The sequence below is a fragment of the Aphidius gifuensis genome, linkage group LG4, assembly GCF_014905175.1.
Source record: "Aphidius gifuensis isolate YNYX2018 linkage group LG4, ASM1490517v1, whole genome shotgun sequence".
In the NCBI taxonomy this organism is placed as follows: Eukaryota; Metazoa; Arthropoda; class Insecta; order Hymenoptera; family Braconidae; genus Aphidius; species Aphidius gifuensis.
The window spans coordinates 631,623-757,434 of record NC_057791.1 but is presented as its reverse complement, the minus strand read 5'-3'; the positions used below and the strand labels follow the sequence as shown (position 1 = coordinate 757,434).

At 24.4% G+C, this 125,812-nt stretch overlaps 22 protein-coding genes across 42 annotated transcripts; 7 read left to right on the top strand and 15 right to left on the bottom strand.

The window, feature by feature from the left end:
- The first annotated feature begins 217 nt into the window (after window positions 1-217).
- On the top strand, window positions 218-626 carry LOC122853682 (mannose-1-phosphate guanyltransferase beta-like). Its single transcript, XM_044154098.1, has 2 exons — window positions 218-443; window positions 493-626. The coding sequence occupies exons 1-2, from the start codon at window positions 218-220 to the stop codon at window positions 624-626; spliced, it is 360 nt and encodes a 119-aa protein (XP_044010033.1).
- Window positions 627-3,732: 3,106 nt separating this feature from the next.
- Window positions 3,733-6,103, bottom strand: LOC122854244 (stromal cell-derived factor 2-like protein 1). Its single transcript, XM_044154726.1, has 4 exons — window positions 5,919-6,103; window positions 5,612-5,807; window positions 5,296-5,526; window positions 3,733-5,228 (listed from the first exon to the last, which is right to left on the bottom strand). Exons 1-4 carry the CDS (start codon window positions 5,995-5,997, stop codon window positions 5,069-5,071), a joined length of 666 nt encoding a protein of 221 aa, XP_044010661.1. The 5' UTR covers window positions 5,998-6,103; the 3' UTR covers window positions 3,733-5,068.
- On the top strand, window positions 3,960-4,826 carry LOC122854243 (palmitoyltransferase ZDHHC22-like). Its single transcript, XM_044154725.1, has one exon. The coding sequence runs from the start codon at window positions 3,960-3,962 to the stop codon at window positions 4,824-4,826; it is 867 nt and encodes a 288-aa protein (XP_044010660.1).
- Window positions 6,104-6,711: 608 nt separating the features above from the next.
- On the bottom strand, window positions 6,712-11,326 carry LOC122854238 (serine/threonine-protein kinase meng-po-like). 2 transcript variants are annotated; one of them, XM_044154716.1, is made up of 6 exons: window positions 10,973-11,326; window positions 10,113-10,368; window positions 9,094-9,355; window positions 8,734-9,016; window positions 7,027-8,672; window positions 6,712-6,942 (listed from the first exon to the last, which is right to left on the bottom strand). In XM_044154716.1, exons 2-5 carry the CDS (start codon window positions 10,176-10,178, stop codon window positions 7,250-7,252), a joined length of 2,034 nt encoding a protein of 677 aa, XP_044010651.1. In that variant the 5' UTR covers window positions 10,179-10,368; window positions 10,973-11,326; the 3' UTR covers window positions 6,712-6,942; window positions 7,027-7,249. The 2 variants fall into 2 exon arrangements, with proteins under 2 accessions (XP_044010651.1, XP_044010652.1); XM_044154717.1 differs by lacking the exon at window positions 10,973-11,326 and having other exon boundaries at window positions 10,113-10,374.
- LOC122854237 (rho GTPase-activating protein conundrum) lies at window positions 11,300-15,911 on the top strand. Of its 7 annotated transcripts, none has more exons than XM_044154711.1 (5): window positions 11,300-12,223; window positions 12,908-13,303; window positions 13,382-13,623; window positions 13,694-15,029; window positions 15,095-15,911. In XM_044154711.1, exons 2-5 carry the CDS (start codon window positions 13,153-13,155, stop codon window positions 15,466-15,468), a joined length of 2,103 nt encoding a protein of 700 aa, XP_044010646.1. In that variant the 5' UTR covers window positions 11,300-12,223; window positions 12,908-13,152; the 3' UTR covers window positions 15,469-15,911. The 7 variants fall into 7 exon arrangements, with proteins under 7 accessions (XP_044010646.1, XP_044010648.1, XP_044010649.1 ...); XM_044154713.1 differs by having other exon boundaries at window positions 11,826-11,924; window positions 12,988-13,303; window positions 15,095-15,900; XM_044154714.1 differs by having other exon boundaries at window positions 11,960-12,023; window positions 12,988-13,303; window positions 15,095-15,900.
- Window positions 15,608-19,197, bottom strand: LOC122854235. The gene is made up of 9 exons (XM_044154703.1): window positions 18,957-19,197; window positions 18,700-18,888; window positions 18,380-18,622; window positions 17,878-18,303; window positions 17,362-17,814; window positions 16,948-17,278; window positions 16,655-16,860; window positions 16,374-16,577; window positions 15,608-16,294 (listed from the first exon to the last, which is right to left on the bottom strand). Exons 1-9 carry the CDS (start codon window positions 19,078-19,080, stop codon window positions 15,924-15,926), a joined length of 2,547 nt encoding a protein of 848 aa, XP_044010638.1. The 5' UTR covers window positions 19,081-19,197; the 3' UTR covers window positions 15,608-15,923.
- A 518-nt stretch (window positions 19,198-19,715) lies between these two features.
- On the bottom strand, window positions 19,716-21,048 carry LOC122853681 (nuclear receptor subfamily 2 group E member 1-like). Its single transcript, XM_044154097.1, has 5 exons — window positions 21,045-21,048; window positions 20,806-20,946; window positions 20,647-20,742; window positions 20,256-20,330; window positions 19,716-19,801 (listed from the first exon to the last, which is right to left on the bottom strand). The coding sequence occupies exons 1-5, from the start codon at window positions 21,046-21,048 to the stop codon at window positions 19,716-19,718; spliced, it is 402 nt and encodes a 133-aa protein (XP_044010032.1).
- A 543-nt stretch (window positions 21,049-21,591) lies between these two features.
- Window positions 21,592-40,796, bottom strand: LOC122854241 (GATA-binding factor A-like). 3 transcript variants are annotated; one of them, XM_044154720.1, is made up of 6 exons: window positions 40,255-40,796; window positions 24,809-25,104; window positions 24,490-24,722; window positions 22,930-23,102; window positions 22,508-22,787; window positions 21,592-22,421 (listed from the first exon to the last, which is right to left on the bottom strand). In XM_044154720.1, the coding sequence occupies exons 2-6, from the start codon at window positions 25,075-25,077 to the stop codon at window positions 22,048-22,050; spliced, it is 1,329 nt and encodes a 442-aa protein (XP_044010655.1). In that variant the 5' UTR covers window positions 25,078-25,104; window positions 40,255-40,796; the 3' UTR covers window positions 21,592-22,047. The 3 variants fall into 3 exon arrangements, with proteins under 3 accessions (XP_044010655.1, XP_044010657.1, XP_044010656.1); XM_044154722.1 differs by having other exon boundaries at window positions 21,654-22,421; window positions 22,508-22,772; XM_044154721.1 differs by lacking the exon at window positions 40,255-40,796 and adding an exon at window positions 37,062-37,078 and having other exon boundaries at window positions 21,959-22,421.
- Window positions 40,797-47,975: 7,179 nt separating this feature from the next.
- On the bottom strand, window positions 47,976-59,294 carry LOC122854236 (probable serine/threonine-protein kinase DDB_G0282963). 4 transcript variants are annotated; one of them, XM_044154705.1, is made up of 8 exons: window positions 54,362-54,624; window positions 53,116-53,705; window positions 52,338-53,028; window positions 51,571-52,257; window positions 50,972-51,094; window positions 49,825-49,966; window positions 48,892-49,051; window positions 48,173-48,759 (listed from the first exon to the last, which is right to left on the bottom strand). In XM_044154705.1, exons 1-8 carry the CDS (start codon window positions 54,380-54,382, stop codon window positions 48,663-48,665), a joined length of 2,511 nt encoding a protein of 836 aa, XP_044010640.1. In that variant the 5' UTR covers window positions 54,383-54,624; the 3' UTR covers window positions 48,173-48,662. The 4 variants fall into 4 exon arrangements, with proteins under 4 accessions (XP_044010641.1, XP_044010642.1, XP_044010640.1 ...); XM_044154704.1 differs by lacking the exon at window positions 54,362-54,624 and adding an exon at window positions 58,956-59,294 and having other exon boundaries at window positions 48,303-48,759; XM_044154706.1 differs by lacking the exons at window positions 48,892-49,051; window positions 54,362-54,624 and adding an exon at window positions 58,956-59,294 and having other exon boundaries at window positions 47,976-48,759.
- Window positions 59,295-60,184: 890 nt separating this feature from the next.
- LOC122854234 (GATA zinc finger domain-containing protein 7-like) lies at window positions 60,185-83,113 on the bottom strand. Of its 4 annotated transcripts, none has more exons than XM_044154698.1 (8): window positions 82,653-83,113; window positions 71,108-71,612; window positions 69,623-70,987; window positions 65,360-65,496; window positions 64,794-65,195; window positions 61,852-62,024; window positions 60,948-61,275; window positions 60,185-60,865 (listed from the first exon to the last, which is right to left on the bottom strand). In XM_044154698.1, the coding sequence occupies exons 1-8, from the start codon at window positions 82,702-82,704 to the stop codon at window positions 60,474-60,476; spliced, it is 3,354 nt and encodes a 1,117-aa protein (XP_044010633.1). In that variant the 5' UTR covers window positions 82,705-83,113; the 3' UTR covers window positions 60,185-60,473. The 4 variants fall into 4 exon arrangements, with proteins under 4 accessions (XP_044010633.1, XP_044010636.1, XP_044010634.1 ...); XM_044154701.1 differs by lacking the exon at window positions 61,852-62,024 and adding an exon at window positions 61,441-61,529; XM_044154699.1 differs by having other exon boundaries at window positions 64,794-65,183.
- Window positions 83,114-84,585: 1,472 nt separating this feature from the next.
- On the bottom strand, window positions 84,586-86,577 carry LOC122854242 (mitochondrial import receptor subunit TOM40 homolog 1-like). The gene is made up of 5 exons (XM_044154724.1): window positions 86,303-86,577; window positions 86,105-86,219; window positions 85,784-86,037; window positions 85,536-85,697; window positions 84,586-85,458 (listed from the first exon to the last, which is right to left on the bottom strand). Exons 1-5 carry the CDS (start codon window positions 86,460-86,462, stop codon window positions 85,169-85,171), a joined length of 981 nt encoding a protein of 326 aa, XP_044010659.1. The 5' UTR covers window positions 86,463-86,577; the 3' UTR covers window positions 84,586-85,168.
- A 781-nt stretch (window positions 86,578-87,358) lies between these two features.
- Window positions 87,359-87,960, top strand: LOC122854245 (MIP18 family protein galla-2). Its single transcript, XM_044154727.1, has 3 exons — window positions 87,359-87,479; window positions 87,547-87,626; window positions 87,691-87,960. Exons 1-3 carry the CDS (start codon window positions 87,359-87,361, stop codon window positions 87,958-87,960), a joined length of 471 nt encoding a protein of 156 aa, XP_044010662.1.
- A 47-nt stretch (window positions 87,961-88,007) lies between these two features.
- Window positions 88,008-90,141, bottom strand: LOC122854239 (mitochondrial inner membrane protein OXA1L). 2 transcript variants are annotated; one of them, XM_044154718.1, is made up of 7 exons: window positions 89,976-90,141; window positions 89,582-89,876; window positions 89,122-89,436; window positions 88,968-89,053; window positions 88,627-88,893; window positions 88,392-88,554; window positions 88,008-88,315 (listed from the first exon to the last, which is right to left on the bottom strand). In XM_044154718.1, exons 1-7 carry the CDS (start codon window positions 90,039-90,041, stop codon window positions 88,173-88,175), a joined length of 1,335 nt encoding a protein of 444 aa, XP_044010653.1. In that variant the 5' UTR covers window positions 90,042-90,141; the 3' UTR covers window positions 88,008-88,172. The 2 variants fall into 2 exon arrangements, with proteins under 2 accessions (XP_044010653.1, XP_044010654.1); XM_044154719.1 differs by having other exon boundaries at window positions 88,233-88,338.
- Window positions 90,142-90,350: 209 nt separating this feature from the next.
- Window positions 90,351-94,551, bottom strand: LOC122854233 (fasciculation and elongation protein zeta-2). Of its 2 annotated transcripts, none has more exons than XM_044154697.1 (7): window positions 94,343-94,551; window positions 94,096-94,250; window positions 93,769-94,015; window positions 92,351-92,476; window positions 92,123-92,282; window positions 91,946-92,054; window positions 90,351-91,857 (listed from the first exon to the last, which is right to left on the bottom strand). In XM_044154697.1, the coding sequence occupies exons 2-7, from the start codon at window positions 94,199-94,201 to the stop codon at window positions 91,445-91,447; spliced, it is 1,161 nt and encodes a 386-aa protein (XP_044010632.1). In that variant the 5' UTR covers window positions 94,202-94,250; window positions 94,343-94,551; the 3' UTR covers window positions 90,351-91,444. The 2 variants fall into 2 exon arrangements, with proteins under 2 accessions (XP_044010632.1, XP_044010631.1); XM_044154696.1 differs by having other exon boundaries at window positions 90,814-91,857; window positions 94,096-94,246.
- Window positions 94,552-98,250: 3,699 nt separating this feature from the next.
- LOC122854231 (arylalkylamine N-acetyltransferase 1-like) lies at window positions 98,251-102,774 on the top strand. Of its 2 annotated transcripts, none has more exons than XM_044154695.1 (4): window positions 98,251-98,563; window positions 101,327-101,588; window positions 102,135-102,354; window positions 102,425-102,774. In XM_044154695.1, exons 1-4 carry the CDS (start codon window positions 98,555-98,557, stop codon window positions 102,621-102,623), a joined length of 690 nt encoding a protein of 229 aa, XP_044010630.1. In that variant the 5' UTR covers window positions 98,251-98,554; the 3' UTR covers window positions 102,624-102,774. The 2 variants fall into 2 exon arrangements, with proteins under 2 accessions (XP_044010630.1, XP_044010629.1); XM_044154694.1 differs by lacking the exon at window positions 98,251-98,563 and adding an exon at window positions 100,755-100,866.
- LOC122854230 (alpha-(1,6)-fucosyltransferase) lies at window positions 100,799-106,590 on the bottom strand. Its single transcript, XM_044154693.1, has 7 exons — window positions 106,088-106,590; window positions 105,264-106,014; window positions 103,622-105,170; window positions 103,454-103,532; window positions 103,113-103,303; window positions 102,692-103,034; window positions 100,799-102,611 (listed from the first exon to the last, which is right to left on the bottom strand). Exons 2-3 carry the CDS (start codon window positions 105,957-105,959, stop codon window positions 104,112-104,114), a joined length of 1,755 nt encoding a protein of 584 aa, XP_044010628.1. The 5' UTR covers window positions 105,960-106,014; window positions 106,088-106,590; the 3' UTR covers window positions 100,799-102,611; window positions 102,692-103,034; window positions 103,113-103,303; window positions 103,454-103,532; window positions 103,622-104,111.
- Window positions 106,591-108,940: 2,350 nt separating this feature from the next.
- Window positions 108,941-112,255, bottom strand: LOC122854229 (putative leucine-rich repeat-containing protein DDB_G0290503). The gene is made up of 4 exons (XM_044154692.1): window positions 111,867-112,255; window positions 111,524-111,614; window positions 109,422-111,441; window positions 108,941-109,338 (listed from the first exon to the last, which is right to left on the bottom strand). Exons 2-3 carry the CDS (start codon window positions 111,579-111,581, stop codon window positions 109,427-109,429), a joined length of 2,073 nt encoding a protein of 690 aa, XP_044010627.1. The 5' UTR covers window positions 111,582-111,614; window positions 111,867-112,255; the 3' UTR covers window positions 108,941-109,338; window positions 109,422-109,426.
- A 190-nt stretch (window positions 112,256-112,445) lies between these two features.
- On the bottom strand, window positions 112,446-113,262 carry LOC122854228 (MORN repeat-containing protein 4 homolog). Its single transcript, XM_044154691.1, has 3 exons — window positions 113,138-113,262; window positions 112,784-113,071; window positions 112,446-112,707 (listed from the first exon to the last, which is right to left on the bottom strand). The coding sequence occupies exons 1-3, from the start codon at window positions 113,145-113,147 to the stop codon at window positions 112,559-112,561; spliced, it is 447 nt and encodes a 148-aa protein (XP_044010626.1). The 5' UTR covers window positions 113,148-113,262; the 3' UTR covers window positions 112,446-112,558.
- Window positions 113,263-113,300: 38 nt separating this feature from the next.
- On the bottom strand, window positions 113,301-116,873 carry LOC122854227 (MMS19 nucleotide excision repair protein homolog). Its single transcript, XM_044154690.1, has 5 exons — window positions 116,482-116,873; window positions 114,163-116,387; window positions 113,834-114,094; window positions 113,593-113,757; window positions 113,301-113,518 (listed from the first exon to the last, which is right to left on the bottom strand). Exons 1-5 carry the CDS (start codon window positions 116,573-116,575, stop codon window positions 113,324-113,326), a joined length of 2,940 nt encoding a protein of 979 aa, XP_044010625.1. The 5' UTR covers window positions 116,576-116,873; the 3' UTR covers window positions 113,301-113,323.
- A 266-nt stretch (window positions 116,874-117,139) lies between these two features.
- Window positions 117,140-120,772, bottom strand: LOC122854226 (caveolin-3-like). 3 transcript variants are annotated; one of them, XM_044154688.1, is made up of 4 exons: window positions 120,740-120,772; window positions 117,669-117,796; window positions 117,415-117,594; window positions 117,140-117,351 (listed from the first exon to the last, which is right to left on the bottom strand). In XM_044154688.1, exons 2-4 carry the CDS (start codon window positions 117,756-117,758, stop codon window positions 117,154-117,156), a joined length of 468 nt encoding a protein of 155 aa, XP_044010623.1. In that variant the 5' UTR covers window positions 117,759-117,796; window positions 120,740-120,772; the 3' UTR covers window positions 117,140-117,153. The 3 variants fall into 3 exon arrangements, with proteins under 3 accessions (XP_044010623.1, XP_044010621.1, XP_044010624.1); XM_044154686.1 differs by lacking the exon at window positions 120,740-120,772 and adding an exon at window positions 118,307-118,383; XM_044154689.1 differs by lacking the exon at window positions 120,740-120,772 and adding an exon at window positions 117,935-117,986.
- On the top strand, window positions 120,329-121,361 carry LOC122854225 (suppressor protein SRP40-like). The gene is made up of 3 exons (XM_044154685.1): window positions 120,329-120,406; window positions 120,669-121,120; window positions 121,241-121,361. Exons 2-3 carry the CDS (start codon window positions 120,685-120,687, stop codon window positions 121,330-121,332), a joined length of 528 nt encoding a protein of 175 aa, XP_044010620.1. The 5' UTR covers window positions 120,329-120,406; window positions 120,669-120,684; the 3' UTR covers window positions 121,333-121,361.
- Window positions 121,362-124,366: 3,005 nt separating this feature from the next.
- LOC122853680 lies at window positions 124,367-125,210 on the top strand. The gene is made up of 2 exons (XM_044154096.1): window positions 124,367-124,481; window positions 124,760-125,210. Exon 2 carries the CDS (start codon window positions 124,776-124,778, stop codon window positions 125,208-125,210), a length of 435 nt encoding a protein of 144 aa, XP_044010031.1. The 5' UTR covers window positions 124,367-124,481; window positions 124,760-124,775.
- Window positions 125,211-125,812: the final 602 nt, after the last annotated feature.

Here is a 125,812-nt window from a genome sequence, read left to right as displayed (position 1 = left end):
ATAATTATCTATATGTCTAATTATAATAAAAACCTTGTAGATAACAATTAAGAAATTATATTAAAAGCAAATGAGCTAATGAATATTGCACACGATAAAATTAAATAACGCAATTATTTTCTTACAGGTAATACATATATATACCTATATATATATTATTAATATTATTATAAATTAATTATCATGTAATATAATATTTAATTTAAATATTTTAGGAATGTGTCTTTATTTATCATTATTACGAGAAAAATCACCAGATAAATTATACACCGGTGATGGAATTGTTGGAAATGTTTTAGTTGATCCAACAGCTAAAATTGGTAAAGATTGTAGAATTGGTCCAAATGTTACAACTGGTCCTGATGTTGTACTTGCTGATGGTTGTTGTATAAAACGTTCTACAATTCTTAAATCAGCAACAATTAAAGAACACCCTTGGCTTGATATATTTGTTATTATTATTATTTGTTGATTTTTTTTTTTGTTTTGCAAATAGATGCATAGTTGGCTGGCGAAGTATTGTTGGTCGTTGGGTAAGAATGGAAGGAATAACTGTTCTTGGTGAAGATGTCATTGTCAAAGATGAATTGTACATTAATGGAGGCCTAGAACCTCAAATTATATAATAAATAAAATATAAATAAACAAATAAATAATCAATACCAATTAATTAATTTATTATATAACTAACGTTGGTCAAAGTTTAGCCATTTTTGCATCTTTTTCGTCTTTTTGGTCATTTGTCGGCCGTTGATGAATTTAAGTGTTATTTGTTTATAATTAATTTTTTTATGTGTTTTGGTGAGTCAAAAAATTATTAATTAACATTTAGTGATAATTTCCGGTATTTTTATATATATTTTTTATTATTATTATTATATTTTTTAAATTACTATTATTATTATAAAATTACCGACTTGTCGATAAGTAAAAAATCTATGGTAATCTACTTTTGATACATAATTTGTCTGCTAGGTGGCGCGTGGCTTTGTTCGAGTGAGGACGTGCGTCGTTTAATGTCGTGATTTTTTTCACTTATTTTTGCAATAATAATTGTTAAATAATTATAAATTGTTAATAAATCGGTTAATTAAATTTTTCTGAACAAAATGTGCTATAATTTATTGCGAAATTTTGTGAATTTTGGCAAAAATTAATGGACCTGTCAAGACTCTTGGAGCTGACAAAGGCAATTGTTAATTTGTTGAATAATAAACAAATGGTATGTAAATATTATGTTTTTTCATTGTTATTAATTATTTAGCACATAAACAAACATGAATACGTAGTTTTTTTTCATAAATTGTTGAAAAATAAAATATAAATTTAAGGTTAGGTTGTCAATTTTTATTAAGACAAAGAGATTATTAATTTATTTATAAATAAATATAAATTTTTGATATTTATAGCATTGTTGTAGCATCCTTAATGATTAACAATCGTTTTTTTATTTATAACAATCAAAAAAATGTGAAATATTTCAACATCAATTTTCTTTTGTTTGAGGGCTTTGTCAGTTTTTAGTGTCAGTGTTTAGAATCCATTCATTGACTTTAAAACTTATTTTTTTATTGTTTATTTGTTTATTTATTGTTTATTATCTATTTTTTAATAAATTTACTATTTATTTATTTGTTTAATTATCATTTATTTATTTATTTAATAATGCCATTTTTATTTACTCTTTTTTTGTTGATAATAATAACTCCAATTTGACAAATATCCATGACATAATGTTTATTTAATATTTTTGTTGTTTACAGACACATAAAAAAAAATGTGGATAACGTATTTGATGTTCTCATGCAGTTATTCAATTATTCAAACAACATTATTAGCAATGAGACTTAACAAAGGACTCAAATTGGTTTGTCATTCAAGCCAAAATTATTTTTGAGTACAGTAAGTTATTTTATATCATTTTTTATAAATAACAGTATTTAACTATTAATAATTTTATATTTTATTGTTACAGTTGTATAAAATTTATTCATGGCTAAAACATTATTATTGCCAATACATGTAATATCAGATTTACAAGAATGTGAACAACTAGGACTGCTTGAATGCTTAAATATAACATAAACAATAGCAAGGAAATGATTATGATGTTAAAAGTGTCACTAGATTCGTCGTTGATTTTACTTTGTGTTAGCAAGTGTGTTTTAAAGATTAACTAAATTGTTTATAAACTATTTGACAATTTAACAATCATCAAGTAATGATACTCTTGACCCAGCAACAAAAAATCATCAAGACCCTCTACATGATATGATTATGCTTCATCAATGATGAATCCCTGATTATGAAAAATCATTACTCAATTATTTACATGTTGCACGTACAATTGAATTTAAAAAATGGTAGGTTTCAATGAAATCCACCACCTCATGAATTGTCTACTAAGATTTTATCATAAAACTTAATCTTTCTTTTACTTTAACAATCACAGGCTGTTGGTGTCATTTATTATCATGCTGTTAACTCTAATGTATCATTCATGTTGGTGGTATTCATGACTTGTCATCTCATATGATTGTATTTATTTGTTACTGGAAGAACAATCAATAACATCACGTGGTGCTGGTATTATTGACTCTCTATTGTGATCTTTCTCATGCACCAGTTATCGTTGTTGTTATTGTTCAACATTGTCTCTGGTAAAGTGCTGTATAGTGATTCTTATAAATAACAACATGATGGTATATTGAAAGAGAGTTGAGAGCTACTGAGAGCATCAGAGAGCATAAGAATATACTGCCTCTACCAAATGGCTTGCCTCCTCTCTATCCAAGAGCTTGTATACATCAAAGAGCTTGCCGCTATAGCAACTACGTGTATATTATCAACTCAGCCGACAACTCGGGACCTTGTTTTAAAATTGATAAAACACTATTGCAAATCATAATGATATCAATAATAAGTTTCAAATAAATAGACTTATTATAAACAAAAATTCTATTGAGTGCTTTATAAACTATATGAGTTAACAAGTGTTATTTTTTTTCGTTACACTAACAAGTAGTAGTAAAAAGTAGTGAAAAGCAGTGAAAAGTGTGTATTTAAAAAAGTTTTGGTAACAAGTGTAGTGATTATTGTTTTGTGTTGTGTGTGTAGTGCTTGTGTATGATTATTGAACCTGTTGATGATCCGATTGAATCATCATATAAACTACATGGAGTCCAGCATCAACTAGTCTTCATGGATTGCAGTATCCTGAGCAATTTTGATGACCAGCGTGGGAAGATGAACATCCGCCTACAAGGTAAGATTTTATTTAGTTGATGTAATTGCATATGCTCTTTGTTTATATTATACTATAAATAATTGATAATTGTATGCAAATCCCAAGTACTTAATTATCATTAAATCCATCTAAAATTTGCTGCTTAAAGCGCAATACTGTATTCCATTTTTTTCATACCACTTTATAATAACACCACGTTATTTAAATATTCAGTGTATGTGTAATAACAGTGCAGTATTTTATTTAAGTATAAATATTTTTCTTCATTAATATATTCCCATGCTACTGCTCAAAATCATATCGTATACATAATAATTTTTAACACTTGCGTTTTATTTACGATTTAAATATTGCGCCACAAATATGAAAAATGCGTTTTAAATTCACCATATTGCTACTAAACCTCGCCATGCTTTTTTATAATAATAATAATAATGATAAACAGTGATGTTAAAAAAAAATATAAATGTAAACAAAATTATATATTTTGTTGCAATTGTTTAATGTATTTAATCGTGATTAACAATATATTAATAACAAATTAGAAGACTCTATGACAAAAAAAAAATGCACCCACTCTAGCTTCAGGTAAATATTTTAATGAAAAAAAGTTCCTAATATTTTATTTAACTTATAAATTAAAATAAATAATTTAATTTTATTATTTTCCCTCTATAGATAATAATTCAAAAAGTAAAAAAATAATAAAATAATGACAAAAAAAATGGGATTATTGTTGTCAAGGATGGCCATAAAATTTTGTCCAATTTTGGCATTAATTTTTAGCATCATTGTTAATTTTATAACTCTATACATAAATCAGTGTATATCTTTGATTTTTTTATTTACATCAATTCAAGTTTATCTTAATTGGTACTCAATTTATAAATCATCATTAAATACAACGACAATAAGAGATCCTGTGAAGCCATCTGAAATGATTACAATAAACATGATGACTTGTTATGACAAAGATGATGATAATGATGATGATGATCATCAAGAATCATCAAGAATTAAATGTTGGTACTGTGATAAATGTTGTGTTTATACATATAAACCAACTCAACATTGTAATGCCTGTAAAAAATGTTATCATTATCGTAATCATCATTGTTTTTTCATTGGAACTTGTATTTTACAAATCAACATGGGAAATTTTATTCTCATTTGTTTTTACACATCAATGGCATGTTTTTATTCACTTATTATCATTGGACCATTTATTTATAATAATTATTTAAATGAAATTAATGATAATTATTTAATGATATTTTTAAATTTTTGTTTTCCAATGGCATTTGCTAAATTTTTAATCATCAATCATGATATTAATAATTTTCTTTTAATAACATATTTTAATATTTTATTTACTATTTTTTTTCTTTGTTTTTTTTATGGTATTTATAAATTTATTTGTTGTTTAACAGGTAAACAATTTTATTATCCATATAAAAAACAACGATATGATATTTATGCTATTTTTGGTAATTATGGATTGTTGAATTTTTTATTTCCATTTAATGGTTTATTGGAATCTAGGTGCATTGATGGAAAATATACTTTAAAAAATATTTAATTGTTAATTAAACTGTTAATTTATTTATTTTTTTTTTTATTTAAAAATTATAAATTGTAGCAGTAATATGAAATTGTTTAGATATTATCAACTAAAAATCTCTAAATTTTTCTTATTTTTGTTTGTTTTAATAATCATGATACTTGTCAAATGGAATAATTATTATTTACAATTTGAATCAAGTAAATTATGTTTGTAATAAATAAAAATGTATAAAGTTAAATGAGATTTTTGGCAATAGTTTATAATTCATCATGAAATGAACTTTTAAAATCTGTTGGATGAATGAAAACACCTTCCATAACTTTCCATTGTGCTTGACTGTCTTTTGAATAACTACCAACAATTTCAACTTGTCCATTTATTGGTGATCCATATGTTCTTCCAGATGTTGATAAATAACTAAATAAATAATTGTATTTATTAATTTATCAGTATTTTAAAATGAAATATTAAATAAATTACTTACACATTAGTATCAATGTGATATAATTCAACTGTATCTTGTCTTTCCCAATATTCATTGTCATTTTGACAAATAACCTTCCAATGATCACCACTGTCACCTTGTCCATCATCATTTCCATAAGCTGATACTTCTTGTTGTCCACTTAATGGTGATGATACTCTGTGTGAGTGTAAATTTTTTTTTGTCACACTGTGCTCCAATCTGATTGTGTCACCACATTTAATTGGTTTTCTATTGTTTAATTGATATAAAAATAATGATTATTAGTTAATCAAGATAATTGAAATATACTTAAAAAATTAATCAATTAAAATACCCTCGAGTGTCAATTTTGTTGGTTGGTCCTTTGACAATCCAGTGAGAATTATTATCCTCTTTTGTTTCAGTTCCTGTGACTGATTGTTGTCTACTTCCACTTCCATATTTAATATCATGAGAATGTAGTCTTGCTCCATTATGATTATTCATTAATTTAATAACTGAACTATATGTTACATATTTTGTACCTTTTGCTGTAAACAAAAATACAGTTGAAGATGAAAATTAACACGTCAACAAAATTTTAAAAAATATACATTTGTTACTGATTTATTGATTATTAATTAATTAATTAATTGGTATACCTTTTATTTGGATTATTATTGTTAATAAAATTATTATTTTCAAGAGAATAAATCTCTGAGACACCCACCACGTTGCCATTGCTGATACGATTGATAAATCACAATTGATCACAATGATAAGATGAAAAAAATAATAATATTATTATGAGAGAGAAAAAAAAACGCGTGGGACAATTTGATTCGTCGCTTGTTGTTGTCGCTCATTAGAAATTAAAACAATAAGTTCGTATAAAAGTCGAAAGGGGGTGTTGCTGACGCTTTTTTTGGTCGGCCATTTTGTGTACATTTTATTATTATTTTCGGTTGGCGCTCAATCGCACGGCAGTTGTATAGTTTTTGATCTTTTCCGAATTCGTTGATATTTTTATAATGCTCATTTATTTTTGTATTTATTATAATTAATTAATTGATTTATTACATGTGTTGTGATATAATAGTGTCGATTGTGAACCTAATCAAGTATTAAAGTATAAAAGTTTGAGTAAATTGTTCATTTTTATTGACAATTGTTTTTTTTTTTTTTTTCTTTTCTCATTTTTGGTTGTTTATTATTGATAGATGTTTTTTAGTTTTTGCAATTGTTTAATTATATTGTTGTATTAATAACGTGTTTTTTATTTATTGTGATTATTGTCATCAAAGTGTCGGTGAAATTGTGTCATGATTTTGTAAAAAATAAAAAAGCTAATATACTCCATTATTCGACAATACAATTCTCAGAAAAAGTACGCCATCATTTTTGAGTAAGTAAGACATTTTTTTTTTCTTAAAAAATTTTGCATAAAATGGTTTTATATTTTTTTCAAGTATCATATATTTATTTGTCTTTATACAATTATTATTTTAATTATTAAATAAACGCCAACGCCATTTTACATTAAACAATCAAAAGGAAAAAAAAAAAAAGTACTTTTGATTATCGTTTTTTTTTTTTTTTTTTTATACAATTAAAAATTAAAAAATAATATATCAACACTAGAGTCCCCATCATCATCGTCATCAGCAGCAGCAGGTTTATCAAGACCTGATTGACAAAAATAAAACATTTTTTTATATTTATTAATTTTTCTTTTGATAAATATTATAATGCCCAATGAAAAATACTTACCGATATTTTTATACAATTTATCATCAACCTCAAACAACTGTTGACTAAAAAGTTTACTCCAATTTCATTTGTCCATACATATGACAAGTATAATTTTTTTTTTTTTTTTTCTCCAATATATGGTCCCTTTCTTAGATTAATAATTAAAAAAAAAAAAAAAAAACCCCATTCAGTTATAAAATGAATATTATTATATAAATTAATTTGATAAAAATATTGTTAATCAATTGCTGACTGATCTGCTTCCACTTCTGCTTGATCCACCACCACCACCACCAGTTTGTCTTTTAGCTGATTCAGATCTAACAACAGTACCTTGTGCAACTCCATAATGTTCATAAGCATCTTTTCCATAAACAGTTGTATCATTATTATCATTTATTTTATTTTTCAAATGATCATCATTAACAACAACAGTTGATGTAAAATTTTGACTTTGTGCTGTGTTTATTGTTTGAATTGCATTAAAACTTTGCATTACTAAATGTGAAGCAATTGGCATTGTCAAAAAACTATTGTTATTATTAATTAATGGTTGTTGTATTTTTATTTGATTTAAATTATTATAATTAACAATTAATTTTGGATTATCAGAGTAGTCAATTGAGTTGGTACCACTACTTGATCCTTGTGCAATTGATGATGAATCATTTAGCATAATATCGTTGTTTTTTTGTTGATATTTTTGATGATTATATGTTGAATTAATGAGATTTAAATTTTGTACTGGTACTGTTCTCAATGGTTGTAAATCATTAATACCAAGTTTTGGATCACCATTTGGAAAATTTGCAAATTTAGCAATTGTTTGCATTTCTCTAGCAACTTGTGGTGCAAATGGATTACGTCTTTCTAAATTTTTCAATGATGGTCTATGTGATGATTTTGTTTTTTTATATAATTTTTCATTATTATCATGATGATGACGATGATGATGATGATGATGATGTTGGTTATTTGTTGTTGTTGTTTTTAAATTTTCACTTGTTATTGGTCTTTCTGGTGATGATTTTGGTATTTTAATACTTGGTCTTCTTTCAGGAAAATGTTTACCTTTCATATTATTTTTGTTATTATTATCATCATCTGATAATTCTAATGTTTCATTTAATTTATCAATTTCTTCAAGTATTGATGATGTTGATTCTTCATCTTCATTTTCTTCAATAATTGCACTTGCTTGTATCCATTCACGTATTCTATCTTTTTTTTTACTTCTATCAACAGTTGTTTCAATGCCAAAACGTGTTAATGTATAAAGTAATTGATTTTTTTCTTCTAATGAACTATGAAAACTATACATTGATGGACATAATTCATCTCTTTCTTCAGCTCCACCAGTTTGTGCTTTTTCAGCACCAAGTTTACCAAGCCATCTATCATCTAAATATTTATTTATTTCCAAAACACTTATTGGTCTTTTATCTAATTTTGGCTCTAATAATCTTTTAAACATTCTTTGAGCTTTTGAACTTATTAATTGAAATAATTTTGGTTTTTTAGCAATATTTAATGTTGCTGAATGCCAATTTAAATATCTTGTATATCTACGATCATCCATTGCTGCTTTTTGCCATGGTAAACAACCAGTTAAACAAACAAATAAAACAATACCAAATTGCCAAATATCATGTGATGTTAAAGCTCTAAAAATTAATAATAATAATAATTATAACAGTATTGATATATTAATAATTATATACTTACTTGTATGTTTCATCAGTATTTATTTGTAATACTTCTGGTGGTGAATATGGTAACCATTCATTGTGTCTTCTAACAATTGTATTAATTTTTCTTGTTTCACCAAAATCACATAATTTAATACGTGAAAAATCACTTTTAAATACAAGAATATTATCTAATTTAATATCACGATGAACAAGATCTCGACTGTGTATATGATGAACAGCTGCTGCTAATTGTCTTGCAACTCTTTTTGAATGTAATTCACCAAGACCAGTTTCAGTAACATTTGATGTTAAATCACCTTTTAAAATTCATTTTAATTATTAAATTATATATTAAATTATTATTATTATTAATTATTATTAATTATTATATTACCAAGTGGTGCATATTCTTGTGAAAATACATAAAATCCAGCAGTCTCAAATGCAACATCATATGTTGTTATAATATTTCTATGAGGTGATAAATGTAATCCATAATGAAATTCACGATAAAAATCAGTTATTGGTATATATGCTTTTGGCAATGCTTTTAATACCATTTCAGTTTGTGTTGATTTATGTTCAGTTAATAATATTTTACCAAACCATCCTTCACCAACTATTTGTAATATATCAAATTCTTCAGCAAGATTAACCTGAAGACAATACAAATTATTTAATTCCATTTCACTTGTAACTTTTTTTTTATCATTTAAGCAGCAATAAACAATAATTATTATTTCATTTTTTTTTATTTAATCCAGTCGTTTCGAATTCACAATTGTAACTAACAAAATTTTCTCTCCCTTTTATCTCATCAACATCATCATCATCATCATCACAACGAGAGAGTTTTTCATCGAATAAGTAAATTTAAATATATATATTTTTGTATATGTGTGTGTGTGTGTATAATGGTTTAATCTGAGAAATCTATATTTAAATATCCCAAAAACCAAGTAATGTTGTCCTTCATTTTGACTGGACTATACTGAGAAAGCATGGCAAAACACACACAAAAAAATAAATGATGATGATGATGATGATGATATATGTCAAAAATTTTCTTTGCTTTGCGTTGATCTAAATTCACGTGTTAAGACAAACAGCCACACACACAGACACACATTTACCAATTGCTTTTTCACTTTAAATTGACTTTTTTTTTTTTTTTTTTATTTAAATTTATTTATATTTTTATTCTGAGAAAATTATTTGTTGTGTGTGCTTGATTAAATAATAAATTTAAATGTTTTAAAAAATTTTTTTTAAATGCCAAAAATAGATAGTTTTGTGTTACTAGAAACTAGCAAGTGTTACTATTTATGGATTTATAATATTATTTAGTATTTTTAAAATTAATTTATAATTATTTAATTTTTTTTTTTTTTATATAAATATGGTTTTACATACCTGTTCTAATTTAAATTCACGTACACGATGAATTGAACCACCAATTGATTTTTTTGATACACTCATGATATAATGTTGATTTTTATATTTTTTAAAAAGTATATATTTTACTTGGAAAATAATTTAATTTAGTGTCTTTGAACGATTATTATATTGGATTATTGCCAAAGGGCACCGCACTTAATTTCCAGGATCAAGGAAATTAATTATATGAACTCAATTCTTGGTAATGAATTTATATATATTTTTCTTTAATCTAACAAAAGAAAATAAAAAGAAATTAATAATATAATTTATCAATCAAATATAATATCTTTAAAAATAATTTATTTTTCTTTTTGTTTTTTTGGCACACGATATGATTTTTTTTTTTTTTTATTATTACGCGATAATAAATTGAATGTTTATATTGATAAATAAACAGTACTTGTTTTATTTATTTAACTTGACCTAATTTTTTTTTATTTCAATGACTCAAAAAAAAAAAATAAAGTAAAATTTATTATTTAAAAAAAACAAGCTGATTATTTTAATGATGATTGCCAAATAAATTATTGAGAGATTTTTAAACTCGTAAATATTAAGAATATAAAAAATACATACGAGTTAGTATATAGATCAAATTCTGGCGAGACATAATATATTTTTTACTTCAAAAAGATTTTTCAATGAGACAACGAAAAATAAAATTAAAAAAAAAAAATTCCCAACTAATGCTATAATAATATTATTTTGCAATAATTTTTGGTATATATTATCTGTATATTTTGGCTAACACAATATACAAACTTGCAAAATTATTTATTTAAAATAAAAATCTACAGAAAAAAGTAAATTAAATATTAAATTTATGACCTTACTCTGAATTTTCTACATTTTTATTATTTTTTATTTCAAAATATCTTGTTTAAATTATTATACTCTTATAATAATAATAATTTTAAAAAAATTTGCTTGCACAGTATATTTATTTATTGTTTATTTATTTATTTAAATTATTAAATAATAACACTGTTTATATTATTTTGAATAATTATGTTAAATTGACTCAGTTTTTTTTTTTTGAAATAATATTTTCTGAATTTGGATAATAGTCAAATTGTGGATGTTTTAAATTTGTATATTTGTTGCACTGACTAGAGTTGCACATACTACTTGGTATTTTGTGTGTCTACTTGAAGCAGTATTAATAAAACACCGACCGGAAAGCAACTGAGCTGATTTTGGCTTCGAGCCGGTTTGCAAGATTATATCCCAAGACGACAATGCATTTTATTTTAATTCAATAATAATGATAATCATTCAATTAATTGAGATTATTAAAAAGACAATCATCCAAAAATTAAATTAAATTATATATTATATAATAATATAGTATTGCGGGTTGTTTTTTAATAAAAAAAAAAAAAAAAAACAAAAATAATATTATTTATTTATGTAAATCATCATTAAATTCATGTTAAAAAATTATAGGTAATTTAAAATTAGATAAAAGAAAATATATGTATTATGAATATACACCTGTTGGCGGAAAGCAAATGAAAATGAAAATAATCATTTCGAAATGAATGCGATATCATTTCGAAATTGTGTGTATTTAACAAGCGCCTCCTTACGGTTTTTCAAAGATTTATTATAATCTTTCTCTCCCTCCTTGTTTTTTTTTTTTTTTTTTTATTTGATAAATAATTACGACGATTGCCAGTGATTGCCAGTTTATTATCATCACACATATACACACAAATATATTTCAAGAATTTGGCGGCCTTCTTGAGTCTCAACTCAGACTTGCTTGAATTTATATATACACAGGTATATATCATATGCTTACTCAGCTTTTGCTATTTGCCCACATATACTTAAGACTTACATGTCTATATGAATATGTTGTGTTGGGCATACATTGAACAGGTATCCTTCACAAGTTTCTCTCCATGGATTATAATAATAATAAGAGAAAAAAAAAAATAGCTGCGCCTCCGCAATGTGTGTTTTTTTTTGTTTTTTAATTTTTTTTTTGCGGTTATTCACGGCATTCAACAGGTGCTGGTCGTCAAACGACCTCGAGGGATAAAAAAATTATTTTGCCCTTACATTACTCTCTTTTAACTGTGAGTTTAAATTAATTCATTCAAAAAAAAAAAATATTAAATCAATATATAGTTTATAATATTTATTTTTAAATTAATTACTACTCATTTGTGTGTTTATTTTTTTTATTTTTTAAATCTCTTTGTTTAAGATAAATTGCCATAAATAATTATTTAAATTTTCATATATATACAGTAGATTTTTTTTACTCCAAAAATGTTTGTTTTTATATACAACAACAATAACAACAACAACAACTTGTAGATATTTTTCATTTTCATTGATTGTTTATTCATCTAATTATTTATTTATTATTTACATTATTATTATTATTGTTATTATAATATAAATAAATTTAATCAGTGTGTGTACACGTCATTGAGTTGCTTAGCAGTTTTGTGTGTGTATACAAACATTTAGCCTTCATTGATGATGATGGTGGTGGGGCATCACAACATCATCATCATCAGAAAGTTTAAAAATATTTAAAAAAAAAAAAAAAAACCTCTCAAAGTTGTTGTATATCTGTCAAACTGGGAGGTTATGTTTTGCAATAAATATTTGTGACGTTTTCTTTCTTTATTTATTTATTATTATTTATTTTTTTTCACTCATTATTATCATTATTATCGTAATAATTATCACGACATTAATGTATTTTTTCTATTTTTATATTTCGTTTAATTTTATATTTTTTCTTTTAGAAATTTAATTTAAATTTAAAATATTATAAACTATATTTGAATAATTATTAAAAATAGACATAATTTCTTATCAACAACAGGTTATTTATACACACAGTGATTTATTTTTTTGTGTTAAATAATCATTTGAATGAATTTAAGTGAAGTGTTTTCATTTGCATTGAGTATTGTGTAAAGACACATTATTGTTGGACATATATATTTTTTTTTTTGGTGCTTTTATTTAATAAATTATTGATAAAAATATGGATCGTGCACATGGTATGACGTATTCTGGTGGTGAAGCACATCTTCATGAGTACTGGGAGGCATATCAAAAAATGGTTGAAGAAGAAACAAGAATGTTAGATGAATATTTGGATGAACATGAAGAGTGTAGTCCAAGAAGTTATGATGGTAAATTTAGCAAACAAAATATATTAATTAATAAATTATCTAATTGAGTAAATAAATAATAAATTTATAATTCAACAGAAGGTGAAGCAGAAGCTGAATGGCTTCGTGCAGCAGGTTTAGGTGAATTAACAGAACCATGGAAAGCTGGTCGTGAAGTACAACCAGAAGAAATTGGTGCAGCATGTTATCGTTTATCAAAAATACAAACAGAAGCTGTTAAACGTCGTGTAAGATCATTAAATCATACTGTTAAACAACGTTTTAATCAACGTACAAGAGCTAAAAAACCAGATATACGTGATGTATTTAAAGACGTTGAAGTAAGTATTATAATTTTTAATTAATGAAAAATTAATAATAAATAAATAAATAATAAATTAATATTTACAGGTATCAAGTACAGGTACAAGATCACGTAGTGCAACACCAGATTCATTAGATTCAATGACTGGTGAAACAACTGAAAATATATTACCATCAACAATATCAAATGATACCAATAATAATAATATAAATGTACCAAATTTTGTATCAATATTTAATAGACCAAAATTTGGTGAAAAAGAAACAATAAGAAGATTAACAAGTGCACCAATAATACAACCAACAAATTCACCAACAACATCAACAACAACAACAATAACAGCAACAGCAACAACAACACCATCATCATCATCATCAGCAGCAGCGTCATCGTCAGCTTTACCATTACAAGAAATATTTCGTAAAACAGGACATAATTGGTCACATCGTGGTGATATTGCAAGTGACACTGAAGGTATACAATTAACTGGTTTTCATAGATTTGGAACAATACACTGGTCAATGCCTGTTGTTATGCAAAAACGTAGTGACAGTGATCCAAGTGAAGTATCATCAACAACAATTACAACAACAACAACAACAACAACAACAAAAACAACAACAACAGCAGCAGCAGCAACAACAACTGTTAATTATGATGATGGAGCACAAGTTGATTTATCAAATAATGAATCAACATTAAAAAAAAATAATACAGGACATAATTCAGTAACAAGAAGTCACAGTAGTTTATATGGTTTAAATAGACCAATTGATAATATCATAACACGTCCATTAAATCGTACATCATCACATGGACATTTAAGTTTTGAACAAATGTGGAAAGCTAATGATGTTGATAATAGATATAATAATAATAATGATGATGACGATGATGGTGATGATGATATGGAAACATGGAAAAATAATGAATATGATGATAAACAAAAAGTTGAAATGATGTCACAAAGAGATATTACAAGATTACAGCCACTATTATGGCTTGAACTTAGTGCTGTATTTGATAAATATAATGTTCCACTTGTTAAAAGAAAACCAGCTAAACGTAGAAGAAAAGCTGGTAATTTATTTGGTGTATCATTATCAACTTTATTATTACGTGATAGTCAATTAACAAATGATGAAAATAATATACCACTTGTATTTCAAAAATTATTAAATGAATTATCATCACGTGGTATTAAAGAAGAAGGAATATTACGTGTTGGTGGTAATAAACAAAAAGTTGAAGCATTATGTTGTGAATTGGAAATGGATTTTTATAGTAAACCAAAAGATATTGATAAAATATTAAAAAAAACAACATGTCAAGATTTATCAGCAGTTTTAAAAAAGCTATTACGTGATTTACCACAACCATTATTAACTGTTGAATTAATTGATGCATTTTATCAAAGTCATGGTAATATATATATTTTATTGTAAATTATTAAATTAACATGTATTTTATTTTATTTTTTGTTACAGGTGTTAAAAATTCAAATGAGCTATCTTATTCATTGAATTTATTAGTTTTATTATTACCAGTTGAACACAGATGTACATTAAAAGTATTATTGGAATTTTTCAATTTAATTATTAATCATCAAAATTTAAACAAAATGTCAATTCATAATGTTGCTATGATTGCTGCACCATCATTATTTCCACCAAGATATATACATCCATTTGATCGTACTGATTTAACAGCACAAGTTAATATGGCTGCTGTATGTTGTCAAGTTACACAAGCTATGATTATTAATGTTGATAAACTTTGGCATGTTCCTAGTAATTTAATATGTCAATTACGTAGACAATCAGAGGAAGAACGTTTTCGTAAATATAAAAAAAAATATTAAAAATATACAAAAACAACAACAACAATCCAATTAATCAAAAGAAATATATAGAAAAATTAATAGGCTGGTGCCTTTTTGTTATTTATAAGTCGAGTATTGTATAATTATTTAATTTAAACTAAAAAAAAAATATCATTAATTAAGTATATTAAATATATTTTTATTTTTTATCAAATACTAATGGTGCAATAATTCAAGGTGCTAAATTTTGACTCATGTCAATTTATTTATCGTCTTATTGACTAGTATTATTATTATTCATAGATTATTTAATATTATCAAGTAACTTTTAAAGTTGCCAATAAATCAAGGAATTTTTTCACGCCATATTATATTTTATAGATATTATATATTTGTGTACATTTAATAAGAATAATATTTTTGCAAAATGCTAATAAAGTGCCAAATAAAATTTATTTAAAAATGTAAGAAGAAAAAGTAAATATATTTATGAATTATTTTTCATCATCAGATTCTGGTGATTCACGTTTTTTAGTTTGATCTTGATATGCACGTAATCCAGCTGGTTCAGTTGTAGATGATGATGTTGTTGTTGTTGATGGTTCACTTGATGAACTGGTTTCTTGACTGTTGTCATTTTGTGCATCTTCATACTCACTTTCAGTTGTTGCTTCACTTGGTTTTATTGATGTTGATTCAGTGTCTGATTTTGATGATGTTGTATCTGTTGTTGTTTCTGATGTTGATGATGTTTTATCAGTAATTTTTGGTTTATATCGTTGGCTTGATGTTGCATCAGTTGCAGATATATACTCCAAATTAAACGTTGAATTTTTTAAACATTGTGGATTTTTCTTTTCGTGTTCTAAAAATAAATAAATAACAAATAAACAATTGTCAATGATTGATTATTAGTTTGTTAGAAAAAGGAAAATAAATATTACTTTTCAATTCATTGATAATTTCTTTGAGTTCATTGTCTTTGAATAAAAATAAATTGACTCTTCTCTCGTAGCCAATTGTTGCAGCTGGTAAAAGTAATTCAGAATCTTCTCTTGTTCCAATTATTATAACATGATGACCAATTGATTTAAATTGCAACAATGCATCCATATAATATGATCCTCTTGTTGAATCCAACATTGCAACTAAACAAATAAAAATATTATAAATATTTATTTAAAATAAAAATATAAAATCAAATGGAAATTAAACTTTTTTATACTTATTGATATTCTTCGACCATTGTACTTGGAAATATCATGATTAATTTGTGTAATATTAATTTTTTTAGTTGGTATTTGTGATATATTTTTTTTCAAATATTCAACTGCATTTATAACTGAACATTTGACGGTTTGATTAAATGACAAATGCATTGGTGATGTAGTAACATAAGTTGTAAGACCAATTTTCATATTATATGAAGCTCTGAAAATTAAAAAAAAAAATTACGTTATATCAATAGTCCTTTTTTTTTCGAATAGAAATTGATTTAATAGTGATAATAAAATTTACGGAAAAGCAGTAACAATTCTTTCAGTTAAATCAAGTGCCATTGATTTCATTGAATTAACTGAATGATCAATAATTAAATAATATCCAGAACTTTTTTGTATATCTTGACTCAATGATCTTATCATTCTTGATGTATATTCTTTTGTTTTTAAACAAACTGGAAATTCAGTTAAATCATTACCAGATATCCAACCATTTTTATATGTACAAGTTATATTTTTCATTCCCATTATAATTAAATTTTCATTGCAATTAAGTATACACTGTTGTCCACCAACAATATCACTGCAATTCCAATAGCCATTATCAACTGGTGGTGGTACCTCACAAGCTTTACAAAAACAAAAAAATATATTAAATTACCAATGATTGATTTTTAATATTTATAAACATTATAATTATATTTTATCTTACTTATTTTGCATACAAATGGCTGTTGACTTTTACAATCAAGACCATAAAAATGTGGTTTAACATGATCACTTCTATCTAAATTAAGACACATTGAATTATCAGTTGTATCACTTTCCATTTCACTAGCAATTTGTGCCCAAGGTGGATAACCAAATTCATCACGTTGTTTTGTTATTTTTTTATTATTATGAATCCATTTCCATTGATCAATTTTTTTAGAATAAATACCTCCAAGCCATACATGTGATATTTCTCTTGGATGATCACCCATTGCTTCAATTATTAAATTAATTGGATTAATATTATCAACATGAGCAAGTACACTTCCTCGTTCACGACAAAAATCTTGACTTTCTTGCCATGTTTTATGAATTGGATAAATAATATAAGTACTATTATCATGTGAAAATTTAACTGGTTCATCTAACCAATCATCCTCATCATCATCAGAATCTTAAACAAAAATAATTAAAAATAAATACAATTAATAAAAAATTAATTAAATTTTTAACTTACATTCTTCACAAACAAAATCTCTTTTTCTATCACATGTTGTTTCTACAAATGTTGAATTATTTTCAATATGTCTATCTAATAATAAACAACCATCATTTTTTTCTGGACGTCCAAATCTCCATGGTGGATAACCACTTTCATTTGTTAATGAATTTAATACAGAACCAGTTGCCATCCAAACCCATTGTCCATATGAATAATGTGCACCAATCCATAATGATTCAAAATCAGGTCTTGTTTTAGTCATTCCTTTAGCTAAAATATTAATGACAATTGGATTTTTTAATATTGCCAAACGTGCACCTTGTGTACGACAAAATGTTGCTGCTTCTTGCCATGTTACTCTTCCATGATAAAGTATATATGTATTTCTATTTATTTGTACCCATTTTGATGGTATTGGACTTGATATTTCTTCATCATCTCCTATCAAAATTAATTTTTAAATAAATAATTTTTATGTCTTGTATAATGATAAATAATAAAATAAAAAAAATATTACGTTTTTCACAAATAAATGGTCTTTGTAGTCGACAATCAAGATCAATAAAATTTGGATGTTCATGTGATCGTCTATCAATTGCTAAACATTCTTTTGTTGGTCTAACTGGTTGACGACTCCATGGTGGATAATCTTCAACATCAACTTCCATTGATATTTCTTTTTCCCATGGTCCAGTTTTTTTATCAATCCAATGCCAAATGTTGTCAATTCTTCTTCCACCAAGCCAAGTGTCTTCCATCACTATTTAAATAATCAAAAAAAAAAAAAATAATAATTATAGATACAAAATAATTATATTTAAATAATTTTTTTTTCACCTATATTTGATTGAGCAATTAATTTTGCAACACCAAGTGCTTTTTCCATTGTATCAAGTAATGCCAATTTTGAATTATAACTTTGACAAAGTAAATTTGCCTCTTCCCAAGTAACACGTTGTGAAAAAAAAAGATATTGCATTCCATTTTGATGATAATACTCGACAACTGGTTGTCGTTCTTCTCTACCTATTTAAATATAAATTAATTCAATTAATAATTATTTTATTGAAATTTAATATTTATCAATTACTTACATTCTTCATTGTTAAATATATTTGGTCGCCAGCCTAATTGTGCTGTTGGTAATCTTTGAGCACGTATATCTATTTTTCCAAACACCAATATACCCAAAAATAATATCAAATATTTTTCAATCATTTTTTTTTTTTTTTATATTATCGACGTTTCGATCCGATTGTTACAAATGTTAACGTCAAAATGAAGGTAAATTAGTGTTTTATAGAAACTGATTAGTCTGGATAATAAATAATACTCAATACTCGTGAAACCTTGTACCAACTCAACATAATTATGAGTCATTTTTTTTTTTTTTTTTTTTTTTTATTACAATAACAATGTTTATACAATACAGAAATTTAAGTGCATAATACTTGATAAATTTTTTTTATGTGCATAATAATTATTATGTATAGGTAAAGTTACAATTAATATTTTAATTTATTGAATTGATGCAATGACTCTATCAAGTGCAACATCACCAATTATTGGAACAAATAATGCACAAGCTAATTCACGTGAACAACAAGAAAATAATAATGTTAATAAAAATAATATATTTGCTAATCTATTATTATTTTGATTATGATAATTTTTATTTTGTAATTGATATTTTATTAAATCTTCTAATGATGAATTTCTTGCAGTTATCATTTTATTAAATGCATCATCACTTGATGTTGCTGTTAATTCTTCTGTTAATAATAATAATATGGTTATTTAATGATAAATATAATTGTTTTTTTTTTGTTGGGAAAAATAAAAAAGAAAACAAATTAATCACCTGGACGACAAAGAGTAAATGTTTCTAAACATGATATTTCAATTTGATTCAATTGTAGTTTTGTCATTTCTGCACGTACTGATGATAAAAATTTTATTATTGATTTATTTGTTTGATAATTTTTATATTCAAGTTCAGCCAAATTAATTGGCCATAATCCAGCATGTAATAAAAATATTGCTGACCAATTTTTATTTAATATATCATTTTGATCTTGTATTTTTAGTTGACTAAAAATTTCATGATTTCTTGCACTACGAATTGATGATAAAAATATTTGTGCTGTTATTTCATATTGTATTGCTTCACCTTGAAAAAAAAATTAATTTCTATTATTCATTTATTTTAATTAAACAAAAAAAACATTGTTTAAAAAATATATATTATTATTAACCAGGAAAAATAAGCCTTGGTGGTGAAATCATTTGTGGTTGAAAATTAATTGATGTTATTTTATCAAATGATTTAATTTTTGTTTTTTCAATTGACTCTGTTTGTTGTTTATTTAACATCCAAGATGACATTGTTGAACTAGTTGATGATGATGATGTTGTTGTTGTACTGCTGCGATGATTTTTAATTCGAGGACCTCGTTCTTCTTGAACAGCTAAAAAAACATAATATGAAAAAAAAAATAAAAATCATTTTAATTTTATTGATCTGTTATCATGCATGAGAAAGTAAAAAGCAAGTATTTTTTTTATTTTTTATTCTACAGTTGATTGAGATTTATTTGCCGATCGAGGTGTTTGACGGGTTGGCTGTCAATTAAATGTGTTGACATGTCCTCGAAACTTTGGTCAGACGTGTGTCGACCACGCGACACTATATTTACTTTTTTTTTTTTTTTATTTATTCAATTTTATTTTTATTCACTTCTCCACCCTTGCTCATTTTTATATTATTATTATTATTATATTTACCTGATGTATTCATTTGAACAGAAAAACATTTTTTTAATCGACAATGAGGACACCAATTTCTTCTTGCTTTATCAATCAAACATGATCCATTACCAGCTGTAATTTTAAATATTTAATATATGAATTAAAGATGATTATTTTAATGACAGCATTAATTACCAATGCAAGTATAAAGTGTTCCTCTTCTTATGGATCTTTTAAAAAAACAAGAACAACCATCACAACAATAAACACCATAATGTTTACCATAAGAACGATCACCACAAACTTTACAAGCAACTGGATTTGGCAAACTTCTTCCTAAACAATATATTATTTATTATTAATATTTATATAATTATTATCTAATAATTAAAACACTTGTTGATAAAATAAAAAAGGTACTTAACTGCACTTACCCATCATAAATAATTTGAATGAATATATCAAAGAGGCAAGTGTTACCCGATGAAAAGGTGAACTTTGATTGAATATTATTTTGTGATTTAGAACATATCATTGTAACAAAATAAGGGTAGAAACAGAGAGGGGATAAAAAAAGGGACAATCACCTGAACGATGCTCAAGTGGTGATAAAAAAAATATTTGTTTAAGATTCTATAGCGTCATTCAAACAAAGTCTTTTCCGGCGAATAAATTTATATCCATTCACACTTAAGCTCGAGCTTTAAATAATACAACAACAAATCCTTTTTTATTTATTTATTTATTCATTTTTTTGTCACTAATTTGTTTTTCTTTATTGCTCAAGTGTATATATATATTATAAAAAGGAAAAAAAAAAAAAAACAATTGCACTTTGCTTTTTACAGCAATTATTTATAATTATTAATTTAAAAAAAATTCATATTAGGTATAAATTAATTGATTATTATTTTAATTAATTAATGCTAAATATTTTTTAATATAAAAACAAATCTGAAAAATTATTTACACGTGCAATTACTGTGATATATATATATATTTTTATTATTAATATTATATATGGATTATTATTAACGTGTATTTTTTTTTTTTTTTCGTTTTTTTTATTTTTTTACTTTCTCTTATTTTTTTATACTAGTATTATTTATTATTGCTTCGGGATATATATATTTACAAAAAAAAAAAAAAAAAAAAAAATCATGAAAATTGAATGATGAGTTCAAGTAAATATTGCGTGTGCCAAAAATAACTTAAATATCACACATCGAGTACTCTCTTGACAATAATTGAAATAAAAAAACAACAATTAAAAAAAATTCCAATTATATATATAAAATGACATGGAAATAAATTCTAATTTTATTTTCATGTATTCAAAGATAAAAAAAAATAATTATGACAAGTCTCGTTTACTTATTAATTATAATATTATTAATATTATTAAAATTTAATTTGATAAAAAATAATAAAATTGATCTATGATGAGGCGAGAAGTTTAGCGGCAGTTGTAACATGATGTTGATGATATGATGTCTCTTGGGTGTTGTAATAATTTTGTTGTTGATGCTCAGTCGTTGGTGGTGTATCAAGTTGATGTGGATGTTGATAATATGATGTATATGGTTGTCCAATAATACCATCACAACTTCTTGGTTCAGTTTTAACTGTTGGTATTATTGTACTACTTGTTGATAGTAATGGAACATGACCAAGATATACTGGTCGTTCAGCACCACTTGATATTGTTGTTGATGATGATGATGACGTTGATTTTGATGCTTCAATTTGTAAATGTTGTTGTTGTTGCTGTTGTTGGTGGTGATGTTGATGTTGATGATTATGTTTCATTTCTAAAAAAACAAATAAATTATTAATTAATTAATTAAATAATTAAATAATTAAATATGATTATTCATTTAATATATAATATTTATACCAATTGATGGTGATGATGTTGATGATGTTGATGTTTCATGATCATTTGTTTTTGATGATGAATTTGTGTCTGGTGTTTTTTTCGGTTTTCTTTTTCTTGTTTGTATACCATCTTTTCTCATAGCCAATGGACGATTAACACCATGTAATTTAAAATAAAGACCACAAGCATTACAAACTGGTTCTCCTTCATTGTTACGTCGCCATAATGTTGTTGTTCTTGTTCCACAATTGGTACAGCATAAACCAAGTCGTCTTGTCGCCGTCTGGAATTCGGAGATCTGTCCAATTGACAATTGCGATAACAATTTTTTTACATTTTTTTAAATATAAATTTCTTTCTTGTTTTTTTTTTTTCTTTTTTTTTTTTAAATATATATAAGTAATATGATAAATGTATGTATATATATATTTTTTACTTACGAGGCGTTTTGATGGTTTGATAAGAGGTCGATTCATTCCATTCATTTTATGATAAAGACCACATGCATTGCACAAATAATGTCCCGTGCCATCACGTCGCCAAAGTGGAGTAGAAATTGCCCCGCAATTAACGCATTCACGTCCCTCGGCAAATTGAAAGTCCATTGCCGTATCTGTGACACATAAATTAAATATATATAAAATAAACATTGTGCTTTAATGTGAATTATATTCTTTTGGTATTTGCCGCTTATATATGTAATGAATAATGATTATCATACGCAATCCGCAACGAAAAAAAAAAAAAGAAACAACCAAGATGAGCAATTATTTCACAAAGTCATTTGAATAATTTCAATATAACAAGCTCAATGATTTTATTATCTAATTCATTAACTTTTTATGTTGATTTTTTTTCCTTGTTTTTTCTTTCTTTTATTTTATATACAATAAATAATTAATCATTTAATTATTTTCACAATTTCTTTTTGAAATTTTATTGGCATTTGATTGATAGCTACTGCCATCTTGTGGTATAACAAGTTTTTCAATTTTATATATACATTTGCAAGATGTACAACTTGTATTATGATGATGATGATGATGATGGTGATGGTGATCATTCCGTGAGAAATAAAACAAAAAATAATAATGATATATTTAAGTGGCGCCTATACTAAATTCATTGAAACCACAAAGTACTCAAGGCATCCCTCAAAGAAACCGCTATCAAATTTTCTTCTCCTCTTTAACTACTATATTACTACGACTACTTATATTGCACAACACATGGCCCTCCATAACAGAGTCATTTTAAAATGCTTCTGGTTTTTTTTTAAATATATTTTTATTTATTTTCTTTCAAATGTTTCCCTTCATTAGAATCATCAAACGCATTACCCTAAAGGTAAATTTATATATATCATTTAACAAATGTAAAATCTATCAATTAATTTAATTAGGTCATGAAAAATTATCATCAAGTTCTATAGGGTATCTTGTTTTTTTTTTTTTTTTGTTTCAACTGTCGCCCACAATAATATATATCTTTTTTAATCTAGCACACATTTACTGATATTGTATTATAAATTATATGAACATCCGTTATTATAAATATAAAAAAAAAAAAAATCTATATCACAATATTGTTAAATGAACTTGGAAATAATTATCTTATTTTATATATATTTTTTTTTTTTCATTGTAAAAGTAAAATGAAGCACACACATGTTTTATATTTTTAAATATATATTATAATTTGTCTAGCTGGCAGTGCATACTATATATATACTTTCAGCAAACCCGCATGTATACGATAACGTTTATTATTTATTATTTTTTTATTTTTCTAATATTTTTATATAGTCTTTTCACTATAAACACTCTGATAAGTAATCGTATATAATATATATCTTATCATTTGCGTAGTGCGAGTAGTCCAAGTCGACAACTTTTTTTTTTCTATCGTACTTTGCATACTAGGTTATCTCTATGGTGTTCTAGACAATATATATGTTTGCTATATATATTTTAATAATAATTAAAAAAAATATGACTAACCGTATGGTGATGCACGTTGAAAACCAGCACTATCATATGCTCTCCATGATGACATCATTGCAACATTTTGTGCATAAAATGGAGCAGCAAGAGTTGAATGTGGATGTCCAGGATGTGGATGAGCATGTCCAGGATGACTAGCTAATTGACTACCAGTTGAACTACCAGTATGACTTGCCAATGCATGATGTGCTGCATAACTATCAACTCCATGTTGCCATGATGTTTTTTCCCTATATACATAAAATTATTTTATATCAAACTGTAATTTACACGTATTAATTATCAGATAATATTATATATTTTTAAAAAATATTACCATCCTGGTGATGCAGAACTAGGAAATGAATGATATTGTGCAGTTGCTGATGAAGAAATGGCTGGTCGTGATGATGGTACATAAACTGGTGCCTGAAGTTGTTGACTGTGCTGTTGTTGATTATGTTGTTGTTGTTGCTGTTGCTGTTGTTGCTGTTGTTGTTGTTGTTGTTGTTGTTGCTGTTGTTGTTGTTGTTGTTGATGTTGCAATTGAGATGTTTGGTATTCGGTACCAGGGCCGTAAGCACTACTTCCACTTCCGTGGAACATTTCCGCTCAATCCCTCAATAACATTTGCTAAAATTTAATAAATTTAAAATACAATTGTATATTGTTGTTGAGAATTATTTTGTGGATATGTGTGTGTGTGTGTTGATACGAAGTTGAATATCAAGAATAAAGTTGCGAGGAGGATTCACGATAGCGGCCATCGCGCCAACGAATACCGAGCATGTAGGCGGGACCAAAGTTTCCCACTTTTTATTTTATTCTTTTCTTTGATTATATATATATTCATTCACCTTTATAAATATAAACCCTTTTTTTTTTTTTTTTTAATATTTATTTAACCAAAATTCTAATTATTTCAATATTCATATTTAAAATTCAACAATTACAAAATAATATATTTATAATAATGACGTAATTTTTTTTGTTTCAACAACGACATAAATAAATATTTCTAGGTAATTTTTTAAATATATTTATAAATTATAATGCGGGTTTTATCTAAATTTCACCTGTTTAAATTATTATTATTATTATTTATTGTTGAGTTATAATTTATTTGTATATTTATTAATATAAAATTCATGTTGAAGCTGTTATTTTCACAATACACAACTATTAAATCTATGATATTATTAAACAGGTGTTTAAACTTGACAAATATTTATTGAAATTTATTTATTTAATATTATTGCTGTAGCTAAAACATAATTATTTTAATATGTTTGACTAGACAGCTTGCAAATGTTTTTTATTTTTATATTATTGACTTGTTTGATGATAACATAATTATTGTTATTTATTTTGTGATAAAAAAGAAAAAGTAAAAGTGTATACATATTGTAATGAATTTATATATATTTTTAATTTATCATTGTATTTTTTGATTGAATTATATATACATAGTGAAACAAGGAAAAATGTTTAAAGTGGCGCCAAAAAAGACACTCTTGTTGTAACTGGCGCCGGCTGGTCCCTGGTCCCATTACCTTTAATATACTGCATTAGTGTGACTTGGACCCCCCGAAAAAAAAGGAGAAAAAATATATCGTAAATAAAAAAAAAAGAGAAACTTTTAGGCAATGGTCCCCTAACTTTTTAAAATTTACAAATAATACACAGGTACAAAATTGTTTTTTATATAAAATATATTTTTAAAAATAGTGTATAGATGATAATGCGATAATGATGATCATGATGATGATGAGAGAAGCGAGAAACTTTAAAGACATTAAATTTCAGATATATATTTTATTTATTTATTTTTTTAAATGTCCACCATCTGTTGATGCTAAATGACTACCTTTTTTTTCACTCGAGAAGAAGAATCTATGTGCCAAGTTTATTAATTCATTAAAACTCGATAATACTAATGGATTGTATATATATTATTTTTTTTCATGAAATTAGAAAGACGAGAATCCAAAAAAAAATATATATATCTATACGACAGTTGGATTCGAGGATATTGCTTATTTTTTATTTGAAAAAAAAAAAATAAATAAATTGAATCATTTTCTTTTTTGCTCAAGTATAAATTCAATATATATAGAAAGAGATTTAAATTTGAGTGTGTGTTTTAAATATTCAGACATGTGTGTGTGTCAATGTAAAAAATAAAAATAAAAAAAATAAAATAATTTAAATCGTATTTTGGTGGACATACGGAGGCGCCACGGCGCCGGATATCGTAGAAGGGTTTTCTTGTAGGACCCAATACATACACACTCCAAATACATTTGTCACACACAATCATCATACTGTATAAATGTTCACATATATATATTGCTTTCGGCATCAAACTACCTTGCTTGTTTTTTTTATTTTTTATTTTTTTTTTTACGACTTTTTCTCAACCACCTTTTCACTTTTTTTTTAAATGTGCTACCCTGCTCATTCTGACTCATCGTGTTTCTTGATTTCTAATTTAGAAAAAAAAATAAATTAAAAAATAGACAATGAAAATTGTTGAGGCATTTTTAATTGACTTTATTTTGGATAGAGAATCAGCTGAAAAATATTATCATCCAGTAAAACTGGCGAGCTATTTGGTAGAAATATTTCTCCGCAATTTCTCTGATTTTTTTTCGACCCTTTGTAATTTGTCTTGTTTATATATTTTTTATCATCTGTTAAACAACGCAAATAACAAATTCCTGATGATTTTATTGACTCAGTATTTTTATTACTAGTATAGTACTTGTTGATTTATTTTTTAAAACAACAAGTTTTCATCATTTCGTGGTTTTTTTTTTTGAAATTTAATTATTAAAATGTAACGAGGTCAAATAAAAATAGAAAGGTTTTGCCTTAACATGGCTTCAAATGAGTCAATAAACGACAATAAATTAATGACAATTTATTAGTTTAATAATAATTACATAAAATTAATAAATAAAAATAAAAAAATAGAATAGTTAATTTAGTTTTTATTATAATATTTTTCACAACAACAATCTCTATTGGAAAATACAAACAAGTCAACTTGCTTTTAGTTTTTTTTTTTTTTTTTTATGATCAACAAATAGCTTGTCTTAATTGATATTATTATAATTATATATTTCAATAATTTATTTGTATATAATAAATAACAAAAAGTTTATTCACCGATCAAGGTCGTTATTTCTTTGAATTTTTATATATTTTGTCACTGAATTAAAATTTGTAGCCTAAAAACTATAAAACAGCCTTTTTTTTTTTTCCTTTTTTTATGTTTCATCAGACACTTGAAAGCACTTTGGATACATAAAAAATACTAAAAAGGCTATTTGATATTATTATTATATTATGTTTTATTTTAAAATAAATAAATAAATAATTTATAATGAGTTTGAATGTCCTGCTGCAGTTGACGATATTTTTTGATGTGACTTTGACTTGTTTCTCGCATTGAGATTTAAATTTTAATACACATCTTGATATAGTTTTTCCGACGGAAGACAGGCGCGAAAGAGCGATAATCCGAAACCAAGATTCAAACATGAGATAAAATTTCAACGGCAAAAAAGAAAAAAATATATATTATATAAACTTTTTCGGCACGCGACTCACCTTTCTCATATACCGCATCACTGATTATATCTTTTCATATATGAAATGTGATTTTTTTATTTTTTATTTTTGATATCATCTTGACACAGCTTCTTCTCCTCCTTTTTTTTTTTCTTTTTTGATTTTTTTTTCTCGTGCAATTAAATTGTGTATATCAATTGTATATTTATTATATATCAAAAATTAAATTGATATCGTATTTTTTAAATTTTCATTTACACGAGTTTGATGCCCAATAAAATCAAGCAATTTTATGTCAATATATATAATATTGTAATCACAACAAAAAAATATAAAATATATGTAACATGTTGTTATTTTTTGTGCTCATATCTGTCTGTTGACTGTTCATTGAGTCTTATCCGCAAAACATTGATTTTTCACATAATAAAAAAGGTGTTTTTTTTTTTTTTTTTTAATATAATATATTATATTCGCGTATTTAAATATTTTATTGAATGGATATGATGCTTCCATTTACAGTAAAACAAGTATAATTTTGCGATACATAAACTTTATATTATGTAAAAAAAAAAAGTATGTTGAAGAAAAGTTGATAAGAATTAATATAGAAAATGTGGCGAGGCGGGCCTTATCGTTTTCACGTAGGAAAATAGTTGCCCTTCGTGTAAATTAATTCACAGAGTTTTAAAAAAATGAAAGAAAAAAACAACTTGTGTTATATATCATATATACGTATTTAGGTTATATACTCTTGCGTGCTTCAATGTAATTTTTTAATTTATTACAACTTTTAAAATTTATGACACCATCCCATATATATATTTCTATTTCGCACTCGTTGATGTAAAAAAAAAATATAATTTATATATTTTTTTTTTTTTGTTCCTTGAACTAGTACATTCATTTATTTATTTTTCTTTATTAAATATATTTTTAATTTTTTTAAAAAAATATTGTTGCTGAATCAACTTCAACTGGCTGGCTTACATGGTAAAGTTGTGTGTGCATTAAGTGCGGGGCAATATAACCACCACGATTTATTATCTATACTCAATGACATTATTATAATTTATTGACGTTGTTGACATTCGAAAAACACGACATGCCAGACTTTAAATATATCTACTGCATGTACGAGAATTTAATCTAGTTATATACAAATTCAAAAAAAATTAAATTAAACTAAATATTTTTGCCACCTAATTTGTACACTAGATTTATTTTTTTTTCCACTATTTATTTCATAAATATATTATCAGTTTTACATAATTTTTTAAATGTAAAATAATATTTAAAAAATGACTTATTTATTATTGCTTTATTTCTCGTTAAAATTTATGAAATAAATAATGGAAAAATTTGTCATTTCAATGTATTTCATTTCTTATTTAAAATTGGAATTATCTATTGGGATTTATTGACATCCAGTTTGTCTATAATCTAGATATAATATGTGTGTGCTTACTTTGAATGGATTTCAATGGAACAGCTCATGAACATTGGTGTTAAAATAAATTTGCAAAAATAATAAAATAAAACGATGCTTCGCACGAGTAGATATGCATACAGAAAATTGAAATAAAATAATGATAATAAGCCAAGAAGGATATCTCGATAATCAAGTCAAATGTATATTATTATTATTATTACATGCAGTCTATTCAGAGTGTAATAAAAATATATATATTCGTGCAATTGGAATGTAATATTACTGTAATTGTCCCTTTTTTTTATTTCTCATCAAATTAATATTATTTTTTTTTTTGTTGAGCTACTATACCATGCATGATAATAATATAAATAAATATATTTTCTTACTCAAACTCGTCGTATTAAATTTAGATAATAATAAAAAAAAAAAAAATTCTTTTAATGTCTGTATGTAATGCTACATTTGAGCGAATGATTGTTATTGCTTTTTCACTGAATCTTGATTGTAATTAACAGAAAAATTATTGTCGTTTTGCATGCGTGATTTCGATATGCTAAAAATAAAAAAAAAAAAGCAATTTATACTTTATTTAAAATGAATGATAATTGTTTAATTTTTTTCACTTGCAAATTTTTTTTTTTCAAGTAAAGAGAGAATTAGAAAAATATATATGAAGATTGCGTGTGGCGCCATCGTAAATATATATAAAATTTTTAGAGGGATAAAGTCGTCTGGACTTCCGGTTTAAAAAAACCCCCTGTGAAACTATATACATGATTTTTCAATAATGTCCTGTTTAAAAATCCCGACGGTAAAGCGGCATTATTTCTTTATTTTATTATATTTCGAATTTCTTTGTTGTTTTACAGAGAGAGAGAGACACATGCAGAGAGAGAATTAAATTTAATGGAACATTCTCATCATGGAGCATCACAACGGGATAACCTTGCTGTTTTTGTTGACGATGACAATGATGATCTTCAAAAACAAGTAAGAAAAATTATGTCTACCTAAAAATCATTTGTATTATTTTATTTTCCATTAAATAAATATTTATTTTTTCTTGCTATTTTCTATTATTTATTTATTTTATTATATATTTTTTACAAGTCGCCATTGAATCTCTCTCACCATATTTTATTTTTGATGATTCACATTGGTGTTTCTATTGTGTGTTGATGAAACCTGTTATTAAATTTAACCCCTCGTATAATATGTATGAATCCGCCCACAGAAATAAAATAACATGGCGCATACACCGAAATTAAATAAAACATTACTCTAATCATTGCAATTTGACTGATGATCATTTTCAAAAAATAAAATGACTCCAAAAAAAAACGATGATTTAAAAAAACGAAATAAAATGAGTAAAAAAATTTAAATGCCCAGTAGGACTTTAAAAAAAAAAAAAAAAAAACCAATGACCTTGTATTTCCGAGAATTTTAGAGTATTTTTTTTTTTTTCCAAGATATGAATTAGGTCAGTGTAAATAAATACATAATCCGGTTAAAAATTCTAAGAAAAGAAAATTTTTTATTCTCAGAATTAATACTATATAAAATTAAAAAATACTATTTTGTTTACACGATTATAATATATCAATGAAAAATATATATTTAAAAGGTTTTTTTAATTTTTTATATACTAAAATGTGATGATCAAATGTTTTTGTATAAAGCTGGATATATATATGTAAAAAAAAAATAAGATAAATAGCTATAATTTGCAAATTAAAAAAATGAAAAAAAAAAAAACAGTTAAACGCGAATAGACGCGTAATTATAATATTAAAGTTGTCGCGTCTTGAATACGTTAACCCCATCCACTTTCCTCAGGATCTTGTGATCGCCGCCATCAGCAGCTCTCATTTTAATCAATAAAATTACACGTCCCCCTCTAACCTCATGATCTCTTGACATTAAAATTTTTTTTACAGCCAAAAATTATTTAAACTTTGTCGTAATTTTTTGTTTTATTTTTTGATTAAAAAATTTGATTTTTTAATTGATAACAAAATCGGTTGAGAACCATTTTAGTGATCGGTTTGTGTATATATATTTAAATACAAGCACGCATCTCTCGTCGTACATGTCACACTCTCACACCACGTACCTTTATATATACCTTTTTTTTTTTTTTTTTTATTTTATACATTTAGCAAGAGAGTTGATTCTTTGTCGATCGAATTTAAAATTCTTCCCTTTTATAATATCGTGTACAATATCCATTCTTATAAATAAATAAATAATATAACTTTTTTTTATATATGTTATTTTTTTTTTTTTTTTTCTACTTTCAATTAAATTTTTGTCGTTAAATATAAAAAAACGATAAATATCACTAATAAAAATTCACTTAATACCGCCAAATTTGCATTATTAAAATATTTTACTTAATTATTATTCAAAATAATATATTGAAAATTAAATTATAATAGTTATTAATCACTGCTAATTTTAGAAAAAAATAAATAAAAATAAACAAAATTATATATTAACATAAAATATAACTTTATAGATAGATTTTTTTTTTTTTTTGGATATATTGATCAAATGATATTCAAGTATAATAATTTATTTATAATTTTTTTTTATTTGATTGATTTAAATTTGAATATGTTAAGTGTACCGGTTGATATGAGTGCAGTGACCCAGCTCTAATAAAGTATTTTATTTAAAAAAAATAGTATAACCATATCGACACGCGCATTCGTGGTGGGCTTTGACATAGACGCGCGTGCATGAACATACATATACATACCGGTTTTAAAATATCATCTGCATATATATATATAATATTGTTGTAGTTATATGCACTCGTTATGATCTGATTAATCCGAAATAATTCACTGTCGACTATCATGCGGCATAAGGTTATAACAACTATTTAAAAAGAAAAATCTTATTAATAATATGCGCGCATATGTGTCTCATCGTTTAACATATAGAAAACGATCGTTATATGCAGGTTATGCCGGTTTTTAACTCTACAATAATAATAATGCTAAATATATTTTGAAAAAAAAATTATTAAAAATAAATAAGCACAAGTATACTAGGAAGTTAAAATAGAGTAAATATATATTTTTTTTTTTTTTAAATTTTATCTGTATATAGAGTAGCATATAGAATCTTGGATTAGTTTAAATTTTCGTATAGATTTTTCTCACATGATATGATGAAGGGTTTATAATATTTATTTATTTATTTATTTGTGAGCTGACGATATATATACCATAAGAAAATCAACTTTTCCTGGACGACAACCGGTCACGGGACTTGGATAACAGGAGCTTGCTATAAATCCTCAGGATAACGGCTATATACCCACAACTTTTTTTTTTAAATAAATAAATAAAAGTATATATGTATGTATATTTTAAATTTATTTATTTTTCACCCTGCGGGCTATATGTTGTATCCAGTCTATGGCTATTTCCAATTAACTTTAGTCACAGTTGTATGTTTATTTTACTTAAAATATATTATATACAACTTGACACTTGTTAATGGAATTGTTTAAATTGTATATATACATATATATCTAATAATAAATAGCTCAATAATTGATGAGTTAATCTGATCATGATGATGCATCATGATGATAATAAAAAATTGATGATGTTGTGCAATAAAGTATCTGCATGTGAATATAAGTCAAAGATAATTGAGTCTGCTATTTATTGATGGATTATTAATTTTGTCAAGTACATCTATATCAAGTATCAAGTCATATATATATCCAACTAATATATTTTATATGAATTATATACAATGTATATGAATGTATTTTCATTTTGATTTTCCACGCATAAATTATAAAAAGACTGGACAAACACGACTTGCTGCTTGTTACACAAATTCCACGCATTGGTGACAGTTAAATCCTCAACATCACAAATAATACTCTTCTTGAAATTATATATATATGAATAATCAATTTTTATTATTATTTTTAACCAATTTTGCGAAATTAAAAGCATCTTTTTTTATATATTAAATATATATTAATATTTTTTGTTTTTGTATCCATCCAGGGGGCATATGTATATGTTTTGTTCATATCACTATCCTCAAAACCGGTCGTATATTTTTTCAGTGTATATACTCACACGATCCTGAAATCGTCGCAATGAAAATACCCATAATTATATATATAAATCTTGGATAACGGCTACACTCGCTTTATTCGCACGCAAAATTTCCTTTTTTTTTTTTGGTTTTTCAATCTCGTTATTATTTTTTATCATTCAATTAATGATAATTTTCAATCGTCGTATTATATAATATATAATTTTTCAAAAAAATATTAATATTATTTTTTTTTGATTTAAAATAAATGTATAAAATTGTGGCGATCGCCATATATGAGATTTTTTTGAACTTGATGGTGATAAGAGATGCTGTTATCTTTTTTTTTTTTTCATCCACAAATATATTGTCTATATGGTACTTGATGTACTTAATATATACTTAATACATACACGCATATATATATGTATATATAACGGATGGATTTGCTCGAGTGCGTACCAAAACAGACCAATATACATGTACTTTTTTTTTTTTTTTCTTTTTGAATTTACACATTTGAAATATACAGATATACAAAGTTGAATAACATATCAGACACGTTCTGTCCAACTCGCATATATTCTTTTATTTCAATTTTATTTATTTATTTTTTTTTAAATTCATACTTGTCCTTTGCCGGGAGTTAACTTCATGGATATGAACTCTACCGTTAATCCGCTTAACAGCTGTCGTTTCAAATTATTCAAGGATTTTTTTTTTTTTTTTTCAACTAATTTATATATTATTTTTATTTTTAAATGTATTTGAAATAATTTTTATATTTATTATTAATTTATATTTGTCTCAATTATGAAAAGAGTCAATATAATATTAATAGTCAATTATAATATGCTGATTTTAACACCTTGCTAAACACTTTAATTAACTTAAACAAATTAATAAATTATTGAAAATTAATAATATGACTTTTATTGATTTTTTTTTTGTCATTGCATATTATATTTATTCATGCATGTAAATATAATATTATTATTTTATTGATTTGTTAAATTAAATATTGATGTTTTATATGAAAAAAAAAAATTATTATTATTTAAATTAATAAATTTTTAATTAAATCCTCGTTAAAGTCAATGAGCTGATAGCTAGCAGGGGTCTTGCTGTGAAACTATTAACTACTATATATCTTTTAAATTGTGCATATTATATAGTGAAACTCCTGTCTACCTTGTAAAGCATTCTGGATGTTCAATAAGTTCATACACTGCACATATTCTGACACTTTCATCTCATGCATGACCTCATGTGAACTGAAATATCTTTCATTTACTTAAATCAAAAAATTAAAATTAATATTTATTTATTTATTTTGTATATATCATGTTAATAATTATTATCTTGATTATCATTGCATCATTAATTCCATAATTGAATATTGAGTTGAATCATCATCATCATTTTGATATTATAAAGATTAGAAAATTCAAAATAATAATTATAAAATTTAATGCTCATTTTAATTGTGTGTGTGTTTGCAATTAGTGCATCGTAATAATTCAACTGGACTTCAATTAATGCTACCGCAATGTAAATAATAAATGTAAATAATTTAAAAAAAAAATACATTAACGATATTGTACTACTGTGCAAATATTTTTAATGCATAAAAATAAAAAGAATAAAATTATATTTACAAATTTTTATTTATTCAAGTTGAATATTATATTTAAAAAAAAAAATGATTTAATGTATCAAAGTAATATCTATTGCAAATAAGTCTAATAAATTACATCAAATAATTTATATTACAAATAAAAATTAATAAATTTCATCTACTATATTCAATGATTTTTAAATCCAATTAAATTTCTATATTATTTTTATTCAATTTCTATATATGATCATAATTCTCAGCACTATATTAACGCATGCATAATATTAATAATAATAATTTAAATGATGCAAATAATCCATGTGGATTATTATTGAAATTATTAGTTTGTAAAGGTGTTTGCATTGGCCTAGTGTCTGCTTACTTTACTGTATACAAAATTAATTACCCAGTCCTTCCAATATAACGGGTCTTTGCCTGATATTTTTTTCGAAAAAAATATATCAACGACGTTCATCTATTTACAAGTGTATATATATATAGTCTGTCGATCTTTTACATATATATACAAGTATTTAAAAAATTAAAAAATTTATCCATATTAACAAAATATAAAAATATAAAATTAAATGAAATATATAAGTCTCATATATATTTCACGCCTGTAAGCCACCACCACCACCATCACCACAACTTATGGATTATAATTTTATTTTATTTTTCATATTATTGCTTCAATATTATTATTTGTATCTTGATGAAAATAATCCAAGCTTCCTAGTTACGATTTAATCTATTTTTAAAAATATATTTAAACTTTTTAATTTTTTATATTTTAATGCTAGCTGATGATGATGATGATGATAATAATTAACTAGATTTTTAATTGAATGTTTAATAATTATTATAAATATATATACAAGTGTTATTTCTCTATTTTATTTAACAAAAAATATTAATCAAGGTTTGCTACTGATTTTTTGCATTACCACATCTTATTATCAATAAAATATATATATCTCATCTTTAGCTGCAATTATCAATGTTATTAATGTAAAGCTAAATTATATTCATTAAATATTTTATTATATACAAATATTTATTTAGTGATTTAATTAAATGCATGTTAATTTTTAATGCATTTATTACTGGTATAGATATTTTGCAATTTTTTTTTTTTTATCATTTTTTTTTCAATCGATTTGGGTGAGATTGATGATTTTAATCATGAATGAATGAATGAATGAAAAGGTAATAAATGAGTGGGCGCATCTTGGTGGCCCCTGGAGGTGTTGATATAATTTATGATCCAAGTATATAAATGTGAGAAAGGTCGTGACTTGAAATATATATATTTATATTTTTTAATAAAAAAAAAAAAATTAACTTTCTATGAAATATTTTTCTTGGAAATTTAACCATCAAATTTAATTATAAAAAAATATTTTTTAATTATTTAGTCATCAATATATATATGATGAAAGTTGAGTAAAATTATAAACAAAAATTTGCATATAATTTTATTGAAATTAATAATATATAAAAATATCTCTTTTTTGTCTAATAAATAATTAAGTAAAAAATAAATATTTTCATATTAATATAAATTGATGCTTTCTTTTAATTTCTTGAGAAAAAAAATAAATATATATATTTATTTGGTTTTTTCTTGATGATTATAATGATACTTGTTTTATTCATTGGACATTCAACTAAACGATGTTGCAAATGGCTATTTGTGTGTGCATTATAAACACTCGCATGTTGTATTTATTTTGTATATAAAAAATTATACCTAGAAACTACTCAATTTATTATTGAAAAAAAAAAAAAAAAAATATAAATAAAAATAAATAGTCACGTTGAATATAATAAAATTGTGGTAAATTACTGTTAAGATGAAAAGATCTTTTGCATAGATGTACTTACTCTGGATATATACACACAGTTTAACTTTGACAATTATCATAAAAGACGAGATCAAGTTTTTAAATGGCAATATACAACAACATCATACAATATATTTTTAATACAATTTAAAAATTCAATTGACATTTCTTTTAATTCTTTATTTACAAATAAACAAATGAAAACATATTTTATTAATATATATTTACTTGCGGGAGAGACAAAAAACAATTTATTATTGCCTATTTAAATATAAAATTTTTTAAAATCTTGTATCCAAAATGGATTAAACCTTATTTGACCATCAAGTTTTTTTTTTACTTATAGGATTAATTATCGTCTGTTTTTTATTGAAAGAAAAATTTTTTTCTAAATTTTATTTTTATTTAAAAAAAAAAAAAAGTATAGCGATGACTAAAGGCTGATCGTTATATTCGATAAAATTGAGCAACTCAATCTCGATGGCCATATTCTGAAGATCAATCGTGTAGGTGTATATATATTTCATTTTTTTTTAAAATAAATTTTTTAATCTTCTTTTTCTTTTTTTCAAAAAATAAATAAAAATAAAATCAAAATTGATATTAATCTAAAAGGGAAGGAAGTTGTGACTGCGCGTGTAGTTGATTTTTAAGATATTATTTTATTATTTTCATTGAGAAAAAGATCATCAAAAGATCGAAAGATCGAAAGATCATGCCGCCGCCGGACAGAGGTCTTCTCTTACATGTAAATATATAATGTATATACGTCACCATTCCGCTATTTCCCGTCGGACACGCGACCCTCCATTAATTTCTCTCAAATCATCATCATCACCAATTTAGTCAAAATGTTTTTTTTTTTTTTTGTTTTTATATTATTTTATGACAACATTTTTTATATATCCTTAATCCTTTTATTTTGACAAATTTTTTTCTTTCTATACTAATATATATTGTCAGCTTTTTAAATAAATATTTATTTATTTATTTAACATTATAATAACAATTTAATTTTTGTTTTTTAAATTTTTGCTAAAATTATATTATTTTTCAATTGCTGATATATATAAAAAAAATAGTGTTGTTGAATTATGATATGCAAGTTGCAAGTTGCAAAAGTATGTTTAAATAAATACTTGTATATTAAAATGCTTGAAAAAAAAAAAGCTATAGACATATATATTCCAATGCACTCTTGGTGGTGCGCGCCCACGTTACTCGTCCCAGATACAATCTGGATATTATCCGGTTTATTTCCAGTGCATCATCAGGTATATACTCTACACATATATACATCTCTTTAATATATATATATCCCACGAGTTATGTAGACGATTATTTTAAATTCAAGTACAATTTAGTTTATACTTGATATGAAAAATATCATCATGCAATTACAACTTAAAAATCACACATTTCAACTAAACTTATTTTGCTACTTATTTTTATGTATGTACATTAATAATTTGTCGTAGTTGCATGCAATTGCAATTGCAATATTTTTATTTTTTTTGCAATTAAATAATCAATTATAAAAAATATCATTTTTTTTTTATCATCAATTTATATTATTTGTTTAAGAATTAATAAAATACAATTTGAGGGTGGAAGGGTTTGACAGTATATAGAAATAATCCAGGCGGCGCCTTGATATATATACTATTTTTTTTTTTTTTAAAAAACGTAAGAGAGAAAGACGCCAGGCGACAACTAATTAGGCCTAAAAAGTTGACTGTGTGGTGGCTTTTACAGTTTTTTAGCCGCCGTGCCTGGTCAACTTGAACTTTATATATATATACACATATAAACCATCAGCATGTTTCAATATGCCTGACTCTTCTCTTGTTGTTCAATCTTTTTTTTTTTTTTTTTATCTATCCCATCGAAAAAAAAAACGAAAATAAAATTTAATTCTCACCAAAGTGTTTTTTTTTTCTTTCTTTTTTTTATTATTTTTTTTCATCAAAAAATTAAATAAATAATCTCTTGAAAATATTATTAGATTAAATTTATATATATTTCATCAATATTTGTTATCATCAACTCGTGTCTCTCTGTTCACTTCCGTTCAAAAAAAAAAAAAAAAAGCGAAACAGTGATCATTAATGTTTAAAATTTATTTGTCAATTCGCAATGTTATTTACTGAAAGACACTTGTTATATATACACCCCATTATAATAATATAAAATATTATTTTTTACAAAAAAAAAAAAAATTTACAAGTGTGTATGTATCTATTATCAGCATATAACACTGATAAGCAATAGACTCAAATGCATATCACCCGTAAAACAGCAAACCGATAGTATTGTCTCTCACGAAATATAAATAAATAAATAAATACTAAAATATACGACAATTGAATAATAATAATAATAAATTAAACAACTTTTAGTGTAAAATATATATATTTATTTTTGCTTTATGACAACGAGTTTTTTAACCCCACCGATATTTATTTTATCGATGCTCATTGATTTACCCTGATGCAGCTTAATATTATATCGATATGAAAATATTTTCATAAAAATAAAATGCAGATGATGATGATGATGCACTTTGTAAATATATTTTATTAAAAAAATCAAATATAAATTTCATTTACTTCGTGGTGGGCTTGATGTTAAATAAATATATATTGACCATTTTCAAAATGGCCGTTCAACTTGCCAGTGGACAGTTTAAATAATTTTATTTTTTTATATTTAAATTTCATTGAGATTATTTTTTATTTTATATAAACAATATTATTTTATGATTGCTGAGCTTTATCATACTTTGATAAATAACATTTTTTTCTTTTTTTTTTTTATGGATGAAAATTTATTATGTAATATATTGATGATGATGATGATGAGTCTAGTTTTTATCTATTTTTTTTTATTAAATTTCTTTTGACGATTACCATGTGGAGATGAAAAAATTGTTGTTGTATATGTTTTGAGAGTGCAGCTCATAGTGAAATCACCCCTATGAAAATTATTATCAGTAATTAATGCGCGATAAGAAGCATATCGCTTGTCGAGCTACCAGACGTTCAAGAGTTTTGATAAAATAGACACACATATACACACAGTAAAAATAATATTTAAAATTAAAAATATAGTTTATAAAAACATGTGTGTTTTATATATATATTATGTTGCGGTTCAAAGTGTAACTTAATTAAGCCCGCATATAATAAAAATAATAATTATTTATTTATATATATTTATAAAATAAAACTTACCTTTAATAAATCAAGTTAAATTCAATTCAGCTATGGAAAATATTTTAAAAAATCTTCCAATTTGCTTATCACAATCCAATATATATATATTTCAAATGATTTAATATTTTTTTTATATTTTATAAAAATAATATATAATTTATTATCTGTTGATTTATTCCAGTTTATATATATAATTAAATTATTTTTTCCACTTGTTTATATATATTTTTTTTTTATTGATAAAATTACACAGTGTCCCGTAAACAAATTAAAAAATATTATTTTTCATTTAAAAAACAAGAAAATCACAATTAGGCACAATCTTTTTTAAATTTTAATAATAATTATTCACTCACAAACAAAAAAAATATAATATAATAAATAATAAAATCACAAATTATTTAATCACTATACTTGTTAAATAATAATAATAATAAAAATTGATTAATTTAAATTGTGAAAAATTAATAATTAAATAAAAAAAAAATAATGAAGTGAAGAGGAGCAGCGATACGTAGTGCAGCTGTTGAGTGCGCTTCTCGGACTGCCCTGGACCGTGAGTTGAGCCACACAGAAAAAAACCAACTAGATAGACGAAGACGATGAAAATAAAAACGACAAGGAAAAAAAAATAAATAAATAAAAGTATAATCAGAAGCTAAAAGAGAAGAAGAAGAAGAAGGAGGCGTTGGCAATAGTGGTGGTGGTGATGGTGATGATGATGATGATACACCAGTAGAAATGGCTTTGCCAGTTGAATAATAAAAATATATATTGAATGAGGTAGGAAGGTAAGGATTGGTTGTTGGTAGGGATATCCATATACAGACACACTCTTGTTATTTTTTATTCAACAAGCCTTTAATATATAAATATAAAAAAAAGGCGTTTCTTTTTTAAGGCGGAGCTATTATTAATCAACACCCAGATAGATGTGAATAATTTTTTTTTTTAAATAAAATAAGCAATGTAGCACCACCACGTGCTGCTGGTACTGGTATTATATTTATTTATTTAGTTGAACATTAATTTTCATATTAAAATGAATTTGTTGTAGCTGGTTACGCCTTTTTATTTATTTATTTTTTTTAATTTGGCCCAAGGGGCAGCATGCAAGACAGACCCCTGCAGATATAATGTCCGACGAGATCAGACTGTGGATAAAGAAAGCAACGTCTGATCGTTCCTCACCGGTTGATATCTTTTGCTCTTGAGAATAATACGTACTCTCTTTTTATTATATTTTTTTTTTTTATTGGATTTATATTTATTCGTTTTATATTTTGCAAACATATATTAACACCTGAGTTATATATTTATATACTTGTTGTTCTTTTTTTTATTTATTTTAGATTCAAGTCTTTTTAAAATTTATAAAGGTTTTTATTTTATCTAGGGGTCGGATATATACGCATTTGAAAAGGGTAAAAATAATATGAAAAAGTTTTTTTTTTTTTTTTCATATAAATCAAAGAAAGAAATAGAAAAATTAAAAATTCTTTGATGGGCTATTTTATTATAAATCCTTTTACGAAACTATTTATATTTACTTGCCATAAATATTTTAATAGAAATTCGATGGAAACAAGATTTTAAATTATTGAAAAAAAAAAAAGAAACAAAATTGAATTAGTATCGAAAATTTAGAGAAAAAAAAATGCCATTAAAATTTATGATCCTTTTAAAAAATAATAGCTTTAAATTTTTTTTAACAGTAAATATTATATATTTAGAACTTTTTTATTATTTGCAAATATATCTACATAATGTATATTTATTTATCAAAATAAATAAACGTGTAATATGTATAATAATGACATAGCTTTGTCTCATTGTTTTATTCATTATTTGCATATGTACTTGTAATATATAATTATGCTATCTCTGGATATACATTAACAATTAATCTAACGCGTTAATTATATTTGCTGATTGTTCATTGATTTTCAACATCAAGATAATCAAAATTAAATAACAAAATTAATTCAATAATTATTTTTGCAAATTGATTTATAATTTATTGTCTAAAAAAAAAATAAAATATAAAATATATTGACCAACGCCCATCCAATTAGTCCAAGTAAACATATATTGGTTTTGGTCTAATGGAAATGTTGAATAAGTCACCATGTGTGTCCAAAATATATCGATAGTAAATACCATAAATTTAATGTATTTTATTTTATTTTATTTTTTTTCTCTCAACTACATATATGCTACTACTAATTTTCAAAAATGTCAGAAAGTTTTTAAATATATGCGTGCGTAACTAATGAGAAGTGCCGCCAGTGTCACTCAAAAATTAATGTCATCTGCAAAAAAAGAGAAAAAAAAAAGAAAAGAAAAATAGTAAAAAGTAAAAATTGGTTGGTGGGCTAAAGTCGGCAACAGGGTGCTTAGACTATGACTACAACAACGACGACGAAGACGATGACGCCTAAGGAGAGAAGACCCCCTCTCGTAGCCCGGAACTAAAGCGACAGGTAAAACTTTTATGTCTGATAATAATCAGCTAGACTCGGAAGCATTGTCTAACAAGCGACAACCATTGATAACTATTGTTTTTTCTCCTGGCTACACATTCTTGCTTTGCTCTTAGTTCATTTTATTCTTAATAATAAATTATATAAATTAAATACAAGGACAAACTAAATTATTTTACCAAAAGAAAATCATGCTGTAGACCGAAAATATTTAGCCATTTGTATTTGCCAGACAAAATTAACAGTTTTCAAACAAAATTTTGCAAGGTTCCTTGGCAATGGATTATCCATCTAATCCATCATGGCTAATTTTTCAAATTCTTTTATTTCTGCCGGAGATATTTTATTGATCTTTCAAATGTTTTGTTATTTTATTTTCTTTTTCTTTTATATTACAAGTATTATCATAAAAAAAAAAAAGAATGAATAAATTGACGAAAAATTTTTAAAATTTATTTATTTACACATAAATCACACGTAATTTTTAGTCTAATAACATCAAGATTGAATGTTTACTGAAAAAGTTGTGCTACCTTAATATGTCAATTTTAAAAAAAAATATAAAAAATATTTAAAAAAATTTTGTTTTTGAATTATTTCTTCACACATAAAAAACACATAATTCGCACAAAATTTTGAGCCCAATTGCATTAAGATCCGATGATTATTGAAAAAGTTGTGCTAGCTTAATATGTCAATTTTTAAAAAAAATATAAAAAATATTTTAAAAAATTTTCTTTCAAATTTATTTCTTCACACATAAAAAACACATAATTCGCACAAAATTTCAAGCCCAATTGCATCGAGATCCGATGATTATTGAGAAAGTTGTGCTAGCTTAATATTTGAATTTTTTAAAAAAATATAAAAAATATTTAAAAAAATTTTCTTTCAAATTTATTTCTTCACACATAAAAAACACATAATTCGCACAAAATTTTAAGCCCAATTGCATCGAGATCCGATGATTATTAAAAAAGTTGTGCTAGCTTAATATGTCAATTTTTTAAAAAAATATAGAAAATATGTAAAAAATAAAAAAAAAATTTTCTTTCAAATTTATTTCTTCACACATAAAAAACACATAATTCGCACAAAATTTCGAGCCCAATTGCATCGAGATCCGATAATTATAGAAAAAGTTGTGCTACCTTAATATTTTACTGCTTTTTCTGTTGTTTTTTCGTTGCTAACGAAATAAATAAAAAAAGAAATTTGTATGAGAGTAAGTGAGAAAAAAACAATGACCAATCAAATGTCCGGAAGACCGATGATGTTTGTCCTTTTTATATTAGGATTTTTTTATTGTTGATTGATTTAAATAACTTGAATAAGCTGCTCATATTATTATTATTATTATTATTATTGTAAATAAAAATAAAATATAATTAAATGTAAATGTAGTCTTGAATGTGCACAGTCCATTAGTCGAAAGACTGGAATGCACAAAGATCAGTGCAGCTAAAAATTCATATTTTAAATATATTTTTTTTATGCAAATAAAAAAACAACTTTGTGTTTTGTGAATACCAAAGAAGAGGTGTGTATATATCTTGAGCTTTTTTTTTTCCTCCCCAGAAATTATCTGCCCTGACAACCGGATAACTGGAGGCTTCCAGGAAAACCCCCTTTATTTTTGAATTGGTCTTGTGTATATAAAAAAAAAAAAATATAAATAAAAACGCGCAGACAAAGTCGTTTATTACTTTGGCGATTATTTTCGCCATTGCATTTTTTGCTGAACCAACCGGATCGTCGAGTCTCATTAGGCTTTAATTTATAAATAAAAAAAAAAAAAAGCTTAAAAATATACGAAAAGTGGATGATCAATTTATAGAGTATTATTAAAATCGGTAGCATGAGCACGACATACGATGGAGATTGATCACTTAAGCTCTAATCGATATATAAATTTTTTATATTATTTTTTTTGACTTTCTTTCGGCAAATAATGTTTGATGATGAATCGATCAGAAGCCTAATGCTCTTGACCATTATCTTTCAGCTCGTCTTGTTTCTTGATAAATTATTGTTTTTGCACTTTTATTATATTATTTTTTTATTTTATTATAACGAGCAATGACAAGGGAGTGGCGTCAATCACGAAATTACAGGGTGCAGTATAGGATAGATTAATAATAATAAAATATATATCAGAAAGTTTTATTAAATAAATAATATAATATAATATTTTTTAATTATTTATTTTTTATATTAGCCATACACTTTTGATGTATGATTTATAAAAAAGGTGTAATATTGTTTAATGAGGTAGGCGGGTTTTTGACACGCGACATAATATTATTCTGCACGCAATAATATTATATTATTTATGCATGCGTATATTTAAATAATAGCAAAAAAAAAAATATATATATAAATATCAAGATGATATTGTTGACACATGTCACTAGAGACTTATCAAACCACCAAAATAAAGTGGTAATATATGAAAAATAAAAATATAAAAATATATATGGTGTATTCAATAATAATAATAATAGTAGTATGGTTTTTTTATTTTTCTTCTTTGCGAGAGAGCTCTCTTCACTTGCGAATTGATTTTCCTAATCTAATCGTGTGACGGCGCGTTTCTTGCTGTATTCTTCCTGGAAATCGGGGCGAGTTTAAAACAACGATATATGTTTGTATAACGAGAGAACGAACGAGTTTAAATAAAATGTAAAATAAGAAGAAAAAAAAAAAAAAAAACACCTCACAAATATATATACTCGGGTGGGCGAGAATATGGCGAAAGGTAAAAAAAAGTATGGGGTGTTGCAAATGAAATACAAAACAAAAAAACGTAGTGAGATATTGAACGGAAGAGGAGACACAATAAAGGTACTACTCTGCAAGACTTGACTTTTAAAAATAAATAAATAAATAAATATAAAATAAAATAAAACATCGAGAGAAAAATCGAGAGAGTGGGTGCATCAGAGACTTGAGAGACGATCAAGGGATGTTGGAAATATAATGAAAAAATAAAAAACAATAAGGTCTTTGGCGTGTGGGCACTTGTGAAAAACATGAAATGTATCTTAAGTATATATAGCAAATTTGCAGAGTCAACAAAATAAATATAAATAAATGACAAGAAATAAAAGTTGACTTGCAAAAATATGTAATATACATGATGATGATTTATTTAATTGATATAAATAAATAAATTAAAAAAACATCATCATCAAGTGAAAATTTGAAAATAGAATTTTATTATTTTGATGTTTTTTGGTAAAAGGGATGGTATGTAGAAGGTGGTCCTCCTCTGATAAGCCGGTTACAACAGCAGACTGGCGCCAAGTCGATGGGATTTTAGTAAGAGCTCTCTATATACTGGACTTGACCAAAAAAAGTCACATTTTTTTAAATTGAAAAAAAGAAAAAAATGTGTCGTTTACGATTCTATACACTTTTTTTTTTTTTGAAAAGCATTTTTTACATTTTATTTAAAGCCCAGCTTTACTCTTGCTTGGTTCTTTGATTGCGTTGATTTTCCTTGACCACCCTTATGTTTACTGGCGCCATCATAGGTCACTTCAATATATACATAATATAAATTTCAAGTATATATCTTGATTTTTATATTTTTAATTTTTTAAATGTGTGAGGTGTAATAAGTTAAAAGTTGACGTTTTTGATGCTTCTGAAAGTGATGGGATTATGTATGGTATGGGTTACGTTTTTAAAAACACGAGTGGTGTCTTAATGGTAACAAAGTTTGATGCTTTTTTCGGGGGCAGAATGTTGGCGCCTCATGTATTTCTCTTTTTCATCATCTTCTTCTTGTTTTTTTATTTTTTTTTTTTATCCTTTATATTCTGCAAGAGAACTATATGAGAAAAAAAACTTTTCAAAAGCAATTTAATGCTTGAAAATTGTTTTTTTTTTTTTTTTTTCATGGCAATATAAACATTAGACAAGATGGACATCAAGATATATCTATGCGGATATAATTGATTCTTAAAGACAAAATATCATTGAGGAATTTTCTCAGTGTTGCAGTATACTGTCGTATTCTATAGGAAAATTCAACAATGAATTCTTTATATGCAGTGCATATTTTTTTCAGTAAAAAAATAATAAATAAATATATAAAAGGTAACAACATCAAGAGGTCATCGATAGTCAAAGAATGCAGTCGCCGGCGGATCGGAGAACCCGGCCACTTCGAGTCTGTTGAGATAATGCCCCCGTGTATACGTCGCGCCGTCGGATCTGTAATTTCCTCCCCCTCTTTCCTCCCACCTCAAAGATATCACCTTCATCAAGCATCATCACCTCTTCTTCATCTTCTTTCTCTTCTTGAAAGTATTTTTTATATATATATACAAGTATATACAACCAATCTATTCCAAATGAATTCAACAATTTTCATGGAATGCGTGTAACCAGTAGCAACAAAATCAGATATTTATCTTAGATTCATCAGAGATTATAATCCACAAATGACCCCCAATTGACATAACATCATGTTTTATGTTTGACTATCAAGATTCTTTAACATATTATTTTATTTATTTATTTATGTATTATTAAAAAGTAGTAAGCCATTAGAGGTGTGAAATCCTTTAGTGCAACTTTAAATAATATAATTATTAAATTATACTGTATATATTATTATAAAGCAAGGTGATCTTGTGATATCGTTTGACAATCTCGGTTTCTTTTTTTCAAATGATTTTCAATTAGATATATAATAAATATAAAATTTTGAATCTTAAACTCTTTATACTTTTCTGCCAGACAATTATCATTTGTCTCTCTACTCACTCTCTCCCTTTGGTGGTGCAGTATATCTTTTAGCAGCATGAATATAAATTATACATACATTCAAAACAAGAATACATAAATATAAATATATAAAAAATATACTTTGCGTTTGTAATATGCACAAGGTAAAAATATAAATTTAAAAAAAAAAAAAAAAAGATGGAAATTCTTCACAGACTGGTGGTGGACACATTGAGAGAGGGCGGCGCCACGTTTGCGCCGTATAGAAAAACGTTAAAAGTAAAAAAAATAAAAAATAAATAAATAAATAAATAATATAAAAAAAAAAAAAAAAAGATTGAGAGTGAGACTGGCTAACATGGAATAGCCCTTAGCCGGTACGATAGCCGGCTCTTTAGGCTGATGGACTCACCTCCCTTCTTCCCACCTCATCTACCCTCTCTCTACTAACTTTATACTGAGTTTAAAATTTTTATTCTTATTTTTACTCTTCAATTCACCGCAAACATATTTAAAATACTTTTTTTTTATTTTTTTTTATTTTACTTGCTAAAGTATATATATTTTTATATATTTAAATCTTTTTTTTTTTTTTTTTTCTTTTCATCCAACATTTAATTACAAATTACATTATAAAATTGTTTATAACACACATTAATAATATATTTCATATTGAAATATTTATAATAATAATAATAATATTGTCTAGTTGGCTATTTATGATTTTTTTTTTTTTTTGTATTTTGTAAAATTTCATTTTACAAATTTTTAAAATATATTTTTAATATCTTACACGAAAAAGAAACAAAAAAAAAAAAAATCTCATTGCACAATGCATTTCTAGTATGAGTTAATAAATTTTTGTTAAAACTTAATTTAAATTTGCATTTAAAAATTTATGATTATTTAAATCTAAACATAAATCTTTGGACAATTATGTATAAAATGTTATGTACAGCAGAAAAAAAAAAAACCCCCCATTTGACTATTTTGAATTTAAGAGAAAAAAATTACCGAATTATTATAGAATTCTGTTGACATCGACAGAGAAATTAAATTTTAAATTATATATGCTTTTGATCGTGATGAGTCAACAGATGGCAAGCGCGTTCAGGCATTTCAATCGGTACAACAGAATAAATTATCACTGTCGATAATAAAAATAACGTTAAATTTGTGTTGGTAAAAATCGATTATGATCTATGATCATGATCGATCAATATGTGCTGTCCCCGTTGAGGTGATGACTGTTGCAAGATGATCTGATCCAGATTTACTTGACATTGGCTCTAATGGGGGCACACTGAAATTGAAAAAAAATTATTAAAAATTATTATTAGTTTTTCAAGTTATTTAAAAGCAATATAGATATTTAATTAATTATTTTTGATAAACGCGTTACACTTCGATATATAATCCACAAGTTTGGACTTACGTAAGAATAGTTTGACGATTCAATACGGCAACGGAGGGCAATGTAAGGGGTGAATGCGCGTGTCCCATCTGTGATGTCGTGATTGTACCCAAGTAATGATGACCATCATTACCATCATCATTCCCATTCCCATACATGTTCAACTGCAGCTTTTGGTCCACTGCAATATATATCCAACAAAATTATATATATCATTTTGTTTTTCTTTTTTATATACAACTCTAATTTTATTGTTTTATTTTTTTGTTTCAGAAAATCATTATTGGAGTTATCAATATATTCAGCAATAAGGTAAGATTATTATTTATGCATATATTTCAGCATAGTATCAAAAAAAAAAAATGAGCAAGCAATATATAAGGGTGCAGTATTTTTATCAGTTTACGCTCATCGACAGATGGGGTGCTCCTCCCCCTTGCCCTCCCATCCTAAAATAACTTGGTATGTTTACCCTCGCTAGCCAATAGCTACAACACACAATGTTAATCCCCTTTGTCATATAATTTTTATACGCACGCGTGTATATATTTCATCATGATTGGAGGAATAATACTTTGCGCACTTTTTTTTTTTAAATAATAATAGTGATTTTTAAGTGCAAAGCATTTAAGCATGGTACCACATTTTTTTTTACTCTCCCATGTATACATTAGCCATTCATCATTAAATTTACATTTATATATTATATTTTTTTTCATTTGATTTTTCATTACGTCTTTTACGGATTTTCCTCATAAGTTATATTTATATATGTTTGTAAATATTTACAAAAGTGTTGTTGGACAGTCACGATGATTGAATCGCGAGAAAAATTAAAAAAAAATAAATAACACTGGCTTATCTTATCAAACAAGTGGATCACCGATTGAAAGTTATAACCAAGGATAGTGCAAAACGAACGATAATATTAATAATATTTTTTAAATGACTTACCAAGTAAATTGGATTTCATTTCACTTTTATTATGAATTCCACTTGGACCAGCTAAAGTTCCACCACCCATACCAGAATGATTTTTTGGCTTTCTTTTTCGTGTTTGAATTCCTTCTTTTTTCATGCTCATTGGTCTGTTTACCTGTAATTAATAAATAGCATATATTTTTTTTTTTTTTTATTATTAAATGATGTTTTGCGATTAATCAGCGTCAAATATATATATATTTTTTTAATTAAATTTTTAAAAAAAGATCTTCAAGATAATCTTTGACATATTTCAGTCATTTGTAAAAAAATAAAATAATAATATTAATAAACGGACAGGTATATTGTTGTTATCGCAATTAAACCAAGAAATGAAAAAAAATAAATAAATAAATAAATTGACGCCAATGATAAATGATTTGATTGGCTCGAGGATGATTCGTATCAATCAGCTCCATCAGAAGACTGATCGTTTACCTTAACCAAACAAGACAATATTATTTTAATAAAAAAATTAAAAAAAAAATATATATTTTACAGGACATTGATATAGTCAATATACATTCGGACTTTGTGATAACACAATTTATTGCGTCTGATTATATTATCTATCTTTAAAAGAAAATTATCAATTTTTTTATTTTTTTTCGAAAAACAAATAGCCATTTGAATTGACGTATATGTCATATTAAATATTTTATTTTTCATCTTTAATGACTCACTTAACTTCATAAAATTTCATATCCGTTTGTCTTGTCGCGCGTGTATTAAATTAACTTGACATTTTTATTTTTTTAAAACCGGAAATAACTCAAGAAAGGTGCGAAGGAGCAAACGAAACTGAACCCATCATCATCATCATCATCAAAGAATAGAATATTGTTAAAATAAAAAAAAAAGTGTTTATACGTGCGTAGGTCGTTGCCGGATATTATATCTCAAGAGGTGAATAACTCATTCATTCTCTTTTTTTTTTTTTATATTTTATATTTGTACCTGCAAGCAACCCTTCTAGACACACACACATTTTTTCTCGCGTCAACCAAACAAATGATAAAAAAAAAGCAACAATTTCAAGATATAAATGAGACCAGAATTTAGGTATAAGCTCAACGACCCAACCAATCTTTATCACTAAAAAATGTATATATATACTTACATTGTGAAGTTTAAAATAAAGACCACATGCATTACATACAGGCTCTCCATTATTATTTCTTCGCCAAAGTGTTGTATTATTTGTTCTACAATTTGCACAATGAATTCCCATTCTTCGTCCACTCTGTAACATCAAAAAAAAATTCATTTGTTTTATAATAATGATGATGCATCAGTTTTTCTACCAAAAATGGGCGAGTTTTTTTTTTTTTTTTTTTTTTTGTAAACCATAAGTAAACTAGAGCAAACAACATCCTATTCTTTCCATCTCTTTTGCTCGAATTTATTTGCTTTTTAACAAGATAACAAAGTTCTCTTCTCGAGAGCACAAACATTACTTAATATCGAAAATAAACGTGTTGATATAAACACACTCTGAAAATATATATATATATAAAAAAAAAAAAGAGTGCTGACTCTCGTCCATCTAACCAACAGCAGTGGACCTTATCAGCAGCACAAATAAAAGTGTCCCCATTTTTTTATAAATACATGTTTTTTTTTTTTTCTTTTCTTTACCCTCTTTGATTGACAAGTTTTCAAACCCCAATATTGATAAGTCAATTTTTACAAAATATTAATAATGATAATAATACTCACAGGTGTAAGAGTCTGTTTAATTTTTCCTCCACATCTAACATGTTGTCTATGTGAATGATTAACTGGTTTACCATAAATACCACATGAACTACAAAGATTATTTCCATTAGCATCTCTTCGCCAAATTGCTGTTAATGATGAACCACAACTTGTGCATTCTTTTGGATCATTATTAATCATATGTGCATCAAATGATTCATCATTTGGTCCAAGTGATAATGCACTATGCATATGCCATGGTGATGCTGATCCATTAACACCAGAAACACTGTAACCACCACTTGTGTATAAATTTAAATTATTAGCATCACCAATTGACGTTGGTAAATTTGAATAACCCTGAATATAATCAAGTGTTGTTGATGCTGCTACTGTTGAAGATGACGATGATGTTGGTGGTGGAGGTGGTGGTGGTGGCGGTATAGATGATGATGGTGGTGGTGGTGATGATGAACCTGGTGGTCCTTGCCAATAACTATCACCACCACCACCACCGCCATTACCACTTGTTTTGACATATTGAAATGGTGCACTTGTACCATATATTGTAACTTGTGAACCAGGTGATCCAGGTGAATCATAATGCAATTGTGTTCTTGTACCAATTAATGATGATGATGTTAATGTTGGATCACTTTTAATATAAACACCACCTTGTGATTCTACCTGAAAAACATGTGAAAATGTCTTGACGACAATTTTTTATATTATTATTATTATATTTATTTATTTATTTATTTAATTATTTAAAAAAAAAAAATAATTACCTCTGTTCCTCTGGATGGTAAACCACTTTGATATGTTAAATATGTTATTTCATTATTATTTTTTTGATAACCAGTATAACCTGGTGGTGGTTGATAACCATCAGAAACAGCATATTGATGATATTGATGAACTGCTTGTGATGGTGGAATTGGTACTGTTTCTAGTGTTGTATATGTACTACTATTTTTTAAATTTTCAGCAACAACAGCAGCAGCAGTATTTATATCATATTTAAGACCAATTTCTGATGCATAACCAGGTGGAAGATGATGATGATGGTGATGATTATTATTATGATTATGATTATGATGATTGTTGTTGTTGTTGTTGTTATGGGAATGATGATGATGATGATGTGATGATGATCTATTTGTTTCTACCGCTGCTGCTGCTGCTGCTGCTATTGCTGCTGTTGTTGTTGTTGATGATGATGGTGAATAAACTGGTGCTGGTGAACCAATATGTACACTACCACCTTGACTAACAATTGCTGCTGATTCATAATCTTCAGCAGCACCAGCTGATTCACCAACAGTTGATGGTGATACTTGAAATCTAGTTGTACTATTTTCAGGTGAACTAAATCTATTTTGTTGATGACGTCTGTTATCTTGATGAATTGATGATACTTCAATTACATGATTATTTCTTTGAGTTCGAGTTGGTTCATCTTGGTAAACTTGATGATATCTATAAATCAAATTATTAATTATTAATTTTAATCAATTTTTGATAAGATTAAGTATAATATTTTTCTATTTATAAATATATATTTACCTCATTTGTTCTTTTACTGAAACAACCATATTTTGTCTCTCTGCTTCTTGTCGTACATCATCACCATCATCATCATCATTATCGTCATCTTCATCATCTTCATCATCATCATCATCAGCATCATTATCATTATTATTATTATTATTGTTTCTTGAGTATGAAATTTCTTGATTTTGTTCCGACTCAGTTATAGTTGTTTGTTCTGGACTATTTTGACGAATCATATTAATATATTGTTTAGATTCTTCATAAGTTAATTCTCTTGTTGGTTGAATTATTATTTGTGAATTAATTTTAATATTATCTGGACTTGATACCGGTGAATCAATTTCACAATCACCACTATTTTCTGTAATATGTCCAGTTGTTGTTATTGTTCTAACTATTTTTTTATTTGTTATAACACTTTGTAATGTATCATTGTCTTGTTGTTCTTGTTGTTGATTTTGTTGTTGTTCATCATCATTATTATTATTATTATTATTATTAACAGTTATTTGTGATGATTCATCATCTTGATGTTCATTCCATTCTGGTAATTTTATTTCTTGTTTAACTATATCTCGTTCTCTTTGCTCTTTCATTGTTTCCTAAAATTAAAAATTCATTTATTTGAAAATTATTTGATCAATGTGGAACAGGAACAAAGACATGTTTTAGATAATCCGCAGATATAATATGACTATTAAGGGCACACACTTATTTCCGCAATGAAATTGTGTCTAGGTCAACTTCCTGACTCATCATTACTATTACTACTATACAATTATCAATTTTTCAAAATCACTTGGGTGTTGTTAAAGTTATTAACATTTTTTTTATTTTTTTTATTTATTGTATTGGAGCCACGCGACATAGAGACACATAAAAAAATTTAAGTGTATAATATTGTATATGACCTGACACACCTCGTTCGTCACAAGTAAGAAGAAAAAAAAAAATTAAAAGATTTAAAAAGTATTTGCTGAATAACGCGTCACTTCCGCTCGACAATGTCAAGTCAATATTTCCGCTGGTTGACGACTATATACAAGACACGAGTCATTTTGCAATTTTTTTTGTTTTAAAATTTCATCATTGCAAAATCATCTATTAAATTATTCAATTGAGAAAAAGATCAATGTATATATTTAATTTACAAAATTTACTCAAATAATATTTGTTATTTTTAAAAATAACAAAATAAACAAACAAAGTAATTTATGTTTAAATGATAAACAAATAAATAAATAATATATATTATTACCTCTGTTGCTGCGTGCCGCATTGAAATTAATTAATAATAAATTCACTTAATTATTATATATTATTGTTAAACATTAATATAAAAATATTTAATATAAAACACACTTGAATGAATAATTTAATGCTTATTTTGTTTTGATTTTTAAGTATAAATAATGACTGATGAAAATATAAGAAAAACAATTAAAAATATATAAATTTTGTTGAAAGGTAAATTGAGCGGTTCATCGCACGCGGCAATCGGTTTGTGACTGAATTCATTTGAAATAAGTGCCAGAGGTGTAAGCGCAACTTGGCGCTGAAAAAAAAAAAAAAAAAAAAAAAAGGGGGGCTAGAGTCTAGACTCATGTGGTCGAGTGTCCATATAACAATATATCGATATATTAATATAATATTATACTGCACATATTAATGCATGATTTTTATTTTTTTTTTTTTAAATATTTTTAATTAGCTTTTATCATTGAAAGTTGTGGTAGAGTACCGAGACATGTATACACATATGCGGAAAATAAATTTTTGCGACGTGACAATTATATTAATGTGTACATTAGAGAGAGAATAAGACGCGAATAAAAAAAGGGGGAATTTTAAATGGTCGAACATTAGCAAGTCAAGAGTCGATTGTGATTGGATGACTTGTTTTGTTCAACGTCCATTGGTCAGCTCCCACATATTACCTCACACATATCATATATCTATATCATTTTTTTTTTTTAAATTAAAAAATAATTTTTGAATCGAAAAAAAACATAAAATCTTATTCAAGAGATTTTTTATTTATTATATTATTATAAATATATTTATCTATTTTTTTTTTCATTTTTTTTTTTTGGAGATTGCACTTATCGAAAGTGTATACTTTTATCATTTTAATAAAAAAAAAATAAATAAAAAAATCAAGTTTTATTTATTTTTATCTTTCATCATATTTATTTTCAATTTTTTTCTAAAAAGTTTTTAATAATATAATGAATATTTTTTGATATATTAAAAAAAACTAGGAAATTATTTTATTGAGTGATGAAAGGTAAAAATATCAAATCAATTGCGCATATGATACTTGGTTACTTGGGTACATTGAAATATAGCATTAAATTGAAAAAAAATATTTTTAAATTCAACGTTTTTTTTTTTTTGTTACTTTTATGGAGCTTGCAAGGGGAAGTATGAAAAATAAATAAAAAGAAAAACTGTTAAAGTCTCTCGTGATTGACATAAAGCCGTGTGTCAGCGAAGAGGTCTGTTGTTTGTTTAATGATAAGGTTTTGAGCCAAGCGAAATACACCGCTGAAGAAGATAACGCAACAAAAAAAAAAATACATATATATAAAATAAATAAAAATAATAAAAAAAAAAAAACCAGAACTTGATGATGAGATTGTATCGGCCATTGTATTAAATACCAATCATCCACCATTTTTATATTTTTTTTTCAGCTGGAAAATTTTTAACTTGTAATGGTTTTTTTTTTAAATTTTTTATAATTTTTTAAAAATATTTATGATTCATCATACAGTAAAACAGTATTAAAAGGGATTTTTTTTCTTATCTTTTTTTCCATCTGATTCACTCAATGTGACACAAACTTCCATGTCATTTTTTTAGTATAAAAAAAGAACAATTTAATGATACTATTTTTTTTTTTCCTCTTTGCAAGATTATGTTACTATTTAAATAATAATTATAAAAATAAGGCAGCCATTTATATTTTATTATTATAATTTTTGTATTTTTGTTTTTTTGTTTATTCACAAGCTCAACCCACAATGTTGTCTTTAAGATAATAAAGCGCGAGGATTAAAAATATATATAGTTCATTGGCCTCGAAATTGGCTTTATGATCCAGCTGGAAAAATCATATATTATTTATAAATAATAACACATCAGGTGTGATAATATAATAACAAAAAAAAAAAATAGGTTGAATAATGAGAACGTAATTTAAAAAATATATATAAATGATAATTATATATTGTCAAAATAAACGACACTATCGCAATTTATCTTGTTTCCCATGATAATATATTATAAGATAAAACTGCATTATAACATTAGCTATTGTATCAGCTAAAATGATAATTTTCAGTCTTGCTTTACGACCAGATGAGAATGGTCCTTAAAAAATATATTTAATTAACAATTTACATGAAATAAAAAACAATTATAATTACAAGTGATTATTATAAATCAAAATATATTAATCAAGTGAATAGCAACAAATTTATATTGATAATTTATTAATTTATAATTAAATGTAGCGTAGTAGTATAATAAAAAATGTCAATGACATTTAAAATTAAATGACAGGTGATTTTCCAAGAAATAATATACACAAGCAAATAAAACTTTGAGTATATATGAATTAAAAAAAATAAAATTTTTTATTAAAGTCATATATTATTTGCGTTATAATATGAGAAATATAATCCGCCATTTTATTATCATCATCATCAACATCATCAACATGAAAAATACATAGGCATCTTATCAAAAGTCAAAGCGAATTCTTAAGACACACGTATAAATAGTCACATGTTAAAATTTTATATTGAGACATTTATTTTATTTTTTTTTTTTTTTTTTTTTTTTTTTTTTTTTTTTTGTCTCAGATATATATTATTGATAAATAATAATTTTCAAGTGGCTGATCAATACAACTGATATCATTCAATCGATTTTAAACTCCGCGGAATTCAATGATCCACATTTTATTTTTTTTTTCATTTTATTGTTTGCGAACAAGTAGAGTATATAGTCAAAAGTACAAGGACTTTAATCTCATTTATTATTGCGCAATTATTTTCAATCAAAATATCATTGATCATCAAAAATTGATAAAAACTTTCCTCACCGTCAAATAATATATATTTTAATTAATTAATTATAAATATTATTACCTTGAATTTTTTTTTTTTTTTTTTTCATTGTAAATATTCAAAGAGAGAGAGAACAACGAAGAGACAAGTGATTTGTTTTTAATTAAATAAAAGAAACAAAAATGAATATGAAAATAAATATTAAAATGTATATTTAACAATACGCACTTGTATATTTTACTAAAATTTACAATCAGTAGGATTTTCATTAAACTCGCGAGTCATTTGCAAGGTGATTAATTGTATAAATTATAATTTATATTAAGCAACATGTATACGTGGTTCCATCATTGTTTTTGCTCAAACAAAGTGAGAAAAACACATTGAAAATAAAAAATATAAATTAATATACTGAAAGACCCGGACACACTTAAAGATACGCAGAAAAACAAAATGATGATGATGATGATATTAATTACAATGTAAACTACGTGTTTATTTTTTTTCCTTAAATAATATTTTTTATTGTTGAACAAATCAATGTTTCACTGACGTATTTAATGTATATAATAATTATATTTATCTCGCGTTTTTCTATAATGATCATGCATGAATATTATTCAAGCTGGTAGTAAAAGAGTAATATTTTAATAAAAAAAGTTGGACCAATAATTAACGTATGACAAACAACATTATCGCTATTGCCTGATATAATTTTCATTATCTTATATGTATACAGCACGGTTATGTGCTTAATGATTAATATAAAAAAATAAAAAAAAATTATCTGTGCCAGGGGCTATCACTGGCAACTCCTGGCGACGGATTATTTCATGTCAGACGTACCTGGGGCGTTGATTCCGTCGCTACAACTTTATCATTATTATTATTATTTAATTTTTTTTTTTTAATTTAATAATAGTGTGCGATTGAAAAGCGCGTGGATATATTATTTCGCCGTAAAAATATTATCAAAAGAATAACCAGGTGAAAAACACACTGTTATTAATTTTTTTTTTTACTTTTTTTTTGATAAAGTGTAAATATATATATACTATAAAATTATTAATTTTTTTTTTTATTTTTATGGAGACAGTTTGAAGAAAGGTGTGTGTGTGTGTGTCTTGTGTGCCTTTGAAATATTATTTCAAACACAGTCTGTCCGCGAATGCGATCTGTCTCTTCTTGTCCCCTCCGAAATAAATAAAACGAAACGAAAAAAAAAAATATGTTAAATTGAAATAAAAAAAAAAAGGCCACGATATATATTGAACGATCCACATTGGACGTCTGCTATGTAACCAGTCAGCCATAAAAATATGGAATGCACAAAAGACGAAAAAACTTGGAAAAAAAAATAAATTAAAGTGTGTAGATTTGACCCAATAAAAAAAAAAAAAAATCCATCAAAGGCTAGTTTGATAAAATATTTTTAATTAAATTTATTAAAAATATATATAATTTTGCAGTATTTTTGTTAATTAATTTTAATTATTTTTTATCATAAATATCTGTCATCAACGTGTCAATTTTTTTGCTCTTTATTTTTTCCTCAAAAAAAGCTTAAATAAATCAAAATTATTTGTGATAAGACAAGCACGTGTAGACTCATTGAATATTTAAAAAAAAAATAATAATAATTTCTATTAATTTGGTATTATTACAAATGGGAGAAAAAAAAAAAAAATTATATTTTTCCTCTTAAAGATATATTTTGTTTGATATATATATATGAAATAATCAAATGATGAATATTAAATAATTATGACAACTCACCTGGTGGCAGTCTGATGAGTCTTCCAGTGTTGACATCAGTTGTGATAATTATAAAATAGATAAAATGATAAATAAATAAATAAACTGATAAAAAATATAAAAAAAAAAAAAAATATAATAAAAAAATTATCAATTTGAGTTAATTTTTGTCTTGTGTTAAATACACGATCACGGTACAGCCAGAACCATGTATATTTGTGATTCAAAGACTCGCGAGTGTGTCTACTTGTCTACACAGGTGTTATCCAAGGTGTGAAATTTTAAACGCGTTTATTATCGTACTGCCTCCTGGTAGCAATTTCATGAACAATATCATTATTTAAACCGCCAAATATTTACTTGTATGTATGTATATTAACGTACATGTTTTTTTTTTTTTTTTTTTAACTCATTTTTTTTTTTATTTAAGAATTTAGTATACATGTAAAAATATATATAACTATATATATATATTTATTTTTATTTATACATTATTATTTTGCTTTTTAAAATATTATCATTACATTTTGTATGTTTCGATTTGGAATTAAAATTTCTCCATACAACAAAACTTATAGATTATATTAATTTAATCGTATATAATATTTTTTTTTTTTTAATATCCCATTTTATAATTAATTGACGAATCGATATAAATTTATCGAAAAAAACAATAATATATATAATAAGTAAAAGTATTTTTTAATGAAAAAAAAAAAAATAAAAACTAGCTAGATTAATATTTAATTGTTTATATTAAATTGACAAATTTTTTCATTTTTTTTTTTTTCTTTTTTATCTGTTTTTTCAGTTTTTTTTTTTTTTTAATTTTCAATTAAATATTATTATTTATAATAATAATAATTATAACTTTTTTTTTTTTTAATTCTTAAATTGTAATTTTTTTATAATTATTTATATATTATTTTAATATATAGTGCTATTTACAAGAACGATGAATTTTAATTTGGTATCGTGCTGAAAAACTTCCTTGTGAGGTAAAAAAAAAAAAAAAAAAAAAGTTTAGAAAAATAATAATAATAATTATAAATTGATTAATTAAAATCCATTTCTACTATAATATAGATTAGAAAAAAAAAAAAAAAATAGTTTTATCAGCCCCATTATATTATAAAATTATTTACAAAGAATAAAAATAATATTATATTAATAAAAAAGAAAAAGAAAAAAAAAAAAAAAAGTTATTCAAATAAAATATCAATTATGTAATGTATAATTTACATAAGCCCATAATAATTTTTTTTATCCAGAGTACTGTTATTATTTAAAATAAACAAATGATAATTTAATTTATATTTTTTTTTCAATAAATTTGGGCTCCAAGTTCCAGCTGGTGCTCTTAAAATGACTCAAAAAAAGTCGACCAACAATAATTTTGAAAAAACAATGCCAATAAACAAAAATAGCTGTTTGTTTTTTTGTTTTTTTTTTTTGGATAATAAATTAAATAAATCACCAATAATTGTAAAAAAAAAAAAATAATATTGTTTACTAAATAATCTAATAATTAATATAAGTTTATGATGATGATGATATTGAAACGACACTTGGTCTTTCTAAATGTGCATCAATAATAAGTTTATCATTTGGTGATGAATTACCACCACCACCACCACCAATATTAACAATATGAGGTGCTGATAAATGATGATCAGGTGAATGATTTGCTGATTGCATTGTTGGTGATCCTCTGCTAGATGGTGATGGACATTCAATTTTAGGTAATGGTGATGGATGTCTCAATGATAAATGTGATGCTGTCTCATGTGGATACATATCAAAATACAAATTTGATGGTGTTTGTTGATATGATTGCATTAATCTACTTGTTGATTGTGGACTTCCACCATACAATGAATTACCATATGCTGATTGTGATAAATTTGCCATTCTTAGGTCAACATAAGCATCTGTAATTACATTTAATCACTATTATTTATTTGTTATACATTTTACAAACAAAAAATAATTTATTATTGTCAATTAATTTACCTGTATCAACTTTAATATTGTGATGATGATGATGATTATTGTTGTTGTTGTTGTTGTTGGTTGTATTGTTGTTGTTGTTATTTATTTGACAATTTGGAATATTATTAGATATTGGTGTGTCTGATGTCTTCATACCACCACCCTTTGGTTTACGTTTACGTGTTTGAATTGTATCTTTTTTCATAGTCAATGGACGTGATATACCATGAAGTTTATAATAAAGTCCACATGCATTACATACTGGCTCACCACTTGCATTTCTACGCCATAATGATGTTGTTTGTGTTCGACAATTACTGCATTCAAGACCAACACGTCTTGATGCTGACTGTTTTTTTAAAAAAAAAATAAAAATATATTATTTAGTATTTTGTAGTAAATAATTGAGGAAAAAAAAAAAAAAATTGATTAAATATTTTTATGATAAAGAAAAAAGTATTCAACATATTGATGATATTTATATAAATTGGGAGGAGATTTTGATGACACCTACCAAACGTCGGCTTGTTTTCTCCTCAATGACGCGACGGGTACCATTATATGGATTAAAGGTGCCTTTGTAGAATTCGCCCGGGTCCGCCACTGAAACAGACAGGAGACCAAACGTTAGGGTCATTTTTATTTATTTTTTTTTAATTTATTTAATTATCTTCCCAATTCATAAACAAAAATTATCAACATAATTATATTGGGTGGATCCACGACGACAGGCAAACACGGGCGAATCTCCACACAGGCTCCTGGTCTTTTTTTTTTTATTTATTTATTAAAATATTCATTTAAAAATTTACTGACGTTTTGTCATCAATTGATAAATACTTTTTTTTTTTTTTTTTTTTTGAATAATATTAATAAAAATGATATTTTTTCAATTTTTTTTTTTGATGACCGAGCCTCTGCTTACCAGTCGTCGTGGTTGTTTGACTAGGGGTCGATTCATGCCATTCATCTTGTGGTAGAGGCCGCAGGCGTTGCAAAGATAATGTCCTGTACCATCTCGTCGCCATAATGGGGTCTGTATTGCCCCGCAATTAACACACTCGCGACCCTCTGAATAGTATTCTGCATCTATGTTCACTAATTTTTTATTTTTTTTAAATGTAAACCCTCAATTTATATATTAATTTGATTTATATTATTTTTTTATAATCAACAGAAATTGCTCACGCTTATAATTTTTATATAATACCTCTCATTTGAATGGCTAAAAAAAAAAATAATAATAATAATTTATATATGACAATATATATTTAAAAAATAAATAATAATTATTTATTTTTTAAATATTTTTTTTTTCGTTTTATATTACGTTGTCAAATATATACTTTGATTATTATTTTATATTTCTCATAAAATAATATTATTTATAATGTGTTATTTTTAAATTATTTATTTATTTTTTTTTTTTTTCTTCAACACATTATATATCCCGGGGCATTTTTTATTAAAATATATAAAATAAAAAAAAAAATAAATGGCATTGAAGTATAGTCGATGATATTTATTTATCTAAAATATATAAAAAAAAAAAAACGTAATAAAATTTTTAAAATATAATGTTTGAATTTCAAATAATATTTGTAACGATTTTTTTTTGTACTGTGATTTTTTTTTTCTATATATATTTTTTTTGTTTTAAATGAATATTTATATTTATTCAAAGTTTAACTAACGGACAAGTACAAACAAGCTATAAAAAAAAGAAAAAAAAAATTGTAAAGGGGGTGTGGGCGGACATGAACATGTTATCACTTGCTTCCGGCGATTACCGATAGTGCCACAGTAACCGGGTCCCCAAGTGCTTTAGAAAAAAGAAAAAAACTAGAATTAAAAAATAATATCTATTTTTTAAAATTTATTCCAAGTAGACACCGCGAGAACTACTTACTACCTGCCGTCCATAAAAATAACAACATTAAAACGACAATGACAATTTACTTGAAAAAAAAAAAAAAAATTTTATAATCTCAAATTCTCCATTTAACGACTGCACTACTGTTGTTTAAAATAAAAAATATATTATTCATAAATATATGCGTACAAGAAAATATATATATAATTTCATTTATAATTTTTACCATTATATTTTAAATGTTCGTTCCAAGTTGCAGTACAGAAAAAAAAAAGAGTAAATCTATATGAAATGCCATTTTAATTGTTATGTATTTTTAAAATTTAAAATTTCTAAAATACCACATGGTACATTAAAAGGTGCCTGAAGGTATATAAAGCTACTTGAAAAATTTGAACCAAAAAAAATAAAAAACACTCAGTTTTGTCGGCATTTTAAAAAGCAACCCAAGTACCATATGATCATCCCTTAGAAAAAAAAAATGTATATAATATACATTATCCCGCACATGATTTAAATAGCATAAAAAAATAAAAAATATTATTTTTCTTTTGTTTAAATAACGCGTATTATTTATTTCATAAACATATACACATTGGAATTTATAAACACACTTAAAGTAATTAAACATGATGCCTCAATTTGAAATGAAAAAAAAAATATATTTTCAAGTATTTATTAATAATTTATATTTCGTTATTTTTATCTTTTTTTTTTGTGATAAGAAAAAAGTTTTTGATAATGTCTTGTAAGAGGACTTTGACACTTTGGGGATTACGAGGTCGTTGCCAAAATATAATCATCCAACAAAATATTTATCCAACTCAAAAATACATAATAAATAAAATAAATATATATATTAAATATTATATTCATTCAACATTTATTATAATCATATTTTCTTAATGGAGTATAATATTTAAATATTATTTTGACATTATTTGCTGACAAGTCATTAGATTGTAGTGATATTATTTGGTTATATTATAATTGGCTTATTGAATAAATAAATTGGCCAGTTGGTAATCATCATATAAACATATATAAATATGTGATTAGATATAGTTGGTTGGTTGTTGTTGTTGTTGTCAGTGTATTATATATATTATCGTAGATACAAGGACCTATCTTATTTAGTTTTATGTTTTTTATTTTCAGCCTTTATCGTAACTTGCCTTCAGGCTGACTTGATGATTACACCTATATGCAGTGTCTAGGTCAGGGTTGCATATCTCATTATTTATTTCTTCTTCTTATACTATCAACAACTAAAATTCATTATAATTTTTGTTTTTATTTTTCCATCAAATTTACTCCAATTTTACTGAGTATTATTTTCATTTTTTTTTTCTTCATGAATTTACTGAGGGCTGCAGTGATCCATTTAAATAGATAAATAATTGTTACTAAATTTTAAAAACATGTTGCAATGTTGTAGAATTAATTTTGAATAAAAAAAAAAAAACACGCCCTCGAAAATATCTTGATGTTTCTTGGGGAAAAGAAAATTTTTCTACTCCAAAAACCACTACACAACAACCACCAGCATCACCACGTGTCACTTGACAACATTTATTTTTATTTTTTCTTTAGTTTAAAAAATAAAACCACCCGCAAAACTCGTGACTCTTAAAATACTACTAAAAGATGCCGACAAAACCACTCAATGGCAATGAACGGTGTCGGTTTTCATCATATATATAATAAAATTAAAAAAATAAATATTTTATTAAAACAAAAAATTAATTTTTATATGATAAAATTCATTTGTTTTTAAATAATATATATATATAATTTTTTTAAAATATGAAAATTCCAAGTGTGTGATATGTGTGTATATGAAAATAACGAACGTGATGATTCGAATAATTTGAAAACGTGCTGCTTGAAAAATATATAAATCGACAACAAACGTGAGCAATTTCCTTATTATTATAATATTTTTTTCTTGAAATATTATTAAATAAAAATAAAAAATATATTAAAAAACTTACTTGCTGATAAACTTGCAGCAGCACTATATTGTTGATGAGGATTAATTGTTGTTGTATTTGTTGTTTGACGTCTTGAATTTCTTGGTGTACCATATGGTAAATTTCTTTGTCCACTATATTGTGTTGTTGCAATTGTATCAGTTGTTGCTCCATAATGCCAATTATTACTGTCATCATTATTACCAGCACCATTAACACTTGCTTGTTGTTGTTGCTGTTGTTGTTGTTGTTGTTGCTGTTGCTGTTGTTGATGTGATGCATATGGTGGACTGTAGTTACGAAAACTTGATCTATCAAATCGTTGTATAAATGATGGTAATGCTTGATTTGCATTAACTGATGTTGATACTGTTTTACTACAATAATCTTCTGGTAATGGTGGCAATGATCCTACAAGATAAACTTTCAAATTCATAAATCACAAAATACAAAAACGTTAATCTTTTAAATATATTTAACAAAAAAATTTATTGATTAATTTATTATCAAAAAAAACAAATAAAATAAAATAAAATATAATCAGTATATAGATGTTTATATAAAAATTAATGTGTGTTATTAATTACCTTGAGATGACCAAAGTTGTTGAGGAGAACCAGCAAGTTCATTTGGACTTCCAGTGACATAAGAGAGGGGATAATTAGCCCCTGCACCACCTCCACCCATTCCACCTACTCCACTCATCGGACGATACATAGATGAACTGAAAATATTTAAAATCAAATTTTATATATTTTTTTTTTTTTTTTTTTACGTATATTCTAAATTATGTACGTCTGGTGTGTGTATATGTACACGCCCATACCCTTGGGAATTTATATATGACAGACCAGCTGTACTGTCTGTCTGTTTTTTTCATTTTAATAATTTTTAACATACGACAATATTTTTTAGAAATTTGTTGTTGTAATTTTATGTTTTTTTTATATTGATAAAATATGTTTGTCAGATGGTTTAAAAGCACGTGCTAAATAATAACATAATTTTATAAAAGGGATGAAAATTAAAAATGTATATATTATATTTTGAATTTAAAATTGGAATGAGGAAGCAGTGGATGATGTTCGCTTGGTTGGACAGAATGAGACGTATTTTAAAATACTCGACAGGGGTTCGTAACTTTGCAAGTATATTATATACACTCGACCACCTAGATGTAGATGCGGGCGCGTGCCATCATAGCTTTTACTTTTTTCTTTTTTTTTTTTTTTTGGAGCCCCTTTATTATTTTCAAGTCTCCAGGATACAAGATTACTCCATTAACATCGTTTTACCTGGCTGACTGACGACTGAATGTTTTTCTCTATTTCTTTTATTTTTTTTCTAACCGTATATATATTTATTTTCAAATACCGGAAGGTAGTAGTCGAGTATTCAAGTTTTACAAGAAAAACGGATTGCCATAAAAGAAAAGAAAGAGACCCCCCGAAAAAAAATTCCTCATTGGCGAGACGACTATTTCTCTTTGGCGACTTATTTGTCTTATCGGTTTTTCTTTTCAAAGAAAATAAAAAAATAAATTTTCGGTGTCTTTTAGATGCTCCATATTTTCACCATGACTCACCAAATCAATTATTTTACATATATTTTAAATAATAATTAAACAATAATTTAATTAGTAATAAATAATAATAATAATACAAAAACAAGCGACCTTGAAATACGGAAGCCCCAGTATGTTTTGTCACGTTTTGTTACATTTTTGTACGTGCTTTTTCGAGAAACTTGATTTTATAAAAAAAAAAAAAAACAATACGCGATTAAGACTCGTGCCATCAGGACACTGTACAATTATTATTATTGTTATTATTTAAAACAAAGACAATTATTGTAATTTAAAAACAAAAAAAACAATTAGTCAACGGTCAAAGTTTTATTATTATTTTTTTTAAGATAATTTTTATTATTAACTATTGTGTCATTGTAAAATCAAAATGAAAATTAATTTAACGGTGGTTTTTTTTTTTAAATAAAAAACCATGAATGTATAACATGTGTTTTGAAAAAGAGCGTGTGCCGTTTAGCGGAAGGAAGACTTTGAAATTCATTGTAGCCGAACTCCGGAAAAGTGCAACTACTTGTTGAACATTTATTTATATTTTTTTTGCTCAAATTTTTAAAATCAATGCAAATTTATTATTTTTTTTTTTTAAATAATAATTAATTAAATATATATATTATATTTTCATTGATATAATTTATATAGTTTACACCCTTTGTTTTTAAATTCATAAATAAAAAAAAAAAAAAACAAAAACATATATTTGAATAAGTCACTGAGACGTGCAGCAGCTCGATGACGCATCTCGTATTTCTTCTAGGAATAATGAAATGATTTTTTTTTTTTTTTTTTTTTGTTTATTTATTTATTTATATTTAATTATACTAAACAAATTCAGTCACAATGAATTTATTTAATTTTTATTTTTTTTCTAAATAGCCATTGCTGTATTTAGCTATTTTTTTTTTTTTTTAGAATGGCTCTTGTCAATATTAAAATATTATATAATTATATATAAAAAAAGATGCAATGGGATAAAATGCAAAAGTGCATCATCAAAATAAATTTATATATATTTGAGTTGTTGAGAGTAAATTTTTAGACAGCTTGCGAAATTTAATATCACACTGGAGGTTATAGCCCTTTCTTTAATATTTATAATATTTAATCTAGCGAGATATCATGTCGACGCACTGGAATTGGAGATGACAAAAAATAAGGTGCTTCTTGTTATAAATAAAAAATTTAAATTCCAAAAATTTTCCTAAACATAATCTATATATTATAAACATTTTATTTTCTCATCTTGCATTTATTTTTAATAAATAAAAAATAGTAAACTTTAATGTTTGCGAGTAAACATGTCTAAGAAATAATAATTATTGTTATATATATATTTTTTTTTTTTATCAGTGCAAAGGAACGTTGATAAAGTGGGGCAGTATTTTTTAATATTTATTTAGTCGCATCATAAGATTATATAGATGATTATTTGTTTTATTTTTACATGGCCAGGGTCGATATAAATATTAAAAAAATAACAAATACATTGAGTACATATTGGAGACAAAAAAAAAGAAATTTTTTTTTTTTTTTTTTTTAAAAAACTAAGACGTCAAGGGAAGTCACTAAATATTTGTTTCAAATATTTATTATCCCCATCTTATCGATTCAATACTCGCCCCATCGATGATCCAACATCAATTTTATAAATAATAAATATTTTAAAAAATATAAAATATTGTTATCACGCGACTTATTCAACTTTTTCATATTCTCCCTTTTTCTTAAATGTTTTTTATTTTTTATTTTTATCGCAACTCAATAACAAAATAATATTTTATATATAAAATTAAAAAAAAAAAAAAAAAATGAGTAATTTTAATTGTAATTTTTCAGACAAAGAATATATTGATAATAATTTTTATAAATTACATGTTGAAACTTACTTAATCATGATGATTCCAAGTGACGTATTTTATTTTTTAAACTTTTTTTATTTATCAATATCACTTGTTTAATATTTTTAAATTTATTAAAAAAATAAAATTAATTTAGCAATGTTCGATTTGAGTTGGTGCTTAACTTGGTGACCACTACTAACCGTATCAATCACCACCACTGTGTAGACAGCTACAACAACTCAACTCAACTGAACTCAAATCGGTAAACTCCAACGAAAGAGAGACCGTTTGCGTTTGGTATCATCGGTCCTCGAAGGTAGCCACAAGAATTTTCCCCTCCACTCTATTCATCATTTTTCTCCTTCTCTCATTCACTAAAAACTATCATTTTCTTTTATTTCTCTTTTTAAAATTTACCCCCCTTTGCCCCCTCCCTACTGCTATCTGTCGCTTGGAAGAAAAAAAAAAATAATAAAATATAAAAACCCCTAGGCAATTTTAAAATTATTATTTTATTTTTTTTCTTTTTTTCTATATGTATTTTATAATATTGGTTTTTTTTTTTTTTACACTTCTATTTTTGGTAATTTGACGAAATCGATTAAAAATAAATTTAAGAATAATTAATGACTGGCTGTATTATTTTTTAAAATGAAATATAAACGTGGCATTATATTTATTGAAAAATAATAATTTAAATTTAATGAAAAAAAATTTGATGATTTACTTGAATAAATAAATAAAAAATTATATATATTAAAAAACATTTAGCTTGTTGATTGTGTTAAACGAACGAATGATAAGATTATTAAAAAATTAATATTAAAGTTCTTGAATTTTTTTTTTTTTTTTTTTCGTAATTCAAATTTATAAAATCAAAGAATCGCGATATCTCATATCATTCAATTGATATTAATATACTCAATGTAAACGTTCAACTGTAAAACTCATTGAAAAATATTTATTTATTTATTTCACGTGTTAATTGTGGTAGAAAAAAAAAAATAATAATAACTTTTTAAAATTAAACAAAAAATGATAAACTAATTTTTTTTTTTTTTTCTAATCAGTAAAAAAAGATAACGAAAAAATAAATAAAATAACGAGCTTTTAAATGAATTATAATAACAACAATAATATTCCCAGTAAAACAGAAAAAAAAAATAAAAAAAAAACCAATATAATATTTACAGAATGAGTAGATAGAAAAATAAATTTATAAATAAAGAAAAACTCTGGATGTTTGCATAGGCAATGTCACATACAAAAGTCCACCAATATTCATCATCTAGTTGTGCTCCAAAATTTCAAAAACAGTTGACAGTTATTATAACAAACAAAAAAAAAAGGAGCAAATATTTTCGCATATTCTTATCATTTTTTTCTTTGAAAAATTAAATTGACTTGATAAAAAATATAAATACCTTGATAATGGAGCATTTGGTGAATGTGGTGATGAATTTTCATGCTCTTGTTGTTGATGATGTGGTGTTGAATGATGTAAATAAATATTATCCATAAATAATTGTTCATTAACACGTTCATTTTGTTGTTGTTGTTGTTGTTCATGAATATTAATATTATTTTGTATTGATGTTAAATGTGTAAAATTTTGTAGTCTTATTTGTTCACCATTGCTATAACCACTGTCTAGTCTATTTGGTGATGTTAATACAGCATTTGGACTTCTACTTGTTGAACCTGGTGAACTATCATTTCTAATTGGTGGTGACATACAATCATTATTATGATTGTTGTTGTTGTTGTTATCATTATCATTACAACTATCACCAATACAACTACCAACACTATCACCACCTCCTCCTTTTCCATCACCATCACCACCACCACCTCCTCCTCTTTCTCCACGTAATTGATGTTGTAAATATGTATCATCAGGTAATACATCATCCAATTGTTGTCCACTTACAGTTGTTACAATATCATTATCACTTATATTGCCATTATTATTATTATTATTACTATTATTACTATGACTATTATTATTTTCACTATTTAAACTTGAAAATAAACCACCAAGATGAAATTCCAAATTTTTACCATTTCTCATACTTCCAATAATACCAGTGTCATTGTTATTATTGTTATTATTAATATTACTATGATTTAAAACACGTTCATGTTCATTATCATCAGATAAATTTGATCCAGTTTGATGATGATGATGATGATGTCGATGATTGCCATTATTATTATTATTATGTTGTTGATGATGATGATTATGATGACGATTATTATTATGATGATGATGATTTGAATGTGTATCAGATGATAACGATGATGTTGTTGATGATAGTGGTGGTGGTGGTGGTGGTGATGATATGATTCCTCCTTGTGTATAATGATGCATCGTGGAGTGTTGCATGTGACTTGTTAGTCGTATATCCTCACTTGTGACTGAGAGCTCAGTTGTTCTTCTTGTATGATTTTGGTGTTGATGTTGATGTTGCTGCTGCTGCTGTTGCTGTTGCAGACTATCCCCACTTGTATTTGTAACTAATACATTAGTTGGTATACCAACGAGTTCTGTATATTCATGGTGATTATTACTGTTGTTGATGGAGTGGGGATTATGGTGATGGTGGTGGTGATGATGTTGTTGTAGTATTGAGTGATGGGTTTGTTCTTGTTCATGTTGGTGTTCGTGCTGTAGATGGTGGTGGTGGTGGTGGGAGGAGATATTTTGTTGATTTTGTAATTCTTGACTTTCTTCACTGTTAACGCCTTCGTATATTGGTGGTGATGATGTTGATGCTCTCAAATAATCTCTAAAAAAAATAATTATTATTATTATTAATATTGAAACATTTATATATATTTTTTTTTAATTTAAAATTATGATTGTGAAAAAAAAATAAAATAAATATATATATATAATATTAAATTACCTCTCGTGAATAATATGATCTGGTTGATGATATCCAAGCTGATGAAATGAATAATTAAGTACTGGATCAACAATATGATCTGGTAAAATAACTGGAATTTCAGTTGGTATTTCACATACAATATTTGATTCAACAAGACAGCCATTTTCAATATCCGGTCGGACCGCCTCCAGCACGCCCACAATATTATCATCATCCCCCCCATTATCAACAACAAATTCTGATTCTTTTTCTTTATTATTATTATTATTATTATCATCAATAATATCAATATTAGTTTTTTGTTTTTCTTTATCTTTATCATCATGATCATGATCATTATTATCGTTGTCATCTTTATTGGCATTGTCATCTTGCTCATCAATTTGATTATCGTTGGCAACTTCAGCTGTATCATCAGATGTTGTTACTTCTGTTTTTATTACAACACAATTATTTATTTCATTTGTTGATAATAATGATGATGATTTTGTTGTTTCAACTGGCAAATTTTCAGCTACCTCTTCTAAAATTCAAAAAAAAAAAAATATAAATTATTTATAAATACATGTCCAATTTCATCATTTAACTGTAGCTCATTAAATAAATTTTAAATTAACAAAAAAAAGCAACTAATGTGGAGAGAATTTTTTTTTTTTTTCCCTCATTTCTACTAAGAAATGAAAGACAGACAGAAAAAGAGTGTCAAAAAAATCATGATAAGAATAAAAAAAATTATAACGTTTGTCCTTGATCCCATCATCATCATCATCATCATCATCATCATCATTAACATCATTAACATCAACATCAAGACAATTTATTATTATTAAAATATAATATAATATAATATAATATATTTTTAATATTTAAAATGAAAAGTTTAACATTCAGCTGACCTTATTGACGTTTGCCAATCAAATTGGAGAGGTCAGGACCGTTAATCCTTAATCATTATAAATTTATTAAAAATTATTTATATTTATTTTAATACATATATATTTTAAAAAACAATTTTCAATATATATTTTTTTCATATCTTTTTACTCCAATTTATAAATAATTTTTTTTTTATTTTTTATCAAAATACAAACTTCAAAACCCAAACAATTCAGTTAAATTCATTCAACTCACTCGACCCCGATTAATCAAAAATATAAATCCATATTAAAATGTGATAATCAGTTTTTATTTTTTTCATTTTGCATCAAAAAAAAATTTGCTTTTTTATATATTATATATATTTTTTTTTCCTCCTCATTTGAATATAAAAATAAAAATAAAAAAGGGGGTATATATTAAGGGCCAGAGGTTAAAATTTTATCGTCATTCACAGTCCTGTACAAAAACAGCTCTGTCGTATACCATCATAATTCTCATATTATAATATATATATTCACTCGTCAAGTCAATTTTTTTTTTTTTTATTTTTTTATTTTAAATATTGAATGAAGTCTTTTATCTTCAATCCATCGCTGCAAATTATATATAAATATTTTTAGATCACATTAGATATATATATAAAAAATAATAAAAGTTTATAGTTTTTATGAAAAAATAAAAAAATATTCAAGTCAACACAACAAACTCATTGTTTCAATAATTTTTTTAAGAAAAAATATAAATAAAATATTTTTTAAAAAACAAGCCGGCTGTGGAATAATTTTTTTGGGATGATCCATGAGGTGCGAAGTTGCATATAAAAAGATAACACAATTCCAGGTGTTTTCTTTAAAACTTTTTTTTTGTTATCTTTGATAAATAAATAATATAATTTATATTATTATTAATAAATTTGTTGTAATATTGTCGTGGTAGATATTGATATATATTTTTATTTATTGATGTTGATTATAATATCCTTGACCATCCAATATTAAATGAAATACGTCACATCAGTTGATATCAAAGTTGGCCACTATACTAGATAATTTGTTGTATGTATAAATATTTAGAGAGATAGCACATAATCATCGTGTCCATTCATCCCGTCATGCAAATGTGATTATATACAATCTCAACTTAATTTTTATTTATCGAATAGTATTTTTATTTATTTTTTTTTTTTATCACATATTATTTTGTGTTTTTATTTTCTTAGCTACACCTGATTTTATTATTTATTTTTAAAAATCTAACCCTAATGAAATTAATAGTCTACAACATTGTTGTTGCTTTTTTTTTTATATTTTTTTTTCTATATTTTGTTACTTGAGAAGGGAAAAAAAAATCATAGAAAAATATCAAGTTTATTTATTTTTGTAGAATATTATATTTTCTATTTAAAATCCTTTTTTTGAATTTTTTTTTTGTATTTTCACAATAAACAGTCATTCAACAGGCACAAGTCCAAGAACTACCCTTTAGTTTTTTTTTATTTTTTATTTTTTTTTGACAAGCATGTGGTGAGTTTATTTTCTTGTGCATTTTTTTTTCATAATATGACAAGTTTGTAGTCGATGACAGCCACATTTCAAATTATTATTATTATTTGTAATTTAATATTTTTTATTTTTTGTTTCATCACAATGTTGATTAATTAAATTAATTAAAATTTATATATTATAAATTTTTCATCTAAGACAAAATAAAAAATATGATATCATATACCCAACGGGTCAATTAAAAATATTTATCAAAATATATATTTTTATTGACTCTTTAATTATATATATATGAAGAAATTTACAATTTAGATAATTATTGGTTTTAAAAGCGAGAAAATAATTGTCTGATAATAATGCGAGATCGATGAACTATCAATTGTTTTATATAAAATAAATAATAACACAAGTTAATCTGCGAATTATATAAAATTATTATAATATGTTGAATGATCACTTGGGGTTGCAATAAACAAAGAAATAATATTTCTAATATTATAAAAGCTCTTATATATAATATAATATCCACATATGAGTGGAAATTTTGTGACGTTTTGTGATCATTTACAAGCAACGTGTTATATATATAATATATATTTACCATGATGTGTTTAAGCTTGATAATATCGACGAACCATGACGAACTCTGGACCCGATTGTACATTATGTGGCTGGTGTAAATATATAATACTTTTTATCATTTTATTTATATATTTTTTTTTTATTGCTTGTCATGAACATCCCTGTGTGGCTATACATTTTTTATTATTTTAACTACTATGTTGGTCACATAGAAAATATATATCTATATCAAAGAGAACATCTTTTGAAATTTCAAGAAGGACATCTAATAAAAAAAAATATATATCTCACAGTAGCATATAAAAATTAAAATGATGTATATACAAAAAGACCGAGTATAATTTAATAGCTTTTCAAGAAGATTTTTATGGATTTTTTGAAAATAAAAATGCACCTAGTTTAATTTTTTTTTTTTTGAATATACAAATTTAATGTGTCTTCAAGAGAATTTTTTTTTTTTGTATGCTTACTAAAGAGACGACATGTGATAATAATCCAATTCATTTCATGGAGGGCTGTTGGGATTATTAATGGCCCTTGAATACTCAAATGAAACAAAAAAATTGTTACAAGAAAAATAGAGTATATTAACTTTTTTTTTTTTTATAGAAAAATATATCTCAAGAAACTCGACAGAGATTTTTTTTTTTTTTTTTCTATTTTATACCAACAGGTCCCTCCTTTTTTTTCCTTGAAATCAATTCGTCATTTGTATATAGTATATGATTTAAAACAGAGGGTTAATTTTTTTTTTTCTCTTCTTTTTTTCCTCCCTAAATCTTTGAAGATGCCAATATTTAAAAATAGTAATATATATGAGAAAAAAAAAAAAGATTTTTATTAGGATATATATTTTATTGTTCATTTGCTTTTTGAGGGTTGAGATTTTTTTTTTTTTTTTTTTTCCTTTACAGTATATTTACAGTGTCGGTGCAAACAGGTTGCTCGAGTAAAAAGTAAAAATCTTTTATATAAGCCAGCTGTATTATATATTATATACACTAAACCACACTTCTCAATGTGTCGGTAAATATAAATATTAAAATGTGAATAAATTCACCTTTTTTTTTTTTTCTATTCATTTCCTTTATTTTACCTGAGTTGTATTTTTTTTTTTTTTTTTATTTTTATATTTTTTTGTCGCGAGGAAACGCAATTCTGCCGGAAGTTAAGTTTAAATCAACTTTGTTTTTTTTTTTTTATACTCGAAATATGTTTATTTATTTAAAAATATTTATTCAGGTTATTTAATTAATATTTAAAAATTATTCAAAGGTGTAATGTTATTTATAATTCATTTTTTTTTTCTTTCAAGTCTGTGATTAGTTCACTCCAGAAAAAATAAGAAAAAAAACATCTCGATTATCGGCTTCAAATTTCTCTCATAAATATCAATATTTTCCCCTCATATATATATCAAGCAGTGCAAGGACAACGACCATCACCAACCATATCCACTCGATTTTGAAAATTATACTGTGACGAAAACTAAAAGTTTTCTCACGCCCAATTAATCGTTTGAAAAAAAATATAGAAAATATAAAAAACTAAAAAGATTAAAAAATTAAGTTTGAAATTATTTTATAAATATATTTAATATTTTTTTGTCACTTTTTTTTTTTTTTATTAATTTTGATATATATTTTTTATGTAATAATCTTGAAATACATACAGCTGCAGCAAGAGGGTAGATCTATATACCAAGTTGCAAACAGACTGCATGGTGTAATGTAATTTGATATTAAACTATGGGGGTCGATTTTTTTAAAACCTCAAAAAGACAAGTGGTTTTAGTTTTTTTTTTTTTTTCAAATATTTTTCTCCTCACTGTTGAAATAAATCTTGTCATGTATACATTTTTTTTTTTTTTCTTTTTTTTCTTTTCATTGCAATTTAAGCGCCATCGTCGAGATTATTAATGAGCTGTTGGTTAACATATACGACAAACAGGCCCAATACTTATTGACATATATATTTTTTTTTTTTTTAAATTATAAAACTAATTTTTATTCTTGAAAAAAAATAAATTAATAATATTTTTACCAAGCATTTTAATGCGAGCTTTAATTATTTATTTAATTTTTTTTTCCTCAATGAAGAAAGGTCAAAGTTTATATATACACTCGTCGTCTGTAAATCGAAATTTCGAGCTTGAATTGCATCGAAACTCGTAAACAAGTTACTAAATATTAATTTAAATTTAAAAAGGCCTTTTTTTTTATTTTTCATTTGGTAAAAATAATATTTTTTTTGGCTCAAAAATTGAGTGCAAAATATTGTATTAACATGAAACAATAATAAACCCATCAACAAGTCCCTGAACTGCAGTTCAAACAATAAAAATTTTTTTTTTTCTTTCATCCCTTGCTCTATATTTATTTTCTATCTAAATATATTGTTTTAAATATTGGTTTGAATAGAAACAACGTGTGAAAAACAGCACGGTCAAAATTTAAAAAATAAAGGATCAAAAAAAAAAAAAAATAAAATACTCTTCTATATACCTGCGCGAGAATATTGTATTTAATACTTTGCCGAAAGTTTGTGTATATAAAAACAGCCCTTGTAAATGTTTGCACTATCCAATATACTTGGCAGTCATTATCATTTTCGTTGTTGCTATTATTATTATTATTTTAAACTTGTTTATATATTTTTTTTTTTAATTTAAACAGTACTTGTGTGACATGATGTCACGTCCTGAACGGATGTCCGGTATTCGCTGGACTCCTGGCTCCTAATGATAACAAAATCACCGCCCCATAATAAAAATAAAATATAAAACAAAGCATTTATATATTTTAATTATTAAAAAAAAAATAATAATAATAATATTAATGTCGGAATAAGATGAAAAAAAATAAATACAAGGATAAAATAAATAAAACGTGTTTTTTCCTTAAAATATTATATCAACAAACACAGCTCGTATATTGTTATATACCTATGAAATATATATAATTTAACACCCATGAATTAAAAATTATATATTGTAAAAAAATAATTATATAATTAATAATTTTACAAGTTCATTTTGTGTTGCACAGATGGCATTTAAGTTTGCAAAATTCGTCGTTCAAATAATTTTCTTTTATATAATATAGTTATTTACCTTTTTCGTTTTTTTAAATAAATAAATAAATAATATGCATGTGTCACAAGTGTCACACATATTTAAATGTCATACACATACATATATGTACATTAAATAAATATAAATAAAAAAAAATCTACTTGCTCGCGTATCATAAGCTGCTGCCCAAGGTTCTATTATATTCCCATCGCTTATTGCCGCAAGAAAAAAATATCACTCGCAGAAATATATATTCAACTTTTTGTTGGTCTTGTATTTCTATTCATTTTTTGAGTCATATATATACTGCCAATGGAATAAATAATGGTCAGGATCAAGCGGGATTAATTGTTTCTTTTGTTAGAAAACAAAAAATAAAAAAAAATAAAAAAAATTGAAAATTTTATTATTACCTTGATGGTTTTATGCAAAGTTATACGAGTACAAGTACAAGTACGAATATTGAATATGAAAATGTGTATATGTGTGTATCCTTGTATATAACAATAATTTAAAACACAATCGAGCTCCCGCTAAACTGCACATATATATATTTCCTTATGGTTATCGTAAAATAGTACGACGTCGTGCAAGTACTTGTTTTAAATAATATTTTTTTTTTTTTCTTGACCCTCTTTGTTTCACACAAATTGAATTATAAATTTTTTTTCATTTTGATTAATATAAATTGTTATTGTTTATTATTTATATAATGAATTATAATTTTTTATTTTTATTATTATTATATTATAATAAAATATTTATTGTTTTATTTAAAAAGAAAAAAAAATGAAAAAATATTTTCTTGGAAAATTTAGAAAGTTTGTCAAGTTGATGAGGGATAAAAAAAAAAAGGAAAAAAATAAGAAAAAAAAAGGGATATTCGTAATAAAAATACATGAAATTTAATACTGATATAATGATTTAATATTTTGACAGTAGAGAAAGGCGCCTAAAAGTATTTTTGATAAAGCAATATGTTGGGGGCGTTTTGAGGGCGGTTTTTTTATTTTTTCTAGAAAAAAAAAAATTTCTCTTGGGACCCTTTACATGTCACTTAAACTTTTCTTTGACACTTATGTATTGTTTTTTTTTTTTAAATATATAATTGGTTATAGATAAATTACATGCAAGTCTAAAAAAAAAAAATAAAAAAAACAACTGCAAATTTTTGAAATTTAAATAAATAAAAAATTGTGATATATTGTTGCGTAAATTTAAGCAGCTGAAGAAACCCGCGTGGATCACCTAGTTGTCATTGGTGTTGCTGATAAAAATATTAACATTTTTCCCATGCATTTATTATTATTATTTAAAATTTTGTAAAACGGAAATAACTTAGTATTCGCGTGGGGTTTTTTTGTCCGTCAAATCCTTTAACCGCTATATTATTATTATGCCACATTTAAAAACAATTATATTAACAAACAAATATTAAAAGTAGACTCACTATATACATTAGCAATAATTTTTTTATATTTTTCAAGCTGCCCTTATACATCCTATATATGCGGGTTTGTTATCACAATTTTATTTAACGCATATATATGCATGCAAGCGTCGTCTGTATTTGCAACCCACTTTATACTTACGCCCTTTTGGTTATTTGCTTTTAAAAATTAATTATAATTATATTTAAAACAATGCTAATTATTTTTTGCAATGACAATTTTATTATTATTATTATTCAAGGCAATTATAATTATATTAAAAAAAAATAAATAATAATAATCAACAAGTAATTTTTATATTTTTAAAATGATAATTTAAATGATGCTACTTGGTCGATTGAATCAATTAATATATTGATAATATATCTATACAGATTTATAATCATCATTGATAAAAAAATAAAAAAACTAATTGCGAATGGCAACAATGATGTGGTTTATCTGAGCGTCCTTGGCTAATCTCATCAGGCGCCTCAAAGATTATACTATATCAGCACTAAATAAATTGTCCTCATACATTGTATACCCAAACAAACCCCTAAAAATTATTTATCAATATAGAAATTTTAAATAAAAAATTTAAAAAACCCAAGTAGATGATTTATTTATATACGAAATTTACAACTCTTTAAATATATTTATTTTATTTTTTTGACTGTAAATCATTGATTTATCTTTTATCTTATCTTTCAAGATTTATTAAATATAAAACAGTGAATTTTGTCAAAGATTTCAGTAGCGTCTATGTAACAAAATTTGATGATGATGATAATGATAGTGGTTGTGGTGAATGGTGATGAGCCTGCATCAAATAAATCCGCCCCTTTTTTTTTTTTTATTTTTCTAAATTTTATATTTTTTATAATTTAACTCTAAAATAAATATATTTTTCCCATCTATTTAAATATTTTGGACCATTTCTCTGCGTCAACTAAAAAAGCGATAATATGCCGACTCAAATAAGCGATAACTTATCTGAACCAGTTGCATTGAATTGAGTTGAAATTTCCAGTGGTTCTCATTAAAAAATTTTTCCCCTTTTTTCCAATAAAATAATTATTATAATATTTAAATATGTACAAATATATATATCAAATTCATTGTTAAATTATTTATATTTATTTTAATATTATTTTAATTATTTTTTCCAGGTATTTTAATTGAGAGAATTTAATACTGCTGCACGTGTTTGATAACCGAGACTAACTGGTAAGTGTCAATTTAAAAATTTTATTTATTTATTTTATATTTATTTATTATTAAATTTCGTTGTTTTTGTTATTTTTTTTTTATATATATATATGTGGTAGTGGTGATGGTGGTGGTAGTTGTGGTGTCAAATAACGGAAGTACTTGATATTAATTATCATGCTTATTGAATACTATAAATTGATTTATTATTTTATTTTTCATTAATAAAATATATAAGCCAAATAAAATTTAATTTACCTCAAAATATTATTCCTCAATTACTTGCACTTGCGATATTTTAAATAAATAAAAAAACTATATGTATACACAATAACGCAGTATAATTTCATACACAAAAATAATACATCAACTGCGTTCATTTATGCGAAGACTAGGCTAGTCTTGAAGTACACTCAAAACGATATCAGGTCCCCGTGATAACCCATATCGCAAATATAAATATAATACTAATACACAACTTTGCCAATCGTGAAAACCGTGTGTATATATATTATCAATATTATTGTTTTTGTTGTTGTTGTTGTTGTTGTCAATATACTATTATTTTAATTTTTATTATTTTTTTTTATTTTACATTTGAACAAGGTTAGTTGGTTGGTTGGTCAGATAAAATTTTCATGCATGTTAAATTAAGATATCGTTTGACAAGTGTATTGGTGCATTATCACTTTTGTATTTCATGAAATCAGTCGCATTACTACTGGTGCATGCGGAAAATATTTTTCATTCAGTATATTTAACAGTGTTTATTATATGAAAATATTTCGTTGGATATATATTGATTTTTTTGTTCATTAATCAATCAATCATGCAAATAATTGTAAATTTATATATTCAAGTTGCGAAGAAATTTTCCAAAAGTGATTTAGTGCGTTTTTATTATTTATTTTTTAATTGTAAAATTACAAAAATTTGGCTCACGATATATTTTATTATTATTTACATGTAGCTATCGGTTGTTAATTATGTAACTTGCCTTCATGTATTTTTGCATATATGGAAACAATATACGCCTTGAGCTAAATTTAAAAAAAAAATAATAATAATTATAAGCTAGAATTTTTTTCCTTATGTTTTTTTTTATTTAAAAAAAAAAAAAAAACTAGTTAGTATAGTTGAGGAAAAATATTTTTGATATTATTTTTTTATCAGTGGTATTAAAAACGTTTTATATATATATTTAAAATAAAATTTGTATATTTTTTTTTTTTTTTTTTTGTATTTATTTTATTTTTCTAGTGTGACGCATTGTTCTTTGAATTTTAAAGTAAAATATCGTCAAAGTGTATTAGTATATTCGTCATCTATTTGTAAATGAAAATTTTACAGTCATTTTATTTGACAATACACGTTAATAAAGCGTAACGTATTTTTGTGTGTAACTTAAGCATATAGGTTTTTATTTTTCCTCTTATTTTCAAGGGTAAATTGTAAAATTTTTATGCTTAAGGGATGTGCTTTTCTTGACTAAATATTTCGACGTCTATAGTCTCGTGACTCAATAAGTTGGCGAGGCAAAAAGGTAAATAATAAAAATGACTCTTCAATATTTAATTTGAATAATAAAATTGCATCATCTGTTTAGAAATTTATATTATTCAAATATTATTTTTCATTTAACATAAATGCAAATAGTTTTTTTTCTTTTTTTTTTTTTCATATAATTAACTCGTGGAGTTTTACGAAGGCGGAGCTAAAAGATAAATAAAAAACTCGGATAGGTAGTTTTATTTAATTCTATATACAGTCAGCTAACCGCATCACCATATTCTCTTCGCCATCTTGAAATCATCTTGACCCTTCTCCGGCATGTTGAAATATAATAATTTTATTATTTTTAATCGAAAAACGCGCGTTATTATATATTTTTTTTTTAAATTTATAACGATTGAAAATGATTCCATAAATGTCGTTATATATATATAAATAAATTTCGAAAAAAAAATTGAGTAAATTTAAAAAATAATTCATATGGCAACATTGAGATGATTTAATGGAAGATGAACCCTGACTTTTGTAGCTTACGGCCCCAATGCTGACTGATGTCCAATGGCCTCAACAACTGATAAATATATATTTTATTTTTACTAGATTTTTAAATATAATAAATTACAATAATTTTCATGGAATATTTATTTTGACTGTATAAATATATTTATAGTTTAATTAACGACCTCTAATTGACTTTGAATTAAATAATATATATAAAAAGCTGTTTGATAAATCTAAATTCAAAATATTTTTCATAAAAAAATTAAACAAAAATGAGTAATTTATTTGTTTAAATTAATTGACACGTGTGTGTCATGTCTATTATTTTTATTTTTTTTTTTCACTCTTTTTTTTCTTCATCAATTTTCAAAGTTAAAAAAAATATTAATTAAAAAAATATTATATAAAAATTAAAAACACATCTATTAAAAATAATAATAATAATTTAAATGTGACCGATTAAAATGTCAAAATAAATGAGCCAAAGAATATAAAAAATAAAATATATATAAGTATTTTGTGGCGATATAAAATATAATTTATATTTTAGTATATATTTCGGAGCAAAAACATCAAACTGGAATTAGACAAAAAATAATAAAAAAAAACAATAACAACAACTTAAACAATAATAAAAAAAAAAAAAAGATCCTGGTCTTATCTGTATATACAAAATAATCATTTCTTGTTATCGGTTAACTTGCGTTATCACTCTGATATCCAACCATATAACATCCACCACAGTCGGTCCCTGGTCTCCAGTAACGTCAGTAACTCGCGAACCACCGTACCCGTAAGTGATTTTTCAATAATAAATATTATCAAAATTATTTTTAAAAAAATTATCATTTTATTTAACAACAATAACTTACCATTTTTATTATTATTATTATCATCTTTCTTCTTCGGTATTCGCAACTTCATCTTGATTCAATTTTTTAAATTATTATATATATGAAAATGAAAAAGCTCAATCTGATGAAAATAAAATTCACTGACACTTTTTTATTGTAATTTATATTGTTTTTAATTTAACAAGTAAAATTATTTTTAAGTTTAAATAATGAGCACTTGTTGATCCTGTTTGAGTATGACCAAGTCAAAGTGTGACTTGTTCGACGTTCAACAAGAAATAACAACAACAACAATAATAATAATAATAAAATTTAACAAAAAAAATGAAAAATAAATAAGTCAACGTGTGCATGTACGTGAACTCGAGCTCTATGATCGAGTATGAGCCTCGTGTATGTACATAGAGTAAGGCAATAACTCGTTACGACGACGACGACTTGTTTCAACTCAAAGGGAGCCAGAGAGAGAAAAAGAGAAATAAAAAAAAAAAAAAAAAAATGGAAATATATATTTAAGAGAGAACGAATAAGAAGTCGTAAAACAAAAAGAAAAAAAAAAAAAAGAAATTGAAATTTTTTTTTTTTTAAATAATGTGCAAGAGAGAGATAAAAGCATCAAAAGCTATGTGTTGATAATAAAAAAAAAAAAAAAGAAAAAAAGAAAAGGGGGGAGATTTAGATATATATACATATGCCCCCTTGTCAGGTCAAAGTGGGAGGTGGGTGGATGGGTGGGTGGTTGGTTGGTTGATCATTTATGACGACTTAAAAAGAAGGGGAATAATATAAGTACTTATAAACGATGTAAATTAAAATAAATAAATAAAAATAAATATTAATATTAATAAATAAATGAGTATAAAATGTGTGGGTGTATTTTTTTTTATATTTTTTAATTGTTTGGATAAAATTTTATGAAATGGAAGTTGACTAAACCGCGATGTTGTTGGTGAAACATTTTTTTTTTTTTTTCCTTATCAGTTTCAATTCCCCTCTTGTTAAGAATTTATTTAAAAAAAATAATAATAATAATAATATAGAGATTCATCCTTTTCTCTAATGACTTGAATTAAAATTTATTTTTTTTATGACTTTCAGATTTATTTATTTAAGTTAAAATATAAAATTATAATGATAAAAAATATTTATGCTTTTTTTTTTTTTGTATTTTACTATTTTTTTTTCAGTTAAAGTTCAACTGTGTAAATTTGTAAAAATAAAAATACAATTACTTGAATTCCAGAATGTTAAAATTTATAAATTTCATAATTGATTAATTTTAATTAATTAATTAATATAAATAAATAAATTGATTTATATAATTCAATATCAACTTGGTTATTTATTAAACATTTTAAATTCTGATTTACTAAGGCAATTATTTAAAAAATAAAATAAAAAACAAAAGAGAATAATAATAAATATTGTTTATAAAATTGAGAACGGTGAATCACAAAGTGAACCAACAACGTTATGATTTAATATATATATATATGAGGTGCCAAGTTACAGTGAATACTGTTTCATCAAAATCAAGGACAAATCGTCAAATATAAAATCAATCCCTTTTTATTATTATTATTATTTCATTCATTCATTGTCAATTTTCTCTTTCATTATTATTATTATTGAAATTTTATTATTTATTTTATTTCACTTAAAACAAATATACTCGAGTGAAAAAATAAATGTATAGATTTTTTTAAAAAACATCAATTGTAATGTAAATAATAATAATAATAATAATATATTTTTTAAATAAAAAATTTTCTAGGTATGCAAAAGGTAATAATGAGTAAGCAAAAGTTGGTTTTAAAGTCACGGGTTGTATTGTTAAGCATTAAAATCATTTGTAACTACCGTCTCATGTAGCAGCACGTAGAAATATTGCATCTACATCCAGACGTATTTAAATCAACCATGAAAACATGTATATATAGTTTCTATTCTGTATGTTGCTGGTAATATTTTTTTTTCTTTTTTAATTTTACATTTAGCCTGTAATTTTACTTTGACAAACTAACAATAATTATTATTACGTTTTTTTTTTTTTTTTTTTTCTTCATTTAATATTTCTTTGGGAAGGAAAAATATTTCGAAAGAATGAAAAATATTTAAAAAAAAAAAAAAAAAAACAAATCATGAACATGTAATTCTCATTCTATTCAACATTTTGTTTCTTTTTAATTTTTTTTTTTTTTAATTTTTTCTCTTTGTTAATCGTAAATGCACTGTTTTATTGAGTCTTAATTTAATCGAAAAATCATTACAATAAAGTTGATTCTTTGATTATTACTTGATTGTTTTAATTTCATAAATAAAATAAAATAAAAAATAAAAACACATTGTTAAAAATCTTTTTTTTTCTTTATAAATGAATCAACAGATAGATTCAACGTCAAATTTACATTAAAAAATTTGTCCAAGTATCTTGATTTATTTTTTTTTATTATTTTATTTTACTTGATTTGTTTTGTGTTTTTCAATTTTTATTAATTATTATAATTTGTTTTTATTATTTAATCATATTAAATTCAACCAATCATTAAACCACAACCAAGTTGAAATTGTCCTTTTGAATGATTTAATAAACCACTCAAAACAAATGCAAATGGTAATGGTAATAATTTTTTTTCAAGTACTGCTCCAACTGTCCAATTTGAATCAAGTGTACCTCGATAAACAAGATCAGCTTGTGGTAAATCAATTTGATATGCTATTGTTGCTGTTGATTCTTGCATTCTAGCATTAACATCAAGCTCAACACCAATTTGTAGTTGTTCACTGGCTTTTTGATGAAAGCAAACATGACAATTAGCCATACCTGTATCAATAAATAAATAAATTAATTAATTAATTAAAAGAAAAATAAATTAACAAGAAATTTTATCTACTACTAACCAAGACTTGCACTTATTGTTGATGGACCATGTGTGTATCTTCCAACGAGTGATGCAACAGCAATACCACCACCTGGTACACCATGACCACGTTGGTATGCTATTTCACCACCCAATGCTAAATTTGGAGTTACATTTTGTAGATAATGACCAACCATAACACCTGTTGTTAATAAAAATAACATAAAGTAAATTAATATTTTGTAATAAATAAATGATGCAATCGAGAAGTATTATTATCATCATTACCAAAACCATTGAGAACATCTGGATTAGCAATAGTCAATGAACCAGTGTATGAATCACCACGATAATCAGCTGTCATTTGTAATGCAGTATATTTACTTTTTTGTACTTGAGCAGCCATTTTACACTTGAGTCTTGGTGCAAGTTGATGTATTATATTTGCATTCAAGTTACCATTTGGATCAATATCACCCAACATTACTGGATATGCTTCTGTTAATGATACTTGTTTTGTTCCAACATAAGTTGCACCAAATCTTTAATTTAAAAAAATATTATTAATTAAATTTTATATTATTTAAATGAAAAATGATAATTTCTTACTTGTAGCCAGATTTAACGACAGAACTCATTAATATTGAATGTGATATTTGGAAATGATTACTAAGGCCCTTGTTGACGATGAGCTTGGCACCCTCAAAATTAAGTGGAAATACATCTATAACAAAAAAAGACATAATTTTTATTGATGAATCATTTCAAGTTGATTATTCAGTTATTAATTATTATTTTACTACTTGCCTTTGCAAAGTTTGTGAATTTCTTCAACTGTTCCTGGATTTTGCGGTCTTGGTGATTCCAATTTAACATTATCTAGACTTTGTTCCTTAGGAATTTCTGGCGGTGTAATATATACTGGTGGTGGTGGTGGAGGTGCTGAAGCTGCATGTACATTACCCATTTTTTATTTCTTAATATATTTATCTCTCTCTCTCTCTTTTTTTTTTTTGTAAAATGTAATTTATTAATTTACAATAACACAATTAACACAATTTTTTTTTATGACTTAATTATTTATAGATTTTGAGTCAATTATTTGTTAACAATAACACAATATTATAATTTCTAATAACATAAAAATTATTTAACTATTAACAATTATTAAAAAAATGTGATCGCACAAGAAGCGTGTCTATCAATCGCCATTGAAAAAAAAAAAATCCCACACAAAACACACCACGAGTCTGTAATCGATTTTTCCCCAAATCCACACCACATATATATACTCTCTCTGACGTAACTCCAATATTTTAAAAAATTATATTTTATATTATATTGTGCTTTATTATTATTTTATATATTTTTAATATTTAAAAAATTTATTTTTTTAATTTATTGCTTTATTATATTTTATTGACAATGTCAATTTTATTATTTATTTAATAAATGCCGGTTTAATTTATAGGGACTTTTTAATTGGCTAATTTTTTTCTAGTGCAGCCAACATTCTTTTTTTTTTATTTCTAACCTAACCTTTTTATTTATATTATTATTATTTATTACCATTTATTATAAATAATATATAGTCATCAAGTTTTGTTGTTAATTAAATAATAATATTTTTTTTAATTAAACCAATTTGTACAAAAGTGTACAAAAGTTTCGGTAAATAGTTTAGGTTAGGTTAGTTAAATTTAATCAATTTTAATTGCCCTCAGCGCCAACTTTCTCGTACTAATTTGCTATTTTTTTTTTTCTTTCATGTCAAGCCTTCATGTGTCTTCTTGATTGATAACAGAAGATAATAATCAACAATAATCAAGCCATCAATTAATTAATCAATTGACAAAAAATAAAATGGGTGTTAATTTAGAAAATCTTAATCCAAAAGTACATCAAAAAATTGATGAACGACAATTAACTGATTTTGATGAAAATGAAGATGTTGTTGATGCATTTGATGAACGTGAAATATTTGGTAAACATTAATAGACATAATAAACAGCATTTATATTTATAATAATAGGAATGATTTATATTTACAGATTTAATTAGAAATATAAATGATCCAGAGCATCCATTGTCATTGGAAGAATTGAGTGTTGTTGATCAGAGTTTAATTGAGGTTAGCAAACAAAATTACCAATTAATTTTTTTAATTAATATCTAATCTACATTAATCTTTACAGATTGATAATGTTAAAAATTATGTCAATGTACAATTTACACCAACAATTCCACATTGTAGTATGGCAACATTAATTGGTTTATCAATACGAGTACAGCTATTACGAGCATTACCACCAAGATTTAAAGTATCAGTTATTGTTACACCAGGTACACATGTTTCTGAGCAAGCTGTTAATAAACAATTGGCTGATAAAGAACGTGTTGCTGCTGCACTTGAAAATTCACATCTTGTTGCTGTTATTAATCAGTGTGTCAGTGAAAAAGAATAATTTATTTTTCTTCTTTTTCTCCATCAAATTTATCAACAAAGCCAAATTATTTTTATTATTACATAATATTATTATTAGTTGAATAAAAAAATTGAAAATTAATTTTCATCATCATTGTCAACTATTTATTTTAATTTTTGTGTTAAAAACTGTACAAAATCATTTTAAAGATCTTTTTTTTTTTATTATTATTAATAATTGTTATTAATAGATTATTCTTTTTTATTTTTATGTAATTCTGTTGGATTATATGAATATGTTTTTTCAATAGGTCCACGTCCAGCTTTATGAAATTGCATTCTATCAAGTGACTGACGATCAGCCAATTCTCTAGCCAATCTCATGTTTGTCCAAGCTATTTAAAAAAGCATAAATTTTCTAAATTAATTTTTTTTTAAATAAATTAATTTAATTAATATTCAATAACTTACATTCTTGAAGTCCTTGTTTCATATTTTTTTTTGGTTTTAATACAGATGGTGGATGTTCAACTTGTGCAGCTATTTTAAAAAAATTACGTACTTTTGGTATTCTAAGTATACCAACTTGTGCCATGGAAAATAAATTTGTTGATGTCCAGTACCAAACGATAGCCTTTATAAATTGGTAAGGAATAAATTAATAATTAATAATTAATAATATAATTAATATGAACTTTAAACTTACACCAGGAAAATTAACAGTAAATGGAAGAATAATAAATGGTAATGCTTGTATAATATATCTGAGAGCTCCCATTGATTCAAGCTTTGGTCCATCAACACCAATTTTTAATATAAGTCCCAATGATGCTGCTGTTACTACTGGCAATATGTAATATGGATCAGGTATAGTTAAATCAGTAAACCACCAAAGACCACCATGTCTCATACTGTCAACTGGTAAATTAGCCATTCCTTTTAATGCAAAAAAGAATGATATAAATACTGGTGCCTGTAAAATATAAAAAATGTAAATTATATTTATTTCAAGTTAAAAAAAACAAATGATAATAATTTTTTATTTACCTGGCAGATTGGAACAATCAAATTTTTCATTGGATTACAACCATGACTGCTCATGTACCACATCAATTCTTGAGTTGCTCTAGCAGCTATAAAAAGTAATATAAAATTATATTATATAAATTGTTTAATAATTAAATATTAAATGTCAATTTACCTTCCATATTATCACCACAATTTCTAGCCTCTGTTATTTTTTCTTGTATTTTTTGCATTCCAGGTAATGAATTATGCATTTTAGCAGCATTACGTTGTGCCAAAATAACTAGAGGAAACATAAGTGATCTAACACAAATAGTACCAAGTGCAATTGTTCCCCACCATGGTATACCCCAGCCAATATGTACAAATTCTAACAGTTGTTGAACAATACCAACTGGTGACCATCCACCAAGACCAATTGATGCAAAACTTGCTTCACCAGCATCTTTTATTATGTCAATTGCTTCAACAACTGGTGGCAATGGAGCATCTATTTATATAATTTTTATAATTATAAATTAATCAATACTCATAAAGGTAAATATAATAATAATAATAATAATCATAATAGTAGTAATGATAGTAAAACAAGAGAGAGAGAAAGTGATGATTGTTTATAATAATTGTTGTGTTACCTGGTATTTTATCAAATAAATTAGTTGGTACTGATTCTGGTGTTATATTGTTGATAATAGCTGATGTTGCTGTTGATTCTTGGGTTTCTTGAATGGCTTGATCAATACCTGACGATGGTGATGATGGTAATGCTGTTTGTGTTTCAACATTATTTGATGAATTATCACTGATGCTTCGAACAAATGATGAACTCAGTAATGGTGAGTACCTTGATAATTTATTCAGTATATTTTTATTTTTTAAACCACTTGTTATTCTGTATGTCATATGAATTGATCGGTATGTCATAATATCCTATTTCATAAATTAAAAAAAAAAAAACATTTTATTTCAATAAAATCATTAAAAGTTAACCTAGTTTTTTTACTGGTACATCATGTAATGTGTATTTACCTGTGAAGATACAAGTTTTTTTGATAATATACGATGATTCATACATATTGCTGATCTTGACAACATTTTATTTATATTATTATTAATATTCAACTTTTAAAATAATTATTATTCATTAAAAAACCGACAAATTTTTAAGTCAATATTAAAAATTGAAATCAAACACATGAAAATTATGCTTCATGAAAATTTGCCATTTTATATTTTATTTTTTAAACTTCAAGCTGTGTTTACAATAAGATAAATTAATAACGCGGGAATATTTATAAATAAAAATATTATTAAATTAAATATTTATTTTGTAAATAAATATACAAGATAGCAATAATATTTGATTAAATTGGGAAAATAATAATTGCATCAATAATTGATAATTATTTTAAATGTTTTTTATTTGTTTTATGGCATGATGTGTTTTGACAATTGATATATTCATCAATAAGTGTTTAATTATTACATTTTTATATTAACATTATTATTTATTTTAATTTATTTATTTTTTTTTCATTCACATTGATACACTAAAACTATAATTTTTAATGAAACTATTTTTCAAAATTGCGACAGCTTATTATCACCAAACATTTTTCTTTTTTTTTTTTTTTTTATCCAAACAACGAGGATTAATTAATGAGAAAAAAAAAAAAAAAAACAACTTAATAATGTTATTGATATATTGTTGTTAATATTAATATTAATAATTTTTTTTTTCTTTTTATTTTTATGTACAAAAAATTGATCGTCAATTTTAATTGATAATTTAATATTCAAGCGAAAATGCAACGAGATGATTATATTTTTTTATTTCATAAATAATTGTATATATATAGCTTTTTTTTTTTTGTCACTTTTAATTATCTCGTGCAATTATCAGTGCGTTTTTTTTTTTTTTATCAATCCACAAATCTCACTTTTACAATAATCATATAATTTAATTTTTTATTTAACAATATATTTTGCATTATCTTTTTTTTTTTTTTTAATGAGTATCTTAATAATTCCATTGAATATAAAAATTATAATCTAGTGTTTACGAAATATACAATACAGTATCGGTATTCAATAATAATAATAATAAAAATGCATTAAAATTAAGGGACTAGATATAGAGCGAGCATTTGTCGACTTGAAATACAAAATTATATCAAGTCCACAAGTCAAATAAACAAAATATATATAATAAAATATTTTTGATTAAAAAATAAGATCATTATTTATCAATTTAATAATAATAATAATTTTGTCTTTACAATTAAAGCATCAGATATATTTTTTTTTTTTTTTTTTGCAAATAATATTCCAAGCACAAGAAAATATAATTGTTAATTTATTTTCTTTGTAAATATTTTAAAAAATATTTCCAAAAGCTTTTTTTTTAATTTCCAAACTCATTAGAGAGTGTAAGAGAGAAAAATATAGAAATAGAGAGAGGGATAGAGAGATAGAGACAATTAAATAAATAAATAAAACTAAGTTGGACATAAAACTTTGAGTATGTAATCAGTCAAAAGTGTTGGTACTGTTGGACTATCTTCATTAATGGCTTTTAATATTTTAATTAATACTTGAAGTGCTTGATTATTTGGTGTACCATTATCAGCATGATATGGTATAACTGTTGTTAAATATTTTGATTCTTGTATTGATCTTTGTTGTGGTAATGGACTATTTCCATTATTACGTTTTTTAGTAACATGATGTTGTCTACGACGATTTTGTACAGCAAGTAATAATGATATAAATTGATTTTTTAATTCTTTTTCAAATTCTAATTCATCACGTAATGCCAATTCAGATATAAGTGTTTCACTTAATGCACCAACAAGTGCTTCCATTTCACCAAGTACTCCAATTAATTCATTTGATGATAGTTGTTTTAATTCTTGATAAATATATTAAATAAATTTATTAGTATATTATATTTATATTTAAATAACAAAAAACAACAATAACAACAATAAACAACTTACTTTTTTCATACAATGGTGAATCTAAAACTTCTCGACTTCTTTCCAAGGCATCATCAGTATCTAGCATTGAACCATCTGTACCTTGTGATTGTTCCATTGTATTATCCTCCTTTTTAAATTCAAAAAATTAAATTACATTAACAATTAAATATTATTTAAATTATTATTGATTATTACCTGCATTATATCATCAATTTCACGTAATACTTCTTCAGCTGTTTTTAATGGTTCTTCTGTACTGTCTGTTGCATCTGTACTACTTGATAATATTAATGCATGCATATCTAAATCAGTTGCAACAGCTTCATCCTCACTGCTTAAATCATCAAATTCTTGTCTAAAAAAATAAATTGTTATTACAATATATATTTATGTATTATTATTTTATTTTATTTAATTTCTTACTGCTCTGTAGTTGCAATTGGTGCTTCATTTAAATTCAATGCAGGCATGTGCATTTTTCTTGCATATGATTTACTCCAATCAATTGGTAAAATACTACCAAATGTTCCTGTTATTGTCCACCACATTCTGTACACAAATAATAATTATTATAATAATATATATTTATTTTATTGAACGTGACGTGTGATCAAATGTGCCACGAGCTGTATTTTTTTTGTTTTGAATATTTAATTTAATTTTATATATAAATAAGCAAGTGTGAAGATCAAGATAATTTATTTGAAGCCAGATGTTGATATGTATAATTATCCACTCATCTCATCACATTGAGATGAGATGAAAAAATTAAATACTGGAATTATACAAATGACTGGAGTTTGTTTGATGAATCGAGGTCAATTTTATATATCATGCATTTATCGTATTTAAAAAACAACTCATATTTCATCTCTTAAAAAAATAATGACGCGTGAGTTTCTCAGTGTATAAATTAACAAAACAAACATTTTTTTTATTTTTTTAAATGTTGATTGTAGAAGGAAATTTTATTTCAAAAAAAAAAATATAAAATACAATTGAAACTTCCTGTTCTCAATGAGACTCGTAGCATTATAATTCAACAGGCAAATTGATTAAGCCTGCAAAATGGAATGACCCCGTTTCATTTGAAATATTAAAAAAAATAAAAATAATATAAATATAATAATATTGCCATTGGTTTATTAGCATATGTTTATATAGAAAAAAAAAAAAAAATAAGCAATATAAAATGATATGATAAAGCGCAATAAATGATAAGCGCAAGCGCGTTAATATTGACGTAATTTTCTTTGGCACCAAGGGGTCTATTTGACCACCCTCTAACCACCCTTATTTTTTTATATATTTTCTCATCTGTTTTATATTTTATACTACGAGAGTAAGAGAGATACTAGCATTTTATTTTCATAATAAAAAAACAATTAAATTCACATGCAATTTATATTTAATGAATTTCATCGAGAGAAAATTTTTTTTTTTTTTTTTCAATATGATTTATATCTTTACAAAAAAAAAACAAATAGAAATTTTTTTATTTAGAAACTACATAAGGCTTATTTAATTTTTAATATTTTATTCTTGTTAAAGTAATTGGATGAGTCATAAATTCCGACAATGTCATTTGAAAAATTGGTAATTTAAAAAATTTAATCTTCAAGTTATTTTTTATTGGTTTTTGTGGTCAAACTCGAAGTGTATAATATTCTGTTTTTTTTTTTATACCTGCTTTTACTTTTCCATAGCTGCAGGTGTATTTTTATTTTATTTTTTTTCATATATAAACCGTTTATACTGAGGCGTATAAAAGTAACTTAATTTTTTTGTTCTCCTCGATCGAATATAAACTATATATTAATTTTAATAAAATAAAAACTTACTGGCATTCGTTCATAATTTCTTCTTGTGTTCGCACTTGAACTGGAGCAAGTGTTTCAACATCAGTAGCATAATCTCTAAAGCAAGATGTTATTTTTTCATCAAATGTATTGACAAGATCTTCAAGACTACCACTGAATGGACTAAATGTACCCTCTTGCAATATATCAGTTCCACTTTCATGATGTTGCTCATTTCCATGACAATTTTCACCAAAATTTACATCCAAACTTGCGTCCAATAGTTGCTCTATATTTAGATGAGAATATTCATGTATTTTTACGAAAAAAAAATATAGCAATATAAAATAAATATTATTGACAACTCACCTGTCAATAAATTCATATTTTTAATACTAGAATTATCTTCTTCTTCGAAGCGTGCTAAAGGTGCCTCAAATTTTAATTCAGCAATTTTACCTGCCATGTCCCTCATTATTGACCAACTTTTTCACGTTATTTAATTATAAATTTAAACAAACTATCTATAAATAAATTAATAAATAAAAACCAATATTTTAATAATATTATTTATTATTAGCTAATTTATTTATATATTTTTTCAATTAATTTTTACCAAATTTGGTTCGTCACAGATAAATGAAGGATGCACTTTTTTTATAATAAACAAAAACTGATAATAATAACAATGATAATGATGATGATGATAGTGATTGTGATTGTGAAATTGTTGTGCTCACAAAACACGATGAACGACTGGACTGAGTGGACTCGTTGCTGCTGATGCTGCTGCTGTGTGTGACTCAGTTGTAGAGGGGAAAAAAGAAAATAAAATAAAAATAAATAGGTATAGCAGACAGTCAGACACACACCACCCAAGACTGAATTAATGTATTATGATGGAAATTCTAGGTGGGGGAGTTTACAGACCATTTGCAGCAATTTGGAGCCGATATTCTTTTACTTTTCAAAACGAGTTAATAAGGATTTACTCCAAAAAATAAATATATAAATGAATAAGTATTTTTGGACTGGATGAAATTAATTTGATAATTTAATTTTTAAAAACTCGTATATTCCTGATGTAAGTGAGCTGGTGAATGAGAAATTTTCAACTCAATTGGTAAAACGACTCGAATGATAATACTGTTGACTGTTGTTAATTTATCAATTGTTGTTTATAAAAATATCTTGACAATGATAAACAATGTGATATTTCAAATAGTCAATAACCTGTTCTCCTGATATCTTCAATGGAAATTCGAAAAAATAAATAAAAAAAAATTATTTCTTAACAGGATTACATAATAAGCGAAGAGGTATTTTATTTCTCAACCAGTTACCTCCTTGCCCTTCCTGTTTTCCTGATATCTTCAATGGAAATTCGAAAAAATAAATTAAAAAAAATTATTTTTTAACAGGATTACATAATAAGCGAAGAGGTATTTTATTTTCCAAGCAGCTACATCATACAACTTTTCCTGTTATCCTAATATCTTCAATGGTAAATCAAAAAAATAAATGAAAAAAATTTATTTCTTAACAGGATTACATAATAAGCGAAGAGGTATTTTATTTTCCAAGCAGCTACCTCCTTGCCTTTCCTGTTTTCCTAATATTTTCAATGGAAATTCGAAAAAATAAATAAAAAAAAATTATTTTTTAACAGGATTACATAATAAGCGAAGAGGTATTTTATTTTCCAAGCAGCTACCTCCTTGCTCTGCCTGTTCTCCTAATATTTTCAATGGAAATTCGAAAAAATAAATAAAAAAAAATTATTTCTTAACAGGATTACATAATAAGCGAAGAGGTATTTTATTTCTCAACCAGTTACCTCCTTGCCCTTCCTGTTTTCCTGATATCTTCAATGGAAATTCGAAAAAATAAATTAAAAAAAATTATTTTTTAACAGGATTACATAATAAGCGAAGAGGTATTTTATTTTCCAAGCAGCTACCTCCTTGCTTTTCCTGTTTTCCTAATATCTTCAATGGAAATTCGAAAAAATAAATAAAAAAAATTTATTTCTTAACAGGATTACATAATAAGCGAAGAGGTATTTTATTTTCCAAGCAGCTACCTCCTTGCTTTTCCTGTTTTCCTAATATCTTCAATGGAAATTCGAAAAAATAAATAAAAAAAATTTATTTCTTAACAGGATTACATAATAAGCGAAGAGGTATTTTATTTTCCAAGCAGCTACCTCCTTGCCTTTCCTGTTTTCCTAATATCTTCAATGGAAATTCGAAAAAATAAATAAAAAAAATTTATTTCTTAACAGGATTACATAATAAGCGAAGAGGTATTTTATTTTCCAAGCAGCTACCTCCTTGCCTTTCCTGTTTTCCTAATATTTTCAATGGAAATTCGAAAAAATGAATTAAAAAAAATTATTTTTTAACAGGATTACATAATAAGCGAAGAGGTATTTTATTTTCCAAGCAGCTACCTCCTTGCCCTTCCTGTTTTCCTAATACTTTCAATGGAAATTCGAAAAAATAAATAAAAAAAAATTATTTCTTAACAGGATTACATAATAAGCGAAGAGGTATTTTATTTTCCAAGCAGCTACCTCCTTGCCCTTCCTGTTTTCCTAATATCTTCAATGGAAATTCGAAAAAATAAACAGAAAAAATTTACAAGAATTAAACTTACTTAAACCCTCAGAAAGTATCAATATCAATTTCAGAAAGTAAATGTTCTAAAACACTAAATACTCCTTTGCTCTGCATCATCAGCAACATTTCCAATGGTTTAAGGAAAAGCTTGCGTTGTACTTCCTAAAAGTGAACTAGAAATGAACGAGCAGCATTAACCCATTTACTTGTTGATTATAGATCACGAAGATTGACTTTTGAAGAACCCACGATAGAGGAGAATAAATGAGTAACTGAGAGAGATATTTTTATCATTTATTTTATTTATTTATTTATCTATTTCATTTTTTGAATTACATGCCCTGAAGATCGTTGACAACTGGTTTTTTTCGTATATAGATTAGTAGCTAGTCTTTAAAACTATTTGATATTATTAGATTAAGGTAAACAATGTATTTCTATATCAAGATATAATTCTCATACACATTGTTCTTATGATAATTGAATGAAGGTTATTTTTTGACATTTAAAAAATGAAAGTCGTCATGCATACATGTATAAAAATCAATACAATATAGCCGCACTTGTTCTTATTCAATACTTTTACAATCGCTCTATTTTTTATCTGTATATTCTTATTTAAAATTTACATACTAATATTATCATTTATATTTTTACATATATGAAAACATGACAAATGTTGTTAATCCTTTTTTTCCTTTTTTCAATTATTAAATATTCATTACAATATAAATGTATGCTGTAGTTATAATACGTGACAAGATAAATGATTTATTGAAAAAAAGAAAAAATATGTGGATAATTATAACTTGTTATCACATTACTTTGTTGCAATAAAATATAATAACCAATCACATCGTGTTATACCTTAAATAAACCAAGACAAATCAATTAATCATAACTTATTTAAAAAGAGATATAGACATTTATATAGATCTTTAAATCATTAGTTACAATGTATATTACATTTTTTTTTTTTTTATTACTTTCAAATTTAAAAAAAAAATAATTGTTCTAATTTATTTTTTTACATTTATAATAATTTGAATAATAAATAATATCACTTAATGATTATTCGAAAAAAAAAAAAAAATGTAATAATATTTTATATTTTAATAAATTATTAGTTACAGTTGTGTAATATTAAAATAAAAAAAATTAATCATCAGGTTATTTAAATTATACAACAATTAGTTATAAAAATATTTAAATTATTCATTGATTCCATTATACTCTTGAGTATTAAAATTTCAAATTTCAATTAGAATAATAGAAAAAAATTAATTTTTTTCTAATATACCGAGACACATGTATAAATATAAATTATACAGACATTACTAGGCACAAAATTTAATCAAAAAAACATTATTATTATTATTATAAATTAAATAATAAAATAATATTGTAAATAGTAATTACATAACAATGATTATGTGTAGAATAATGTTGAATGAATTTTATTTTAAATATATCTATCTATTATTAATAAGTATTGATATTAATTTTCATCAATAAAAATGAAAATAGCATTCTAACTTTGGCCTATTCAAGTATAAATAAATAAAAGTATAAACATTACAATCTCAAATGTATGTAAAAATAAATATAGTTATTTTTTCTTTTTTGATCAAGTGTCATTGTACTGACATTGATTAATGACTTGCACTATTTATCAAAGTAAAAGTACAATCATTTTTTTCCCTACAATTCAGCAAATAAACAATTAAAATACAAAATACATACAATACTATTTTTTTTTTATCTTTTCTATCGTTAATTTTAAGTTATAAATTGTTTTAAAAATTACTATTATCGGTTGTTTTTAAAAATGAATTATGATAACAAACAAATGATGATAAATAAAAGAAAAAAAAATGTTGACAAGTAAATTTTAAAATAAATGTATTTATGGATGCTTGAATTTTACATGAGTGTGTGTTTTAAATAAATATTCATTGTAGGGCATAGTCCATCATAAAGACCAGTCGTGTCACAGGGCGACAAAGTGTCATCAAGATAGTATTATCAATGTTTTTATATTAAGAGATATCTCAATATTATTATTAATTAATATATATATATCATTGTTTTCTCATTGTATTTAATTTCAATTGAAAAATTCATTTACTTGTGTTTAAGCACGACTCAATTATTTTTAAATAAATAATTAATCTTTCAAAAAAAATCTAACGGTTTATTTATTTCAAATGTCTTTGGTAAGTTTTTTTTAAAATTTAATTTAATTAATTTCTAGATTAATTTATATATATTCTCTTGGGAATTTTTGTCCAAGACCCATTTTCGTCACGATAACATTTAATGTGCATTAACAATTATATTTTTAACCTTGATTAAATAATAATATTTATTAAATTTATAAATAAAATAAATAAAAACAGTGAATACGTTTATTGTTGGGCATATCCTCGACCTTCAATTTACTTCTGACACACCTCCTAAGATTTTATAAATATTAACAAATGGTTTGTTGGCATCTGGCTAATTATTATCCTCGTGTCATGATTAATTATTACATGTAATTTTTAATTAACAAGAAAATATATATATATTCATATTTCAATAATTTTTTTGCAAAAAAAAAAAACGTAAATTTATTCATTGTATTATTTCCTTTTTGAAAAAGTTGTTGTTATCAAGGTAAATTTTCTAGCAAATTAAAGGAAAAAATAGGGTGTGATTTAGAATACATTAGTTTTTTTTTTCTATTATTTTTAATTGCTTATATTTTTATTAAAAATAAATATTTAATAGACATTAGAACGTACCTTCTTGTTAATTTTTTTTTTTTCTTTATTTTTTTCTTATCTGAGCAAAGTTTTATCTTATTGTTTTTTTTTTTTTTTTCGTATCATTTGTTGTTGTAAATTTATTTTTTGATCTATTATATATACTTATTGTGTATATACACGTGATTTTATGTTACGGTTCGTCGAACACATTGATCTTGTAAATAAAAAAAATATAAAAAAAATTGCTAGCTTTTAAAGAGATATATATGAGTAATTATATTATTATAACATTGTATATTTTTATTCAATTTATTTATTTATTTATATTTTTTTTTTCAAATTGCATTGTCATTTGTTACCAAGGATTGTTCATCCTTGTTCTCCAGAACACTTGAATCATATTAAGATTATTTTTATTTTTTCTGTATTTACATAAAATCGTGATGTAGATAAAATTTTATTGTCATTTTTAATTCATTTTTTTTATTACTCAGTGTATTCACATCAATAAAAATTCATATTTATTTTTTTTTCTTTTTAATAAAAAAAAAAAAAATCTGTTGATCTTTAAATTTGCCGTAAAATAATGGGTAAATTAATTTTTTTCAAATCTTTATTATCAAGGACAAGATGGGCCTCAGGCATTTATTGGTTTTTTTTTTTTTCGATTAGTCAAACAAGATTTAATATGTTATGTAATAAAAGGTCAGTATAAATTCGTTAACTCCCGAAAAAAAAAATTAATTAATCAAACAAAAATTGAATCAAGAAAAAAATTTTAAAAAATACTTGTTTAAATAAATAAAAGCGATAATGAAATGATAAAATGAATTGTTTTATTAAATGTAAATTAATAATAATTGTAAATGATCAGATCGTGACCTGATAATCTTCATTGTATAGATAAATTTTATGAGTTGTTTATAGACATAATTAACTTAACTAATAATATACAACTGTAAATAACAATTGTCCTTGATGATGTATTGATCATCAATATTCACCTGTAGAAAGGAATAAACAAATAACAACAACAATAATAAATAAAACAATTAAACAAATTAATAATAAAAAAAAAATAAAACAAATTTTGATAAATAATATTTTAAATAAATAATTATCAAATAATCAGACAAGGTTAAATCATTTTTATTATTTTAATTGATAACATTTCAATCGACAGGTGTTTTTCAAAAAATATATAAAATTAATAAATAATTCAATTATGATAAGATTAATTTGACTTTAAATTTTTAAATTTTTATAAACTTTAATTTCTCAAGCTTCAATATATTTTTATTAAATTGAATATTTAATTAGCTTTTTTTTTTTCTTTCTTATTAATCAAAACATTGATTGTTTCATTAAAAAAAAAAACTGTTTATTTATTCAATTTTCAATTTAAAAAATTATTGAATTGAAATGTATATATGTATATATACTTGAGAGTTTAAATTAATAAGTTGTATTGGAAGGAGTTTTAATATATAAGAGCGACTGTCGTCCTATCGACTTACTCAGTCTAAACAAAACAAACCAACTCATTGTTTAACAAATTTAACATAAAAAAAACTTGAAAATAAAATTATATATTTTTTATTTAAAATTTAAATGAGATAGTATTTGAAAATCTAAGTTTTTTTTTTATTTCGTTAATATTTATAAATTAAAAAATCAACATGAATACAATTATAACAAGCCAATTGGACAAGATGCGTATTTCTGATGTTTGTTTTCCCGAGGACAAGACCAGGATGACACGTTATTCGGTAAACAAAAAATAAATAAAAATAAATATAATATCAATGTAAATTTTCAATAACAGTTTTTTTTTATTTTTACAAAACGGAAATTGTCGTTATAACGGTTGCATATTTTTATTCATTGAAATCAACAGGGGGATTATAAATTAACGGAAAGGATCATCAAGTACTCATGAAAATTTTCATAACACTAAATATATATATATTAAAATATTATCATTGCATTTAATGAGAGCCCTGAATTTTTTTTTTTTAAATAAAAAAATATAAGGCTAAATTAATATGTATAGCATAACAAAATAATGTTGAATAATATGATGCGCTAATTGGCACGTATACATTATAATGTATCTAAAAATATATTTGTCACATGTATTCATTGCAAACTTTATGTGTATATATACACTTTACATTATAAAAATACACATGAATAATATTTTAATATATTTAATTTTGTTCTGTTTAGCTTGGTGATAAAATAAATGAGCCAAAATTGTCAATGGATTTTTCAATAAAACCAATAACAGCTGACGCAAAATTAAAAGTACTTGGTTTTATGAAAAAAAATTTCTTCAAAGATGAACCACTAAATAATTCAGTTAATTTAATTGATGGTAAAGATACAACTTGTATTGAATTGGAAGAATATTCAATGTCATCACTCGATGAAAATTTAAGTTTAATGGCTGTATCATCAAGTGGAATAATTGTTGGAGTTATCATCAATGGTAAGACAATAAAAAAAAAAAAAAACATATTAATTATCATAATTTTATTTTTTTTATCTTGAGACTTCCGGCTGGTAGTAAGAATTTTATTTGACAATTGAATTTCATTGATGATTTATCAAGTTGTCTGCAATTGTCATTCGTTGAAATTTTATTAATCGCGGACGTTACTCCTTCAACAATTCACATGTGTGTCTGTGTATTTGTTGATGCATTAATATAATAATTATTAATGCAATTCAGTTTAATAGCCTGACATATTTATTCATCATGTAATTTAATTTAATTTTTGTGTTTTATTTTATTTTATTTTCTTTCGTCTATATATTTTTGTAATTTATTAATTTTAAATATTTATACACCTGTTTAATATGATGTGTATTAAATTATTTAAATTAATGTATTTTAAATTATTAAATCAGTCGTTGAAAAAAAAAAAAAATATATTACAATGAAAATAAATCATCTTGAAATTAGATAATTTATTATTTCATTGAATGAAAAATTATTTTTTTATTATTAATAATTATTTTTTTAAAATTACAGGAAAAACAGAAATACCAGATATCAATGAAGAGCCAGATTATATAAAAAATTGTGAAAATAAAAAATTTAAAAAAATCATGAAATTATTACATTACGTTGATCAAGAAATTAATATACCAGAAAAATATCCAGATAGTAATTGTCTTGATATTAAAATTGTATCAGTTGATAATAATTGGCGAGGAAAAGGAATTGCATCTGCACTTTTTAAAAAAACAATGTAAGTTGATATTTAAATAAATAAATAAATAAATAACATAAATAAATAAAATATTTGATTTAAATTACAGTGAAATTGGTAAAGAATTGGGTTTCAATTTGATACGCACTGATTGTAGTTCTCATTTTACTGCTCGACTCTGTCAACGTATTGGTTTTCATCCAATTTATGAATTAAAATATTCTGAATATCTTGATGACAATGAACAACCAGTATTTACACCAGCACCACCACACAATTCCATTGTCACTTATATCCTTAAAATTTAATTTTGTATTTTTAATTTATTATTTTTATCTATATTAATAATTATACTATGTAATAAATAAATACTCACAAAAAACAAATAAACATTGTAATATTAATAATAAAGTCAATAATATTTAAATAAAAATTAATTATTATTTTAAATTAAATAAATGTCTGTGTTTTTTTTCTTCTTTATATTTTATTTTGACTTTTCTTTGTTGATTTCTTTGACATTATCAAATTTTGATGATGATGATGATATCATTGAAAATATATGTAGACCAAATGATAATGCACTTGCAAAAATACAAAATAATATAATTTTTGCATTTTTAATTTTTTTACTACCTTTTGTATTGTAAAAATTGATATTTTCATTTTTTTCTTGTATTTTTTTCCATTTATTCCAATTTGAACGTTTATAATAAATCCTGTTGATGAAAAATATATACATAATTATTATATACCAACAATAATATCAAGAAAAATGAATAATTAAATAAACAAACGTATATTGTTGTTGTTGCTGCTGTTGCTGTTGATGTGGTTGACGAAATGTTGTATAATAAGGATTACTATCTTGCTGTTGTAAATTTAAATCATAATTTTTTTTACTTTCTTCTTTACTTAAAATATTGTATGCCTGAGTTATTTTAACAAATTCATCATGATCCTTTTTGTTACTTGTGTCTGGATGCATCTGGAAATTAAATTAATTGACAAATAAAAACAAATATAATATGATTAAATAAATCAACAGTTACAGTCATCAAAATTATCATGAATGAATCAATAAATATATCTATTATTTATTTAACAATCTCTTTATCATGAATAATATTTGACTCACTTGTTTAGACAGCTTTAAAAATGCCAATCGTATGTCTTTCTTTGAGGCATCTTCTTTGATACCAAGAACATCGTAGTAACTTTGTTTTATTTCATAACATACACATTAATTAAAATTATTAATCAATGAATATATATATTTTTTAATTTAAATTATTTTTTAACTAACCTTTTTGTTGAATAATAATTACATTTTTGTGTTTTAAATATCCTAAAAATTATTAATTTATCAAACATATTTTTAAGCATAATTATCTTGTAAAAAAATTATAATCAAATTTTATTAATTTTCAACATTTTTAAAAGTATTTATTTAATATATTAAAATTAAAAAGTTGACAAAACATGACAGCTGATTGTAGCCATTTTATATTTACGTAAACAGTTGGTAACATCATCATCATGTACACATAGTAAAATGTACTATCAAGATCAATTATTAACAATGATAATAATAATAATAATTTAAATTTAAAAAAAAAGGATAATTTTGTTTTCTAATTTTACACTTGATAAATATATTATTATTTTTATTCGTTGTATAAAATATATTACAATAATATAGTGTGTATTTTTTACTATTATTATTATCATCATTGTTGCTTTATTTTTTTTAAAAAAAAGATAAATTAAATAATTGGCAATAATTTATGAAAATATTAATTGGTATAAATTGGTACTTGTTGATATTTTGGAAATTCAACAGCAGCAATTGGATTTTGAACTTTAAAACTTGGAAATAAACCAGTGATACTTGTTCTAGCATTACGTCCTTTTGAATAACCATCCCAATGATTACCATAAACATCAATTTTATCACCAATTTTAAGCTCAATTTCAGCCAAATTTTTAGGTATATGTTCAATAATAGCAACATGTGGATTTGGATTTTGTCCACCATAATAATAAATATCATCTAATGATGTAAATTTATCATGTGCATCAATATGATATGTTTGCATTAATTCATATGCAACACGACATACTTGTGAACTAAATGTACAAACAATATGATCACATAATGATAATAAATGTATATCATTAATAATACCTTGTAATGATGCATCTGAATATCTATTTGATACTGATGCTGTTTCAGCAATTGCTGGATCACCAATTATTTCATAATTTTTATATTTATTTCTAGCATTTATAATTACTTTTGGATCATCACTTGCAATAAATACACGTCTAATAATTGATTCATTATTATCAAAATTTTGATTATACCATTGTTCAACTTTAGCCATGTATTCATCAATATCATGATATGCAGCTTCAGTACCAACTTTATCTGTTCTTCTAACATGTATACCAACAATGGGTTTTTTAAAGCCAAGTTTTTCTTTTGATTCATTTAATTTTTTAATATTATTATCCTGTAAACGCATCAAGTATTTTAATACTTGTCCAACCCACCATACTAATGGATGACCATGAAGTTTTTTAATTCTTGGTACAAGATCTAATGGTACACTTGGTGGTTGATATTTTGGTTTTGGATAAACATTATCAACAATTGGCAATATAACAACTTGTTTTGTATTATCACCTGGCCAATTACTATGACTTTCACCATTTGCAATAAGACAATTATCACTTAATGGCTTAAATACAGATTCCCAGCCATTTTTTTGATAACGCCAACCTTGTGAACGTAATATTAATGTTCTTTCTGTTCCATATGCCACCAAAAAACAATAAGTTATATGATGTATCTATAAAATTTACATAGAAAAAAAAATCAAATAAACAACAACAACAACATTATTTTTCATATCTAATTAAACAAATAAAGTTTTAATAATTACCTGACAACCAAAACCACAACCCTTATTTAAACTGCATACTAATTTTTTAGCTTTATCACAATTACTTGGATTTTGTAAATAATAAAATCTTCTTTGAACTAAATCAGATAAATCATGAGCTTCTTGTTCTCTCCAATCCATGTGTCCATCAAATTTTTCCAGTTTATTCATATCCATCATAAGTTCTTTTTTATGATCAAATATATTATAAATAACATTGTCAATATCATTTTTATGATCATCATCAATTACAAAATTATCATTATTACGTTTTTTAATTTTCATTAATTCAGCATTAATATAATACCAAGTTTCTTGTATATCATTACGTAATTTTCTTCTTAATTCTTCATATTCAATTGTTGGTCCACTTTGACGATTATTTGCTAACAACTCAATATCAACTTTATCTTTAAGTTCATTATTATCATTATTATTATTATTAGCAGCTAATAATATATTTGTTAATGCTTGATTTTGTTTTTTTAATTTATTAAAATCTTTTGTTATTTCTGTTAATTTTTTAGTATATTCATTTTCTTGTGATTGATATCTTTCAGCTGTTAATGATGATGATAATGATGGTGAACTTCGCAACATTTGTGATACAGAATATATCAATACAATTAACCATGCTGATAATAATATTATTCCTAATTTGCCCAACCAACTGGGCCGACCATTCCAAATTGCCATGCCTTGCTATAATTTAATTGTACATTTAGCAGGCATCAATTGTTTGTTATAACATCTGTAAAATAATATTATTAAAATTATTATTATTAAATATTTCAATGTTCTTTGTTATTATTATTGTTACTTGCATTTTTATTTGTTTATTATTAAATTGTTGTTGTTGTTGTTGTTGTTGTTGTTGTTGGTGTTGTCAGATGAAATTGCTCACATAATGAACATCACTATTGAACACATGTAATGACGTTGAAATAAATTAATTTATAATTAAACTAATTGAGCCACGTAGCAATAATTTTGGTCTATTTATGTTGTTTATAAAATATACTTGCTGTTTAATTATTTTTTAAATACACACTCAATGTGTGTTGCTATTTTTTTTTAACTGACAAATTATAAAATAGAAAATTAATTTGTCTTGTTGTTTGGATTTTTCTAGTTGTTAATAATTAATTAATATAAATTAAAACAATTAGATATTGGATAGTTGAAAATAACCTCCACGTAGTCGTGTCTTTTTTATGTATCATGTATTTTTTATTGTATTATCATGAAATTTTTTATTACTCTTTTTTTATTATTTCCATAAAAAAAAAAAAACATTTCATGTCTTGTTTAAGAAATTTCGTCTATCTCCATCTGTTTGCTAGAACTTTAACCAACAAGTAGAATTATTATTTATTTATTTGATTGTTGTTGATAATTATATTGTTAATTGTTATAATTATTACAACTATTTGTTTTTATTATTTTAAATTAATTTTGCTATTTGAAAAATTTTAATAATACAAATTGCATTAATTTTTAAATTAACAGTCAAATAATAATTTATTTATTTTATTACTCTATTTTATCAAAATAAATATTTATTATTATTATATTTTTTTTGTCGTATCGACCATGTCCTGGGACAAAATTCAAAGATACTTAACAGGCAAACATAATAACGATATGATAATTGGCTACCTACTTGATTGTTCTGTACTCCTCATACGTTTCATACATTTTTTACACTGAATGTTGGCAGATTGACGGCAGCAGCAGTTGTCGTTGTCGTCAATCATCATACTTTCAAAAAAAAAAAAAAAACTACAACCCTCCAATATTAGATAGTTTAATCCTAAAATTGATGAAAAATTAAATATTAAAATATGTTGTTGAAGTGGTTCGATCACTGAGTCAAGCTAATAATATATCAACATTGCTAAAAATAATAAATGCAAATTTTAAATAAAAACTAATAGTTTGTTGATCATATCACCTGTATCAAAAAAAAAAAAAAAATGAAAAAATTAGGATAGCAATAATAATTATCATTATTTTTATATATCATCTGTTATATTAGATCAAAATAATATATCTTCATATAATTATTATAGTTATGAATATATACTTTCCTAATCACAAGTTTTGATATATTCCTTTGGAATAAATATATATATAATAATGAAATAGTCGTTGTTGTGTAGTCGTCGTGACTCTCTGGTCGTCTCCCGTATATGGTATTTAGTGTCTAAAAGATACGGGTTTTATTAGGGAAACAGAATACCACAAAAAGCAAACGAGTAGCTTATGTACTCTTAATACAAACCGAGAATTTTCAATGTCCAAATCCAAGACCCAAACACTTTGTTGTAGTACTATGTATGTACTACACAGGCCAACAAGGACGACGGTGATGATGATGACGACCGCATTTGAGACCAGAAAATCTTCGACTTCATTAGAAGAACATGTATGCTCCTATAAAAAAAAAAGTATTATATAGTAGTAGTATCGATTAATTTGAATACAAATTATCCAAATGACACTCATGTTATCCTGATAATATCCAAGATTTTCAATGCCCAAATCAAAGCAAATGATGATGATGATGATGATGACAGTGATGATAGCAAGGCTCTATGTACATGTAATTGAAAATAAGTAAAAAAATGAAATTAGTTTTTTTTTTATTAGATTAGACATATATTATACTTTTTCACTGTACAAAACATAAAAAAAAAATAATTCAAAAGAAACATATACATTTTATATGTGCCCCCATGGTTTGATGGTTAATTATATAATTAGAGATGTTATTTTGTTATTTTTTTTTTTGTTTATTATAATAAAAAAATATACGAATATGATAATTTGAAATATATATAATTAGAATTATGATAACAGGAAATAAGACAATTGAATTTATATTTATAAAACAAATAAAAAAAACTTTGATAAATGTTTTTTAAATAGAAAAAAAAAATAATAGCTAGAACAATTGTTTGATGATTGATAATATATTATATTTTGAGTCAAAGAAATAGCATATTGTATTGAGAAAACATAACATGTTAAAAGTTAAATAAATAAATAAATGGTTCTCAACAATTTTGACCAAGGTGCCTCAACATTTATCAAGAATTAATGTTACTGAGAAAGCAACAAAATACATGATGATTTACCAACAACATCAACATGCTCTCCTAGTAAAAACGGAGATTTTCAATGCCCAAATCGAAACATCCATAAAGAATAACTGGATGAAAAGGCAAATGGCGTACTTAGATATCATTGTTTTATCAATTTAAATATATTATTTGACTCTTTTCCCCAAATTTTAATTTTTCGTTAAAAAAACATAATAGACAGGTGTACGTATGTATTTGTATGTGTGTCTTGACGCATAAATAAAACTGCATTTTTCATTTTTTTATTTACCACCACCTCCCATCCACCCACCAGTCAGCCAGCCAGCCATACCAGCCAACATTTCTACCAGAGTGCAATGCAATGCATTGATGATGATGATGATGATGACGCAAAACATGCTGCGTACACATAATAATTGTGTTGTATTTTTTATATTTTTATACTTGCTTATGTTGGCACTGTGATGACGCACTTATTATATATATATTTTCAGGCTCAAGTTGCATCAAAGAACAAAAAACAAAATGTCCATTAAATAATACAAAATTAAATGTTTAAATTGATTAATTAAATTATTATATATAAATTTTAAATAATTTAAAAATTAAATTTTAAAAATTTATCATTATATTTTAATAATTATTTATGTTAAGAATTTAGCTTGTTGGCTTTTTAACACTTGTTAATAATATTAATTGAGACAAACAAAGCACAACAGGCGGCCATATTGCGGTCCAGAAAATCTCTCTTTGTAACAGGAGTACATAAAGCATTGAAGATAACTCTCTTTTATATTTCCGACTCTGTATATATATATTCAATTTGAAAATTTATATTTTTTACTTTAAATTATATATAAATCTTTGGACGACTATTAATTTTTAAATTACAAAAAAATACTAATTATATAATAAATGATTTTAATAATATATTTTATAAATTCTTCAGTGTTGTTTTTAATAATATTCTGTAATGAAAAGAAAAATATATATATAATTTATAATTAAAAAAATAATCATTTAATGTAATTATTAATAATAAAATTCTTACTTTATTTAAACCTCAGTTGATTTACCTATTTTATTAACATTTTTATTTGGAATTAATTTTGAATCATCACCTCTTATGTATTGTCCAACTGGTGATTCAATTGGTTTACCACCACCACAAACAACTTGCCATACAGTACTTTCATTTTTTTTTGTTGATTGCCAAGTACCCGGTGTATTTTTTTCATTATTTAAACAACGAATTGATGTTGATTGTATTTTTTTACGTTCACCAAATACTTGCCATCCACTTGGTGCTTTATTATCATTATTTACAAATTTTGTTAAAGGTAAATCATTTGGTCTTTTTGGATGATAATCTTCTGTTGGTGATGGTGTTGTTTTTTTACGACCCCCAAATACTTTCCATCCATCTAAACTTTTATCACTATCATCAGAAAAACTTGGTGTTAATGTATTTTTACCAGAATCAATTGAATATGATTTTTTAAATTCCACTTGCTTATCATTTGATGTTGCTGAATTTTTTTTTAAATATGTCGGTGATATCCAATTATTTTTTAAACCTTGAGCATTACGTAGAGCCAATTTAGCAGCTGGTGTTTCTTTTGTAATACCAACATCTAAATATCCAACTGATGGTGATAATATATTTTTTGATTTTTGATGATCTACATCAATTTTTTTATCATTTATTATTCTTGTTGTTACATCACGTATATTTTTTTTATGTTCATTAAGATAACTACAATAGTCATTTGTTTTTGATATCATCTCAAACATATTTTTTATTTTATTAAAATTATAACTTGTTTTAATTTCATTTATTGAATTTCTTTTATTTTTATTATTAACATCATCATTATTATTATCATCTGGAAATTCTTTTTTAATTTCATAACAAGTATTACGTTTTTTAACAGCTTCAATCATAATTGAACGATTAACTTCATCTTCTTCAATTAAAAATGAATTATTTAATATATTTTTATCATCAGAAATTGAGCTATGATCTAAAGTTATTGATACACCTAAATCAGTATAATCTTCTGTTATTTCAACTGGTAATTTATCATGCTCATTTGCCAATATTTCTTCTTGTATATTATCACAAATATTTGCATATTTTTTAGACAAGTCACATTTCTCTTCATCATCAATACAACTTGTTTCTAAAATTGATAATAATTTACCAGTAAATTCATTTGGATTTTTAATATAACTTTGTGATAATTTTGTAAATAATTCATCAGGTTTATCATCATTATCATCATCATCAGATTCTTCATTATTATTATTACTATCAATTTGTTTAACTAATCTTCTTAAAAATGGATTAATTGGTTGTGATTTTTCATCACTATATTGAGTAACAAGAGTCTGATAGGCTTGTGATTCAAATGAACTTAAATCATCACTATTTGATACATCAGCTAAATAAGCTGCTGATGTTGATTGACTTGAGCATGAACTTGATGTATCATATTTATTATTATAATTTCTTTCTAGTGGTTTTAAATATTGTCCACTAGCTGTATTTGTTACTGATTCTTTTGAACTTATATCTGAATAATATGATGAATCACCATATAATTCTGTACTATTACATGGACTATTTTCAATTTCATTACGATAATGTAAACCAACTAAATCACCAGCTAAAATTGAACCTTCAATTGTTGTATTTGGCAATTCTTGATTACTATCTTGATTTATAATTTTAATTGATCTTTCACGTTGACGTTTTTCAAGTACCATTACATCTTTACACAAACACATATTTGTCAAATTATAACTACAGCCATTCATATGAATTTTTTGTTCACTTAATAATGTTAATTTTTCTGATGAATCATTTGTTCCACTATTATTAGATAATGATTTTAAAAATTTACGACGTTCAACACTGCTGTGAATATCACGTCTAACGTATGGTGATGATGGAATTTTTATTGACATATATTGTGTTGATGGTGAATGTGTAATATCCTTAAATGCTGATGTTTTTCCAAAAGAATCAATGTATATTTTTGGCGTTGGTTTTGGTGATGATTCTTTACCTAGAGATTAAATAAAAAATTTATAAATTTTACTTGAATTTAGTTGCACCAGCAGCAAAATAAAATAATAAAATATACCAACCATTATTAGCTGGAGGTAAATCCTCAAATCTTTTAGCTCTTCGACGATATTTATCCATGTTTTAATATTTCATTGAACCCAGATCATCATTCTTTAAACAGATGAAAATAAAATACAATTTATATATTTAAAAATGAATAAATATAAACACACACAATGGTGTGTTGTGTAAATTCAAGAAAATAAATATCATTCAGATGTAAATAAAGGGTGCTAGTATCTTTTGTCATTTGTATAAAAATATAAACTATATTATTTTATTTTTTTAAAATATTTTAAAAGTATTATGATTAAAATTTCTATTATTATTATTATTATTATTATAAATAATTAAACAACTTACCTTTAAAAAAATAAATGTCTCATTGATGTTTGTTTTTTATTTTCTTCCTCAAGTGTATTTATTTCAGTCGACAAATATATTGACAACCATTTTTTCCGTATGAAATTATTTGCAAAATGTCTGTCAATCACTTTGTTGAAAAAATAAAATAATATAATTTATTCACTTTATGAGAAAAAACGTGTGACAATGAAAAATCAAAATAAATCGTTTTGTTTTTTTTTTTTGTCAGTTAAACTCACCAACTTAATATTAACGATATTATAAAAATAATTGATATTTACAAATAAATCTTAACCATAAAATGGCTATAAATTTTAATAGATAATAGATAATATTATAAATAAATAATCATGAGGTGTGAAAAACACGAACGCTGACAAATGACTGTTGGTTGGAAAATTGAAGGAAGGTTAACCACCTCTGGAGAACACACACCACGAAGAACAAGAGAATGAAAGAAAAAAAAAAAAAAAAAGAAAAAAAAAAAATAAAGGTGGGGATGACCCTCAATAACCAATCAAATTACTTGACATGTTTTTCTTCTTCTTCTTCTTCTTCTTCTTCTAATAAAATAACAAATTAATTGAATTATCTTTGATCAATTTATTTTTCTTTTTTTTCAAATTAATTACTTCTAATTCTACTGATAAATTTTTTTATCATTTATTTCCTCAACAATTAATATTTATCTATGCTGCTTGAGTACGAGCCATCATTGAAATTTTCTGAGCTTTTTGAACGACATCTGGACATCTTCGTCGACGCATTAAACGACAATCTTGAAAAAATCCTTCATTTCTTGGAAAACCATGTGATCCATCAGCAAATGTAACAAGTCCTAAAATAATCATATTATTTTATCAAAAAAAAAAAAAGCAGCAATTAATGTAAATTTTCGTGATTAATACACTTACCAAGACCCCATATACGTCCACCACGAAATTCACCCTCATATTTCATACCATCAGCACGCCAAAAAACACCATGACCATGAAACCATCCTTGCATAAATTCACCTTCATATTTAGCACCATCTGGAAATAAAACAACACCAAGACCCGAACACAATCCATTTTGAAAACCACCATCGTATCTCATCCCTTCAGCAAGCATTAATGTACCAGCTCCATGTTTCATTCCACGTTCATTCCAATCACCAATGTACTCAGTACCATCATCATATTTAAATGAACCAGTTTTAACTAAATTAAAATATATATTTAATAAGATAATTAAAACACACAAAATAAAATAAATTTAGACATTACCATTAGCCATATTGTTGGTCAACTAACAACTGTATTATTTATTATCTACATCATCTTTTTAAACATGTAATATAAAAAATGAAAAAAAGAAAAATAGAATAAACTAATTAAATTAGATAAATCAATAATTTTATTGAATTAACGACGTTTTTGTACAGTGTTGGTGAATAGTTTATATAAATAAAACTATTCTTTGCCACCAGGTGCATTGATGAGATACCATCTTGTTATTGTTTTTGTTGCTATTTGACGAACAAGACGTTTTGGATCATCCAATGATAATGACAAATTATCCAATACATTTTCTTTGTAAATTTTAATAATATCATTTGGATAATTGCAATAGCTATTTATACAATTTAAAGCTGCTATTCTAATATGCTAAAATTAAAAATAAATTAGTTAAATTAATTTTTTAATTTTATCAATAATATTAATGAGAAGATTTTAATTACCATTTTTTTGTTTTTAACTAAATTCAAACATGCTGGAATAAATGCATCAATTTGTTGAGCAAATATTTCATGTTTTGTGTCAATCATTGGTTTAAAAATTTTTAAAACTAACAAGATGACATTATCATTATCCAGTGAAAGAACTTTTATCAATAATGGTACAATCTGTTGAAAATAAAAATTAAATATATTTTTTAATATTTATAATATTTAATGTAATAATTGAAATATATTAATTTACCTTTGATAAATGCATCAAAAGCAACTCCATTGGTATTTCCTCAATCAAATGAACTAATGCAATTAAATAATTTTGTCTTGAATTTTTCTCCTCAAATTTTTGATATTGCTGAAGAAAATTTTGAAATATTCTTTGTTTATAAAAAATTTTAACATTGCAATGATTATCAATTGACAGTGTTGTTTCATTTTTGTCAATTAAAATGTTAATTTTTTCACCAGCATATTCACCAATGTCCTCCATTTTAAGTGTATTAAAATACTGTAATAATAAATTAATAATTAGATTTGTTTATTAAAAATAAATATATTTAAAAAAAATTAATTTACCATGTCAAGAAAATCTTGTGCACGACTACTGCCTTTGATAATAAGACCTTTGGTTATCCAAGCTAAAAGAACAACTGCCAATTTTTTAATTTCACAAACATTTGATTTTCCCTTCATCTCATCATCCTCACCATCATGAGTTGTCTCTAGAATATCAACAATTTTCTCATGAAATATATTTAAATGTTTGCCAAATTTAATATTTTCTTCCATTTTATTAATCAATACAGCCACCAATTTGCAGGATGATAATGTTGACTGTTCTTCTTGGTTTTCTAAACAAATATTCAATAAATTATCAAGTAATGAATCAACATCATGCAAAAATAAGACACTTGAATGCAGAGGTGTTATTAATCCTTCCAACAGTACAATTTGTTTTGACAACTGTAATACTTGACTATTATAATGTTGATTAATAACATTTTTTTGTTCATCAATATCAAGTTTTCTCATAATTAAACAACAAATTCTCGATATAATATGTATATTTTTGTGATTAACATCAGCTGATGATTTAATTAATCTATCAATAATTTTACAATTATTTTGAAGATAATTATGTATTTTAAATTCTTCATAATTATCAAGTTGAACAAGTCGTTCAATACACAATAAAGCTGTTGAATTAATATCATCAGTAATTGTAGCAGTTTGATCAATAATTTTTGGTAATATTGTTGATGCAACTGATGGAATTGCAGCAATTGATGTTAAAGCATTTATTCGATTGATAATAATTGATGTTGAACAATTTGTTTTACATTTACTAGCATCAATTTCAAGTCTTGTCTCAATGAGTATTAATATTTCTGTTGGATAACACTCAGTAAAAACAGCAAGTACATTTTGACATGGTATCATTAACTCTGATGTTCCAGCATCAATTTCAATACAAATTTTATCATACAATGTTGCTCTTTGTGTGTCATTTAAAAATAATTTTTGATATGATAAACCAATAAATGCTTTGAGCTTCAATGACACTTCATTGCTTGATAATTCATTTAAATATAAACCTGGTATATCTGTCCATGCAAGTGTTGGAACACTTGATATTGCCAATCCATGTGTTGCTGCAATATTTATAAAACCATTTAAAGATTCAATGAGTTTTGCTTTATCAACAATTGTTGTTTTAGTTGTATATTGAGCAAGTAACATTGGTACAAATACAGCTAACACTTGTGTACAACTTTCCTCACAAGATTTAGCAATTGTTTTTAATATTTTTTCAGCTGGATCAAATAAACTTAATTCTATATCACTTAATGATGATTTAACATCAATTATAACAAGTGATACAAATTTTTCAAAAATATTTTTATCTTCTGCAAGTGCTTTTGTAATATTTTCAAGTGCAAAAAGACCAGCTATTTTAATTTCTTGATCATTACCAGGTAATAGCTCAGCTCTAATTAGTGGCCAAAGTTCAGCAAGATGTTCTTTTAATCCTTCAGCACCAAATACCGATGAACTTTTTGATAATAATCTCAATGATTCAATTTTAGCTAATTTAACATTTGAACTTAATTTATCAATAATAAGTGGTAAACAAAATTCAGCAAATTCTGGTATTGCTGATAGACAATTTTCTAAACCATTTGATAATTGTTCACGTGTTACTATTTGATTTTTATTTTGTTGTGATTGTGAATTAAAATCAACTGGAAAATAACGTGATAAACAATCAAACATTTCTTCAGTTAAATGACCAAGTTTAAATGTTTTTATAAAATTTGGAAGAAAATTAAATAAAATAATTAAATTTCTTGGATCAGCTTCTGGATCAATTGATGATAAAATACCATAAATAATATCAGGACCAAATGTTTTTAAATCATCTGATTTTGTATCAAATAATATTTTAAATATTAAATAAATATTTTCACGTGTTTCACGTTCTTCTGATTGACAACGTACATTTTGTGTAATACCATGAAATAATTTAAATGCTGAATCTTTTGTTAAATTTTTCATTTTAACTATTGACAAAATTCCAAATATAATTGATGGTATTAAAGTATGATGATCTTTCAAACGATCACAGTAAAATTTTGCTATTGTATTTGTTTCTTGTTCAGATAAATATTCTGATGACAGTTGTGATAATATTGTTGATAAAAAACGTACGCCATTAAGTCTATCATTTGATTCAGTACTTGTAAGAAATTTGTCAAGTTCAATTATAACTTGTACTAGACTTAATTTTCCTGTTTCAATATCTGAAAATTAATTTTGTTATTAATAATTGTTGCTAAATACTTGTAGATTATTTTTTGTTTGTTTGTTTGATTAATGACATCATCAACAACATACCTGAAGTGGTGATATGGCAAAGTTTGATAAATGCATCATTGCTGTCATTGAGAGCTGATGTTAACTTGTTGGAAATGTCAAATAAATTGGTCATTTTAAAATAAACAATATAACAATATTTATAATATTGTTAACTTTGTAAATATATGATTGATGATGATGATGATGATGGTGATGATTAGGAGTTTAACACAAGTTTTATTTAATTAACAATTGATTGTAATTAAATAATATGAGATTCATGTATTAACTATTTAATAACAATACAATTGTTAGGTAAATATTGTTTGGTAGTTTTTATTATATATTTTTTTTTTATTATATACTTGTGGTCACACGACAAATAAGGCAACAATTGGTGAGGTTATGTTTGACAACACACACACAACTCTTTTTTTTTTTTTAACAAGTGTGCTGTTGGTAAACTTGTGAGCATCAAGTTGATTGGCCATCAAGTTTTTTGATATGAAAATTTTTATTGTTTAAACAATTTGATGAATTACATATTTTTATTTTTTATTTATGGATTATTTATCTTTCGTTTGCTCTAATTTTCTATATTGGGATAGGAAAAAAATACAATTGTTTATATGACCAGCAATGCGTATAAAATTTTAAATCAGTCTTTTTTACAAAAAAAGACAAATAAGTCATACAATTTTAATATAATGTTTAAACAATAAATGCTTCATTTTTAAAATGAATATTATCTGGAATTTTTTGATTTTGTACACGTATATTGTAAAAAAAATAACCAAGTGATTCCATACAAGGACGAATCAATGAATTTGCAAATACAACAAAAAATGATCTCACACTGTTGCATGATATTTTCCAAATTTTAAATAATGGTCCAAGACACCAAATATGCTGCAAATAAAAATACAATTAAAGTACAAAAATTCAAATAAAACAAGTACAATATAAACTCACCTGAAATGACATGCATGCAAATGCAAGACCAAAAAATAATGCACAAATTGGTGCAATAAAAATTGACAAAGATATATAACAACATCCTTTGGAAAAATTAAAACAACTTCTGCTAAGACGCCATGCACATTCTGGACTTCTTATGTTGTCTGGTTCACCGATAACTTCATTAAAATTCACCTGAAAATAATATAATAAATTTTGTTAGTCAATAAATCAATAAATATAAATAATATTTAAATATTTAAATTTACCTGAAGGTGGTCATTTAAATTATTTGGATCTCTATCTTCAAGATCCATTGCACTGTCTGGTCCCATTGATGATCCTGATGATTTTTTCATTTTCGAATATAATTGTTTTTGATCACTCAATATTATATCTTAAATTAAAAATACAGAAAAATAAAATAAATAAAATAAAGAAAAAAAACCTTATCACTTTTAAAAATAGAAAAAAAATTTTTTTATATTGATAATTCACGTTTTTTAAAAAAATAAATTTAACTTGTTGATATTACCTGAGTAAATTTTATTATTTATTTAAAAATTTTATTAAAAATATTAAATAATAATAATAGTAGTATATATAGTTATTGACGAAATTTTTTTTTCTATTAAAACTGAGAATTTTATTTTGTAATGGGGTTGTTGGTGGATTTGTTTTTAATAAAATAAACAGGACAACGGTCAAGGCGTCTGCGCGTTTTAACCGGAAATAATAAAGTATATTAATTATAAAAAAAAATAAAAAAACAATGTAAAAATGAAAAAGCTGTTTCACTGTAATGAAAATTGATATTTTAAATGGATTTTTCTTTTTTATTTTAATCAAGCTTATTATTGATGAATTAATTTAAAAAATTGAAATATTAAATATTTATTTAACGTACTTTTTCCAAAGTTCATGGTCTTACAATGTGTTGCTTGTAAAATTGTCAAGAAAATTTTTTAATAAACTACGACTGTGATTTAACGATACTTGATATTATACTGTCGTTTTTTTTTTTTTTTTTCCAACACTACATAGTCTCAAATAATAGCTAGCTAATCACTAATACTGATAATTTTTTTTTATCTTTTTCTAAACGATTAATCATTGTTAAAAATAAACTACCAAAAAACCTGAAATGATAATTTCAAAAATGAAAATAAAATGGATATATTAATTTATATTTGAATAAAATTATCAAATAAAAAAATTATATATTCAACCTAATTTAGTATCAATGATTGCTAGATAAAAAATAATCAATATTGTATACGGTGAACGACCGCGTTTGTATACATTGGTTCACGTGTCTCTAATAATATTCAAAAAAAAATTCTAAATATATAAATAATTTTAATTCAACGAAATGTGTACTAAATTATTGATCTATTTAAACTACAAATTATTTCCTAAATGTACGAAAGACAAATATAATTTTAATTATATAATTTCTTTTTTAAATAATATATAATTTTTTTTTCTTTTTTAAATTCTATATTATCAACAAAAAATATTGTTGCTACACAAGATGTCACTACTTTCTGTTCAATTGAATAAAAATTGAATTTAAAATTTCGCAAAAACACAATGAAAATTATATATATGATATGATTGATTTTTTTTTCCTTCTATTGTCTTGAAAATAAATTAAATGATTTTCTAAAATAAATTTGAAAGACTTTATTCTTGCAATTATAAAATAAACTAAAATAAATTTCGCGATAATTATTCATTCATATGGGTATAAAATAATAATTCATTATATTTTAAGTAAATTGAATAAATATAAAAGGGATTAATTTTATATTGAAAATAATAACGAAAATTAAAATGAGTATAGTTAAATTTAATTTTAAAATAAACAAAGAATTATATCTATTGTCGTTAAATATATGACTATTATGTTTGTTTAATAAAATTGACAAATAATCACAGACTGAGTCACTCATAATAAAATCCACATGGTGTCTAAATTTATTATTCATATAAATTCAAACAATTCATCAAACAATCAATAAATTATTATCAACAAAAGTACTTGCATCACATATTATTTAAAAAAAATCATATTCAAATGTTACCAAGTGAATGTTTTAGATTATAAATTAACAATATAAAAATAAAAATAAAAAAAAAATCTTATCGTCATTGGCCTTGATTTACTAAAAAAAAGAAAAAAAAAAAAAAACTAATTATTCTTGAGAAATTTAAATAAATAAATTTATTTATTCATTTATTTATTATTATCAATTAGTTTCAAGCATTTTTATTATGTAATATCAATAACAATACTTTTTAAAAATTTTCATTAATTAAAAAATATTATTATTTCTCTTGATGAGCAATGTAATTTTTTTCTTTTAAAATTATTTTTATTATTATTTGTGATTAATTACGACATACATATTAATTGACAGTTAAGTTGAATTCAACATTGATAATATATTATCTATTAATTGTTGAGTTATGACAATTAATAATATAATTAGGTCATTTAAACTTGATATTCCATCTATTTTTTTTGTTCCACTTGAGTAGTGATACATTGTTTTATAATTTTATGCATTTTTATGATAATTTTCACAAGTTGATGGCCTCTAGAAAAACACTCTTGATAACAAATGTATATTTATATTCATTTAGAAATATTTTTCATTTTTAAAATATTTTCATAAATGTTTTTATTTTTCTATTTTGTATGGGTAGTTAAATATTTTCGTGGCCAGTTGTTGATTTTCATATTTTTTCATCGTCAGTATTCTCAATAAAGTCTTACAAGCCACACCTTGTGAAATAAATATATATTAAATTTTCACAAATTTTTTATATTTTACATCATTAAAAATCAATTATTTATTTACGATTAAAAAAATAAAATCATAAAGTAGAGCATTAATTAAAAATTAACAAATTTAATTAAATAAAAATAAAAAAAAATTCAACATTGATATAAGTGGTGAATAAATCAGGATTTTAAATCAAGATTGCCAACTGAAATAAGGTAACTCATTATTCAATAAATATAATAATGCAATAATAATGAATTAAATTAATTTTCATATATAATTTATTTAATAATATATATCTATTATCAATCGAGAGTAAATTTTTTTTTAAAAATTAATTCAAGCTATTATCAGTAAATGTTTAGATAAAATATAAATTCCTGAATACAAAACAAAAAAAAAAAAAAAAAATAAGAAATGTTGTAAATTATTATTTTTATTATTGAAATAAATGAATTTTTAATTTTTATTTTTCAGATATATTTATTTAAATATGCCACCATTAAAATCAAAGTGTGTTCTTGCCAAGAAAAAATATAAAAACAAACCAAAAAAAGTTGAAGCAAGCAACAAGTGTTGTTGTGCAGTAGCACCTGGAGCAAATGACTCATCAACCTCAACCTCATCATTATCAACAACAACAACATCAGCTGACTCGTCAATTACATCATCCAATGATGATGAATACACATCATCATCATCATCATCACCAACATCATCATCAACATGTTCTTGTTACTCAGATTCTGATATATCTGATGATGCATTTGATGAAGCAGCATGTAAATGTGGTGGTACCACTATCGACACTGATAGTGATGCTGCAACGCAATTAATGAGAAAACGTGGAGGTAAAAAAAAAGCTCAAGCACGTGCTGCTAAATTATGTGCTAAAAAATCCAACAAAAAAAAAACAGCTCGTCGTGAAAGTGAGTATTATATATATTATATTAAAATAATAAAAATAAAATGTATTTTTTTTTTATTTTTATTAACAACTTAATTTAAATAATATTTTAATCATTTATTTTTTTTTCTTGTCATTACAGAGCATTCAACTTCATACTGTTCATCTGATTATTCTGATGATAATGATTACTGCTGTGCACCAAAAAAATCACGTCGTAAAGGTTGTTGTTAAATTTAATATAAAAAATAAAATTAAAATAAATTCATTTAAATGCTGGTCATCTAATAAATTGCTATCAATTATAATTTTAGAAATTATTTATATTATATTTTGAAAAAATTTTAAAAATATTATATTAATAAATTAAATTGAGAATATTGTAGTAATAATCATTAAAAATATAATAAATTATCAAGTCTTTTATAAAATTATTGAATAAATAAAATAAAGATAAATATATATTGAAAAAAAAAAAAAAAACATTATTAAATAAATAAATAAATAAAAATTTCTTGAAACATCCAAATGTATTATTAAATGATATAAATAATGCATACTTGCAATATTCATTAATAAAATAATAACAATAATAATAATAAAAGTGATAGTGATATATTATTATTGAAGAGTATAATAATATTATTAACGAGTCGTTGGCTTCTTCATCATCACAAATTAAATACACACACACACACATAATAATTATTAATAGAATAAAATAAAATTACTTAGACTTTTGTTATGTCATTAATATAAATATTTCCTTACAAAAGCTATTGTTAATTGAAAATAATTTAAACAATAATAAAAATAAATATTTTATAAAATAATATGATAAAATTTTAAATATTTAAATTTTATTATTATTCATAATATTAAGGATGTATCTGATATATTATTCCAAGAAAGCAAGTCTAGGATAAGATAAAATTAAATATGACAGCTGTCGTGACATCCTGTTGAATTTTAGTAGAAAAAAAAAAAAATAAATAAATAAAAATAACACAAAATAAAATAAAACTTATTGGGATAAGAAATTTTTTTTAAAAGAATATTTCAAATTGTTTTTTTTTTTTTTTTTTTAAATAAATAATAATTTGATTGAGAAGTGAATTGATGTTTTGAGTGTAATGTTAAATGTTTCTCAATGGAGATAATAAATTTATTTTTTAATTATAATAATACAAATGTATGTTTATCTATTGTTTAAATACAAGTTTAATTTTAATTTATTAAGTCACGTGCAATATTGACAACAACGTGCTTGTTACTCAAAAAAAATACTCCATTTATTTTTATATATATTTATTTTTATGTTGCATATTGTGACATAATAATAACTACTTGTTGTGCATAAATATTATTATTATTTTCAACAAGTTTAACGAGAAATTTTCACTAAAATATATTTAAATAAAAAAAAAGTATATATTGATTAAATTTATTTTTCTATTATCACTATTGTTGGAAAATAATTTTGTACATTATGTACCTTTCTCTATATAGTTGTTTTGCTATTTATTTTTTTAAAATTTCTATTTTCATTTTTATTATTTCTATATTATCGATTTGTAACTTTCTTTGACCTCTTTATTTTTTCTCGATTACTGTTTGTATATATTATTAAAATTATTATTTTTGATACTTTTTAATTTTCAAAATATATATTACAATTGGTTTTTAAATTTATTTTTGTATAATAACTTTAATCAAGAAAATTTTCTGATATATTATTACAGTTTTTTTTTAATGTGTAATTGTTGGGTTATCCATTTACCCTGTGTATCATTGAAATTGTAATGAGGGAGAATAACCAAACAACAATATATAACATAAATAAAATAATACATGTAATAATACAAGGTCGAGCAGTTCGAGGCCCTCGAGGTCGACTGACTCTTATAAAAAAAAAATAAAAAAAGTAGCTGATATTATAATTTATTATTCAGGACAATATCAAAATTAGTCACGATTTGAATGTTACATTAAATTCGAAAAAAAAAATTCCACCAAATTCAATTTGAATTGAGATGAAAATTTGAAATGAAAAAATAGCCATATATTTAAATAAAAAATGTTAATTTTCAAATAAACAATATTTGATTGAGAAAAAAAAAAAAATATTAAAAAACAAATTTAATGTTGTTTGCAATATTGAGGTCTTAAATATTTGACGTAACGGCAAATCATTGAGAGAGGGATATATATTGCATTAATGAAAAGTAGGTTTCTGGAGCATGTATACAGAGCGAGATAGAGAGGAAAATAAATACTGCAACATATAATACATGTTATATATATATTATATATGTACAATATTTATCTATATCTATCTGCAGTTGAGGGTGATGACAAGAATTATGCGAATCAACGCCCGAAGGTTTAACTCTTTTTTCTCTGTCTTTTTTATTATTTATTTATTTTATAACATCTATGTTATATTTTTTATATATATATATTATTTTTAATGTCTTTCTTTTCGTCACTAACATATTTTGCAAATAAATAAAAATGATAAGTTATTGTAGTTTTAGTGACATGTGAGATAAGTGTCGAAGGACGAAATGACGATTGGAAGAATTGGGCCAAGAGTATGTAATCACTATTTCAAGTACATGTTTATATGATATCGTATATAGAAAAAATAAAAAAATAAAATAAAAATAGTATATGAAAAATTAAATGGAAAATTAAAATAATTGATTTTTTTATATTTAGGAGACAATAAAATATATATATTATTTATTTTTAATTGTGACGTACACGAGGATTGTATTGTCTTTTATTTTTATTAATTACGTAATTCAATTTTGTAAGACTACGATCATCTCTTTCATCAGTATATTTAATCGTTAAATAATGTTTATTTTTTTTTAAATTTAACTATTGTAAATAAACACATACGTCAATACAAGTTTTTTGTGTTCAATAGCTGTAGAATTTAAATTTTTATATGAAAAATAATAAATTTAAAAATTCATTGCTTCATCATGTTTTTCATATGAAATATCATTACTACTGTCGTTATTCAGAAAATAAAATAAATAATTTAAATTTTCATTTAAAACCGCATGTAGCTTATAATAAAATTATAAAAAATAAAAATTCTTGGAAGTATCAGTTGATTAGATATAATTATTTTCACCGATAAAAAAAAAAAAAAAATACATATACTTTTTATTTTTCTTTCACGTATCAACTTCAAAACACATTTGGGATAATCTATTGTTATTTTTTTCATTTTTATCAGTTAATGCTTAACACGTTTTTGGGCTAGGACGTATATTTATTGATAGCTCTGTCAAATAAAAAAAAAGAAAAACTTTTAAAGTTAAAATTCAGTGCTAAAAGTAAAGTCAGTGTCAATAGAAATTACCAAGGTAAGAAAAAATAAAACACCTATAAATATTATTAACAGTATACAAATGCGTATTGTTTTAATAATTTGTTAAAATAAAAATTATTTAGTGGCACTCTTTCAAGCTTTTGGGGAATTATTTTTATACAAAATTTAATGACGAGACATTAATAACGAGTCACGAGCTATATTTATATTATTATTCATCAATTTTGACAGCAGTTAATATCAATAATAATAACAACACATTTGTTTATCATCTTTTTTATATAAAAAAATAAAATTTAAATTATTCGACAGATTCAAAATAGATTTAATGGAGGAACAATCATTTGTCGATATAGTATCTTCAAATGGATATTCACCAATATCCACAGCAATATGTCAAAAAAACTGGAACATGGTCGTGGAATTATTGCCAAAATGTCAACCTGAATATGCTATAATTGATCAAATTTATGAACCATTGATGGAATATATATCTGAAGAAAATAATAATAATAATATGAGAAAATTATTTGGCATGTATTTGTCATTTGCCCTGATGAAAAATCCAAAATCAACAAGTCAACATTTTAAATTATTGGATCGTCAAGTTTCTATTGTTGAATTATTTGAAACTTCATGGAAAGAAGTTATAGATTTAGCTATTAAAATTAAATATGATTTAGAAAAAGATAGAGCAATAATTATTGAAGAAGATAAAAAAAAAAAAAAATTATATTTTATACCCAAGTGTCGTGTATTGTAATGATAATAATATAATAATAATAAAATTTGTTTGATAAAATAATGATAAGGTGTTTTTAATTTTTATCATTTAAATGTAATTGAGATTTTACTTATTTATTTTCTCATAATTAAAATGTCCATTGTTTTAAGCATTGATAATTTTATATTTCGTGCAAGTTGGCTGTTTCGAAAGGTCAGTTTTAAGATTTCGTAAAAAATAATTAGACAAGTTGTATTGATAGAAAAAATTTTAAAAAATAAGACGTTGCTTTGTTGCATTTGTAATTAAATTTTTCATATTTATTAATTTGACATGGAATAAATTGAAAATAAAAAAAATAATAACGTAGGTCATGTCAATAATAAATTAAATACATTACATCATCATCATCATCATCATCAGAATAGCCATCATGTTGAAAAATAAAAAAATCATCGCATAATGTATCCTGATAAGCCACTTAATTCCAAAAAAAAAAAAAATTGTTTTTGATTTTTAAATTTATACAAAATAAACAATAAATATATTATTAATTTGTAAAAAAAGTATAATAATCTTAGAAAACAAGAAAACAACACAGTGATAAAGAGAATTTTTGAATAAATTTCATTGAGAGCCTT

Bases quoted from the DNA above. Each gene is read 5' to 3' on its own strand.
- LOC122853682 (XM_044154098.1), top strand. From the start codon at position 218: ATGTGTCTTTATTTATCATTATTACGAGAAAAATCACCAGATAAATTA. The intron at 444-492 runs ATATATTTGTTA...TTTGTTTTGCAA, and splicing joins TAAAGAACACCCTTGGCTTG to ATAGATGCATAGTTGGCTGG.
- LOC122854243 (XM_044154725.1), top strand. From the start codon at position 3,960: ATGACAAAAAAAATGGGATTATTGTTGTCAAGGATGGCCATAAAATTT.
- LOC122854244 (XM_044154726.1), bottom strand. From the start codon at position 5,997: ATGGCAACGTGGTGGGTGTCTCAGAGATTTATTCTCTTGAAAATAATA. The intron at 5,527-5,611 runs GTATTTTAATTG...ATTAAACAATAG, and splicing joins AACAAAATTGACACTCGAGG to AAAACCAATTAAATGTGGTG. The intron at 5,229-5,295 runs GTAAGTAATTTA...TTATTTATTTAG, and splicing joins TATCACATTGATACTAATGT to TTATTTATCAACATCTGGAA.
- LOC122854238 (XM_044154716.1), bottom strand. From the start codon at position 10,178: ATGAGTGTATCAAAAAAATCAATTGGTGGTTCAATTCATCGTGTACGT. The intron at 9,017-9,093 runs GTAATATAATAA...GAATTTTAAAAG, and splicing joins ACAAGAATATGCACCACTTG to GTGATTTAACATCAAATGTT. The intron at 8,673-8,733 runs GTAAGTATATAA...ATTAATTTTTAG, and splicing joins AATACTGATGAAACATACAA to AGCTTTAACATCACATGATA.
- LOC122854237 (XM_044154711.1), top strand. From the start codon at position 13,153: ATGGATCGTGCACATGGTATGACGTATTCTGGTGGTGAAGCACATCTT. The intron at 13,624-13,693 runs GTAAGTATTATA...TAATATTTACAG, and splicing joins ATGTATTTAAAGACGTTGAA to GTATCAAGTACAGGTACAAG. The intron at 15,030-15,094 runs GTAATATATATA...TTTTTGTTACAG, and splicing joins TGCATTTTATCAAAGTCATG to GTGTTAAAAATTCAAATGAG.
- LOC122854235 (XM_044154703.1), bottom strand. From the start codon at position 19,080: ATGATTGAAAAATATTTGATATTATTTTTGGGTATATTGGTGTTTGGA. The intron at 18,889-18,956 runs GTAAGTAATTGA...ATATTTAAATAG, and splicing joins TATATTTAACAATGAAGAAT to GTAGAGAAGAACGACAACCA. The intron at 18,304-18,379 runs GTAATATTTTTT...TAATTTTGATAG, and splicing joins ACCATTTATTTGTGAAAAAC to GAGATGATGAAGAAATATCA.
- LOC122853681 (XM_044154097.1), bottom strand. The intron at 20,331-20,646 runs GTAAATATAATA...ATGTTTTTTTAG, and splicing joins TGTTCAAATGAATACATCAG to CTGTTCAAGAAGAACGAGGT. The intron at 19,802-20,255 runs GTTCAACAATGT...TTTTATCATCAG, and splicing joins AACATCATCATCATCAACTA to TACGTGCAGAAATGACAAAA.
- LOC122854241 (XM_044154720.1), bottom strand. From the start codon at position 25,077: ATGTTCCACGGAAGTGGAAGTAGTGCTTACGGCCCTGGTACCGAATAC. The intron at 24,723-24,808 runs GTAATATTTTTT...TTATGTATATAG, and splicing joins AGTTCTGCATCACCAGGATG to GGAAAAAACATCATGGCAAC. The intron at 22,788-22,929 runs GTAAGTAAAAAA...TCAATTGGACAG, and splicing joins TCAAACCATCAAAACGCCTC to ATCTCCGAATTCCAGACGGC.
- LOC122854236 (XM_044154704.1), bottom strand. From the start codon at position 58,991: ATGTCAACACTGGAAGACTCATCAGACTGCCACCAG. The intron at 51,095-51,570 runs GTGAGTATTATT...TTGATGTTACAG, and splicing joins TTAAACAGACTCTTACACCT to AGTGGACGAAGAATGGGAAT. The intron at 48,760-48,891 runs GTAAGTCCAAAC...TTTCAATTTCAG, and splicing joins AATCGTCAAACTATTCTTAC to TGTGCCCCCATTAGAGCCAA.
- LOC122854234 (XM_044154698.1), bottom strand. From the start codon at position 82,704: ATGAAGTTGCGAATACCGAAGAAGAAAGATGATAATAATAATAATAAA. The intron at 71,613-82,652 runs GTAAGTTATTGT...TTTGAATTTTAG, and splicing joins TAATAATAATAATAAAAATG to AAGAGGTAGCTGAAAATTTG. The intron at 62,025-64,793 runs GTAAGTTTTTTA...ATAAAAAATTAG, and splicing joins TGCTGCAAGTTTATCAGCAA to TGAACATAGATGCAGAATAC.
- LOC122854242 (XM_044154724.1), bottom strand. From the start codon at position 86,462: ATGGGTAATGTACATGCAGCTTCAGCACCTCCACCACCACCACCAGTA. The intron at 86,220-86,302 runs GCAAGTAGTAAA...TTTTTGTTATAG, and splicing joins AATTCACAAACTTTGCAAAG to ATGTATTTCCACTTAATTTT. The intron at 85,459-85,535 runs GTTAGTAGTAGA...TTATTGATACAG, and splicing joins AACAATAAGTGCAAGTCTTG to GTATGGCTAATTGTCATGTT.
- LOC122854245 (XM_044154727.1), top strand. From the start codon at position 87,359: ATGGGTGTTAATTTAGAAAATCTTAATCCAAAAGTACATCAAAAAATT. The intron at 87,480-87,546 runs GTAAACATTAAT...TTATATTTACAG, and splicing joins TGATGAACGTGAAATATTTG to ATTTAATTAGAAATATAAAT. The intron at 87,627-87,690 runs GTTAGCAAACAA...TAATCTTTACAG, and splicing joins TTGATCAGAGTTTAATTGAG to ATTGATAATGTTAAAAATTA.
- LOC122854239 (XM_044154718.1), bottom strand. From the start codon at position 90,041: ATGTTGTCAAGATCAGCAATATGTATGAATCATCGTATATTATCAAAA. The intron at 89,877-89,975 runs GTAAATACACAT...TTTATGAAATAG, and splicing joins AAAAACTTGTATCTTCACAG to GATATTATGACATACCGATC. The intron at 89,437-89,581 runs GTAACACAACAA...TTATATAAATAG, and splicing joins TTTATTTGATAAAATACCAG to ATGCTCCATTGCCACCAGTT.
- LOC122854233 (XM_044154697.1), bottom strand. From the start codon at position 94,201: ATGAGGGACATGGCAGGTAAAATTGCTGAATTAAAATTTGAGGCACCT. The intron at 92,055-92,122 runs GTAATAATCAAT...GAATTTAAAAAG, and splicing joins AAATTGATGATATAATGCAG to GAGGATAATACAATGGAACA. The intron at 91,858-91,945 runs GTAAGTTGTTTA...ATATTTATCAAG, and splicing joins TTCACCATTGTATGAAAAAA to AATTAAAACAACTATCATCA.
- LOC122854231 (XM_044154694.1), top strand. From the start codon at position 100,777: ATGAATACAATTATAACAAGCCAATTGGACAAGATGCGTATTTCTGAT. The intron at 100,867-101,326 runs GTAAACAAAAAA...TGTTCTGTTTAG, and splicing joins CCAGGATGACACGTTATTCG to CTTGGTGATAAAATAAATGA. The intron at 102,355-102,424 runs GTAAGTTGATAT...TTTAAATTACAG, and splicing joins GCACTTTTTAAAAAAACAAT to TGAAATTGGTAAAGAATTGG.
- LOC122854230 (XM_044154693.1), bottom strand. From the start codon at position 105,959: ATGGCAATTTGGAATGGTCGGCCCAGTTGGTTGGGCAAATTAGGAATA. The intron at 105,171-105,263 runs GTAATTATTAAA...TAAATTTTATAG, and splicing joins GTTGTGGTTTTGGTTGTCAG to ATACATCATATAACTTATTG.
- LOC122854229 (XM_044154692.1), bottom strand. From the start codon at position 111,581: ATGGATAAATATCGTCGAAGAGCTAAAAGATTTGAGGATTTACCTCCA. The intron at 111,442-111,523 runs GTTGGTATATTT...TTTAATCTCTAG, and splicing joins TTTACCTCCAGCTAATAATG to GTAAAGAATCATCACCAAAA.
- LOC122854228 (XM_044154691.1), bottom strand. The intron at 112,708-112,783 runs GTAAGTGTATTA...TGATTATTTTAG, and splicing joins TGGACGTATATGGGGTCTTG to GACTTGTTACATTTGCTGAT.
- LOC122854227 (XM_044154690.1), bottom strand. From the start codon at position 116,575: ATGACCAATTTATTTGACATTTCCAACAAGTTAACATCAGCTCTCAAT. The intron at 116,388-116,481 runs GTATGTTGTTGA...ATTAATTTTCAG, and splicing joins TTGCCATATCACCACTTCAG to ATATTGAAACAGGAAAATTA. The intron at 113,758-113,833 runs GTAAATTAATAT...TATTTTCAACAG, and splicing joins TTTTGATGCATTTATCAAAG to ATTGTACCATTATTGATAAA.
- LOC122854226 (XM_044154686.1), bottom strand. The intron at 117,595-117,668 runs GTAAATTTAAAT...TATTATTTTCAG, and splicing joins ATTTAAATGACCACCTTCAG to GTGAATTTTAATGAAGTTAT. The intron at 117,352-117,414 runs GTGAGTTTATAT...TTTTATTTGCAG, and splicing joins TTGCATGCATGTCATTTCAG to CATATTTGGTGTCTTGGACC.
- LOC122854225 (XM_044154685.1), top strand. From the start codon at position 120,685: ATGCCACCATTAAAATCAAAGTGTGTTCTTGCCAAGAAAAAATATAAA. The intron at 121,121-121,240 runs GTGAGTATTATA...TTGTCATTACAG, and splicing joins AAAAACAGCTCGTCGTGAAA to AGCATTCAACTTCATACTGT.
- LOC122853680 (XM_044154096.1), top strand. From the start codon at position 124,776: ATGGAGGAACAATCATTTGTCGATATAGTATCTTCAAATGGATATTCA.